General features: G+C 37.7%; 10 protein-coding genes across 19 annotated transcripts; 4 read left to right on the top strand and 6 right to left on the bottom strand.

Annotated features, from left to right (window-relative positions):
* Positions 1-2,492: 2,492 nt before the first annotated feature.
* LOC311302285 (sulfotransferase 1C4-like) lies at positions 2,493-5,361 on the bottom strand. The gene is made up of 8 exons (XM_084428030.1): positions 5,221-5,361; positions 4,857-5,012; positions 4,638-4,766; positions 3,719-3,816; positions 3,511-3,637; positions 3,297-3,391; positions 2,811-2,991; positions 2,493-2,728 (listed from the first exon to the last, which is right to left on the bottom strand). The coding sequence occupies exons 2-8, from the start codon at positions 4,993-4,995 to the stop codon at positions 2,616-2,618; spliced, it is 882 nt and encodes a 293-aa protein (XP_084284156.1). The 5' UTR covers positions 4,996-5,012; positions 5,221-5,361; the 3' UTR covers positions 2,493-2,615.
* szrd1 (SUZ RNA binding domain containing 1) lies at positions 4,871-12,312 on the top strand. Of its 2 annotated transcripts, none has more exons than XM_084428033.1 (5): positions 4,871-4,943; positions 6,924-7,091; positions 8,459-8,508; positions 8,598-8,867; positions 10,550-12,312. In XM_084428033.1, the coding sequence occupies exons 2-5, from the start codon at positions 7,041-7,043 to the stop codon at positions 10,659-10,661; spliced, it is 483 nt and encodes a 160-aa protein (XP_084284159.1). In that variant the 5' UTR covers positions 4,871-4,943; positions 6,924-7,040; the 3' UTR covers positions 10,662-12,312. The 2 variants fall into 2 exon arrangements, with proteins under 2 accessions (XP_084284159.1, XP_084284158.1); XM_084428032.1 differs by lacking the exon at positions 4,871-4,943 and adding an exon at positions 6,431-6,529.
* A 1,636-nt stretch (positions 12,313-13,948) lies between these two features.
* On the bottom strand, positions 13,949-31,116 carry atp13a2 (ATPase cation transporting 13A2). 3 transcript variants are annotated; one of them, XM_084428027.1, is made up of 29 exons: positions 30,949-31,116; positions 28,652-28,749; positions 28,395-28,562; positions 28,183-28,241; positions 27,728-27,797; positions 27,568-27,647; positions 27,369-27,446; positions 27,214-27,283; positions 26,906-27,040; positions 26,735-26,801; positions 26,497-26,628; positions 26,226-26,387; positions 25,458-25,568; positions 25,303-25,349; positions 23,513-23,701; positions 20,556-20,762; positions 20,064-20,171; positions 19,541-19,697; positions 19,293-19,404; positions 18,406-18,530; positions 17,993-18,177; positions 17,784-17,876; positions 17,585-17,664; positions 17,234-17,386; positions 16,458-16,554; positions 16,147-16,370; positions 15,900-16,051; positions 15,298-15,470; positions 13,949-15,211 (listed from the first exon to the last, which is right to left on the bottom strand). In XM_084428027.1, exons 1-29 carry the CDS (start codon positions 30,965-30,967, stop codon positions 15,044-15,046), a joined length of 3,519 nt encoding a protein of 1,172 aa, XP_084284153.1. In that variant the 5' UTR covers positions 30,968-31,116; the 3' UTR covers positions 13,949-15,043. The 3 variants fall into 3 exon arrangements, with proteins under 3 accessions (XP_084284153.1, XP_084284154.1, XP_084284155.1); XM_084428028.1 differs by lacking the exon at positions 30,949-31,116 and adding an exon at positions 29,866-30,061; XM_084428029.1 differs by lacking the exon at positions 30,949-31,116 and adding an exon at positions 29,208-29,241.
* A 43-nt stretch (positions 31,117-31,159) lies between these two features.
* LOC311302286 (succinate dehydrogenase [ubiquinone] iron-sulfur subunit, mitochondrial-like) lies at positions 31,160-34,384 on the bottom strand. The gene is made up of 8 exons (XM_084428031.1): positions 33,971-34,384; positions 32,999-33,138; positions 32,767-32,852; positions 32,477-32,613; positions 32,259-32,375; positions 32,052-32,153; positions 31,825-31,947; positions 31,160-31,671 (listed from the first exon to the last, which is right to left on the bottom strand). Exons 1-8 carry the CDS (start codon positions 34,031-34,033, stop codon positions 31,591-31,593), a joined length of 849 nt encoding a protein of 282 aa, XP_084284157.1. The 5' UTR covers positions 34,034-34,384; the 3' UTR covers positions 31,160-31,590.
* Positions 34,385-37,017: 2,633 nt separating this feature from the next.
* Positions 37,018-46,418, bottom strand: tmem240a (transmembrane protein 240a). Of its 4 annotated transcripts, none has more exons than XM_084428905.1 (5): positions 45,831-46,418; positions 45,455-45,561; positions 43,427-43,635; positions 41,226-41,264; positions 37,018-38,128 (listed from the first exon to the last, which is right to left on the bottom strand). In XM_084428905.1, exons 1-5 carry the CDS (start codon positions 45,885-45,887, stop codon positions 37,974-37,976), a joined length of 567 nt encoding a protein of 188 aa, XP_084285031.1. In that variant the 5' UTR covers positions 45,888-46,418; the 3' UTR covers positions 37,018-37,973. The 4 variants fall into 4 exon arrangements, with proteins under 4 accessions (XP_084285031.1, XP_084285032.1, XP_084285033.1 ...); XM_084428907.1 differs by having other exon boundaries at positions 37,024-38,128; positions 45,455-45,645; positions 45,831-46,136; XM_084428906.1 differs by lacking the exon at positions 41,226-41,264.
* A 4,420-nt stretch (positions 46,419-50,838) lies between these two features.
* On the top strand, positions 50,839-57,080 carry mlh3 (mutL homolog 3 (E. coli)). Of its 2 annotated transcripts, XM_084428901.1 has the most exons (13): positions 50,839-51,159; positions 51,310-53,786; positions 53,867-53,968; positions 54,051-54,127; positions 54,239-54,343; positions 54,461-54,545; positions 54,621-54,689; positions 55,037-55,145; positions 55,281-55,440; positions 55,525-55,548; positions 56,351-56,429; positions 56,654-56,802; positions 56,925-57,080. In XM_084428901.1, exons 2-13 carry the CDS (start codon positions 51,311-51,313, stop codon positions 57,018-57,020), a joined length of 3,531 nt encoding a protein of 1,176 aa, XP_084285027.1. In that variant the 5' UTR covers positions 50,839-51,159; position 51,310; the 3' UTR covers positions 57,021-57,080. The 2 variants fall into 2 exon arrangements, with proteins under 2 accessions (XP_084285027.1, XP_084285028.1); XM_084428902.1 differs by lacking the exon at positions 53,867-53,968 and having other exon boundaries at positions 51,310-53,585.
* A 176-nt stretch (positions 57,081-57,256) lies between these two features.
* kansl2 (KAT8 regulatory NSL complex subunit 2) lies at positions 57,257-64,915 on the top strand. The gene is made up of 10 exons (XM_084428903.1): positions 57,257-57,385; positions 58,155-58,407; positions 58,501-58,679; positions 59,155-59,269; positions 61,199-61,362; positions 61,440-61,606; positions 61,795-61,885; positions 62,707-62,960; positions 64,157-64,360; positions 64,467-64,915. Exons 2-10 carry the CDS (start codon positions 58,157-58,159, stop codon positions 64,560-64,562), a joined length of 1,521 nt encoding a protein of 506 aa, XP_084285029.1. The 5' UTR covers positions 57,257-57,385; positions 58,155-58,156; the 3' UTR covers positions 64,563-64,915.
* Positions 64,916-65,916: 1,001 nt separating this feature from the next.
* Positions 65,917-94,360, top strand: nckap5l (NCK-associated protein 5-like). Of its 3 annotated transcripts, none has more exons than XM_084428898.1 (12): positions 65,917-66,127; positions 84,146-84,274; positions 84,362-84,430; positions 85,065-85,103; positions 85,317-85,436; positions 85,775-85,864; positions 85,945-89,057; positions 89,670-89,805; positions 89,890-89,965; positions 90,343-90,642; positions 90,788-90,936; positions 92,270-94,360. In XM_084428898.1, exons 2-12 carry the CDS (start codon positions 84,155-84,157, stop codon positions 92,519-92,521), a joined length of 4,464 nt encoding a protein of 1,487 aa, XP_084285024.1. In that variant the 5' UTR covers positions 65,917-66,127; positions 84,146-84,154; the 3' UTR covers positions 92,522-94,360. The 3 variants fall into 3 exon arrangements, with proteins under 3 accessions (XP_084285024.1, XP_084285026.1, XP_084285025.1); XM_084428900.1 differs by having other exon boundaries at positions 65,993-66,127; positions 85,778-85,864; XM_084428899.1 differs by lacking the exon at positions 65,917-66,127 and adding an exon at positions 76,410-76,864.
* Positions 94,361-94,693: 333 nt separating this feature from the next.
* ctdsp2 (CTD (carboxy-terminal domain, RNA polymerase II, polypeptide A) small phosphatase 2) lies at positions 94,694-105,093 on the bottom strand. The gene is made up of 7 exons (XM_084428904.1): positions 104,472-105,093; positions 99,926-100,077; positions 99,430-99,531; positions 99,203-99,259; positions 98,507-98,599; positions 98,150-98,335; positions 94,694-96,072 (listed from the first exon to the last, which is right to left on the bottom strand). Exons 1-7 carry the CDS (start codon positions 104,530-104,532, stop codon positions 95,947-95,949), a joined length of 777 nt encoding a protein of 258 aa, XP_084285030.1. The 5' UTR covers positions 104,533-105,093; the 3' UTR covers positions 94,694-95,946.
* A 4,582-nt stretch (positions 105,094-109,675) lies between these two features.
* On the bottom strand, positions 109,676-116,227 carry sdf4 (stromal cell derived factor 4). The gene is made up of 7 exons (XM_084428897.1): positions 115,852-116,227; positions 115,114-115,447; positions 113,875-114,011; positions 113,588-113,701; positions 113,331-113,489; positions 111,618-111,793; positions 109,676-111,534 (listed from the first exon to the last, which is right to left on the bottom strand). The coding sequence occupies exons 2-7, from the start codon at positions 115,407-115,409 to the stop codon at positions 111,358-111,360; spliced, it is 1,059 nt and encodes a 352-aa protein (XP_084285023.1). The 5' UTR covers positions 115,410-115,447; positions 115,852-116,227; the 3' UTR covers positions 109,676-111,357.
* Between the last annotated feature and the right edge of the window lie 286 nt (positions 116,228-116,513).

The raw sequence follows: 116,513 nt of genomic DNA, 5'->3' as shown, positions 1-116,513 counted from the left end.
GCAATATCATAGCCTATGATTTCCGAAAATAGTACTATGTTGTCAACTAGTGATATCATGACAAGAACTTTTGAGGAATATGTAACATAATTTAAACAATTGTTTTTGTCATATGTATTATAATAACTGACAGACACTATAATTTCAGCCGCTCTGTGCAGCTCGCGAATACAGAAGCTCACTAGCTCAGCTTCGCGGCTGAGACACGAATAGACTATTAACTTAAAGCTTTTACTCTTAAACACAAAAGGCACGTCCACTTTAATAAAAAAATAATATTTATTAAACAAACCAGATCAAGTAATAATATTCAGCAAACCTTCTAGTAGCCTACTTTCTTCAATCTGTCTCTCTTCTCCAGTGGGTTGGGCTAATCCAAAAGAAGTGAAAACAATGGGGGTGTTCTGAAGACAGACTGTTACCTGTGAAACAGCGGTGCTCTGAAAACACCCCCATTAGCAATTAGTGCTTTCCACCTGATGAAATGAACGCGGCAAAACTGATGAAATGAACGCAGCAAAACTAATGAAATGAACGCGGCATAACTGATGAAATGAACGCAGCAAAACTAATGAAATGAACGCGGCAAAAAATCGACCAATCAGAATTTTGGTCGAGCCAGAACGTATCGACCAAATAATCGACTAATCGACTGGGAGATTACAGCCCTAATACGCAGTAGGCCTAATTGGAGTACTGATGATGCCGAGGCCATCAGGCCCAAGATCCTCTGAAACGTTCGAAGGGGAACAAAGGAGCCCTCTGTGAACGACGCGGCGAGCTGCTGAATTGATAGAGCACGGGCCGAGGTGGGCCATGCTCTCATAAGTACGGAGTCGAGAACTGTTCCCAGGAACGTGATACGTTGGCTGGGCAACAGAATACTCTTGGAAAAATTCACTCTGAGCCCTAGGCATTCCAGATGGCTGAGGAGCCAGGCTTTGTGAGTATGGGACTCCGCCTCTGACTGAGTCATGCCAAGCCAGAGCCCGATGAGCCAGTGGTATGATCATATCTGATGACGGAACGCCCAGAGTCGGGGGTTCGATCTGACATGAACTTAAGAGAGAAATTTTGCTCGATTTGTGCTTTTTGTGGGTCGCTGTTAAAACAGCGTTTGGGTGCAGGGGTGCGTGACAGGTGACGGGCCCATGTTCTGCATTTAAAACTGCTCCAGCCGCCTGAACTGAAGAGGGGGCTGTGAGTAGCATTCGAGCGGTCTTCGGGGCAGGTCCGGCCGCGGCGGGACATAAACCCCTCTTTCTGCCGGCTAGGACGGCTTCTTGGGCTCATGGTCGATCGTGAGCTTCGGCCGAGGCCCCTGGCGCTTGGGGAACGGGTACCGTTTCGCGGGCTTCAGGTGCTGGCTGGTTTCAGCCGCTGGGCGGGGCTGGTGAACCTGTGGCACTGACTTTTCTGGCCGTGGCGTGCTCTTGGGGCGCCGTGAAGCCGAGCTGGAGCGTTTGGGCAGGAAGTGCTTCATAGCACTTGAAGCTTTCTGAGCCTCGGTAAAACGCTCTGCGAAGCCGTTGACAGATGGGCCAAAGAGACCAGTTGTGGAGACTGGAGAATCGAGGAAGGCGGTCTTGTCCGCGTCCCTGATTTCCGTTAAATTCAGCCATAAATGGCGCTCCAACACCACCAGGCTGGCCATATTACGGCCGAGGGCTTGAGCCGTGGTCTTTGTAGCCCGTAACGCCAAATCCGTCGCACTTCGGAGGTCTCTAAAAGCGTCCGGGTCAGGGCCTGACTCATCCATAGAGCGGAGGAGCTTAGCCTGGAACACTTGAAGAGTTGCCATGGCGTGTAGTGCAGAGGCGGCTTGGCCGGCGGCAGCATAGGCGCGGCTGGCTATAGCCGAAGTAGTCCTGCACGGCTTAGATGGGTGCACCGTCTTTGACCTCCAACTACCTGCAGTGGGAGGGCACAAATGTGCGGCGACCGCTTTCTCAAGTGGTAGGAGAGACACATAGCCCTTCTCTTCAGCGCCGTCAGCAGTGGAGAGCGTGGAAGAGGCAGAAGAGCGCGTTCGCGCTGAAAAGGGTGCGCGCCAGCTTTTAGTGAGCTCTTCATGGACCTCAGGCAGAAAGGGAGCGGCACGCTGGGGGGGGGCCTGCTGGCGCCCTGGCAGGTACCACTCATCGAGGCGGCTTCTGGCGGGTTCAGCTGGGGAAAGCCAGTCGGAAAAAGGATACTCGTCGGATGCCACAGGGAAACGCTTGGCTGGCGAACTGCCGAGATGCGAAGCTGTTCCGCTGAGAGGCTTTTCTACGGCGAGCGGCTTCCTATCCGGAGAAATCAGCGAAGAGGTGAGTCTCAGAGCTGAAGGAGATTAGATCTGTCATATGGCGAGTTTTATCTGTATTTATACTCTCCTGTCACGCCCAATTTGGCGCGCTCGAGTCTGGCAGGGCGCCAATCGCTCTCATTGGTTCGCGCGCCTCTGCTTTCTCGCCATTGGTTTGTGCAGTTGCCTCAGCTCTCGCCTGTGCTGCAGCAATGCGTTTTAAAATAAAGGCTTCAATATTCTCGAGAAAAAGAGTTTTCCCACAGCGTTTGCAACGCAGTACGAGAGAACGTTCTCGTAAGGGAAAGAGACACTCCCTGTGAATCTTTCATATTGTGAACCGTATTGGAATAGGACAATCAGCCATTAATTTGCAGTGCTGTTCCTCAAAAGCAGCATCCTCTTCTGCACTGAAGTGATTCTTCCAGTCACCAACCTCACCTATAAAATACAAATTGAAAAAAAGATTAGGAAAAGTCATTCAGTTGCTCAATTGTACTTAAAAAATAATAATTAAAATAACCTTTTCTCATGAACTCTGAGGCGGTACGATCAAAGATTGTGTCTGGGATAGTTGAGTAGTTTGCCATGGGGTTTTCTCGCATTGCAGAAAAATCTGTCATTTGCACAATTTGATCTATCTCACTTTTTGATAACTGCTTTCCGAGGAATTGAGCAATGTGGGTTACTTCACGAACAGGGTCCTGGAATTATAAATAAATGATCAAGTCCATCCACCTTCATTTATATAGCGCTTTTAACAATATAGATTGTTTCAAAGCAAGCTTTACAGTGATAATAGGAAATTAAAGTATCAAAGTATCATAGATTGTTTTGGCTTTACAGCAGCTCTAGAATAAAGTTATTGTCCAGCTAAAGTTAGTTTTTATTGATTCACTTCCGTTGCAAAGATCATTAGTAAGTCAAGTAAATTATAGTCAAACTAAGACTGAAGTACTGAGACTTTTTTTATAGGAAAAAATATACGTTTTGTAGAAAGCAGATCGACCTCTTTCATGTCTTCGAAGAATGTGTAAAGGATTTTCTTGTTTTGCCTTTCCCTCCAGTATCCTTTAACATGGTCATACCAGGATCCCCAACCCACTGACAAAAAAATAAAAAATTCATTCAAGTTATCATAATTTAGTCCATTCATGTTTTACACGAAACAGAATAAGGCAATTGGTGTAATGAATGAATGGTCTAACTGCAGCATGACTCACATTGCCCTGTCATGAATTTTTCCAGATATTGTTGCCAAGTCCCGGGCTCTGGCTGGTTAAGATTCATGCGGTCAAAATGATAATATGAAACCACAGTGTCTTTCGGATTACGGGCCATGTATATAACCTATGGAGAAATGCAGGTGGGGTTGGCATTCAAGTAAAATTATTTAATATTTTTCAGTACAGCACAAAAACTTATTTCAACCTTGCAACCAGCCTCCCAGAAAGAACGAGGCACAAGTTGGATAGGAAGATGAGTCTTGATAACACGAGGCGGATCCATAACCTCCAGCTTAGTTATACCTAAAACATTACACAGTTTAATCATTTAAGATGCATAAAGGATACCTTGCATATATGTGTGTGTGTGTGTGTGTGTGTGTGTGTGTGTGTGTGTTCTTGTATATATGGCCTATGGTTTATGAGGACACAAATGTGTATAATGACATAGTATAATGACGTATTACAACATATTCATGTTTTACAATGACACTTTCAAATGTCTTAAAATCATACAAAACTGTGTTTTAATTAAAAAAATGCTAACATTTAAAAAAGGTTTAGGGGTGTAGGGGGATAGAAGTTTGTACGGTATAAAACCATTATGGAGAATAGGTATGTGTGTGTGTGTGTGTGTGTGTGTGTGTGTGTGTGTGTGTACAGGTTTATATTACATTGTGGGGGCCAAATGTCCCCACAAGGATAGTAAAACCTTAAATCACCAACATTGTGGAGACCAGCCAGCGGTCCCAACGAGGGAAATTGATTAATAAACTAGATGATGGTTATCATCTAGTTCTAGTATGTTAACACTTGATCCATTAATACTAACACTTTATCTTCTATTCTACATCTATTATCTTTGAAAAAAATATATACAGGTACTGCGTTAGATTAAACTGGGAAGGGTCATAGCACTTGCATTTTCTTGTCCTATTGTTAGTTTAACTGCTTCTATTGTTCTCATTTAGATAGGATAGGCCTACACAGTTTGTACAGTATACAAATTATTACGCCAATGGAGAGTCCCCACAAAGATAGCGAAACCGAGAGAGAGAGAGTGTGTGTGTGTGTGTGTGTGTGTGTTTAAGTTGCTAAACAGTTTTTGGTTCTATAACACATACCAGCATTTAAACCGTCTGCAGTGGTCATCTCTAAGAACGGCATGCGCACATGAGTGGGCGCGCGCCTGCACTTTTCCACATTTCCTTCATTCAGGATGGTATCCACTACTTCCTGTGTCCATGTGGTACCTTTTACAAACGATATGATTTTATTATTTAAATTGATTCGTGTTGTTTTCGTCATGTTGTTTTCTTCTTCTGTACTCTAACTTAACTTACCTGCTTTAGGATATGTGGCAATGAGCAAATCCTCGTTTGACGCCTGGAAGTGCTCCACTCTATCCCAGTACTTCACCACCCGCTCTGGTAATGGGATACCCTGAACTTGACTCATCGCTTCGCGTGTTGTCCCATCCATATTTCCCTTATAATTAGCTGTAATTAAGTTTCATAGTTATTAACCAAAACATAGTTATGGTTTTTCTTTTGTGAGTCCAATTTTCATCGCTAGCTATGACATATGATTTATTATGCTGTTGCTAAACGATTTAGTAGTAGCCTAGGCTACAAAGCGAAACACAAGACATAATGAATAGGCTATACGCTGTTTTTTAATGAGTATTTAATTCATATTAGCAAATACCTTGAGAACTTTAGACTGGAGCCGACCGGTCACGTGGTATTTGTCTTTCATACGTTTTATTTGGTCGTTACTGGCATAGACTGGTTGGTACACATTCTGCTTGTCAACGAAATGCCTAGCCTATAATGTGCACTTTCGGTCTGCTTTTAGGCTACCTGAAACAATTTTAAAACAATTTGTATCGTTATTAAACGACAGTTATATAAGACTAAAAATATAGCCTTGATATATACCAACAAAATAATTAATATCCTTCAACTAAATAAAGTGTAATAAGGCCCCGATCACACCAGACGCGTTTTTCAGGTTCGAAAACGCGAGGTGCACATGGTGCGTTCAAGTCCTCCTGGGAAGTTCGTACGTACGAGGTGGGAAGTCGTGCTTATAACGGCATGTGCGTTCAAGTCACTTTCGTCGGAGCAAAATGGCGGAGTACTTTCTCTTAATTAATTACACAAAAATACAGTAAGATTCTTAAACTCTTGTTCTAGAAAATGAAGAACAAAGAAATGTGCATCAGGTGTACTTTGTATTTTTATGTTTTTAATTAATTTATGAAGCCACTGCCAACACATTGTTACATGTTGCATTGTTATATTATAATACTATCATATTCTGTGTTGGCGATTAGCTAACTGAGCTGTTAATAGAAAAGCCTGACAATATCACAGCTAAATACCTTTACGTATTGTGTATTCCGCCATGTTAATCACTGACACGCCCCCAACTCGTAAAGATCGGAGCTTAGAGAAAATCCCGAGCTCCCCACTGGTATTTACGACATTGTGGTGGCGTTCAAGTGCGTTCAACTCGTAAATACGATCTATACGAGATGACTTGAACGCACCAACAGCACTGCCCCGATCACACACAGAACGAGCAGTGCGCTGCGTTTTTTATGTTGCTAGGCAACCACTGAAACAACTGTCCTGTCAGATCAGCCTTTTATTAACTTTATGTTAACATTGTGGTAGTTACGGTTCGTAAAGTCGTTAAGCTCCTGGTAACCCACGAGAGCACCACAAGTTTATCCTCCATCATCGCACTCTACGGGCGTCGGGCGTTCAAGCAACTGTAGCTTGCTTTCAACGTTTCATCATCACCAAAACGGAAGGCCCGCCTCTCCATTCATTCGATTGGACAGTGGGAAAAAACGCGATGACGTTGGGCGCTTTTTCCGCTCTTCTCCTCGGAGTTGCTTTTTTTTTCAACTGCAAAAACGCGAGGCGCATAGAGCAGAGGGCCTTAGAGCAGTTCATAAACTTCTTAATAATAAATAGCCCTAAAGATGTAATCTGAACAACAAACAGTAAAGAAGACTATGTTTTATTTCTTTATTTGTTTTAATAAATGAGTAGCCTAGTGTGTTGTCGTTTGAACTGATGCACTGCACTGAGTTCATTTTATTGTTACTTACGTCTGTGCTGTTTATGATGAATAAAAGTATATGTGCATTTTCCCTGTCTGTCAGTTTAACATCTGGCATTCCATGAATAGGGTAAAAACAGAAACGGAAACCTTTTTTTTTTTTTCTTAATTTGACGGTTAAGTAAAATAGGGAAAACAGTATTATATGAGCTATTTTATTTTCTAATCATTTTCTACTAAGATTTTTTTGTGTAAACTTCCTAAATGTGGCTCTTGAAATGAATTTCTACTGTCCATACGCTCCTGTGCAGTCAGTAACTCTATCCTCCCTGCAGCAGGTGGCGCTACTGTGTAAGACTTTAGCTCACTAAGCGGCTCACTGACGCTGTAGAGGGAAAATGTGCGTGAGCGTGTGGACTGAGGGAAGCCCCTAGTTAGCCAAGAGTGGAAACATGGATGATGAGGAGGTCGCCGAGAGCTGGGAGGAGGCCGCCGACAGTGGGGTAAATATGGGCTACTTGCGCTTTCTCCGCGTTTGCACAAACTGTCTTTTCAGTGTAGACAGCCTCGCGTGGAGCTTTAGTATGATTCATGCCACTGGCTTCATGCTAGCTCGCTAGTCACGCCTGTGTATTTAGAGTTGGGCGGTAGGCCGCAGTTAAAGGGAAACTGGTCCCAAAACAGATGTTGTGGGATATTTATACTCTAAACCAGTAGGTAAAAATAGAGGCAATTTTGATGATGGCAGTTGGTGAAGCGGCACGTTCGTGAGTCACGTAAAACTATTTGTGTTTTAAGCAAAGGACATAAACTACCTGCTAACTAATGCTAGTTAGCCGGTTCAACTTCTGATGCTTAAAAAGGGGGAAATCTTTCTTTGCCATCGCGTCAGAAACCAAAGATGGCTGCCGAATGCACTGAGACCTGTTGGCTGTCATAGATAAAATATTGTAATCGTGTTTTAATATGTGTAGACAGAGTTGATTTTATGTGAAAATATCGAGTATCGAGGAGGGATAGTCCCCATTCAGACAGTCAACAGGCGGTTTTAACAAGTTTTCAGTTTCTTTTAGGCTCTGTTGTAATTGTTACGTGGGGTGATGTATTTGCAAATCAAAAAATTGTTATTTTATAAACGAAAGAGAAACTTTGAATCACTTTACTTAAATGTTTTCATCTGTACGACATAATAAATTATGTTGAGGTGGAATCTTATTGACTGACAGTCTCAGCAGTCTCCATTCACTTTCAGTACAATTTTTTTTCAATACATTGAATGTAAATTGTGACTGAGAATGATATTCTGTCTAACATATTCTGTTGTGTTTCACAGAGGAAAGTCATACAGGTTTACAATGGAGTGTTTGATTAAATGATGGCAGAATTTTCAATTTTGGGTGTACTGTCCCTTTAACTGTGCCCTTTAACAGAAATTTGTCAATTTGTGTGAATTGGTTTAATCTGTCTCCTGTTTTCTTCGCTCTGATTTAGTGTATATATTTGATAAAGCAATATGTAATTTATCTGCTTTCAAATATTGAACTCAGAGACTTATTTTTCTTAAAAGTTTGGCAGTAACGTCTACACCCCTGCCATTAGGCTCTGTAAACACGTTTCCCTCCATTTGTATGTTTCCTCTGTCTCTGTTTAGAAAAGCCTTATATTGTCTACTCAAGCAGCACTATGTAATTTGGCCCTGTCATTAATTTAGCCATGGCACTATGGATGTATAAATAACTTTGTGAAATTGAAAACTTGCTGCTGCTTCAGAGGCCCCTCCATGAAGCAGTCTGCATGCTGTTATGGAAGATTGCTATTTTTCTCCAGTAGAAGTTTTAATAATAATTTTTTTTCTTGACATTGAATTTAGGAAATGGAGAGAAGACTAGAGGAAAAGCTTCGAATCAGTCAGAAAGAAAGGTATGTCAGGTCATTCCTGTGTTTTGTGTCCATGTTTTGCTCAATGCGCCTTGGATTACTCTAATAATCATAAAAAATGTCTCTCCCAGACTTTCAAGTGGCAGTTCGAGTCGTTCTCCGATGAGAACAGCAATCGTAATCCAGGATGACTCCCTCCCCGCGGCACCCCCACCACAGATTCGTATTTTGAAGCGACCCTCCAGTAATGGATCTTTAGGATCGTCTGTGACGCAGACTCGACCCTCCCCGCAAGTTAAATCCTTAGCTCAGCGAGAGGCAGAATACGCAGAGGCCAGGAAGAGAATCCTTGGCAGTGCTACTCCTGATGACACACCACAGGAGAGACCCATTTCAGACCGGTAAAATACTGACATGGTGAATAGAGCAAAACTTGTCATGGTTCTGGAAGCTACAAGTAATTTTTTTTTTTATGATAATGTTTAACCTTTTCCCATGCATTCTCACCATTAGATCTGAGATAGTGTGCTGTATATGCTTCTGTAGAAGCCAGAAGCTAGTTTGATTTCAGCTTCATAATAACGGAGTCTATCTATCTATCTATATATATATGTGTGTGTGTGTGTTTATACACTGTTCCATGTTATTATGGAAGTGACAATTAGTAGGATAAGATCTTTCTGAAGATGAAAAGCATGAAATGTGCAATGTCTTGCAAAAGGCATGAAAACAACTAATATCTTAAAAAAACTGAATAGAGATTATCGAATTATCAAAAGATTTGTGAGTAATTTAGAGCACAGAAGAACTCTGTCAGATAAAGGTTAGTTTAAGGAAAGTTTCTGTCAAAAAAAAAAAAGTTTATTAAAAGGGCAGCTCTGAAAGCAAACAGACTTTGCTGGAGTCCCATGAGTCTCCATGAAATAAAAACTTTGAAAATGTATTTCTAAACCACTGTAAACGTTTCACTTTGTGAGCTTTGGTTAGGGGTGGCAGAAAAGCATCTGCACAACTGACAGCCCCAGAGACACCAGCGACTTCAAATACCTGTTTGCTGCTCAACAGAGGCTTTTTTTATAGTGAAATTTATTTATTCGAAATATACACTGCCTTTCAAAATTTTGGGATCAGTAACTTCTTTTTTTTTTTTAAGAAGTCTCTTATGCTCACCAAGACTGCATTTATTTGATTAAAATATATATATATATATATATATATAAAATAATAAAACATATCAATGCAAGGATGCATTAAATTGATCAAAAGTTACAGTAAAGACAATTATAATGTTACAAAAGATTCTATTTCAAATAAATGTTTTCTAGATTGATAATAATAGTGAATGTTTTTGAGAATCAAATCAGCACATTAGAATGATTTCTGAAGGATCATGTGACCCTGAAGACTGGAGTAATGATACTGAAAATTCAGCTTTGATCACAGGAATAAATAACATTTTAAAATATATTCAAATAGAACACCGTTATTTTAAATAGTCACATTTAACAATATTACTGTTTATATTTGTATTTTTTATCAATTTAATCAATCAAATAAATGCAACCTTGTTGAGCATAAGAGACTTCTTTTAAAACCATAAAAAAATCTTACCAATCCCAAACTTTTGAACGGCAGTGTGTGTGTGTGTATATTTATATCACAGTATTACTGTATTTTTGAACAAGTGCAGCCTTGCTGAGCATAAGATTTCTTTTGTGTATGTAAATATATTTCCCTGTGCAAATATGTAAAAGCAAAATATGTAGTTTTTATACTTACCATAGATTTTTTTTTATTTTTTTATTCAATTAAATTCAGTATTTCATTAGAGAATGGTACACAATTTTCATATACTTTCTTTGTTTCCATTCAAAGTTTAAATTGTAATTTGTCCTGGAGCTGATTTGTTTTGTTAATGGTTTAGAACTATTCTGGTTCTAATATCTGAAGAGAATTAATGCAAAAGTACTTCCAGAACCAAGGACGCAGCAATTTTGTTATTTAGGAATGGCTGCTTTTAAATGTCCAAATGCTTTTGATATTTTTGATTTTTATATTTTACGTATTGTCTATCCTCAATCAGATCTCCACGTGGAAGCAGCCATACACTTTCAGAGGAAAACCGATCAGGAAACCATGTTGTTCGACAGCCAGCAGGTCCAGATGGTACACAAGGCTTTCACCAGCGCAGATAGGAATAGCAGCCTTTCCTGGGAGGAAGCGAGAGGCGATAGTGAAATACGGTCTCCCAAAATACGGTTGAAAATCAAATCATTTTTATCAATATTTAGGATGTGGGATGTTTTTCAAGTAAGTATAAAACCCTCTCGAATCCAACACAAGGCGTGTGTGGAATGTAACGGGGGAAAGAAACATGATCCAGAGGAGCGGATGGGGAACGTTCCCTGCTTTTTACACTGTGATGAGGACCTCGCTTCCGGACACTGCTCACTGTGATGTCCAGCCCCCACCCCTCAAAATCAAAAGGAAAACAGAGAGAATCGAAACAGAACTGCAGAACTATTGTCCCTTCCTCACGTAACTCAGCCGTCACTGGCAGCCAGCCTGAAAAGTCATGCAAGCAAGCCCTCTGAAGAGACATTTGAAATGGAAGATAACAAGTGCTGGATGTGCTTGAACCGATAAAAGGATGGTATGAGGCACCAGCTTCCTTCAGCAATAATTCTAGAAATATCACTAATTATTCAGACCTCCCTTCCACACTGTTCTCTCAAGCTTTTGTATTGCTTGAGTTTGTCTTTTGTTTTAATTTTGGTTATTACTGGCTCGGTCTGCTAATTGCCATATGTTTTTAAATGGGTAAGAAACAGAGAGGGTATAATGCGGAAACTTAAGCTGAGTTTTTTGAACTTTAAGTTCTTTATTGTTTACGGTTATTTTTTGTTGTTGTTGTTTTACTCATGAGTCTTCCTCTGACTGTCCTGATTTCTACATGAAGTAAAAAGAATAAAAACAAAAACTAGTCCAGAATTAAATGATTGCAGCAAATGGCATTTTTAACCCATTTCCATGCCTTTTATATGATTTTAAAAAAAGGTAGTGAATTTTAGATCTGTGCATTTTTAAGTGAAATCCAACAGAAGGATGAGTTCTGTAAATGTTTGTTGTGCTGGGAAGAACCGAAGGGAGTGAGGTGGGGGGGGGGGGGGGGGGTGATTTCGCTGGCTCCCCTTGCCTCACTTTCTCATCAGATCTGCTGTTGGCCATTTTCTTTTCTCTCTCTCGCGCTTTTTTTTTTTTATTACTTATGTAGGAACTCAGGTTGTTGTGAGGAAATATGAGCGAACGAATGAAGTTGTGTATCAGTGAATAGGTTTTTAACTGAATGATGGTGCAATGTTAAGCTTACATGAATGGCTTCAAGATCATTTGAGAAACACCTCTATGACTGGATTACAGAATATCCTATAAGAGATTATTTAACTTTATTGAAACCTAAGAGAAAAGTGTGTCACACCGGTGGCTTAACAACGCAACTTTATTGGAGTGTTAAGTCAGTTGATTTAGTTGCTTTGGCTCTTGCAATACAATGTCTATACATGAAGAGCCATACTACCTTTCCTAACTGCAACTCCCTGCTTTTTTTTTTTTCTTTTTCTTGCTTTTTTTAGTTTCCTTCCTTAAACCTTTGTCTCCTGTGCTGTCCAGGAATGATATCTCTGACTCCTGCAGTTTATGGAAATACCCTTTAATCTGATATGTCATTGTTCACCCATTGTACTGTAACAAATCAGACCAGACGGGTATCATGCCCTGCCTGAAGACACAGAAATCTGTCTGTAAATACTTTTCAAAATGCCCATTTAATAAAGACTTTTTAAATAATGTCTCTGGAAAACATTTTTGAAAATATTTAGTCCCCATGGAATCAAAATCAACAAATCTTTTTTTTTTTTTTTTTTACAAAATGTTAAAGTGTTTGTTATATTTATCCATGTACATAATTTCTTCAAATTATGCCCACGTAATCTTTAATCAAAAACTCTAACCTTCCCTTGAAATGACGTCTGTTCTCTTTATGATGCGTCTCGGCTCTACTTTTCTTTTCACTTTTAATTTGGTCTTGCCTCTCGTTATCTGTTTATAGATATTATGCAAACTCGTCCTCTTCTAGAAATCACTATATGTTTATGTATAAAAAAAAAAAGTCAGCTATAAATGAAAATTCACTAATGGATGTTATTTATTGGGGTCCATTTTTCGTACCTCGCTTAATACAGCTGAGATGATTTGACAGATGCCAGATGTTCTAATCGTGATAACTGATCTCTGGCTAATTTGGCTCTTCAAACAAATTTGCAGATTTTATTAAAATATCTATATTACTGTGTTCATTGGAAAGGGCCGATAAATCGATACGCCAAGTCATGATCAGCAATGCAGCGGAGAGTAATATTTCAAATAATTAAAAAAGGAAACAGCCAAGCAGGCAAAGATATAAAAGTTCTGATAGATTCCAAATTATTTCCATTTACGCATTTGGCAGACGCTTTTATCCAAAGCGACTTCCATTGCATTTCAAGGTACACATTTTACATTCTTATCAGTTCTTGCTTTCCCTGGGAATCGAACCCTTGACCTTGGCGTTGCAAGCGCCAACGCTCTACTGTTTGAGCTACACCAAAGAGCATTTTGCATGATTTCTAGTATTTGTACAGGATTTTAACATTTTTACAGTGTCAAGAGTAGCCTAGGGTAATTAGAAATTAATTTAATTTTAAACATGAAGTGGATAAAGCTTCTTAAGGGTCAATAACATAATTTTATGTGCATAAGTTAAAAGTTACCTGCATCTCCTGCACAGCACCAAGCCACCGGTATAATAGTGGTCGCAGGCTGTTTGTAATGTAAGGCTTCCTATTACAGATGATACAACATTATAATTATTTTCAACTAATTTGAAAATGATGTATATAAAAACATTTTCATTTATATTTTTAATTATTGTCCCTGGTTCAATAGGGTGCTCTTGTAAGAAAGTAGCAATGTCTGGGACAGACTTATTCATTTAAAAAAACGCAGTCAAATCATTGTTCAAGTGAAATAAGCTGCTTATAGACTTATTGCTATGACAGCAACTCCAGGATGAGCATCGAAGAGCCTAACAATCCTGGATCATGTCAAATTATCAACAGTAAAATCCTGATAACTGAAAAATCCACGTATAAAGAATGGTTTCCCCTTACATGTTTTTTTTTTTTTATTAAAATGTAGCCTAATAACTGGACCCCTGATGAAAGCATCAGATTTCTTTATGGTGACATATGGTGGATGTCTCCAATAATTTAATTTGCTTAAAGTCCGCCCCCTTTCTTAGCATGCTTCCACCCAATCAACAATGGCTGGATTAAACCAAGTTCCTGCCCTATTTTAAAAAATATATTTCATATTTCACTAAGAAATAAAGTAGGCAGCATGTATGCGTTACTTTTCCAATACGACAACTTGAAGCAAACTTGAATGCTTTGGTAGAACTTTTATGGTCCAAAAAAAAAAAGAAAAAAAAAGCATATGGGTTTACAACAACATGTTCAATATTTTGGATTAATGTTAGTAACCAAATCAATCAGTTCTCAAGGCAATATGCCCCTCTTTTCTATATAAACTGTTAATTTGCATGTATAAACTGTTAAATATGTTTCCACCCCTTTTCTAAATCATTCAGCACACCTTCAAAAGACTTAAAGCTACAATATGTAAAAATTTTCGCCGCTAGGGGTCGCTAACCTCTTAAAATAACAAAGGCGGATGTTGTTGACGCTAGAGATGCGCGGTTGGCGGTTATAGCCGCGGATAAACCGCGGATTGGGCGGATGACGTGACGAAAAATAATATTTTAATTAAATTCAGGCGGGTGGCGGGCGGTTGAACCAATCAAATGAAAAATATATGTATGCACAAATCAACGGATGGCGGGCGGGTGCGGTTTTGAAAATTGGTCAAAAACGTTGGTGCGGCTGGATGACGGACGGATGATGATTTTTGTGATGCGGTTGCGGATGAAATAATAGCCCATCCGCGTCCATGTTTGAGCTAAACAACAACAGCGTGAGCGAGCCGCTAGACGTAACGCAGTTGTCCACGTCTGTCGCCATGGTTACTATGGCAGTACGAGCGGAAACCAGGGATAAAGCGGATATTACGTCATTGACAGGCGACAAGTGAACATGGACGAGCCATTATTTAAACTTGCAATTACTCTGAAATTAAAAATCTTTGGGAACTTTTGGGATATCGTAAGTACACAACTGCAGGAAATATATCACACTGTGCAAGTGATTTTTGCATATTTTATTACACAAATCTTACATATTGTAGCTTTAAAAGTTTTTAATTGTTCATTTATGTGTTATATTATAAGAAATACCATGACTAACAGGGATCTTTACTTCACTCTTGTTACTGTATGATAAGTTTTGTGCCATATATAATAGGCAGACAAGGACGGCATCTGGTAGCCATACCTCACTAGTGCACTGAGAGGTGCTATCAGATCTTTGGCAACACTGGATATGTGCATTGGGAGATTTGAAATGCTAAAGCGGGAGGGTAGGTGTTAGCTAACACCGATGACGGTGCACTGTGGTGGGAACAAGGTCTGGTTCAGGGGCGGCCATGAGGGTGTTTCTGCAAGCTGGACGTCTAGACGTTTGAACTGCTTTTTGGACTCGCGTTTTCCCCTGAGGTTGCGAAGGCAGTTCAGGGCACCTTGGTCAATAAGAATCTGTAAAGAGAAATAACTTAACTGCAATTACTGATATGGGTTTCAAGTTCCAGATGCCATGTGGTCATACATGTATTTGTCTGTACCTCAATCAAGTAGCATATAAAGAGGTTGAGTGCGGCTACGGCCACCAGCAGTAGTTTATATCTCATATCAGTGATGTCATAGAGCTCCAGCACACGATGGATGATGGTTTGACGGAAAAGCACCAGCCAGCTCATTAGAGCAAAAAAGAGCAGCAGTGCGACTAGGAACAAAACTAAGAAGAGGAGGAAAAAAAACATTAAAAATAACTAAACATAGACTACATCTACACTGAGCATATCCTTTAATAATGTCTACAAATTATTCAATGGTTATCGGGAGTGGGCAATTGAGAATTATTACTTATTCTAGAATTCTTGATTACTGTGAAATCTAACTTGCATGATGAGGGGAAACACATTTACATCCATAAGCAAAAAAAAAAATACATTTAATTAAACACAAACCCCAACGTGAATCTACAAACTGCTCAAATTATCTGGATTCAGTCAAACATTTTTTTAAACAAATTGTGATTTGTTTACTCCATTATTTTATATTGATGATAAAAGATTATCGATAAATGGGTTTACAGTGCATTTTCTGTCAAACAAGCCTATGTTTGCTGTGTTAAACAGGTCTAGGGTCAGGTTAAAATTCTCACCATTGTAAAACAGTGGTTTTTTGTAAGGATATCCTTTAGTTATCACAATAGACATGATGATATACTGGAACCCCGATAAGGCAAATATACTTGTGTTCTCCATGTTGGGCAGGTTTGCTGCCCCTGTCCTAGTGGAATTTAGAGGCACATACCTGCAAACAGTCGCATAGTTATAACGCAACAGCTATGAGGGTACAAGGATTTTTAACGTTACCTAAAAACTAGGTCACTTAGGTCAGTTGCTTACCAGTCTTGTGAGACAGTGATAAGTAGGGCAGACACTTGAGCAACGATCAGCAGCACAGTGTGAACCAGTAAACTAGCCAGGACTGGCAGAGATAGAAGACTGGCAGCTGGTCGCTGGGGGTGGATCTCATCGCTGGGACCTCCCCGTCCCATCACTATGGCCAAAACTGTCACCAAAACTAAATCAAAGAAGAGGAACTGAAAATCTCCCAAGTTTGTTTTCTCCTACAATAGATAAAAGAAATCATCAACTTGATTGTTAAAATGCCCAAATTACTTCATTGTATATTTGGATATTGATTTCATGCTCACAGTGTAGAGAATAAGAACAGAGGCAAACTGAATCAGACTGTACAAGGCCATGTACTTAAAAAGACCGAACGATGTCACCAGTGAACACCTGCCTTCCCTGTTTTCAAACAAATTAGACATTAGATTTAGTTTTATAACAATACACATCATAATTGTAGTTTATTAAAATTAATTGTTATTTATATTTATTTATTATTGTACATTATAACAGTGTATATGTGTGTGTGTGTGTGTGTGTGTGTGTGTGTGTGTGTGTGTGTGTGTATATATATATATATATATATATATATATATATATATATATATATATATATATATATATATATATATATATATATATATATCAAATATTCAATAAACAATTATTATTATCAAATATTTGAATTAATAAAGTTCATAAATAGTAATTATTATTATTAATAATAAATATAAATGCATTATTATACATATTATCATATATTGATATTATAATTTAAGTCAAAAATACACAATTCAATAAATACTACTACTAAAACTACTACAAAAAATATTATTATTAAAAACAAACATGATTAATATTACTTTAATTAATAGAAATAACTGTTGTAATAAAAGCAATTAATGTATTAATAATAATAATAATAATAACAACAACAAATAAATATAAATACACATAAATAAAACAAATTATATATTGATGTTATAATAACTTAAGTCAAGAATACAATATTATTCATACAATTTCTGGCTAAAAAGCCAGGTAATAATGTACACATTATGGTAAAAGTGTTATTTACTTGATGAGTAAAGGCACACAGCTAATGTTATCAGACTTGGATGTGAAAGGAGACGCCACAGAGGCCTCAGCCTCAGACAATGACACACCGACATCTGCAGCCCTCAAGGCTCCACAGTCATTGGCTCCATCCCCACACATGCCCACCCTGTAACTGCACACGAGTCAGGAGATATGGCCGTTATATTCAGTGTTACAAACCCCTGCTGACAAATTAGACAATATTACTGTATTCATTGTTGATTTATCACTGATGTTGTATACTTCTACATTTTTTACAGATCATTTCCAAGCAATGCTCACTACTGCTCTTTATTTCCATTTGACCACACATTTCAAATACTGAACTCACTTGAGATTCTGCAGTGCTTTTACTAGCTGGGTTTTCTGGTCTGGGGTCATGCGGGCGTACACTGTACCCCTTATCAGAATCTGTAACAGAAACAATGAGCACTGTCAGTTTCCAGAAAATCCATTTGAAAAGTATGGTGCCCACATCACCAGTCTAAAACTGGAATGAATCAATACTCGTAAAACTTAATCTAAGTCACCTTGGGTAGATATTCAGGGAAATGATCACAAAGTGCTGCAAAGGACACTCCATTAATAGCCAAATGATAGCCGGCGCTGTTCTGGTAGAGACCCTTAGGGTACAGGAAGAGGAAATATTTCTCAATTAATAAAAACTCTGTATAAGACATTACTACATGATATGTCAATGGTAACACCTATAAAGCACTTAATAGGTCAAAGAGCAAACCTGTACTGGATTATCAATAGTCTCATGAGTATTAACGGTGGCTACTGCACCATCTCCTTGATGAAACTGCAGCGAGGCCATTGAACTGGCAGTAGGGGGCGATGCATGAACGAAAATAACCTTCTCATGTGACAGCACCATTCCACACGCACGTGCTACATTCACAGCAGTGAGAATATTGTCACCTGACAGAACAGAAAAAAACAATGTGACAAATCACTTTCACTTCCCTGTGTCTATAAAGCTGAGAGAGAGAGAGAGAGAGAGAGAGAGAGAGAGAGAGAGAGAGAGAGAGAGAGAGAGAGAGAGAGAGAGAGAGAGAGAGAGCCAATGTTTAGTGTCAATTTAACGATCATAAAGCAAATCATGGTTATAAACATTCAGTATAAGGGTTTTGTTATTTTTGGACATACCTGTAACCATAACAGGCCGTAATTGTGCCAGTTTAAGAGTGCAAATGACTTCAGCACTCTCTGGCTTTACTTGGTTCTTCATTACCAACAGACCCAGGAAGTTCATGTCTTTCTCCACCTCCACCCTACAAGCAAACATTTATCAAGAACTGATGCTAATCAGGGCCCGATGTTAAGCTTTTCTAGATACAGTGTGTCAGAGAGAAACAAAGATGCTTTACTTGTTTGAAAGGTAAATTCGCTTGTCCCAAAACATTTTAAAAAATAAAGCTTCCGTATATATTATTATAAAATGAGACGAGGCAGCAGGAATGTAAAGCATGCATCTGTCTCTCTCTAAATATCTATTATATTTTATAAATAGAATTTAAGTATGCAATAATAATTCAATTCACTACAGTTTAAATGCTTGGGATCAGTAGGATGTTTTTAAAAGAAATGAATACTTTTATCCAGCAAGGATTCATTAAATTAATAAAAAGTTACAGCAAATACATTTATAATGTTACCAAAGAGTTCTATTTCAAATAAATGCTGTTCTTTTTAACTTTCTCATCAAAGAATCCAGTTTTTTTTTTTAAGCAGAACAACAGTTTTCAACATTGATAATAAGAAATGTTTCTTGAACAGCAAATCAGCATATCAGAATGATTTCTGAAGGATCATGTGACACTGAAGACTGGAGTAATGATTGCATTACAGGAATAAATGATATCTTCAAATATATTAAAATAGAAAACTGTCATTTTAATTTGTTAATGTTCTTACTGTATTTTCAAATAAATGCAGCCTTTGTGGCCATAAGAGACGTCTTAAAAATTTTTTTTTTTAAATCTTACCGACCCCAAACCTATAAACTGTAGTGTTTATAAAACAAAACAGCTGACCTTTCAACAGTGGCTAGGTCAGTCTCCTTATTGAGGTGCTTGTAGGCAAATCCAAGGACCCTGAAGCCCTGGCTCGCGTACTCCCGGAGAGTGGGTGAAAAATGAGAAGGCACTGTCACAAGGAGAGCACAAAGACAGAACAAAACTGAGCACAAAAATAAATAGGTAGGTAGCGTTTCATATACTCCGGCTTGCTCTTCTCAAGGTGATATAAGAATCAGGACAAGTTTTAAGAGTCAGGCCCTCACCACTTTCACTGATGCAGAAGCTTGCCACCATCTCAGGTGCTCCTTTAAGGAATGCGACAGGAGAAGCTCCATCTGGCCCAACGCTCACCACGCTCATCCTTTGCAAAGAAGAGGAAAATGGGAATCTCCGCACAATTGCAACTGGTTGACTGACCGACTGAAAAACACATAAAAGGATAGGTAAATTAGGATTAAAACATTATAAAAAAGGCTTTTTTCTTTTCTCAATTTTTTGTTTTAAAGAGCCAGAAATAGACATTCTGTGACCATTTCCTCATGCACATGTCATTCCAAACCTGTATGCCTCTCTTTCTTCTGTGAAACAAAAGATATTTTAAGAACATTGGGGTCCAAACAACACTGAAACCCATTGACTTTCACTGTATGGACAAAAACAGTTTCAAAGTATATTCTTTCATGTTGCACAAAAAGAGAGAAAGTCATACAGGTTAGGAACGACATGAGGGTGAGTAAATGATTTTCATTTCTGATTGAAACATCCTTTTCATTCATATCAACTTACATTTCCTTCTGACAGGAGCTCAGGTCCAGGAGGTCTCATCACTGCTAGTACTCTGTATATCCCAAATTCAGAATCATGTCCCATCTCACTCTCTGGCTCAGTCAGTTCCTGTCATTTTGCATGCAAGATGACATGAGAAGTATGAATCTGTTTTGTTTAATCAGTTTTATGGCAACTTTGATATGTAAAAGGATTAAAGAAATGAGATGCAAATTACTGAAATCGGCTCACAGCTCTCATTATGTCGTTCCAAGCGTTCACAAAAGAAGATATTCTGAAGAATGTTGGTAGCTAAAAGGTTTTGGTGCCCATTGACTTTCAATGTATGAACAAGAAGAAATTTTTCAGAATATCTTCTTTTGTGTTCCACAGAAGAAAGCAAGTTATTCAAGTTTGGATCGAAATGAGGATGAATAAATGTTGAAAGAATTTTCATTTCTGGGTAAACTATCCCTTTAAGAACATGAAGCACTGTGAGAAACCAGTCATTACCCATCCAGTGGATTCAATCATTTTGAGCTCTAGTGGGTCTCCAAGTGCTTGACCCCCCAGCAAAGCTACAGAATGGCAGGAGGCAAGTGCATAGAGCATCATTCCAGCAGGGAGAAAGAGAGGGTCAGGGATCATCTCGCCAAATACCCCTCCACTCGCTTCCATGACGCCCCACACATCCAGACCCTCCTCTGTCAGAGTGCCAGTCTGAAACAAACACATAGAAACTGACAGTTGTCGTCACAACTCACAATAGCTAAGTTTCTATACAGTTGTAAATTTAACTTGTGCACATAACTGGAATATCGCATAAAACATTTGCGAATAAAGCAGCGTTTCCATCCCATGTGTTCAAGAGAGAAAAATCACTTCCAGGGAAACTGGCGCAAATTATCTGTAATAAAAATGGAAGCCACTGCTCTTTTTACCTCCATCATAAACTACTTGCGTCTCAGAGCGCGAAGACGAAACGCAATGTCAAGTTATCATGCGTTCAGATGCTAGTGTTTGGGAATGCAATCGTGTGAGATGTTTCTGGGAGGTCATTACAAAATGATCCTGAAGATAGACTTTGGCTCAGACATTTCAGAATGATCAAACCAATATTTGAGATGCTGTTCAATGATATTGGTCCGCTGGTTAGTCCAGTTATCCAATCACATCCACTGTTGAGGCGAAGTCACGTGAGGGTCAAGGGATTTATTCGGTAAATGGGTTTCACTCGTAGTTTATGCGCATGTCTTATCGGATAAAAATATGTAACCGCCTCAATTGAGCGTGCAATTTTTTATGCGCAAATTTAGAATTTATGCACATCTTGGCGTTTCTACCCGGTGCTTTTTTAATGTGATATTTCGAAAATGTGGATAAAAATGGGTGGATGGAAATATAGCTAGTGAAAATTATACACCACTCTCTTTTACTAGCTTAACTTTAAAATGCCATAGAAAACTGTAAGATCAATGAGAACACTTTTATATAAACATTCATTAACACAAAAATATGCATACAGGATGTTAGACTGCAGCATCACTTCAGACAGGATCTTGATATTTAGCAAGGCAGCAGCAGAGATCTTATCAGTCATTGCTAACCCTCTTTTGCATAATGCTGCCACTAATAAACCCAATTTCTTTGCTTTGAAAGCACATGATGCATGTAAGATGGCAATGAAAAATGAATGCTTAATAATAATAATAAAGGGCTAGGGCTAACTTAGAATAAACCGGTAAAAATCTTTCTTTTAGCCTCACTACATCCAAGGGGACTTTTTTTTTTTTTGGTGGGTGGGAAGAGGTTGGACATTTATTTTTGACTGTCCTTGGAAAAGTATTTTACATTTTTTTATAATGTATTTCACCCCCCAAATATATGAAGCCAACCATGTGAGTAGTTTATTTTAAAACATTTAAAGGGATACTCCACTTTTTTCGGAAATATGCTCATTTTACATCTCCCCCAGAGTTAAACAGTTGAGTTTTACCGTTTTAGAATCCATTCAGCCGAACTCCGGGTCTGACGGTACCACTTTTAGCATAGCTTAGCACAGATCATTGATTCTGATGAGTCCAGTAGCATTTCTTTCAGAATGACCAAAGAGTTTCAATATTTTTCCTATTTAAAACTTGACTCTTCTGTAGTTAAACCGTGTACTAAGATCGACGGGAAATGAAAAGTTGCGATTTTCTAAGCCTATATGACTAGGAACTACTCTCATTCAGGCGTAATAATCAAGGAACTGTGCGGCTGTACCATGAGTGCAGCAGGCGTAATGATATGACGCAGCGCCTGAAAATAGGTCTAATAGGTTAGACAAACTTAGTCCCGGTCACGTTGGAAGCAGTTACCGAGCTGGGGACTATTTTCAGGCGCTGCGTCATATCATTACGCCTGCTGCACCCATGGTACAGCCACACAGTTCCTTGATTATTACGCTGGAATGAGAGTAGTTCCTAGCCATATAGGCTTAGAAAATCGCAACTTTTCATTTTCCGTCGATCTTAGTACACGGTTTAACTACAGAAGAGTCAAGTTTTAAATAGGAAAAATATTGAAACTCTTTGGTCATTTTGAAAGAAATGCTACTGGACTCATCAGAATCAATGATCTGTGCTAAGCTATGCTAAAAGTGGTACCGTCAGACCCGGAGTTCGGCTGAATGGATTCTAAAACGGTAAAACTCAACTGTTTAACTCTGGGGGAGTTGTAAAATGAGCTTATTTCCGAAAAAAGTGGAGTATCCCTTTAAAGTTATTTAAAATGATTTGTTTGTTATGAAGAATTGCTTAAACATTGAAACACTATTATGCACTGTGAAATGGATAATATATATACACAATCAATTATTGAATAATTTTATTGACCCACAAAAATATGAATCATACGTCCAAGAGAAAAAATGTGTTAATTTAGTCTAAAACTTATTTGTATGTTTAAAGTTTAAAATGATTTCTATGTTATGGGGAAACAATATGAAATGGATATGGATGGAGTTACTGTAGAAAGACAATATTTATAAATATAATTAATTTATAAACACCCACACACAAATATTTGCAATACATATAATACATGATATTATTATTATAAGTAATATGATAATAATAATATTGTCAATAAACTTATCTATGTTAGCTAGATTATGTGTAAAAGGAACACTCCTATAGTCAACAGATCTGACATGGGGAGTTAAGGAAAGAAGTTCTCTATTGGTCTAATCCAGGGCACTGATGATGTAATCATTACACAAACAAAACACCTTCACTGAGTAATGAAACAAAATGTATTTGAACAGCCTGAAGCTCAGTCTTTAAAAGCCAAATATTAGATTAAGCAAATTCTTGAACTACAGTGGCATGAATATACCTGAGTTGAACATCTACAAGGTGATTCATCACTCATCAGGACACCATTTTAAGGATTTCCCTAAAGCATTGTGTGAAACCTTGATCACTTACCTTATCAAAACAGAAAAGTGATACCTTTCCACAGATATTAATACGAGGTGGGCTTATGCAGAACACCCCATGCCGCTTCAGGCGATTCTGGGCGTAGATAGCGGCTGTAGTTAGAGCAGCAGGAAGAGCAGGTGGAACTATTATTGTCACAATATCCAGAGACCGGATAAGTAATTCGTTCCAGGGAGTCTGATGACACAAGAAGTGAATACGCAAGAGGAATTAAATCTGAAGTATAATTATTTGTAGATAAAATGCAATTTAGGAAGAAATAATTTAAAACCAAATAAAGTGCAACCCCCACCCCCTTTTTCAGCAGCACAGGTTCTACAAATATTTTTTCCATTCATGTTTCCCATAGGGATTTAAAAAAAAATCTTTATTAAAGAGTTATATGCCATGAACCAAGCCAATCAGCTACGAGGTGAAAAACAAAACTACAAAGTTCAGTTTGAAGCAAAAACGTTTTTGAAAACAAAAGTACATGACTGTATAGTTAACGGCTTTACTGAGGGAAAGAACTACAATGTTCATGAAGCACTGCAAAACTACTAATTTACAAATGTTGAGATATAGATAATATATATATATACATACATACATACATACATACATACATACATACACACACACACACACACACACACACACAAAAAGAGTGTATTGCAAAATATGCATATATATACACAAGTATTTTGAGTGTAGAGATCTACTCCATTGTGTCATTCGCTTCATGGGAGTGGGCGGAGCTAAAGAGCTATTTTGGCCAGGGGGGCAGGGATTTGTATTATTTTGAAGGTACCCCCGGGCGCCGCCATTGGCTAGCGGAACCCCACCTGCAGTTAGCATCCCATTGACTCTCATTCATTTTGGCGTCACTTTGACAGCGAATAACTTCACATCTGAGGCGTTTAAAGACTCCATTTGTCCATTATTTATTTCTAAAGAAACACGAAAATGTATAAAAGGCTCCATTACCTTGTAGCTTACGTTATGGCCCCGTAGAAGCAGTTTTTGTAAAAGAAGGCTAACGATTGCGTCATAGCCACGCGACTCTCTGTCGCACAGTAGGAAATTACCGTATGGACAGGAGTAGAAGCTCGCGGGCAATCGGGAGGACGTCGAGGCAAAATGACAAAGCAATTAATCAGAACACCTACAAAAAGTTTCTCCTGCTCCAAGATCATGGACAGCTCATACTCACGCTCTCCGTCTCTGCGAGTTTCGGAAGGTAATGATTCAGATTGATCTTGGCACAGCTACTAGAAGACAGACGGTTTGCTCACGTCACATCTACGTCGTCGAGCTCAGTTTGAGTCTGCGCAGTACGCTGGACCCCCAGGAAGAGTTTCTAATTGGCTTCACTTTGTCTCCGTTGAATCCAATGGGGTCGCTGTGTCCATTTCTTTTACTGTCTATGATTTTGGCACGTATTGCTTTTTTCGACTCTCTGATTGGTGTAATTGTCTGTACAGCATCATAGATAATTTAGTTTTCACCAGGAATTCTGCTGTTCAACACAATCATTTTAAAAATAAGCTAAATAATGCAGGTTTATGGCTTCAACAAAAGCAAAAACCATTGATTAACAACTTTGTAGCTCTGCAGTATTTAAAGGCTTATCATTCAAAAATAAATTTCTCTATGGAGAAAATTTACTTCCGGAACCCGACGTTTGCGCTCGATTACTGTAATGCTAAAAAATCTTGACTAACAGAGGGGAAAAAAACGAAGTATTAAAGAAAGAAGTATAAGATATGGCCCCTCCAATGTAAATATGAAATACTTACTTTGCTCCTTGACAGTATCACAATGCTATAAATAGTGCCGACCAACGCTGAAACACAGATATTCACATTGATAAAGGCCCATATTCTGCATTATAAAACATAAACAAACGCCATTATATCACATGCATAAGAGCCTACCAAGTAAACCAACTTACCCATAAGTGCTAGAAACAGTAGGAACTTCATAGCATCCTTGTAGAAGCGAAAGTCTAATGGTTGAGGGTAGAGGATAGAACTAATAAGGTCCCCTTTGGCAGTAAAAAACCCTGATGAACAGAATCAAAAGAGGTTTTCATGAGAAAACAACAAAAGGAGGTAAACTTGAAAGTCATTTTATGGCTTCTCTGCCTTGTAGCTAATAGCAAGTGTATTGTAGACTGTAGAGTATTTAATATAAATCAATCAGACATTTTTCTGTGCATACAGGCAGTCGTAATTTACATGTTTAGGGTAATTTACATGTTAAGTTGAAAACAGTTGTGCTGCTTAATATGTCTGTGGAACCCAAAATATTATTTTTTTCAGGATTCTTTGATGACCAGAAAGTTCAAAAGAGCAGCTTTTATTTGAAATGGCAAAAAAACTGATAACATTGCAAAAGAAAAAAACACTTTTGGCAATTTAATGTGTCCTTGCTGGATAAAAGTATTAATTAATATATAATAAAAACACACACACACACACACACACACACACACACACACACACACCTATACATACATACATACACACACACACACACATACATACATACATACACACACACATATACATATACATATATATAATATATATATATATATATATATATATATATATATATATATATATAATTAATATATATGTAAAAACATCTTACACACCCCAAACATTTGAGCGGCGGTGTATAATAGAACAAAATTATGTATTGCTTTATAAATCACCTGTGTGTGTTACAACAGCAATGGCCCCATTCCCAGCAGGACCGCCTCCTTTAGCCTGGATGAGCTGTGTGCCACAAAACAAAGTGTGTCTGCGTTCAGATTCTGGACTGTATGTGGCTCCAGAAGTAGACAATGGCGTCTTCATCACTGGTATGCTCTCACCTGTCAGTTGGTAAAGCGGCAGTAGTGAGAACGAAAGAACGGAAAAGCCTCTAAATGCATGTAGATTTAGTGCAATACACAATTTCAAAGGCCGTTTGCATTCTCTCACCAGTCAGCATGCTTTCGTTCACCATGCACTCCCCAGCCAGCAGGGCGGCGTCGCATGGCAGCAGCAAACCCTCAGCTGGAATCAAAATACAGTCACCTGGAACCAGCTCCTCAGAGTTTACACACTCTTCCTCTGAAAAGACACACAAACAAACATGCTTTCACAAAGAACAAGCCAACATTGTGAAGAACATCACTTTGCTGGCTGCATATTATAAACGTTTGGTAAGCAATGTCACCTCCGGTGTCCCTGCGCACAGTAATGTCCACTACCAAACGGGCCATGCGGTGGAGAGTGGTGCTTTGCTGCAGAGACATAAAACGACATATTATTATTAACAACTTAGTTATTATATGAATTCACAGCAAAACAAAAGAGCTCAAAAGTAGTATAAATAATGTTTGCATACCTTACGAATCTGATAAAGGGACACAGCGATGGAAATTAAGGATATGATGAAGATACAAGCAGCATAATAATAGTATCTGTCTGACATCCACAGGATGATGCTGAACACCTGAAATACGTAGAACGGATTGAGCACCTGAAAATAGAAAAATAGAAGGAGAGCGGATCAATATATAAATCTTTCACAAAGTATTTAATATATAAATTCAGGGTATGGCACTATTTAATCACTAAATAGTGTCCGTAATAGCAAAATAATCCTTTTACAGCGTATTTAAAATACAAAAAGTAGGGGAAAAAAAGGTCTACCTCCTCAAAGAGAAGTTCCAAGTAAGACTTCACAGGTACATCAATGATATTGGCCCCAAAAATTTGTTTTCTGTAGGACAGAGTGAAAAAAAAAACTGGTTTTGTTTGGCATGCATTATATTCACATGTCATATAGCAATTGAAAGGGTACAGACCTTGTGCTTTGGTCTGCTCGACTCAGTCCTTGCTGTCGGCCATGCAGGTCAGCGCAGGTCCAGCCTTCATTGAGGATACTACAGAAAGATTTACAACCACACAATTTCAGCTTTATAATCATATAACCATGTAGAGGCTTCAGAGAAAACTATATAACTATATATATATATATATATATATATATATATCAGACAGTACCTTGCTTTGCAAAAGGCTCCTTTCCTGGCAATCCATATGTAGCGCATGCCCTCAAACACATAGTATCTAAGCATGGTTTTCTAGATGAAAGCAAAACATGATATGATCAAGCAGATGGACCTGACATGTACATAACACCCTCTATTTTGACTGATGTTACCTTTTCACTGTGCAGCTGCACGGTGTCTCTCCATTCATTCTCATCCGCCTCTCCTCCTGCAAACTCCAAACTGAAAGAGATCAACATAAAATAGAGTTAAATGGCTTTATAAACAAACATTATAGAGTATTTCTGAATATGTTTTTAATATAATAAATAAATACATACAGTAAAAAACTTTACTATTTAAATTATATATAATTTTTCCCACATTACAGCAATGACAATGTAGGCCAGAAAGTGCTTAATTGTTATGAAAATAATGTCACAAATTGTGAAATTTAATATATATTTCGGTTTATATATAGATGTATATAAATATGAAGGTTTACACCTTTTTAAAAAAGCAAAGAATGGCTTTACACAAGTAGCTGGTTCCTTTTTGAAAGAAACTTATAAAACACATAAATAGAAAAAAGGAGAAGGAGGAGTAATAAATGTACTGTGGGTCTTACCTGTCTGCCTCAATTTCCTCTTTAACCACGTCTACAACAAACTGCTGTCCATATCTGTCCTATCATAATCAAAAAATAAATAAATAAATACCCTTCCTTATAATGGAAAATTGTGATTTAATGTACACTCGTCTCCCATTTGTCAATATTTTACCAACCAGTATTTCAATTTTCAGTAAAGCAGACAGTCTGCATATGGAGACAGACAATACCTTTAATAGTAAAACATCCGCCATTGAAATGGGACAGGACTTGCACCGGGCCAGGATGCCGAGACGAGGGCGCCAGTTGAAGAGCACTAGCAGCAGGCCTACAGAACATACCGCCCCAATGCGGCACAACCACACCTTCCAGCACACCCATCTGTACCCCTGAACATCCTGAGAAACAAATCACATTACATTTGATTATAAAATTAATAAAGTTCTAGAATAGCAAGAAACGCATTTGTGTTTCCCCAACATCGTACCATATGTGAGACGGTGCTGAGGTCCTTGGGTCTTGGATCCTTTATGAGGGGTTCTGTGTCTGGGGAGGACGCATCATCCAGCCCCGGACAACAGCTTCCTAAAAGACAAGATCCGTAAGTGGTCCTGTTGAGCAGCAGCTCTTAAAGTTCACTAAGACATTAGTGCAAACACAACATATAACATTTCCAGTGTACACTCCCTTTTTGTAAACACAAGAATACACTCTGGCATTTAATTATGATGTCAATAGGGTACGACATTTTTTGTAATATTAAAATCAACATGAAAAAAATAAAATAAAAATGGAATATTGCAGTAATTATTATAAATTATTTATCTGTGCACATCTTTTTTTTTATTATTCATGTGCCCTTGTATTCTTTAATCAAAATTATAGAAAAAATTATAAAATGGCTTATTTTTTCATCAGTTTTGAAGGTTTGTAAAGATGTATTTTAAAAAGGTTAAGCCTGAGAAGCTTGTGAGCCTGGAGTATTTCCAGGTCAAGGAGGATTGTAAAAGGGAAGAATCAAACTGAAAACTTCTTCTTTTTACTTTTCAGGTCATGTGCTTTGCTTGCTTGCTTTAAGTTTCTTTCTGCACAAACAAAAATAGCTGACTTTCACTTTACAGCCTAAATGCTTCCTTCAAACAAAAGTGAGAAACAGCTAAACTTAATAATGAGCAACTTTTTTTTAGCATCCCAAGATTTAATGGTAGCCAATCTACATCAGTATAATTTTGACACTCATATGCTGACATCCTTATAGAAAATATTAATAAAAGAGGGCTGGAAGATATTAATAAGAAAATAAGTATTTTACCAGCCGAAACTGGGAAATACAACGGACACAAAATAAAATAAATATACTGAGCTATTTAGTGCTATTTTAAGAGGCTTTTTATGATACAGAGCTTGAAATACAGGTTCTGCCACCTCAGTAGAGTAGAGGAGGTGGAATATCCAGCAGTCAATGTGTTAGAGAAACATGATGCCCAGGCCCATTTCAACGAGTTATTTCACAAGTTCAAATCAACTGACTTTGATTCAGCATAACGACAATATGCCTAATTATTGTTTCCGTCAGTTCTAACAATTGAAATGAATACCATTTAAAACCATATGGTATATACATGCTGAAGAACTACGGTTGTATTTTTCAAGAAAGGCACACACACACACACACACACACACAAAAAAAAAAGCTCTTACCACCCTTTGGTCTTTTCTCTGATGCAAGTTCCTAACAAAAACATTCACCACGAGATTTGTCTATGACATTACAGTTTCTACTTGATGAAATATCCACAACATTACAGTAAACCTGAAAGTGAGATAGGTAATGCTCCCGTTCAGGTAAGGTAGGGTAACTTAAGCCAACTCGACAGATCCGCCTACTTCCCTCTGTGAGCCGGTGAGCTTTTATATGAACTGGTTTGTTTTTGTTTGGTCACGCGTAATGCAAGTCCGACTCACTTCCACGAATCGGTTCTTTCAAACTGGTCGTAACAAGAATCGGTTCAAATCGACTAATTTACTTTTCATGTCATGACATAATTACATCACCTCATTCCGACGTAGTTTAAAAACCGTTTCAATCAAGCCGCATATTGATATTTATTAGGTTTAAAGTTTCGAATAATTTGTTTAGAGTTCGAAAAAAGTATTTGTTTAGTTCAGTTTTTGCAACCATGATTCAATCCATGAAAACAAATTACTTTAGAACCTAAACAATGCATTTACATTAAACATATTTAACTCAGCTGACAAAGTTTTTGCACGTTTAATAACGTGTTTGAAAAACATAGTGTAATGAAAACCAACTTTTGATTCAATGATTCATCGGTGAATCGTTCCGAGCGGTTCTCGCACAAAACAGATGGTTTGCTGAGCCGTTCGATCGATTCATTGAAAAGATCCGACTCACAGAACAACAATCCTAGAGTATCCTCAGCCGCCACATCAGGAAAACTCAGATTATGGTTATTTTAAAAAATCCCAATGAATCTAACCTTCTGATGTCATACATTGACCAAAATACAAAAACTGATAGATGAAAACAGATACAATGACAGCTTAAGATATTTTCAGAAGCAGCTACATGTTCTGCTCTGATGACATTGAACAACTGAACAAATGTCGGATATGCAGTTTTATTCACATATCATACGAATTAAGTAAATACACAAATTCTTTATAAAATTTCAGCCAAGACGACTTCACGGGATCAAGGGACAGTGACTTATTTAGTGATATTTAATTAAATATTGACATGCACAGGCGACTTGCACTTACCCATATCTGGTGAATCCATATCTAAAACGTGAGTGCTAAAGCACACACTTTAACTCGAGGGTCATTATATCATTACACGACTGCAGAAACTAACAGTTTCTGCTTCAAGTGTCAGTTTTATGAACGTGACGCCATAGCCCTTCTTCTTTCGCGTTCTTTTGTCAACTCACCCATTGAACACCGCCACCTGGAGGACATGACGAGACTTGACCTTCTTTAAATCTATTTTATTCTGAAAAAGCATGCAATTCTCATCTTCTTCCCTACTATAAAACATACCTTTCCATCATTGGCAGAACATCATTTCTAATCAAATGACTGCGATCTTAAACATGCAGATATTTAAGTACGCTATGTTTTATAGCAAGCAAAGTTGTAGGACACACTACCACACAAAAACAAACTAAGACACAAGACAAATATTACGTTATATTAAGGCATTTTTTTACACCTTCATGCATTCATTACAGTATAACCTCAATGAAAAATTAATTTGTTTTACATTAGCGGTGACTATAGGTCTCCACTATCAAACAAAGTAAAACCTAAATATCCCATATTAGCATAACACTCCATACTGGATGTACACATTTACACAATAATTTAAATCATTAAGTACATTATATTTCCAGAATGTGCAAGTCAGACGGCAGACGATCTCTTTTCTTTGTAAGTCGCCATCATTTTCTTAATCTCTGCTATGGCCTTTCCGGGATTGAGTCCCTAAACAGGCGAGAGTACAACACAGATTAAATGGAATACAGTAACAAATGGGAGAGACTAAACATAAAACGTTTACTTAACGTCCAACGACCGACAGAGAGTCTTGTCCATCAAAGTGAAAGGTGGCTATATTTTGATGGGAAGATGGCCTACCTTGGGACACGTCTTTGTACAATTCATGATTGTGTGACAGCGGTAGAGGGAGAAAGGGTCCTGTAATTTGGACAGACGCTCTTCGGTAAAGTCATCCCGAGAATCAATCATCCACCTATACGCCTGCAGAATTCAATACAAAATCAGCAAGAGTTTCTCTGGTGTTTAACACATAAATAATACAATCATTGCTCATTATGATATGATATGATATGATGAATAAACACCTGCATGAGCACAGCTGGACCAAGGTACTTGTCTCCATTCCACCAGTAACTAGGACAACTAGTGCTGCAGCAAGCACACAGAATGCATTCATACAGGCCATCCTATGAGCATGAGGAAGAATGCATTTTAAAAAAATCATTAGTAAAGATCACAATCACCCTTCACACTGACAGAATCAGTAGAATATTCAGCAGAAGGTCTCGAACCAGCTTTTCACGGTCCTCGATCGTCTGGAGGTACTGCTCTTTCCCCTGCTTTGACTCATCCTTCTTCTTTAGATAGGGCTCAATGGACTTGTACTGTGCATAAAAGTTGCTCATATCCTAAAACAACAGTTTATAAAGTTACAGGTGCATTCTATTTATTTATTATATTATTATTTTATTTATTTCAGATTGATATTCATTAACAGTGGTATACTCACAGGCACAAGATCTTTCACAACATACATGTGAGGCAGAGGGTAAATCTTTGTCACTTTGCTGGTATTTGTATCTATTTTGTTTAAACAGGCTAAAGTGTTGCCCCCATTGATGTTCATAGCACATGAGCCACAGATACCTGTACAATTATATACAGAGAAATGACAAACAAACATTCTGTCAAAATGTAACATTAATAGGCACATTAATTGTGCTCAAAAGAGTCATATTTTTTATTAAAAATACACATTTTCTTTCTATTTAAATATATGTATTTCTTATATTCCTTTACCCTCTCTACATGAGCGTCTGAAGGTGAGTGTCGGGTCCATTTCGTTTTTAATTTTGATGAGGGCATCAAGAACCATTGGGCCACATCTAGGATGAGAAAATGTTTTGATGGTTTTGAAGGCAGTCGGATGAGTAAATGATGACAGAATTTATTTATTGGTGAACTGTTCCTTCCTTTAAGTGCAACATCTGTGCTTATTGTCTAACATTTGTGTAAATATTGGTGTACTTACGTGTTCAAATTAACCTCATAGGTTTGCATGCGGGGCTTGTCACCAGATGTGTCAGGGTCCCATCTGTAAATCTGAAATTTCTTTATTTTTGGCTCAGGGGCAGGGGCAGGGGCAGCTGCTGTCTGGGCATATCGCACCAGCTGGGGTAGAAAGAGGACAATAAAAGATGGGTCAACATAAGACGGGTGATACTAAATGTTATGAGTTTACTGACATTATTACACAAAAACATATGAAGACTTCAGATGCAAAAGCCTCTAAGTGCCATCTGAAATTTCCTTCTAGAATGATCATTTTTATCAAGCTTGTATGTTTATGTTCACTTATTTCACTTTAATGGCAATGAAAATTACCTATTAATTGTCACTGAAGTGAAATTACTGAACTTAAATATACGAGCTTGATAAAAATACTAATTTTAGAAGAAAAATTCAAATGGCACTTAGAGGCTTTTGCATCTGAAGTCTTCATATGCCATAGTATAAAATAAAACACATAGCATCCCTCCAACTTTGATTTATATGAAGTAAAATTAAAACAGCATACAAGTACATGACTATAGTACTCTCATGGCTTTGTAGAGTATGTAAATATATTAATATGGAATGCGCTCTGTCTTTGGTCTGAAAAAGCTTGAAGCCTCACTTCGCTTCACAGCGCCACCTCTAGGTGTACAAGAGAAGTGCGCGAGATGAGAGTTACATCACGCTGTTACCCAACTCACATTGGAATGTACTGTAGGTTACAGTACATACATATTAAGAAAAGAGAAACCCAACTGAAAACAGTGGTTAAGTAACATGACTAAACACAGGTTAACGCTGGATCTGTCAGATAACCAGCTCAGCCTAATAAACATTTCAAACTTAGTAAGTTCCCTATGAAGCACAATGGTCTCACAAATCACACATACTCATCGTACACGCGCATTTCTTTTTAAGATACTGACAGGTAAGAACTTAAACAACTTACCACCAATGTCCTACAGTTGCGAAAAGCAACTGAGCTGATAGTAAGAGAAGTGCACGCGAACATCTTCCACTTCAGTGTTGTTATGAAGGACTCGGAGTTTCGTGACTTGAGCGGCTTCAACCGTTACACATAAGGTGCAATCAGCTCCTCCTCCGAATGCCATGCAGCGTCAGTGTAGATGGGCGTGAAACAGCGACAACAGGACACGTAACTGTACCTTCTTTCGTCTTTCAGTCATCCCACGGTCAAGTCATGGAAATGAATAAACTTCACTAAAAAGTCATGGGATTTTAATATGATGGTTTCCCAAACAGCAACATAGTGTCGACCCAGATCTGGCCCACACCCGGGCTGTGTGTGGATTCCAGGTGTACCAGATGTGGGCCGGATCTGGGCAGATACTATGTTGCTGTCCGGGTTTCTATCAGCTCTACACTCTTAAAAATAAAGTTTTTTTTTTTTATTGGTATTTATGGTTCCATGAAGAACATTTACCATCCATGGGACCTTTCAGTTTCACAAAAGGTTCTCTATTGTGGGAAAAAAGGTTCTTTAAATTATTTAAATATTCTTTTATGAACGGTTTACTTAAATGGAAAGCAAATTTGTTATTCTATGGCCAATAAATAAATAAAAATTATTTGAATTTATTTTATGTTAATACATTTCATGTGCGATCCCCCATAAAAAAAGAAATTCTAGAAAAAGTGGCTGATAGAGTAAACAAAAAAACATATATGTTTCAAGGGCCACAATCTGTACCTCATATAAGATGATATAAGGAGCAACTCCTCCACAGCATCAAAGGGTCAGGCTTTGCACAGTAAAAACTTGACCTATCGGTACTGGAAGCAGCCTTAAACCAAATAATTTAAATTTACATTATAGGCATTATGAAACAAAGAGAACTATAGCAGGACTTTACCATACTCTTCATAATACTGCATTATGAAATGTCTGACATCTTTATTCTTCATGATTCAGAAGTTAAAACCATAACCTATTGGTCATATCAAGATATTTTTTTAAATGCCTCATGTGTGACTCATTTGTTTGGTTTTGTTGTTGTTGTTTTTCCCCATAATGAAAGTCCGTGGTCTCCCGTGTTGTTTTGGACATAAACTGACTTTCATAAAAGACATACGGGTTTGGAATGACATATTGTTCATTTTTGGGTGAACCTTTAAGTTTAGAGAGTACCTGATTAAATCATAATTGTATACTGAACCCTGAAATGTTGTAAATTTTACCTTATAGTATTTTTTAATTGAACTCATCTGAAAACATTAGCCATTCAATTATTCAGGTTTTTGCTGTACAAAATGTAGCTGATCCACAGCAGAATAAATGCCAAATGCAAAGGTATTTATTCTGATACTCATCACTTTTAGGAGCGGAGAGCATTTTAAAACACACTTGACAGCATTTTAAGATAAATGCATAGGAGCAGAGCACAATGCCATTGTCTTAACAGCCTGCCACCTCGCAGTGCATGGCACAGCAGAAAACCTGCTTACCTGTATTTATATCTATGTTTATGTAGTTCCCAGGATGTGAATGGATCTTGAGTGGGATTTTCCTTGTTTGTACGAGAGACATCAAGAATTACGGCTGAAGAAGCATTTAAACATCCCTTCAAGGTAAAACTGGGATGGTGTTCATCGGCCTTGTCTCATTTCCACCCAGAGATCTGCAGTGACTCCTGGATCAAAAGCAATCTTATTCAGGCGTCAAGTGGAGTAGTTATCTGTCAAGCGAGTCCCACTTCTGCCAGAAGAGCTTTTAACAAATCCTTTTGACCTTATGAGACAGAAGGATTTTATTTAAATCTGTGATTTAAATATTGCCCTCAATCAAGTTAAACAATTCAAATATTTAATTTCACAATGAAACACACACACACACACACACACACACACACACCCACACACCACACCACACCCACACACAATGTTGGATTTTCATGTTTTATGGGGACCTTCCATAGACATAATGATTTTTATACTGTACAAATTGTATATTCTATCCCCATACACCTATACCCATCACAGAAAACTTTCTGCAGTTTTACAATAATAGTAATAAAAAAACTCAAATCATTCTGTATGATTTATATGCTGTTTTCCTCATGGGGACCAAACAAAAATGCCCCCGCAAGGACAAGGATTTCGGATATTGCCATCTTTGTGGGGTTATTTAAAATTATAATTTTTATATATTATGAAATATTACAAAAATTTAAAATAACTATTTTCAATTTTAAAATATTTAAAATGCAATGTATTCCTGCTGAATATTTTTGTGGTACATCCTTTGATTAATGAAAAGTTAATAAGAACAATATATATTTTTTGTAACAATGTAAATGTTTTTATTGTCATTTTTGTTTAATTTAATGCACCCTTGATGAATAAAAGTATTTCTTTCTTTCTTTTTGATCTTACCTCAAATGTTTGAATAGTTGCCTGCTTTCCACAAAACTATTAAGCAGCAAAAACATTTTTTATTGATAATAATAAGAAATGTTTCTTAAGCACCAAATAAGTAGGCTATGTTACAATGATTTGTGAAGGATCATGTGACAGATAATAATATTTCACAATATTACTGTTTTACTTCATGTTTGATCAAGTAAATGCAGCCTTGGTGAGCATAATATATATATTTGACTGGTGTACACTTACTGTATATTTGTTTTCTTTAGGAGATAGCCTAAATTTATATAAGTTGTTCTTAAAAGTGTATCTATTACTTCCTCATCATCTTTTTTTCCCACTAATATAGCATTAGATCTCTATTAAACTCAGCAGTTCTCTTGAGTTTCATTCATGTTACCACAGGTTTTGGTTGCATTCAATATTTCATTTAACATTCTATTTTTTAACGAGTATAAATAAATATCCTAAATATTACTATTTTGTTTTTAGATTAGCAATGGAACAGTTAGTAGGACTGTGTACGTTTCCCCTCAGCAAGCAAGGGTGTTATGCATAGGTGTTATGCGATTGTCCACCTTCAGTCGTTGAGAAATGACACATCCCAAAACTAGGGGTCACTGTTGTGCTTCAATGGCACTTTTAATAAAACAGACATTTTATCTTCACAACAGCAATGTCTGGACATAAAGAGGAAGAGAAAATTGGGTCAGGACTCTCTGTGCTGGCAGGCTGGTTGTTCTTGTTTGAGTATGGAGTAGTTTAAACGCAGACCTGGAAGGGCTATTGGACACAGTGTAGGGAAGACAAGGAAAGTGCTAGCGGCTCTCTCACATATGACAGATGACGTTCAAAACAGCAAAAAGAGCCCTGACCGCTCATTTCAAGCTTCCTGCACTCTCCTTTATTTACAGATAAAATTAATACATTCATTTATTTCACGTAGTAACAAAGCTAACCAATCATTTTTTTAGAGTGATCTCTTTTTCATCCATCCAAAAAGTTCACATATCACATCTGCATTCAAAATTCTTTCCTCTTTATGTTTTTCCCTCTTTTTTTTACAGTTACCTCCTACTCCTGTGTCCATTTAAATCCCATAAAACAATATGTATAACTATTTACATGATCATTAATCTCTAACTATACCATCACAAAACCATGACCTCCGCCCTCCCACCCCAACCGCTTATCACCCCCCCTCCCAAAAAGTCATATCCTGATGAAAAAGCTAAAAAAGGTGGAGGGGAAAGCAAGGAATAAACACGAATTGACTCCCATTGTCTCATAAAACCATTTCTTGCATCCTCCCCCATTCTAAAAGTGCATGCCTAGAATCAGCAATTGAAAATAAAATGCCTGTACAGAAAAAAAAAACCTTTCTAAACCACTCGCCAAATGTGGCGAACGTGGAAACAGATCAGCATATTGGCAACGATAATCTTCTTTCTTCTTTTGGCAAATACTTGAGTGGTTCTTGAAGGTCTAAAAGATGTAGTGGAACAATTAAAGTGGGTCTCTGAGGCAGCAGCTGGTATGGAGCAGTTTTGGGGAAACTGCTGTTAAAGTCAGAGGTGACGGGGGCTGGGATGACCATTGTGATAGAGCTTCTGCTTGATGTGCACCATGTTTCCGCTGGAATCCTCCAGTTGCCGAAGCTGTGCGCGTCTACGGAGGTCCCGAAGGTTGCAGAACTGTGGCAACCACGACCAGGAAGGGGTATCTGTGAGCGGCACAGAGAAAAACGCGTTAGCATCTGTCAAACTGTGGTGTTCTATACATTCTTAATGGCTAAGCTAATGAGATGGTTAAGAAAAGGAAAAAGAAAATGTACATCTTACAATGAACCGGCATGTCTACACAACGTGTTAATGGAAACAGCATGTGGGTCCAGACATGGAGGCTGGGGTGGAGGTATAACGAAACCACAGAGAGTTCCTCAGACAGCCCCGCCCCTCACAACTAGCCCTGTTGGAAGTGTGTCAGTGTGTGTGAAAGGGAGGCGATGGGGGAGCGGGGGGTTATTTATAGCATTCCATGGGTATGCCATCTACAAGGACTGTCGTGAAGGGTATTCAGAGGAAGGCGGTGAATAAGGTTTTTTTTAAGTCTTAAAGCTGGATCAAAAGAAAGGAAGAAGAGTTCAATGGAGGGCTGGATATTAATGCAGTTATGGGCAAAGGTCTTGTGTTTAAACAAAAGAAAGAGGTATGTTTTTCATAAAAAGCAAATCTAAAAGATTTTCTAAAATATTTTATTACTAATATATATATATATATACAGTGAGGAAAATAAGTATTTGAACACCCTGCTATTTTTCAAGCTCTCCCACTTGGAAATCATGGAGGGGTCTGAAATTGTCATCGTAGGTGCATGTCCACTGTGAGAGACATAATCTATAAAAAAAAATCCAGAAATCACAATATATGATTTTTTAACTATTTATTTGTATGATACAGCTGCAAATAAGTATTTGAACACCTGTCTATCAGCTAGAATTCTGACCCTCAAAGAACTGTTAGTCTACCTTTAAAATGTCCACCTCCACTCCATTTATTATCCTAAATTAGATGCACCTGTTTGAGGTCGTTAGCTGCATAAAGACACCTGTCCACCCCATACAATCAGTAAGAATCCAACTACTAACATGGCCAAGACCAAAGAGCTGTCCAAAGACACTAGAGACAAAATTGTACACCTCCACAAGGCTGGAAAGGGCTACGGGGAAATTGCCAAGCAGCTTGGTGAAAAAAGGTCCACTGTTGGAGCAATCATTAGAAAATGGAAGAAGCTAAACATGACTGTCAATCTCCCTCGGACTGGGGCTCCATGCAATATCTCACCTCGTGGGGTCTCAATGATCCTAAGAAAGGTGAGAAATCAGCCCAGAACTACATGGGAGGAGCTGGTCAATGACCTGAAAAGAGCTTGGACCACCGTTTCCAAGGTTACTGTTGGTAATACACTAAGACGTCATGGTTTGAAATCATGCATGGCACGGAAGGTTCCCCTGCTTAAACCAGCACATGTCAAGGCCCGTCTTAAGTTTGCCAATGACCATTTGGATGATCCAGCGGAGTCATGGGAGAAAGTCATGTGGTCAGATGAGACCAAAATTGAACATTTTGGTCATAATTCCACTAAACGTGTTTGGAGGAAGAAGAATGATGAGTGCCATCCCAAGAACACCATCCCTACTGTGAAGCATGGGGGTGGTAGCATCATGCTTTGGGGGTGTTTTTCTGCACATGGGACAGGGCGACTGCACTGTATTAAGGAGAGGATGACCGGGGCCATGTATTGCGAGATTTTGGGGAACAACCTCCTTCCCTCAGTTAGAGCATTGAAGATGGGTCGAGGCTGGGTCTTCCAACATGACAATGACCCGAAGCACACAGCCAGGATAACCAAGGAGTGGCTCTGTAAAAAGCATAACAAGGTTCTGGCGTGGCCTAGCCAGTCTCCAGACCTAAACCCAATAGAGAATCTTTGGAGGGAGCTCAAACTCCGTGTTTCTCAGCGACAGCCCAGAAACCTGACTGATCTAGAGAAGATCTGTGTGGAGGAGTGGGCCAAAATCCCTCCTGCAGTGTGTGCAAACCTGGTGAAAAAGTACAGGAAACGTTTGACCTCTGTAATTGCAAACAAAGGCTACTGTACCAAATATTAACATTGATTTTCTCAGGTGTTCAAATACTTATTTGCAGCTGTATCATACAAATAAATAGTTAAAAAATCATACATTGTGATTTCTGGATTTTTTTTTTAGATTATGTCTCTCACAGTGGACATGCACCTACGATGACAATTTCAGACCCCTCCATGATTTCTAAGTGGGAGAACTTGCAAAATAGCAGGGTGTTCAAATACTTATTTTCCTCACTGTATATATATATATATATACGTATTAAGTACATATTGTAAAATGTATGAAAAAAATATATATACAACATTTATTATGACAATATAAATCAGTTATCATATATATTACTTCTTGTCTGAAAATAAAATTATTGTAATATATATAGCTAAATATATAAAATATTTTATTATTAAAATATGTATACATATTCATAATTTAAATATATGAAAAAGTAAATATTTCATTATTACAATATAAATCAGTTCTCAGATATATCCTGATCTGACCAGAAAATGATTATTAAAATGTGAAAAAAATATATATTTTTTTAAATGAAAAAGCGAAATATATAAAATATTATTTATACATTATTACAATTTAAATAAATTAGCAGATATATCACTCCTGAGCCGAAATTGATTAGGGGGTAAAGAATAACAGCAAACATTCAAAGATTCAAGGTATGTGCTTCAGTGCACTGTATTGTGTGTGTGTGTGTGTGTGTGTGTATGACTGCACGCTTACACGTCTCACCAACTTGCCTTCTCTTTCCAGCTGCTCTTTGTCTATTTATAGCACTCGCACAGTGCAAGGGTGCAAATCTCTCTCTCTGTGTGTGTGTGTGTGTGTGTGTGTGTGTGTGCGTGCTGGTGGGGGTGGGGGCATGACAGCATCTCTCTCCCACCTTCCTTTCCATCAACCTCACCTTCACTCCCTATCTTGGTGAGGCTAAATGATGCTGACCTGCCATCAACGTCACAATTTCACAGCTGTGGTGTGCTTTACTAGAGGGGCATCCCCAGTATTTTTTCAGTAGGTCATATCATATGGAGATACCATTTTGTGTTTGTGCTACCAAAATTTTTTTTTTATCAAAGTAAGAAAATATTTTTTTCTTTGTGGGCTGAATTAAAAGGATAGTTCACCCAAAATTTAAATTCTGTCATCATTTACTCACCCTCATGTCGCTGCAAACCCATAAGACTTTGGTTAACCTCTGAAACACAAATTAAGATATTTGTAATGAAAACAGAGAGGTTTCTGTCCCTCCAATGAAAGTCATTGTAACCAAAACTTAGAAGATCCAAAAGGGTAGTAAAGACGTCATAAAATGAGTCCATATGAATTGAGCGGTTTAATCCAAGTCTTGTAAAGAGATACGATCGCTTTATATGATGAACAGATTTAATATAGGCTTTTATTCACATATAAACAGATAGATAATTTGTGTTTCAAAGATCAACCAAACTCCTATGGGTTTGGAATGACATGAGGGTGAGTAATGAACAGAATTTTTATTTTTGGGTGAACTGTAATAATATTTTGTACACAGCGCTCTGGAATCCTGTTTGGTCAACTGGTGCATTGCGTGGTCTATGTTCTATGTTCAAATTTTTATTTATTTTTTTCTTAGTGGAAGCTTTAAGATATACTGTACAGGTGATATTATACGATAATTCTAAACTCAAATAGCCTACACATTTTATTTCCACATACTTATTATTTATTTATTTTATTAACAAGCCCTTGTTAGCAGTGGACACTTTATAATCCCTATCTCTCTTTTTATCATTGGAAATGCTTATTGTGGTTTTGAATACACCAGGAGACATCGATTTTGTTGCCAATTGCTAAATTTCATATTAGGCCAAGCAAAAAAAAGGCAATTTATGATACTAGGGAAAAAAATTATTGAACGACATTCAAGTAGCAATTTACAAATTGTGTTTCTTAACCGAGTGAAATCCAGAATATTTATTGACTTTCGGTATTATAAGGCAATGGGGGATCTTATGTCTTTCGAATTGATTAAGGGGGCTCTGTGTGAAATTATTAATGAGAGTTTACAGTTTGTACATTTTTTAAATGATTTGATTTGAATGTGTATTGATTTTTGATTTGATGTGTATTTGATATGAATTGTATGTGAATATTTTGTATTCTCTCAGGTAGGAATTGACTGTATAAATAATAATTGTAATAACGGTGTGTTGGAATTCTCTCTCTTTCTCTCTCTAAATATATATATATATATATTTCTTTCAAAGCTTTTTTTATATATCATTCTCCTTGGACCACAATAACTATCCTCCAATAAGTTCATCCGATGAACACTAATCATATTAAAACTAAAAGCATTCCATTTTAAAGCACTATTTACATATTCTGCCACAGCTTTTGTACCTCTTTACTCTCAAAGGACCACAGACAACTGTTATAAACAACTGCTGTGTTGCCAGTGATTCAGTTACATTGAGTGCAAACCTGCTGTTAATTTCTGCAGCCACAGTCTTCATCTTAATACATTCATTACTGGGTGTGATAATAACAGGGCAGAAGGAGAGCGCTGACAGCTGATGAAAATGAAAAATGGAGGTGTGTAAATGTTTGGGGACAGAAAATTGAATTTTGGGAGTGTTTGGAAAAAGACATGTTTATTAACATAAAACCAATACAGTGGGACACATTTTAAAAAAGGATTTAGAAATTTATAAGGATTTACTCCCATACAAATCCATGTATAGTATCACTCTAACACACCAACTGCAAATCACTTAGTGAGATTAGCTGATCTGGTACTGTATATTATTTAAAAAAACAAAAAAACATTTATATATTTACAGTTTTTACTCTCATTGTTTTAATTTGAGTATTTTACTCTTTTGAGACACAGCTAATGTACTTTATTAGCTGTATGAGCACAAGCTGTGTTCATGTTGTCACTAACATTTAAGGCACTTGTTCTTCACAGTAAAGTGTTTGACGTCAATTTTTTTGTTTTTAAGATGCAGTTTTAGTACCTGAATACATCCATTTAAATCTAGCACATAAAACATGGCATTTATTGAGCAAGGAAATAACACTCAACCACGTTCAATCTCAAAATTATCACGCTTAACAAAACATAAGGGCAACAAATAAACAAATGTAAAAATGTCTCTTCATAACATTAAATAAATTGTCACGTAAGGGAAGAAAACATGATTTTGATGCATAAAAAGAAATGCATGAACACTCACTTACTCTTTAGAAGCTCTATTTAAATTTTCAGTAACCAAATCTTGGTCTGCATACCCTACAAGCATATCCTTTGTCCTTTACATCTATCTACATGTATGCTCTCCATACACTCTTGGTTACAATGTTCTTCCCACTCACCATAATAGCGACTGGCTCTCCAGGCCCTCACAGCACAGTGCAAAGCTCCATCCAGCCACAACAACAGCCAGCTGATACAGAAGCCCAGCAACAGCCCCAGCATGAGGTCCATCTCCTGTTTGGTCACACTGTCACTCACAAAGTAATTCTCAGACGAGTCCACGAGCGAATGGTCTCCATCATATGGAATTACGTAGTGAACATGATGCCTAAGGCAGAGAGGGAAAAACTCTGTTTAGAGGTTTACATTCAAACAGACATGAAAGAATAAGAAAGGAAAACAATAAATGAGGAGATAGACATTGAGGACATATTATTACACAAAAGATTGCTTTAATAACTCTCTCAGCAGGGTGGAAAAAAATGTGTTTTCTATACTGATATTACTTGTGGATCCAACTGAGCTCAGTCAAGCTGGGCTTGTTGTCTTGGAACACATGCATTAAACATACGGTTTGGCACACAGCTGTTACACATAATGCAGTTTTTGTGTGTGTGTGTGTTGTATTTGTGATGTTTATGGAGGTCTATGGGAAAATAATTCAACAGAATTATAAGCAAGTGTCTTAAGGGGTAACTTCATCTGGTTTTGTAACGTAAAAATGACACATGATAGCTGATTTCTTGTTGTGTAGTACTAATTCAGGCATAAGTTTAAGTTTGGATGTAACTTACATGCAACATAACGCCTCAAAAGTCAAATAAATGTACTTATGTTTGTTTTACTATGTTGCACGTGAGTTTAAAAATGTCCAATAATTAGTTTGAACTCTCATTTTTTAGAGTTAAGAGGAAACAACTATAACAGTGGCAACATTTAGCCATACAGATATTGATTCATGTAATGTGAAGGAAGTTTGACATTTGATATTGATAGGCAGAAATATACAGATGTCAAAAGACTTTATGAGCAGATTGACACTGATGCACAGAGAATGTCTATTAATGACAATGATCAACGCAAATCATGACAATGCGGTATCTCTGTTTATCTATAAATTGGTTTTACGTTTCATGCATGAAAAAAGTTTTATGCCTTGTTTCTGCAAATATCAAGGACAGCAGGTTTTCAGTGACCATGACCCATTTATAATGCTCTTGGTCCTAACAGAATACTCTATGTTTGGAAAGAGAAATGGTATACATGAATTTATGAAGTTAAACCTGTGATTAACAGTTTTAAGGTGTTAAAACATGCACATCTATTGAGAACAATTATGATCTGACCTAATTTACTACCCTCAGATGTTTTTACATCAACAACTTATAATCAACAGATGTAGCTTGAACAGAAACTGTTCTCCAAAAGTCAAGCTTCAGTACTATTCAATATAAAAAAGAAATTGAAAATGGATAAAAAACATGGGGTATATTAGCCTTGTAGGTCTAAATAAAATACAAAATAGACTATATGTAGCCTATGTAAATAAATCAACAAATAAATAAATAAATAGATGGTGTATATTAGTCTTGTATGAATATATAAAATACAGACTATCTGTATGTAAATAAAATATTAAAATTTGTGTACACTAAACATCACAAAACTGCATTATATCAATATACTACCTTCTGTATTCCTTCTGCATTAAAATCACATTTCTATTTCAATAATACTAACGTAATTGTGTGGCCAACACACGAGCCCAAAAGAACAACATCTCTGGCTGTGCTTGGAGAAAAATCACACCTTGATACGCAGAAAGGAAAAAAAAGAAAAAATACAAGCAGAAAAATCAAGGAGAATTCTCATACTGAAACACCGACGCAAAGCAACAGCATCTGCTCAGTATCAATAAACCATTCGAATTACGCCCAAATTATGACACAAACCCCACGAATACACATATACGGCCTTAATGTGACAATATCCATTTGGATAAATGAGATGAAATGGAAAAGACTGTTTTTCGGGGGCTGGAGAATGGCTTAGGCCTTTGAGCTGTTAGTAATAGATGGGAAACCTGTCAATTTCTGGGATCTCGTGCTAGAATGCAATTCGTTATTAACGTTTGGGTTGTTTTTTACCTTCCACAGTTGCAATGACAGACGCGGTCTTCCCCTCGTAAATGCGGTAAGATGTAGTTGTGAAAGCGGTCCAGGAGTGCGTTCATGTCCATTAAACACGCTATCGCCTGCAAAGAACCATTCGAGTCAACCGGGACATGACAAGCAGTATTGGAACACAGCAACCGCTACATGACCTGGTACTGTGACCACTGCAGGGGAAAATACACATTACATTTCCACATCAGCCAGTAATACACACAAGTACGGTTGTGCTGTCTTAATGAGATTTTTAAATGGACTTTCAGCGGTCCACGCTCTCATTAAGCCCCGATTTCACTTAGAAAATGACAGAAATTCACAATTATGAAGTGCTTAGACAGACTAAAGGTCTTACCATGACAACTGAAGCACCGAGAATCATAAAAATCATGGTGGTTGTGATCATATGCATCAAAACTTCCGAACTCGCCTTTCCTCTTCCCCAGTCTGTTCAACAAATCCGGTTAAACTAAAAACATGCCGTCCCGGGAGAAGACGCTCATGGATGCGCCCTCGCCGCTACACCTGCCTCGGTCCTGAACCCGCCAGATTGGGAAGCGTTCTTAAGGCGCATAGGGTTAGGATGAGCAGATCTCGCTATCCCACAGGCGCATTCACACAGTCTTCACCCACATCCAGCGATACGTTCCCCCAGTGCTGCAGTTGAATCCGCCTTAGCCGTGCGGTTGGGAGGGAGCTGAGGAGGTAGAGAGTCCTGTAGTCTGATTACTGATGCTGCTGCCTCTCTCCTCCTTTGCGCTCCGACGCCGCTGGAAATGTCTTGCGAAAACGAGCAATGCCTGGGTCAGCTAGTTCTCTGATATATCTGTCTAGCAGTTGACATCTAGTAGACCTGAGATACGTCGTCAAGGCTTTATTTGAAGAAATGTGTGGTCGGCTTTACATATCTGCTGCGATCTTGCCACTGTACAGGTGGCAAGCCGCTTTAACATTTATACCTCAATAAGGAACTAGTAGCCACTTGCATTTTTTTTTTACAATTATTATTCACACACACACACACAAAGATTTTTTTTTAATGTTTTTGAAAGAAGTCTCTAATGCTTATACACCTATTTAATCAAAAACAAAGTTAACGTTGTAAAATATTATTATATGGTGGCCGAGAGAGCTCAACACGCTGCAACTGAAGAAAACTGAAAAAACACCCGCAAATTAAGAAAACATCTTCATCAGTTTTACAACACGTGTGCTCCAAATCTCACAGTCAAAACACAACCAAATACGTTTCTGTGTTGTGACTGTGAGTATTTGGAGCACACATGTGTTGTAAAATGATGATGTTTTCTTAATTTGCGGGAGCTCTCTCGGCCACCGTATAATAATATTTTACAACGTTACTGTATAACTTTGTTTTTGATTAAATAGGTGTATAGCTGTAAGCACTGCAAAAGCGCTCCAAAAGTTCACAACACAACCAAATACAGAAACGCGCTGCAAATAGAACAGAACACAAAGGACATGTTTCCAGGGGACCCCAATAAGTGACGAACCCGGCTGGGACATGCTTATTGCTCGTGAGCAATTCCCTATACCCTACTCCCTTCGAAGGGCAGACGGCAGAGCCCTTGAAGTGGGGACTTTGGAGTGAGCAGGGCCCTTGTGTGCAATTATGTAACCGTTTGGATCGCACTTGGTGAAGAGAGCAACGAAAGACAATGTAATTTCCTCATTATTTTCACCTGGGCTGTTCCCATGACAATGCAGTGCGGTGTCCATCAGCTGAGCTGTTCTTATGACAGAAATTTCTTATTGCTGTTAACATAACTGTTGCAAATAAATATACATTTTATACAAAAAAGTTTTTAAAATATGCTTTATCTGTGTGTGAGTGTCTCAACTTTAAAACTTGCCGTCTTATCTTTGGACCCTGCATTACCTAACATTTCTTATTAAACTGATTTAAACATAACATGACAAGATTTGTGTAACTGATGTATAGATTAATATCTTACCCTCATTTTCTTTTTCTCTCACTTTTTTCTTTTCTTTTAGTTTTCAGCTCATTGTTAAAGGAACCGTATGTAAGATTGTGGCCAAAACTGGTACTGCAATCACTTTCAAATTACTGTAGAGCGGTGTATCCCTTCCCCCTCCCCTCTGACTCGAGGTTGCCAGTTACGGTATACGTTCACACGGGGCGTCAGCGTCAACGCTTGACGGGAGGCGTGGCTGAAGTTTGGCACTGACGCCATGGTCATAGCAGCGTCAGCCAATGAAATTAGACAGGAACTCAACAACAAGCTTCATTGCCGTGATTGGCTGCCGCCTGGCTACTGTATTTGCATAGAGCGATCCTGATTGGCTGACGCTTCCGTCTGCGGCGCTTCACTGGCGTTGCTCGCGGCAGAAGTTGAAAAATTCTCAACTTCTGCCGCGAGCAACGCCAGTGAAGCGCCGCCGACGGATCCACAATTCTTTTCGGCAACGCTTGACGTCACCCATTCAAAGTCAATGGGAAGCGTTGACGCTGACGCCCCGTGTGAACGTACCGTTAGGCTGCAGGATCCAGCAGTAACGTAGGCTGCTACAAGGAGCTTCCAATGGCAAGTGACGAGTCCTACACAGTAAGTTTTTTTTTCTGTTAATTATGTTTATGCTTCATGAGAGATGTTTTGCGTATTTCGGATTCATAACGAGGTCTTTTAGGTTTCGTAACGTTAGACATTTTTTATCCGGCACGTTTGTAGCTGCAGCTGTGGTAACTAGAGCAGAGCTGGCAACCCGGATGCCGAAACACTACTGACTTCGTGATTGGTAGATAGGTGGAGGGTGGCGCTTCAGGCCAAAACACAACATGACAACATCAACATCAGTTGAGGGCTGCAACTTCACTTTTAAATGACAATATCCTGGCCGGACTGCTGTTGTGAGTGATATAAGTATTTGAAATGAACATGATTTCTTAATGTCTAGTGACATATCAGAGCCAATTTATGATTAATTGAAATACATTTCTTACATACGGTTCCTTTAACTCTTCTTTTCTCATTTGTATTCTGATGACATTGAACATAATGTATTCAAAGTTAAATGTCATAAACATGTCATCTCTGTATGTTTTGCACACAAAAAAAAAAGTTTGAAAATGAAATAATGCATAAAAAGAAAAAGTATACTTTATAAGCACTCCCAGCCGGGTTCGTCATTGTCCCCTTATTGGGGACACCTGGAAACATTTCCGTTGTGGTCTGTGCTATTTGCAGCTTGTTTCTGTATTTGGTTGTGTTGTGAGTATTTGGAGCACACATGTGTTGTAAAACTGATGAAGATGTTTTCTTATTTTATGGGTGTTTTTCTACTTGCATGTGTTTTCTTCAGTTGCAGCGCGTTGTGCTCTCTCGGCCACCGTATTTATAGCCTATTTTATTCCTTTGATGGTAAAGATGAGTTTTCAGCATCATTACTCCAGTCTTCAGTGTCACATGATCCTTCAGAAATCATTATAATATGCTGATTAGGTGCTCAAGAAACATTTCTTATAATTATCAATGTTGAAAACAATACATGAAACCATAATATATGTACACACAGTTAGGCCTATCTGTGACAAAATATTGGCTATATTATAAAATATGGCTAGTTTAGTTCAACCTATCTTACAAGATTAAAAATGCAATTAATAACAATTCAAATAAAAATATAATAGTGTTTCATAAATTTGTGTCAGCTATTTGGTTGCATGGAACTGAATAGGTAAAGCAATAACTGTAGTTTATAATAGGAAAGTGAATAGCTAAAATCGGAATCACAGAAAGATAGTTTTAAGGAATAAGTGTTAAAATGGCTTGCCACACACTGTAGGTTTCTGTTGATAAAGTAGGCTTCTTCAAGCCACCATACGACCAGATCCTTCTTTCTTAATATCCATTTGGGTTTATATGCAGAATGTGCCAACACAGTTTTAAATCTTGCTGTTTGGTCCACAGCAGCCAGGAGCGTTTCTTCTCTATCTCGTGGCGGTGCGTGAGCGTTTGTGCGCGTGAGAAGGGTGGGGGAGAGACAGAGAGGGGGTTTGGGTGGGGAGTGGTAGAAGAGTCTTGACTAATTCACTTTTCCCGTAAAAACATGGCTGATCTTTTTCAATTAATGAAATGCACTACATTATATAGGACAGCTATCCCCCAAGGAGCGTGTAGTTTTTACCAACACATCCTCACGCCCCCTCACGCGCTCTGCAGTTCATATTGCGCCATTTCTTTTAGCTCATAGGATTGTTCAGCTTCTATTTCCCACCTCATGTTCCCGAAGCTTTGCACGTTAACTAACACATGTGAAAAGACCTTGACCGAAGATACAAAACACTGACTGACTTGGCAGGAATTCAGGCTTTAAGTCTTTTAACTCAATTTCCTATTGATGCACTTCAATTTCTTTCCAGAGCGCGCAGTAATGCAGAGTGATAACCAAAACGCAACCAAATCCATTCCGTTGAACTACAATATATGGGAAAATGCATCAGTGACGTTTTCAATAAGCTTTTCATGCAAAACTTGCCGGTATTTTTTGTTTTCACTATAAATCATACCAATTCATAATATACTGATAAATGATGACACATCTTTATCTGTGAAGGTCACCGAGAACATGCCACTATGTCCCCCACATTCAGCAGCAACGCATTTCAGCACCATGGAGAGCAGCACAGTAAAGATTTACTGCTGACCACCATCAAACTCTCTCTCTCTCTCTCTCTCTCTCTCTCTCTCAATAAGCTGACACAATGTAGACTGAAATGGATAAAGAAATTAGTTTTCTAGTTTTCTTCCTCATAAACCTCATAACAAGCATAAAACAAGCTTATCACATCGATTTAGATTATTTAATGGCCTATAAGTGTGCATTGTTTTTTTCGCGTTTCATTAGAAGATATAACAATAAACAATAACAATACACTAGAGGTTAGAGACTTTCTTTTTGGAAAAACTTTCTTATTTCTATTCTGTCACTTGCTCAGTCTCATTGAGTTAAAAGCATGATAGCTAAACATTGTTATGATTAATTATTAATATAGCCTTCATGCAACTTGATTTTAACTAGGCTACATTAAATAGTATATGATATTATATTTTTATTTCATTTTGTTTTTTAGATTTATTTATCGATAAATCTTCTCTGGTGAAATATAATCAAAGTAGACCTATTTATCAAAAATATGGTTCTGCAAAAACACAAAATAACTTTGGTACTTTCTACAAAAAATCTATTTTAATTTTTAACTTTTATATAATTGTATGTTAAATTAATATTAATTGGTGTTGTGAAGTATTTTATTCTTATTCATGACATCTGCACTAGTTTATTTTGCCTTCTCTGCGGTCGCTTGCTTCACGCTGCTGCTTATCCTTGACGTCATTTCCGCTCAATCCGCTGCAATTCACGCTGTTGTGAGTAAAAGTAGATCATCGAACCCATAACAGAAATAATGGTTGTACAACTTAAACGAGTTAACGAATGATATGCCATGCAAACGTTATTTTTTTATCATAAGTTGTAGAAACACCGTATTAAATTGAGTGGCTAAGGAAACCGTCATTTTTTAGGACCTAAATGCATCTTTACGACATGTTGTTACATGGCAACCGTCAAAGCTGACAAAACTTACAGACGGCTTGTTTTCTGCACGTTCAGTCACAAATAACATCTCACAGCCCACCAAAGAGGTATAGACGTGTATTAGTGTAATCATTATTTCAAATGAAAAGATAATTATACTTCTCTTATGTGCGTGGTTATTTACATTTTTGATTAATATTTAATTTTACTTTTTCCATCTCTGTGCATTAAAGTATTTTAACATTTATGTTTTTTAGAATGATCAAGAGTTTGCCCCAAGATGTTCAAGCACAGCTGCGCTCTGGTGTTGCTATTTTCTCATTGCAGCAATGTTTGGAGGAGCTCCTGTTAAACAGCATTGATGCTGGAGCAACATGTGTGGCTGTCAAAATAGACATAGAAGCCTGCAAGCTGCAGGTGATCGACAATGGCTCAGGGATGTGCCGGGAGGACATGGAGAGAGTGGGATTGCGGTACAACACAAGCAAATGCAGCTCGCTGGAGGATCTGGATAATCTCAGATTTTATGGGTTCAGAGGGGAAGCGATTTCCAGTATTGTTTCCCTTGCAGAAATGGTTGAAATGTCATCTAGGACTAAGCTGTCGGTGAAAACATACGTTAAAACCTTTAATGAAGCAAATGCATCGGATGTTTTAGAAGCTCAAACTGTTCGTCCCTCCGCAGGGACGACCGTGTCCGTCTACAATCTCTTCCACAATATGCCAGTCCGAAGAAAGAGAATGGATGCTGTTTTAGAAACCGAACGCATCCGTCAGAGAGTGGAGGCCATATCTCTGATGCACCCATCTGTGTCATTCACAGTGAAAAAAGAAAATTCGGCTCACATGATGGTGCAGCTCTCTAAAACAAGCAGTACCTATTACAGGTTTGTGCAGATTCATGGCTTGAATCGAGCCCAAAAGCTTGGAGAGGTCAATTACATCCATGAGCAGTTCGAAATGACTGGTTATATTGGTCGTGAGGGACATTACAATAACAGCTTGCAATTCCTATTTGTAAATGAGAGGCTTCTTCTGAAGACATGCATTCATAAAACACTCAACAGCCTTCTGAAGAGAGTTAGCAGTGCTGCGAGACAAAACAACAGCCCAACCGTATATTCGTTAACATCGAGCCCCAAACAAAGAGGCGGATGTGATCTCCATGGCGTCTATGTTTTAAATATCAAATGCCATTACTCCGAGTATGACATATGCCTCGAACCAGCCAAGTCACTGATAGAGTTCAAAGACTGGGATAATGTACTCATCTGCATTGAAGAAGGAGTAAAAGCATTTCTTACTAAGGAAAATCTGGTGACAGAGTTTTCCATGAATGGCAGTGATGGTCCATCAAGTAGTCCATTGAGGAATGCAAAGACTTCTGCGGCAGAACAAAACCTCAGTGCTGAGCAAAGGCGTGAAAAGTGTGACGCACTGACAGAGAAAAAGGATAATGCAAGTGGTTTGGAAGTCTCTGGTGGTCAAATGTGGGAGCAAGTGTCAACAAACACCGAAACCATTTCCAGTGAAGAATCAGATGCTGAAAAAGCTCTTCAGGGTGGCGATTTAAGTCTGCAGACCACATTTGCAGTTGCTACAGAAATTAATAACAATCGCAAAGAAGATGAAAATGCAATTTATCCTAATATAAGCCATAATGATTTGCCAGTTACTGTTAACAACAACAACAACATAAATGTGATGGGAAGCAAAAAACACAAGATTTCAATTCTGGATGTAAAAGGGGCGCAAGATAGTTTACAAAAATTCTGCTTCCCAAATAAAATTTCTTCAAAAAAGAGAAAGTTGCCATTAAATGGCATTGAAGACGACAAACATGTTTTTTATGGTACCAGCTCAAAGACTTGCAGAGCTGCACCATGTCATAAATTATCTCTGTCTTTTGAAACAGGATCTCTTGACAAGTTCAAAAGGTTGTTTGGGAAGAATCCTGAAAAAGATCAACCAAGTACAGAAAAAACAAGCCTTTTACAACCAGAATCCTCTAGAAAATCGAATGACTGCTTTGTAGGATCTACTTTGTGCTTAGATGATTTAGACAAGCCCTTATTGAGGAACATTTCAGATGCTCATTCTCCATGCAGTTCTGAATGTTATGCAGAATCTTCACCACGGAACAAGGGAGAAAAAACATCACCGGCTGCCAAATGTTCATACTTCCAACATGATAAAACGGCATTCAGAGAGGTCAGCAGAAATACAGACTTTCTTACCATGGAAATGTTGTCTTTTCCAGTTGTACAAGACTCAAACTTTGAAGAAAAGTCCTGTGAATTAGAAAAAGAAAATGGATCCTCTGGGACTGTTGATTCACTTGTCCATGATTCTTCTAAAGACAATCCAGTCTTCGCTCTGATTGAGCAGGACACAACAATACCCTCCTCAATTTTAGAAGACTCTCACCTCTGCAACAAGAATGTGCCTTCCTTTTTGGGAAGTGTGAGCAGTGTTGATGAAGCCAGAGGAACCTCTCAGCATGATCCTCAGTGCAGCAACACAGGAAATGAAGGTCAGAATACAAATGACAGTGTTGAAACAATCCCAATGTCCAGCAGCTGGATGGCTCATTATGACAGTTGCTTAGGAAAGCTAGTTTACATAAACCAAGTTACAGGGCTCAGCAAATACGACTCTCCTCCTGTGGAGGAGACTCAAGTGCCATGTACCACAGATGTCACTAACATGGCGGTCAGTGTTATTTCAAGAACAGGTGGGAGAAATACAGAGAGACGTTTTTGGATCACTAATGTACAGATATTTATATTATAATCAGCTTGTCTTTGCTCATAGGATTTGAGCACAGGTGTTATCCATTTCACACAGACATTGTACTTCCCTTTCTGCCCAAGCCCAGAGCAGAAAGAGCTCTTAACTCAGGGACAGACAGCAGAGGTACAGCTCTAGATTGACATCAGGACTGAAATCAGCTTTTTAGTACACATTAACTAATTATTTTTCTTTTTACTCTTTTAAGAGGATGCCCAAGGTCCCGATTCATTGTCGACTTTATTCTCAAAATGGAGTAACCCGGTGTTCATACGGCCTCCAGAGGTATGAAGACTACTGGTTTAATAAATTAAATAATTTAAGGATTTTTAATGTAATACTTAAAAGAAAAAAAATCAAATGAATTTGGCTCACACTAATAATTATTCTGAAAAGGTTGCTGTGGATGTAACCAGCGGTCAAGCTGAGGGTCTTGCTGTAAAAATACACAATATTCTTTTCCCCTACCGGTTTACCAAGAATATGATCCACACAATGAGAGTAAGTATTAGGCTATACATCAACTCTTTTTGTGTACTGAGGAACTGACACTTACAATGGTGAAAATGAATCTAAGATTTAAAAAAAAAGAAATAATTATTATTTTCTTTCCCCTAGGTCATCAATCAAGTGGACAAGAAGTTCCTTGCTTGTTTGATAAATACAACAGAACAGGATGTGTCTGAAAGCAGTACAAATGAAGGTGCCATGGCCTGAAAATCATTACATTGAATAGTGTGATGATGTCCTAAACATTTGTCTTTGCCTTCTACTGCAGGAAATCTTCTAGTGTTGGTTGATCAACATGCTGCCCATGAAAGAGTTCGACTGGAGGGGTTGGTAACAGGTAAATGGTAATGATGTAATGGTTGAGCACCAAATCTGCATGTTTGAATGATTTCTGAAGGATCATGTCACACTGAAGACTGTAGTAATGATGCTGATGAAAATTCAGCTTTAAAAATACATTAAAATAGAAAGCAGAGATTCAACAGATATTTCACAATATTAATGTGTTATTGTATGTTTTTAATCAAATTAATGTAGCCTTTGAAAACATTTAAATATCTTACCGACCCCAAACTTATAAGAATAAGAATAAAACAGTTCATGTAAAAGCATTAAAATGCTAATAAAGAAGAGGTGCATAAAGATTCAATGAATTTTTCCCACACTGCTTGTTGTTTGATTTAGACTCCTATGAGGATGACCCAGACACACCTGGAAAAAAGAGGCTGTGTTCTTCAAGTGTAACCCCACCCTTGGAGATTAATGTAACTGAGGAGGAATTGAGACTTCTGAGGTCATTGCAGCTGTTTGAGCTGTTGAACATTCCTGATTCCATCGTCATCTTCTCTTTGAAACATGCATGTGTGTTCAATTAGTTCTGCACCTTTGCCAAAACAAAATGCCATAAATCTCTCTTTTGTTCTTGAAGGTCTTGTCAGGCCTTCCTGAGGGGTCTTGCTTTAGATGTAAGGTTCCCAAAGAGTGAGTCACTGAATGTGTTTTTGGAGAGACTTCCCACATGTTTCATCGAGAAAGAAAGCACAGAGCTCCGCCGTGGAAGGCGGTCAGTAATTAAAACCATTGCAGAGGTCAGACTCAGTTCTTATTTGTTTTTGTTTTCTTATTGTTTTAAGCTCAATTTAGACTCATACACTGTATATTTTATTCTGTAGGACTACCTGCGAGAACACATCGAGGTGAGCTGGCATATCCATACGTGATTTGCAGTGCTATAGTGAAATAGATATGTGTCTATAGTGAAATAAAGTACAAAAGATTGTAGTTAGCAATGTAATCTAATACATTACACATTTTAAGTTATATAATCTGACTACTTTTTGATTACTTTTAGACTTTTTGATTTGAATAGTATAATCTTGTTCCATATTGATAAAAATTACAAAGAGAAAGAAAAATTCTTCCATTTTTTGTTAACAACAAAATGAAACGATTAAAAATAAAATTAAAATTACATTACGGTAGGGTCTTCCAAGCTAGGGTTTGGGAAGGAACTGCAGAGGGTTTCATCAAATTGCTGAAAAGCAAAAATAAATAAAAAATAACTAAGCTAAATATTTTATTTGTTTATGCCTTATGGCCTTTCAATTTTCCACGTAATTATAGTCGGCTGGTGTGTGTGTGCAGTTCCACAAAACTGGAAGACATTCTGAACATATTTAAGAAATCTGCTTTTTTTGGAAAGAAAATTAAAAAAATAATTAGGGAGAGTCAATGAATTCTAGATAATTTACTGCCATTTTGTAAATATTAAGTAATAATGTAATCAATAAAAAAGTAACTAGTCTGATTATGAGTATTTTAACATGTATTATATTCTAATTACAAGTATTTCATTTTTGGATCTGATTATATAATCTAGATTACATGTAATCAGTTACTACCTAGCCAGCACTGTAAACAAAATACTACAAATGGGATGTTTTTGGAGCTTGAATGGGATATATTTCTGATATTTTGTTCTTTTGACTCATATTGCAGCTTCTGCACTCAACGGGAAGAGTGAGAGGAACGCTGCCTCTGACAGTACATAATGTTCTCGCTTCACAAGCGTGTCATGGTTAGTGTTATAAATCCACCATTAAGTTCAATTTAAATATATTCTGTTTATTAACTGTTGTAGGGAACACGGAAACTGTCTCCCCCTTCTCCCATTTATACAAAAGAAGCCACAATGTGTCTAAACATGTTTGTGTACACTTTGAGTACATTTAACATGTAGGTAATTAGCATTTTCAAATATTCTTGTGCATATTAATTAATTGTATTTATTTATCTTAACAGGAGCAATTAAGTTCAATGACATTTTGAGTAAAGAGGAGTGCTGTAGTCTGGTGAGCTCGCTCTCCTCTTGTCATCTTCCTTTCCAGTGTGCTCATGGAAGACCTTCCATCGCCCCTCTGGCAGATCTTCACCACTTAGAAGATCAACAGGTATGTTTCAACTAATCTGCAACTTCAACAACAACAACAACAACAACAACAACAAAAAAAATATATATATATTGTTGTTTTTTTTCTAATATTTTATGTTTCATTTTTTAATATCCCCACAGGATCTTCCCAAACCAAATCTGAAGAAATTGAGAAGGATGTACAAGTCATGGCAGCTTTATGGAAAAGATCAATCTCTTGCACAAAACAAAGCATGAATTTATCAACAGTAAAACCTCCTGCAATTATTAAATTATTAAATTATTTATTTTAGAGTCCACCTGCTTCTGTTTATTGCTGGACTGCTTTTATTTTGTTACACTTTTTGGAGCATACAGTTGCTGCCAACAAAAACTGCTCTGCGATAGAGCAGCCAATAATAAAGGACTATACTCGATCGTGAAGTATTTTCCTCCAATCAAATGGTTCCTTACAAGGTTGTGGTCCAATCAACGTTAAACGTAGGAGGGCGCTAAAATGGATGACGATCCTACACACAGAGCTCATTGTTAGTGCATTGCGTTGAAAGCTGGAAGGGGCAGCAGAAGATCTCACGCAAACGTTAACAAGTATTACTCCATTGGTGAGTTTTCACGTAGAAATTATATTCTGTAACGTACAAAACAGTTTTAGACTCAATTGATGATATATATTGAGTAATTATATCAGTTTTTGTGAGTTAAAATCAAGAGTATCTTATCCTCCCAATTCAAAGATGGCCGAACAGCAGCACTGACGTATGAATTTTGCGCTTTCTGCATAAGATAAAAATGTTAATCTTATGATTTCTGAAAACATTTTAGACCTCGTAGCTTCTGTAATGATAACGTTACAATTTTTTGCGAATGCAAAGTTAAAGAAATTAGCTATACGACTGTCTGAATGCTCTTGGAGTTTACTGTATATCCCACATGCGTTTACGGGATCTGCACGAATCTCGTGTGCTGATGTACAGTAAAGCCTTAACGTTACCATGTTAATTAAAACAAATTAATTAGCATTTAACGTTAAACGAGTTCTTGTTTATCTTTAGTAGATGTGCATAATCAAGTTGTAGCCTATGCTAAACTGACTTTTTGGTCCCTTTGTTGATATACAGTCATGGCAATGAATTGCATAATTTCTTTATGGCATGTGGTATGTAGAAATTTTAGGGATTTTGATGCAGATATAATGAAATGTTAAAAGTTATTTTTTTTTTGTGGTTATGTTCTAAGCGTCCTCATAAGCCACATTTTCTAATTTATTAAAATATTTATGCTGTAATGATGAATGACTGGAAATTCAGAGGACCTGAATTATTGTGTCTGTATTTGATTTGGTTATGAATGTTGACTTTCTCATTGCATCAGTGATGAACAGGATTCGGATCCACGTTCTGCCATCCAGCAGAGGTCGAGTGACTCAAGCTGCTCGCTCTCAAGAACCTCAGACCTGCTCCTTCACCCAGAGACCCTGTTCACAGCCTCGTCTGGAGGGCCTGGAGTTCTGCATCAAACATGTTCTTGAAGATAAAAATGCTCCCTACAGGCAATGCAGCTATGTTTCCAACAAGAATGGCAAGCGCTGCCCCAATGCAGCCCCAAAACCAGAGAAAAAAGAGGGGTAAGTGTGTTTGTTTACTCCCTTAGCATGGTTAAGTACGTACCTGGTTTCTATATTTTTTTATTTTACTATTAATGTTTTTCTTTCTGTTAGGGTTGCGTTCTGTGCTGAGCATGCACGCAGAAATGCTTTGGTTCAACAAGCCCAAATGCGGAAGGCATCTGCTTCTGGACCGTCTCCTGAAGTTCTACTGTCTCAGCTCAGCGGCTATAGTCGGCCAGAATCTGGAGCTCACAGTCACGAGGGCCGAAGTGAAGCTAGTCGCATACTAGGTAAGATCTAATTCGTGTCTAATCGTGCTGTTACTTGCTTATGGCCTTGTAACCATTGAGAAATCTCTTTTAAGTCTGAATGTGATGCAAACAAACCTGTGTGTGTGAACTGATAACTGAAGTGACTCCAGTTTGGTTTCTGCTCCAGAGGAAATTAACAGCAGTAAAAATCGATATTAAATGTGGTAAAAGCAATATTTATTATGTAAGTTGTCATTTTTGGTTCTTTATTTTGCGATATTGTTTTCTAATAAACCTATCTATACATGTGATGGTTTTATGGGTGATATGTTGTGCCATTTAAACATTTATTTATTTATACAGAAATACTAAAATTATAATTGACACATAAATGTTTAATAGATTTGAGCATAACAGAATAAAATAACGATACAAGAGTTGCAATGTCTTACGTGTATTTTGTTTTATGTCGTTTGTCGATTATATTTTGTCTATATTTTTACCCCTTGTGTAGATGAAGAGAGCTGGAGTGAGGAGGAGCAGGATCCAATTGTTTTGGATCAGACATGGAGAGGAGACCCTGACAGTGATGCTGAAAGTCTTGATAGTGACCATGAAGACCCTTTGAAGTGAGACATTACTCAATTTAATTTTCTTATCTGCTTTGTTTTGTATCAGTTTTAATAAATTAATGCCACCTGAGATTAGGGCTGCTCGATTAATCTTAATAACGATTTCTGCTTCTCTCGATTATTTAAAAATAATAGTCGCGATATTTGTCCCGCTGATTATTTGTTCTGAAAACATTTATTTTAAACATTTCCGTTATCTTGCATTGGTAACAAGTAGAGATGCGCGGATGGGCTATTATTTCATCCGCAACCGCATCACAAAAATCATCATCCGTCCGCCATCCAGCCGCACCAACGTTTTTGACCAATTTTCAAAACCGCACCCGCCCGCCATCCGTTGATTTGTGTATACATATATTTTTCATTTGATTGGTTCAACCGCCCGCCACCCGCCCGAATTTAATAAAAATATTATTTTTCGTCAACTCATCCGCCCAATCCGCGGTTTATCCGCGGAGTCCGCGGCTGTAACCGCCAACCGCGCACCTCTAGTTACAAGCCTCCACTCTCATTCCTCCTTGGGGTTGCCAGATGTCAAGAGAATAAATCCCCCAAATGGAGATTTTCACTTAAAAGAATACATTTTCTGCCCAGTGTTTTACTGGGATTTTTAAGGGATAGTTCACCCAAAAATTAAAATTAGCCCATGATTCACTCACCCTCCTAGGTGTATATGACATTATTCTTTCAGACGAATACAATAACTCAAATGGCCATACGCAGTCTACTTACGACTAAAGTGCATCTTAAGCAACTTGCGACGTTGAAAGTAGCGTAGTGCGTCATGGCGTAGCGTAAATATCAGCAGTACGTCGCTTTACTCGCATAAGTTGCACTTTAGACTTTAGGGATGTTTCGTTTGGCCGGAAGCTAGTTATTTTACTTTATAAAGTTTAAAATATGGATATTTTTCTTACACAACGCATTGCTTCGCTTCAGAAGACCTTTATTAACCCCCCGGAGCAGTGTGGAGCACTTTTATGATGGATAAATGCACTTTTATGGACTTCAAAACAGAAATGGCCATTCACTGCCATTATAAAGCTTGGAAGACATTTTTTAATATAACTCCGATTGTATTCGTCTGAAAGAAGAATGTCATATACACCTAGGATGACTTGAGGGTGAGTAAATCATGGGCTAATTTTCCCATGATTTTCCCCAAATCCCCCAAAATTTCATTTTTGGGTGAACTATCCCTTTAATCTTCTCAATCTGACAACCATGTGTACACTCTCTCTCTGCGCTGTAAAAAAGATATGATGATCTGACCACACCGACAAACATTTATTTTGGAGTTTAGCAATGTTCATTGTGAAATTCTGCCTGAAAGAAAGCTGTCATACTGCCAGTCTGTGTTCCTTCATGAGGCCGCTTGTGTGAGTTGCTGCCACTAAATCTGAGAGTGAACCTTCTCTGTGATTAGCTGTAATAAATCCAAACATGATTCCTAACCATATAATTTGCTATCATGATTGGTTAATAAATGTGGTCCATGCAACCAACAATACTAAGTAAAAATGAAACATAATTTGGAAATATTGGAATTAATTTGAGGAAATTCACTTTTTTGCTTTTGAGAGAAGCTATTCAAAGGTTCTACCAGTTTTTGTAATGCAAAGCAGTTGAAAGCTACTCAGCCACCGTCTGTTTGCACTGTTTAGCCATTTCTGAGATGAACATGGCTAAAAGGAGAAAAAAGACCAATATGAGTAATGGTAACTATCACAGTTGATCAAACAAAGTGCATGTGCCACCTACAGGCCAAGACGAGACATGTGAAATGGCTTACATGATTACCCCTTTTGATAATAATATTTACATAATAATATGATAATTATGATAATAATCGTGATTATCAGTTTAACCATTATCGTGCTGCCCTCCCTGAGATGTCAGTTGATGAGTGTGACTTATTTTCTATAGGCATGCGGGTGTTTACACAGCAGAGGAAGTGGCGCTCATCACACGTGAAAAACTAATCAGACTTCAGTCCCTCTACATAGACCAATTCAAACGTCTGCAACACTTATTAAAAGAAAAGAAACGACGCTACCTGCATAGCCGCAAGATTGAGCATGAGACGATTGGTAAGGCTGCTGCTGTCATTCTTTGGTTGCATTCATGTGTTCAGTCAGCATATAATATAATCAATTTTGTGATGCAGGGAGCAGCCTGTTAACAGGTCCAGAGGGCCTGTCCATGAAGGAACGAGAGAACCTAAAAAAATTAAAGGCTCTGCGACGTTATCGCCGGCGCTATGGAGTGGAGGCGTTGCTGCATCGTCAGCTCAGAGAGCGAAGACAAGCGATTACTGAGGGAGGCACGCCACAGGTATGGCTGGACTTTCTAGTAACGTCTTGTACGACAATAAAAGGTTTAAACTCTACAGACCTGAATGACATTGGATTTTCTGACTGTGAAATGGACATGAGTCTGTGCCTATTGTCATGCTCAGTCATTTTTTATAAATGTCATTTGTGCATCTTTTCATTATTTTGTGTGTTTTTTCCCCCACACAGGCGATGCGTTTAGGCCAGAGATGTATTTCCTTTGTGGAAGGGACACGCTGTTCAAATCAGTGTCTGCCGATGACACGACATTGCGTCTCTCGTATCCTTTTTCGTTTCTGTTGTATCTATGTATGTATTGTTCAGATCTATTAAACTGTTTTTCTTTGTCTGGCAAATAGAAAAATAAATTTGGACTGATAATTTGAGTAGTTTGGTGTGTATATATATACTGTTCAGGAGTTTGGGGTCAGAAGGATTTTTTTTTTTTTTTTTTGCCTTAGTGTCTTAATAAGCAAGGCTGCATTCATTTGATTAAAAATACAGTAAAAACAGTAATATTGTGACTAAATTGTTTTAAATTGTTTTAAAATTAATAAAGTTTTTTTATTTTAATATATAATGTAATTTATACCTGTGGTGGCACAGATGAATTTTCAGCATCATTACTCCAGTCTTTTGTGTCACATGATCCTTCAGGAATCATTATATTATGCTGATTTGGTGGTCAAGAAACATTTCTTATCTATGTTGAAAATAGTGCTGCTTTTGTTGTTGAAAACTTTTGATCAGAATAATGTTCTATTTGAACAAAATTATTAATTTATTTTAAAAACATCTTGTGTGTATATATATATATATATATATATATATATATATATATATATATATATATATATATACACATCACATGCTCTTATAGCCCTGAATCAAGGCCTGCAGTTTGCTGTAGCTGTTGGTTTCAAACAGTGGCTTATACAAAAATCTTCTAATGGTCTGTTTACTTCCCAGAATTATCTAATGGTGAAGTCCTTTCTGTTTGAAGGAACAGTTCAAGTTCTCCACCTCATCCAGCCTTCCATATCTTTGACATTTAAAAGTTATTTCCCGAGTTCTCCTTATCTCCTTAACCCTTCACAATAGACATTTATCAAGATAGTGGCCAAGTTTTATTCAAGATGTGCCCCGGTCTGAAGGACGTTCCATGTGATCGGCCTGTGCACATGGGACAGTCTGAGGATCCCCGCTGTCCTCTGCACCTGTCTCTGCCTCCACCCATGTACCAGCCCGAGCAGGAGTCTCTTGCCCCGGAGCAGCTGGCATCTGCGCCCACAGACATGTACCTCAGTGCTGCAGAGCTCCAGCCAACAGAAAATCTACCTCTGGAATTCAGTGATGTATGATTTGTGTTGGTTTTTCTCATTAAAACAAAAATCGCTGTGTGCAATTGCTTTTCTCATGTGTTTTTGGCACATCCCTTCACACAAAGTTTCCCATTTTCAGAATAATTAAGTCTGCAATCTGCGCTAAATTTGTTCATCAAAACCCCTTGCTCCCTCTTCAGATTGCTGAGGTGTCTGTCAAGTATCTACATGCCTGCTAACAGTGCTGCTCAAACATGTTCCCTGCAGTGTAAATCATATCCCGTAGCCTCACATGAATGAAAAGCAAATTAATCTGAATGTTCAGCAGTCATCTTCCTTTCATTTTGTTTCTGACATTTTCTGTGCCCACAGTAAAACCTCTCATTTAATTTCATTTTTGGAAACGTCTCATTTTCCTGTTATGCCACAAGCTATGTATGTGCTTTTCCATTATTTGTTCCCATTGCCTGTTTTCAAAATCAAACAATATTGCAAATTGACCCATATTGCTGGATTTTTTTTGTGTTGGTTATTTGGCCGTCAGTGACAATTAGATGTTGAGCTGTTTAGTACTTTTTTTTTTTATATATATATATTTTTTTATATAAGCTGTTTTGCAAAAACACGTTCACTTCTAAAATAACTGATTACGCACGACACCTAAAACTATTTTTTGGTTGCCTTTGATAAATATTTATTTAGAAAAATGTGCTATTGAGACATTTAAAAGAAAGTTTAAACGAAAAAAAAAAAAACATCATGAAAGTATCTCAATTAATTACCAAGCTAGTGGTGATTTGTACTGTATTTGCACTATTTTTAATATAAAGTTCTGATTTCTTTTGGTACATTGTCATTGCACAAAATATTAAAACTAAATCAGTTATCAGCCAAAAACAGTTTTATTTTAATCTGATATTGGATTTCTCTCATTTACCAATTTTACATTTAGTTTACCTTTGCAGTATTTTTAAAAATGTTTTAAAACACTTATTTAACACTTAAATGTAATCTTTAGCAATTTTAATACTGTACATTATAATTTTGTAATGCCTAATTGTAGCATTTAAAAAGCTTTTTTTCTTTTTTTTTGACAAAATAGCATAGAATGTAATATCAGCTATTAATTGGTTATTATTGACCATACCATAAAATAGTTACTGTGCCGAATTTAAATATTGGTGCATCCCTAATCATCAGTGATGTAATTAAAGTCTGTTGGTGTGCAGGATCTTGATGTTGAAGATGAGGGATTGCAGTGTCCCCCATCCCCCTTGCTGTTTGATACAGCGCTTGCATTAGAGGACCAAACCATCAGAGAGATTGCCGAGGCCCCCATGGACATACTGACAGGGACGGAGCATGGGTATCTAGACGGATCTGCCCAAGATGTTGAGCTCTCAGAGAGAGACAAGGTGTCTGTGGAAGATGAGGTAATTATCACTTGGAATACGTAAACGATGCAACCTCAGTGGTGTGTCTATTCCTTGCGATGACAAGTGGGCATTTAAGCACCAGAGCTGCTGTCTTGTTTTACAGGTTGAATCTGAAATACTTGAAGCAGTTGGACAAGCGGTTCCCATGCTGAATTCATCAAAGGATTCTGACATGAAAACAACAGATGCCTTATCCTGAGCACCTTGTGACCTGATTTTCTCAGCTGTTGTACCCTTGATATTTCAAACAGTTCAAATATCTATTTAAAAGCCATATTCCGGAAGTCTGCTTTCATCGCAATATAACCCAACATTCTCTTTACCTAAAATAGCACAATGGCACATGTTCTGAAATAGATTGTAAGTGTCTTCTACACAGCAGTGACAGTATATGCACATAGTTTGTATTTTGTAAGGCAAAGATGAGGTATGTGTTTAAGTACAGAAAGTCTCCAAGCACCATCTCCAATTTTATGCAGCACATTTCTGGTTCCATATGATATTCATGACTCATACTGGGATTTGTTCACTAAAATAAACCTTTACATCTCATCTTGCTCTTCTTAATTATAATTTTGCACTCATGAAAGGAGCTCCTCTGGGACCATCAGGGTTCCCATGGTCTTGGAAAACCTAGAAATATCAGGGCATTTTTATCATCAGAGTCATGGAAATTTCTTTAGTGGATATAACATGGTTCTAGTAGTGATCTGGGTTGGGTTTCCCAAAAGTATCGTTAGCCAACTTTGGTCGCATGTACCATTGAACTCTTGGTAATGACAGAACTTGCATCCATGCAGTTGGCTTTGGGAAACGCACCCTGGGTTTGTTGAACTTGCTTGCAAGCTATTGCACTTTGATATGTGTACAAATTGTTATTTTGAGTCGGTTCTTTTTGATAATTCAGTCAAACTGGTTCACAGAAAGATTCATTAGTGATTTTTTATTTTTTTTTATGTCAGAAATCCTTGTACAGTAAACACAAAAATGTCTGGAAAGGTCATGCAAATTGGTCAAAAAGAGTGAGAACCCTGGACAATATGTCTTGATGTTGAACAATTACTAGTTGAGCTCCCTACTTGGAAAATGAAGCAGTTTGATTTGGAACATGGTGGCTATTAAGTAGAAAAGATTAATTGAAAGTAATAGTTTTGAATTTTGTGTGTGTGTATATATATATATATTTTTTTTTATACAAATTACATTTTATACAATTAAAGGCATAAAAGCCAAAAAAAATAAAAATCATGAAGATTGGCCACAGAACACTGAATTGCATTTAAATCTTGAAGGACAAATAAATACAGAATCGCTGCTTAGTCACAAGTCATGATTAATGCAATCACTGCAGATGCGTAACAAAAATAACGCGATGACGCCGAAGTTGAATAAAACAGACTGCTTTAGCAAAAAACAAAAACAAAAAAAAAACTATTAAACAAGATAAATGTGTGAGGCAAAACTATAAATGAAAACATGCTTTTGAAAATGCTACGTGGAGCCCAAGATAGGGCCTTTTACTTAAAGTGGGGCGGGCAACACAATTTCAAGCCATGACATCACTTTTCCTGCGAGTGCTTTAACCTAAACACGGGAAGAGAGACGGATGGGAAGAGACGACGATAAAAGCTCTAATCAGCGGCTGGGGAAACAGATAAACATGTCCACAAGCTGTGCATTTAAAAGTACAGTTCAAGGTATTTCTTAGCGATATTCATCGGGGATATTTTCACACCTTCCGAAGCAGCACAAGGATCGCGCGAGGTAAAGATCTCCTTTTTCCCAGCTATCGCGCGCACAGTTTGACGTTTACGTGTCAAAAGTATGCTGATTTTGCTAAATGTAATGTTCTATGGGCATTGTAGGGGTTTGTTGTGGTAGTAAATGTTGATGTGCGCGGTGTATGATTGGAAAGGGAAATGTGGGGCATTAGCCATCCGGCTATCTGGGACACCGGTGGGGTTGTAGACTGAGGATGCTTGTCGTGATATCCTGCTTTGCTCAGAAATGCATTGCGCTTGGCTCTTTAAAGCACTAATTCTGCAACAATAGATTTTTTTTTATGTTGCTTTATATATGGACCTTGCATTCTTCATGGCAGTGTACAAAAATCACAATAATACGATCTTATCCTAAGCCTTTGCATCAGTTTCCCCGGTTCACTCTGTTTTAATGTAGTTAAAGCTATAGCCCTTCCTCTTTCTACAACACAGCGAACGTGCAGTCTGTTTATAGTTACACACTTTGGCAACCCACAACTTTTGTGTTTACTTGTGTGTGATGAGAACGCAGACTGCATTGTAAAATTGCTAATTTTGGCTGTTCAATCTGCTAGAGACCCTAAAACAGCAACTAATTCAAGAGTAATTGAGGGTAAAAGCATGTCCCCGGCCCCTCCCCTTTAATATTTTACAGATGTTTTTCACATTTGTAAGTCCCATGTTCAAAACCATGTTAAGGCTGGCTTGCAAACTACAATTCTCCCACATCTAATATTCAATATATTTGGGAGATTGTTCAATTAGAGGAACTTTTGTCTCTTATTTTTGTTGCATCTTTTTAATTATCTATCTATCTATCTATCTATCTATCTATCTATCTATCTATCTATCTATCTATCTATCTAAGAATCACCGTTCTTGCTGTCATTACCATTAACATTTTCTTAATTATGGAAAATACTAGTGACTGTAGCACATCGTTGCACAAGTAGACGTTTAAAGATCATTTTAATTAATTTTCACTTCATAATCTGAGAGTTGCTTTACTGGATGGGTTTCATTACCAAACCGGACAGTTTTTTGAGAATATTATTTCAGAAGCTGTTGATCAAAAGTTAATTGACTGCCAGCTAAATTCTTGTGTTATCAATTCCAAGGTTTATCCATAACTTTTTACTACAAAAAGTGAAAAATGTCATTAGCATTACATGTCATTACCACCACGTTATACCAAAATCTATTTAAAAGTTCAGATCTTTATCTATCTATCTATCTATCTATCTATCTATCTATCTATCTATCTATCTATCTATCTATCTATATATGTGTGTATATGTGTGTGTGTGAGTGATAAATGCTTAACATAGTTTGAAAAAGTTACATTTTTCAAGATTTCATTTAATATGAAGTGCCTATATTTGAAGAGTCACCCATTTATTCTTACATAGAGCTCTTGGAATTTTGATGCCCATGTTGCACAGCCTGAAGTAAACAATGTCCCCAAAAATAGCTGACAGCAATCGAAAGCGAGATAAACTCCAAATTGCTCAGTAAACCAAATTGCCACAGAGGACATTAGATGCAGCAGGGGGCCTTGCTCCCAGTTTGCTGATAGTCATGGTTGTGTGGTAATTCTGCGAACTACTCCCATGATCACAACATTATCTTTGTGTATCTTTTGATCTTTTTGCATGCCCGGCGGACATGCATTGTCCTTAATGGGAGTCAGATGACATAGGCAAGATCACATTATTAAAGATTCCAAGACACTTAGTGAGGAATTCAGGAATGTTGTCCAAGTGCTGTGTGACAATATGAAAACGTTTCCATAGCTCCAGATTATCTGTTTGTGCTACTATATCTATCTAAGCTATTTCTTTTGCATGCGATTTATCCTTGCTTATAGAACACACACATGCTAGTTTGCTCTAGGCAGTTTGTGTGAAGCAGATTTTCTTGATGGACGTCTTCACTCTGCAATGCAATTACGGTCTCATTTCTGGGTGCAAATAATAGATTTTTATTCTGCTTGAAACTTAACTCCTCCCATTATAGAAGAGAGAGAATGATCAAAATAAAAATGAAAACTTTCCTTAAGCCCTGCCTGGACACACTAAGCCAACGATCGACAGTCGGGCAACGTCGGTTCCGCACCGTTGACACTAGTCGGACGGCGTCGGCATGTAGAATCGGCGTCGGTGAGAGAGAGGACTCTGATTGGCTGTTCAGTGCACGAGAATAATAGCAAAACAGCGACCAAAAAAAGTCAAAACAGCACAGAACGGCTGTTCTCATCTTACCTGAGTGTTCCTTGGCAAATATTTTTATATTAACACGAGCGGATTGGAATAAAGAAAGTGATCAGCAGGATTGATATTCAAAACGGTAAGCACGCGCTGCTTTGTTTACGATTTGTGTACAGGCAGTGTCGGTTTCTCTTTTTGAATGACTAATATAGACAAATATATCTGCAGAAATACAGTTGTTTCATTTACACGCCTGCGCAGAACGCGCATGCTAGCTGGCAGTCGGCTGTAGTTCTCTCGGTGTGTTCAAGTGCAGCTTCTCTTGCCGCGACGCGAGGCGACAACACAGTCGGCTTTCATCAGCACTAGTTCTTTGGCGTCGGTTTGGTGTGTCTCTATACCTTTACATGAGTTTTTTTTCAACTGACTCCATACTAATAAATATAACAAATTCTGTAGAAATCCTCTGACTCATTTCAAACCAATGTAGTTTGCATTCCTAAATGTAATGGCTGTGACAAAGTGGTCACACACACAACTATTGTTCCCATATATACATATTTAAATAAGATGCTATCAGTCATAGTGCTGTAAGGCATTTCAAAACGTTACAGCTCCCACATGGCCTAAAGTTGTTACTCTGTTATGTTGTAGCCTGCAAACAGTGCCGTGCGTTGTTTTTCCAGGTTGTGGCTTATGATGTTATTCCATGGATTGGAGCCCAGAATGGTTGGGGGAGATTGTGCTTGGCCACCTGATCCTAGTGCGCGGCAGAGACGCCGATCAGCTGCTATCGCAAAGCAGAGCCACATGAGCCGCATACAAACACAACCCCTGTGAAACATCTGATAAAGGAATGAAATCACACAGGGTGCTGTGGGAAAATTTACAAGTGATATATTGTAGATTTCACCCACCCCTCCCCCCGGCTTTAATGTTTGTTGTTAAAAGGTTTATGTCTCTTAATTTGTAATTTGTAATTTGTGGAGCTTTAAGGCAAAACACCCTAGGTCAATAGGGTACATTTTTTTTAACTAATTGTCACCATGCTTCCAGTTGGTTGATTACATTAAGAATTACAAAAAAAAATTGTATTACAAGTTTTCTGATATGCGTTATCTAATGAAATATGCACTAATTTGCATACATTTCCAGAAAAGAAATCTGAAAAAGCCAGGTTCAAAGTTCTTTTTCATTTTGTTGACATATTAGAGTCAAAGGTTTTTACAGATGGGGGTTTGGATATCTCTTTTTTTTATCACTCCATAACAGCCAGAAAAGGGGGGGGAAAAATCAGGCAAATATGAACAAAGCCCTCTGTAAAACCTTCAGAATATAGATAGGAGTAAAACTGTAAAGTTTGGTGTTTGTAAGTGCTGCTGAAGTGAATGGCCTTTAAAGATATCTATTGTAATTGAAATCTACAGACACAAATAGATGTGAAAAAGCGGTGCAATACTCACCCTCTAGTTGTTCCAAACCTGTATGAATTTCTTTCTTCTGCTGAACACAATTCACAATGCAACTTTTTTTTTTTTCATACTATGGAAGTCAGTGGGGCCCATCAACTGTTTGGTCACCCATATTCTTCTAAATATCTTCTTTTGTGTTCAGCAGAAGAAAGAAATTCATACAGGTTTGGAACAACTTGACGGTAAGTGATGACAGTATTTTCACAACTAACCCTTTAAAAAACATGTATTTTGGATGTTTTATTTCCATTAATCTGAAACAACACAGCCAAACAGCCAAAATTTACCAGTGCACAAAAAAACTGTGTTTTTGCCTGTAGTGTTTTGCATTAAGGAACCACCTCATAAAGTAGGGAAGTGAACCCTTCCTTAAATTTAAACATGAAACTGTAGAGTTTTTAGCTTGCGCAGTTTCATCCTTGTGCTGCGTTCGGTCATCTAAACATGGCTCCTTGGACAATTAGGGCTGAGGCATGAAATTGGAACTTTTGGCAGCGGCTGTGCTTGGCTCCGAGAGCCTTCGTATAACCTGGCAGCCTGATTGAGGCCAAGTAGTCTTGTTTTAGTGTGAGAAAATGGAAGCCATCATTACAGCAGCATCTTTCTTGTCAACACAAAAGGCTAAAAAGTGTACTGATGGGCCAGCGTTGGCACACAACATGTTTAAACTCCCTCCAGACACGCAGGGTCTCGGTTTACCCATGCTGAGTTCGGACGGCCATGTCTGTTATCAGTTTTCCCTGCTGGCGCGTTTCCCCCACCCTGCTCCCGGCAAACAGTTACCATGGTTATGGATTGGGGGATCATATAAATGTTGAAAACTCATCAATTACTCTGGGATGCTGGAAAGATATGCCGTATACACAGCAGGGGAGTGGGCTGCCATCTCCCCAAGACATTACTACTGTTTTCACAAACACTGCAGAAATTTGGATGAGAGCAATTACTCTTGCAGCTTTCTCCCCCTCCAGTCTTTGTTGTGTTTTTGAGGTGCACAGTGAGACTTTCTTGCACATCCATGCCTGTATTTTACACATCATGTACATGGATGACTGGCATGATGCTCATTTTCTTTTGTCTGGATCTGTTAATTTATTAAATATCAAATCATTTGACTTTTTACGACAAGGTGAGGTTCAGGGTTGTGTCATGTGGTGTGACTGCCCAAAAATCATTATAATTAATGATTCATGATATTTGTAAATGTAAAAAAATTTTTTTTAAATGTGTTTAAAAACCTTTTGAGAATGAATGCTCACATTTCTTCAAGATGTAAAACGTGAAAATATATTAATTTATTCTTAATGGTTACACCACATGACATTTTTTTGTCTATTATACATTTTATATGTTCTAGTATAGTATTAATTAATATTTTGAATATAAATACTTTTTATATTTTCTTCTATATATATATTTATATTTAGCTTTTTAGCCATTCATAGTTCAGTTTTATTAATTTTAGTAGCCTATTTCAACTTAAACTTTATTTTATTTCAGTTAGTTGCCAAGGCAAAAATGTTTTTAATTTTCGTAATCTTTTAAGTTTGTTTTTCTCCAATATTTAGTTTTTATTATATTATCTTTATTTTAATAAACATATAATATAATATAATATAATATAATATAATATAATATAATATAATATAATATAACTTTTTCTCCCCTTTATCATGGACACACATATGTCATTGACTCGTACACGTTAAGGTATATATTATTACAGTGGGTTTGTCAAGAGTACTTTCCTATTTCCTGTATACTTAGCAAGTAACAGTATCTTTTGCGTTGAACAGTGGCGCTTAGAGAACCAATCAGCAGTGACCTACTGAAAGCAATGCACCATTGCAAAAATATATGGATTTATTTTGCTTCGCATTCACACTGCAGAAAAAAAAAAACGAAGCAAACATTTGCTTTGGTTTTTCACAGTGTGCCAGTCTTCAGCTGCAACAAACATTCAATTCATAGTTTTACTCCGCGGAAATATGCTTTGGAATGTGGCCTTAATCAATTCAGGCAAACCAGGTCAATGGCACATCCTGTTTGGGGAGAAGGGGATAAATGTCTATGATTTGGTTGGGCAGCAATGAGAGTCAAACAAACCTCATCGTCAGTGGTGTAGAGTGGGGCACTTGTACAGCACTATACATTTGATATGGCAGGGGTCCCTTTTCTCTGGCACAAAGAGACTACAGTCACGGACCCCCTTTGAAAAGCCACACCACCACCCTGTTTGAAAGCCGGGAAAAATGGCCTCACGTGCTTTCATTTCCCTTCTTTTTTTCTCTCGAAATGAAAGCGTCGGTGGTTTAGGATCCTGCGACCTTTAACCCGTTAATTACACCAACTATTCCCCCGAGAGGCTTACCAAAGCTGATGTATGTTATGTTTATGTTAAATATGCATCCTGCCCTGCGACAGGGTCATTTCTTTTAAAACACCCACATTATCAATCTGGCCCGTAAGAGCGGTCCGTTATCCTCGCAACCTTTTTTGGCCGACAGAATTCACATATTTATGTAGCGCAGAGGATTAATGTCAGGACGGAAGTACACAGAATACATTAATACGGCTTACATATGGATTCTTGCGTTTCTAAGTGGACTGTGGCCACATGCGGCAGAACAAAAGAGGAAAGGTAGGGAGCCGACATGGCTGCGGCGGCCCAGCTGGAAGGTGCCGGAGGGCATTCGCTTTGAGCCACGACGCCTGGTGTCCAGATGTTTAGTAGCTGTGTCCATGTTCACTGGCTCTGCAAACTGCTGAAAGCCAGGCTTCACTGCACTTTACTGCAGTGCCGGCACGGGGACACCGGCTCGGCCAGCACAACTCACATGCCAGCCTGCAAACCAAGCGCATAGCACACTGTTTTATTATGCCAAGCTGTTTATTTTACAATTCAAGAACATTTTTCCAGGTTTGTTATATGTGTGGCTTTGTTTATCAATGGAACCAGAGCCCATTTTCCCCTCCCTCTTTTTTTTTTTTTTTTTTGTGAGCGTAGCCAATACAGTAACCGGTGTGACATTTAGTCAAGGTGGTAACCATGACTACAAGATTATTCCGCTTTGGCTTTACCAGATGTCCTTGTCCAGCAGATGTAGCGTTTACTCGTGTGTTTGTGACCTCCAAGTCAAATTTTCTTTGTCAGGCGGGTTATTTTGTCTCAGCATGTTTGTACAGTTCGTACAAGTGTGGTATATTTGGAATTTAGTGTTCGCACAGATTCTCGAATTGATGTGCTTTCCATCTAGGGGGATACATACTTTTAGTTAAGCGTGATTTAAGTTATCGTTTATCGGAAAAATCATGGTGCTCAATTGTCAGTGTTTACCAATACATAATTATTGCTGTAATACAGAAGATGCGTTCCACACGGGGCAGAAGGAGCGGTCAGTTTAGCACAGTGGCGTACTGCCCCTCCCTCTCCACCCTAGACTAGTGTCACATTTCTAAAAGGTGGATCAGCCCCTCCACCTCACATGGAGTTCAGCACATTACCGCCCATTAAGCTGTCTCACTCTCAATGGGGGCTTTTTTGCCATGAGCCTGATTTATTCCTTTAATCCTGAGTCACCCAAATGCTTTGTCATTGACCAACTGCTGGCAAATGGAGTTGGACCAAACACTAGCAAATGTGTTGCGAGGATTCTTTTATTAGGGATGCGGCAGTATTAAAATTGAATAGTAATTCAAATTTTCATGTGGCAGTCATTAAATGTTATTATTGTTGTTGTTGTTATTGTTATTATTATTATATATGATATTATATGGTATTATCTAAAAGAAGAACAGGAAACCACTAAAAATCAATCATTAAAATCAGCAGATATTTAAATTACTGTTGTGATGCCTAAATGAAAGCTTCACATCGATTTGACATTGACGACAACTTTTTTTAATGATTGTGTTGATTGATATTTTAAAATAAAGTGTAATTCTGTAAATAAATAAACAGTGTAAATTAAATAAATAGTTTAATTTTGTTTTATTTACATAATTAAATATGGATAACTGTTCATTCTGAGATCCACTAAATCAGATTGAATGCAATAAAATATTTATTTATTTATTTGGTTCGTTCCATCCATCCATCCACTATAATACCAACTAAATTAATAATAATATATAGGCATAAAAGTTATAGATGCTATAAATATAATAACATCTGAAGTGGTCTAATATCATGCAACCCTATCTTTTAAAATATTTTCTTTTCAGTTCTTTCTGCATCTTTGGAATATAATTTGGTTTTCAGGAGATCTTCAGTAAGATTGCCTCCCACACAGAATCCAAGATTCCCTTATCAGCTCTATCAAATCACTGAGTTGTTGTAGTTATGTAACATTTGTGAGTTTGTGAGTCAGATATTGCCCAGTCAGGCTCAATCAACAGTCTTGAAATGTAATTGCCTACAATACTTCCTTTGAGATTGTCTAATTAGGCCAAATGTCCAGCTGTGTTTAAGGAGATGTAGTTGAGCAGAACTGTTACAAGCATGTTAATGTCACTTGGCACCTGAGGCTTACAGACGCTTTCAAGTGTGCTCCACTTTGCATGTCATTGCTGAGTAGTCAATTGGTAACGCACTGGAAAGCCAAGACGACCTCCCAATAAGACTCTGATCTGAATTCCTGACATTTAAGACCATCATGTCACAATGCACCTCATTATGGATCCGGATCATTGTATGTAATGCCGTAAGTCTATCCCTCTTGGGTGTTTAGAGACGTGAAAGTGGAGTTTAAAGGATCACAATGGACCTTTGTCCAGAAAGCTCTCACCCCTTGACTGTTGACTCCAAGACAACATGTGACCCCCTTGCATTTGGGTCATTTCATCCAATTTGGTCGACTCATGTGAAGACACTAACACTAGCTGAGGTGGAATTCCTCCTACAGACATGCACATATGAATTAGTATCTGGCAAGGGCATGATCTGAGGTTCATTCACAGTCAGGGACGATCTTTTTCAGCCCTTTGGCCTCGTAGACCAACCCTGTAGCCATAACACTGAGATATTTAGATAAGGTTTTAGTGCATTGCAAAGGGATTGTTTTTTATTAGGGGAGGATTTCGACAGTATCAAAATCTCCTCTCAGGTTACCAGTAAACATGTATACATGTGCAGTTATAATCTAGTTAGAGCGAAGTAGAAGTAGTGTGTCTGTCGAAGTATACATGACACAATGTGTAATCGAGCTCCATTCACATTATATAGGACGCTTAGTCCAATTTCAAAACGCTTTATCCCTGAAGCATGTTTTATTAGATTGTGCTGATTTTAACCCTGTGAGAAACCTTTTTTACCCAGTTAACACTCTTGAAGAAATTTTTAACAAGGTTAAACCAAATGCAGTTTTAGAGTTTTTAGCATAAATAGATTGTAAAAACCTGATATAGTTTTACCATAAATTTCCTCTCCATGAAAATAGCCACAGAAGCTGGCATGCCGTTTAATACAAACATACAAACTTCTCAAGTTGGTACAATTTCAGTCATACTAAAGCATTTACATGACAATGCTTTAATCCGACTGAATTTAAACTTTTAAAAGTCCATGTAAATACACTTAGTTTGTCCATCACAGGTAATGTGTATAGCTTTATATTAGGTATGTGCGAAATTACATATTTTCAATATCGACTAGTCTGGGGGTTACCTTAAGCCGAAAGTATAGTTCTCTTGTCTGCGTTCCGCTTTGACTGTTTGCGTGATATAATACTCATCAATACAGTCCGCTAATGTCCGCGCATTACAATAGGATAATTACAATAGGCTAATTACAATAGGCTAATTACAATAGGCTACTCTTGACTCTGAATAAAAAATTAAAAGCTAGAGATCACTTGTCACAATTAGAAATTCTGGCATCTGTCAAATCATCTTGGATGTATTAAAGGGATAGTTCACCCAGAAATGACAATTCTATCATCATTTACTCACCCGCAAGTTGTTCCAAACCTGTTTACGTTTCTTTGTTTTGGTGAACACAAATATTTTAAGGAAAGTTTGTAACCAGGCCATTCAATCGTGCCCCAGAACTGTTCAGTTTTCCACATTCATCAAAATATCTTCAACAGCTAAAAGAAATTGATACAGGTTTGGAACAACCTGAGGGCGAGTAAATGATGACACAATTTTCATTTTTGGGTGAACTATCCCTTCAAGCGAGGTACGAAGAACGGACCCCTGAATGAAACTGAACATTGTTTTGGACAAGTTGGACTTTTTTTTTTTTTTTTAATGCTGCATCCTAACGTTCAAGTCCGAACACTCCAGAAAATGGCCAAAGGCACCAATCTGAATGCGTATAGCTCAAATAGTGGTGCTTTAAAGGGAATGAGATCCTTTTTTTTTTTTGTCTTTTCACAGTTCGTTTTTAATTACTCATAGTTTTTTTTATTTAGTCACTTGGCTACTCTGTTATTTATCCAGGTCAGGTTTTGTTCTTGCAGCTCTACATTGACTTCCACAGTATCTGCAGTTGCAATCCAATCAGTGCAAGTCTGATAAAGCAGTCTCAATCCTCTTAGAAAAGAAGCTCCTGCTCCTTGACAAGGGGCCGAGTTGCCTGGGTAACTCCATTTTTTTTTTTTTTTCTCTGCGCCTGTTCGGATATCCGTCCTTGTCCTCATCTTTGTTCGGGGTGGCTTTTGGAAATATAACCCCCTCTATTTTTATGGCCTCTCCAGCAGTTGTAGGGTTAATGTTTAGCTGCAGCCGTTGGAGGAGGGAGAGACACTCAGAGGAGAGATGGGGGGCTGGCCCACAGCTGTTGTAGTAGGCTGGGTCTATTGGGGTAGGATGCCTGCCTCACACTCCCTTGAACAATGGGAGGACATGGAGTCCACTGCAGACAGCAGATACAGTTTCCTTGCACTTGCCTAAGGACAGGCGATGTACTACCAGAGTAACGTGAGGAGGATTTCCTCGGAGGAACGCTAAAATATTGCAAAAGGGTTTCTTTGTGGCGTTTGCGGATCCTGCTCCCGTGTCTCACATTTGCCTTGCATGGGCTGCACTGAAACGTCTGGGATGCTCTGACTGGAATTAAAGGTAATTTTACGCATAGCTGTTTGCAACACTGCTTTTTAGCCACAGTCGAATCCTGTCTATACGTTTCTCGCTGTATTTCAGTGACTTGTGTTAGCAGGCACTTTGTCAGGAGTGTGTTTCGTGAACCGTTAGATATCAGATTCGGCTTAGTGTGGAACAACTATGCATTTATCCCTTGGCAAACAGTTCTGGAGCAGTCTATATGATATTTTTTACCTTGCTGCATTAACGTTTTTGAAAGCTGTAAGTCGGTCACCATGGCATTGATCATCATTTCCGTATGCTAATCAATCAAAACGGTTTGCTTAAGCCGGTGTAGCGTGCTGAAACGACCCATACAAGTTTTCCTTGTCATGAAAAACAGCTGGTGCCATTTTTAAAAGGACTATCAAAAAGTCTATTTCATCGCCATCTAGGTTAGAGAAGCAGTTGCATGCTAAAATGTTAATAAGCACAAGTCTGTTTGCATTGGTTCAGGGACAACGTGGGTACATCCTTCAGTGTGATGCCTGAAGGACTCATTGTTTGGGTGTGAGTGATCATCTTATTTAACTCCAAGCCAACTGTAAGTAATTGAGAATTAGGTTGGAGTTCATTTACAGTTAGTCTGCGAATCAAAGTAGTCCTTGAACAAGCTGAAGCTTTTGCTTAGTCCTCATTTAAGTGTGTTTAGGTAGCTCATGCTGCAGTCAAGGCTGTGCAGATGGAGACAACGCACTTTGTGTAGATAGGTGCACTGCCGCAAAGGAACAACAATAGTGCATGAGTCTGCAGATGGCTGCATGGTAACTTTGCTGAGAGCTACAGAGTAGCATGCCTTACCTTTCATGTTTGGAGCAAAATGGAGGACTAGACAGTCCATAAACATTTGGGGGGCCTTTGCTGTCACCGATGCGACAGCCAGAGCAAGTGGACCAAATAATCTTTAAAGCACACAGAAAATTGCAATGGAAATCTTTACCCCAGCTGCATAAACCTGCATTATTAAAGATTTTATTTATTTAATGCCACATTCAGGAATAGAAGCTGTCTCGCCATACTTCAGAGACTCTTTATCCCCGGGAATAATTCACATCAAAGAGAAAATATAATGCCCTTAGGGACTTGATGGAATGTCTATATGTTTGTTTGCTTTTCCACAGAATGCTTTTATTCATTATATCTCTATTCAATGCATTTGCAGACTGTCTATTTCTTCTTCTGGTGTGATTGATCATTTTATCAGCTCGTAAATCATGCGAACAGATCAATAATTGGGTTATGAAGGTGTCTGAGAGCTCTGTGCCCATTGTGCAGGGTGTGAATAATCAGAGACCGTCTCTCCGGATGCCGATTGGCTGTTTCTTAATAACTCCTCGAGTGTGGGGGATGGAGGCGGAGCTCCCAGCACATTTTGGAATCCCAGAGAGCCCTACTTCTGTTTGATTGCCTTCACACTGGCTTTATTCCACCCCTCTGAGCCATGCAGGTCCTCCCCCAACATCTACTTTCCCTTTTTATCAACACTCTTTTAAATCCTGATTTGCATTATTCGAGATATCATTCCTGACTGTACGAGCCCCCCCTCAAATATGCAAAATGACAACAAGCAGATCCATGGCAGTCATTCATCCATTCATGGCTTATTGCTGAACTGAAGCTGGTGAAAGAAATATGGGGGTTTTGCACACCGACACAAAGGACTAAGTTAAATAGGCTTGTACTAAATTTCTTTGGAGAATTAGAATTTTCTGGAACTGTTTAAACTATTAATAACCAGATTCAAATGTTTTAACATTGTTTTTTGTAATTGCTAAAAGTATATAAATTACATTTACTAAAAGGCATGTGGTTGTGATTTGTCTCTTAGTATTGATGCCCTTGTGCTTTTGTACAAATTGGCCCATAAGTGGTTCAATGCATGATGGTAAAAATGAATTTGACATTGTGTGCAATCTAAAAGTCCATCGTCTTTCTTTCTGATTGTAGACATTCTCCTCTACATCATTTGATCAAGTTTGCCAACCTTTCGAGAAGATGTGTCCTTCATATTGTCAGATAAGAGTGGCTCTCTTGTGTTTGATATATCCAGCAGAACAGACAGTGGCCTCTGGTGTCTGACTCCGCCAGGCTTTGTTGGGGTTTCGTCTCTGAGTGGAGCTTTGATTTCTAGTCTTAGTCACATTCAGTATACTTCTCTCCTCTGGGCATCATACCAAGCCAGTGACTCAGAAGTATTGGAGAATATAAGTCCTACCAACATTAACAGTAGTCTCTCAGAAGCTTAGCCTCAATAAATGTACTGCTTTACAGACAAATGAGTTTGGGGCCCTGTTTTGGGTTTGCCACAGTGCTTTATTGCTATGTTTACTATACAGCATATCAGTGGATTAAGGGGCTTGCATTGTGCTTGAGCGCTGCCAAGAATCTTGTTGGCATGGGCGCTTGTTTGCCTCTGTTTTTGCTTGTCGCTAAAACCGACTCCACTATACTGTGGTATATACAGTAGGGCTATTACTGTCCTAGATATTATGGCGGATACGTCCACCCCTGGTGTTCCAAATAGTGGTTGGTGAATATGGATTTTTCAATGCCTGATTCACCCCAAAATGTTACTCATCCTCATGTTGTTCCCAACCTGTATGACTTTCTTTTTCTTTTGTGGAACAAAGAAAGGTGAATTTATGAAGCATATTCCGGCCACTCTTTTTAATGTATAGAGCTGTCAATATAATGCAGTCAAGCTATAAAAAAAAAAGTCACATTTATTTGTATAGAGATTTATACAATGTTTATTGTTTCAAAGCAGCTTCAAAATAATAAAATGAATCTGAAAATAAAATGAATCAATTATGAAACAAATTCCATTTCAGAAGGAAATAGTGTGGTTGTTCACCTCAGTGTTTTTTCAATTCAGTTTAATTACTGTCAATGTTGCAAAAAGCATCATAAAAGTGGTCCATATGATTCATGTACTATAGTGATGTCCTTTTTTTATTTTTTTATTGTATCTTTTAAATAAATCAGTTGATCAAGATTCAGACTAATCTTGTTCTCAAGTTCAACTCAACGAGTCAGTGATTTGTTTGCAGCAGGTAACAGTTCACCGGAGGGAATGATTATCAGTAAATATGGGGTTTTCAGTCTTTTTGTTACACAAAGGTGTTGTATGGCTTTTGAAGACTTGGAGTATAGCACACAAGTCATGTATGAACCGTGTTTATGGTGTAATTTTGGAGCTTGACAGACCTAGTCCCCATTTACTTTCATTATATTTAAGTGTGGTAAAAATATTCTTCAAAAAATCTCCCTTTTTGTTTTTGAAGAAACAAATAACAGGTTTGGAACAATATGAGGGTGAGTAAATAAAGACACAATTTGCATTTCATCTATTTAATCAACAAAAGATCCCAGTACAGATCTGGATAGGCTGTGGCACGTGTCCACAGAGCGATATGACAGTGTGTATGCAGCAAACTTAAGTTTAGGGCCAGATGTAAACTGATGCTAATCTGCTTAGATCCTTACAAGAGCACAGAGGATTAGCCCTGTTGCACTGAACACAGTACTTCTGTGTTTAAGAAATGATTGTGCTGCAGGTGAGGCCAATAGCCCTCAGGACGTCTGTTCTCGACAGAGCTACAGTTGGACAATAATACAAGAGCATCACCGCAAAATGTTAGTCAGAATTTGAAATCTGATCTGTTGTCTCAAAAGCAGTTAATGTTTCTAATAGCAGTTTGACTGGTTTTTTTTCCCTCCATTTGGGTGAAACCTTGTATTAATCGTACTTGTTAAGGTAACTGAAGGCCAACTCAGCGGTGTGGTTAAACCAGGTGTGGTAGGGCTAAAACTGAAAATTAGACTTATGAATTTAGATGAAGTAGTTAAATGTAGACCTGATGAATGCAGAATAATATTAAAATAGTTATTATATTAATTATAATATTAAATACTATCAAAATGTATTTATTCGACCATAATGATCCATATTTAGTAGCTAATGTTAGTTTTAGTTAGTCTAAACATCTCTTGAGGAATGTTGAGTGTTGTCTCTCTTTTGAAGAAGGTTAAAAGCAGCAGCAGAGGGGAATTTCTAGAGGACTGACACTCCTCTATCCACTGACAATATTATCATAAAGACCGCTTTTGAGGCTCTGTTTCACCAGAATCAGCTTACTCACCCATACATTTTCCATTGCTTGTGAGTGATTCATAGATGAAAAGAAAGATGGTCGAGGCTTCTGGTGATCTCTTGATTTTGCCCTGCCCTGGCCACCAGCGATTGGAAAGCGGTCAAGCATTAACAACATAGGGTAAAAATGGAGCAGAGACATGACACAGTTCTAGCTAATCCTGTATTGCAAATGTTGTGAAACCAAAATGCCTCCGCTTACGCCTAATATGTAGATTTAACTTCCTTGTATCTCAAGATCATCTTTATCACAGGACAGGCACGCATGAGAACGTGAGCGTGACAGTGAATTTCAGAGGGCTGTTTTATGTAAGTTTTACTTTTCAGAGAAGACAAGAGTGTTAACCTGGAATACCGGTTAGTTTTACTCCGCCAGCTATATTCATTCTTCAGAGGGCTATCATATTAACTTGCTTTTTTAAGATATAAAATTTCATTAAGGCTTTTTACCCAAGGCTTTGGATTTTTACTATATTCCTTTCTTGGTGAGTTATTATGGATTATTTATCTATTCATCAAACATCTGGTACTTTGGCAGTAAAATATTTTTAAGGCATTTAGTTTGTAAGATTTATGGATTCGTAATTGAATTAAATTCCATATTTTAACTACGATTTACAGCTTATGTATCTACTTTCATTTTGGATAAAAGTGTCTTCTGAATGAAAAATGTAAATGCTTCCTTTCTTTATGGGTTGATGTATCACAGTTATGGTACAAATACATCTTCTGTCGGAAGGCTGTTCCTTGTGTCTTTGTGAAAAGAATCTGTCATGTGAAAGGAGCCTCCTGGCACTACAGGAACTAGCTCTATAGTGTGGCCTGGAGCCTGTCGTAGTGCCATCCTTTACTGTTAAAACAGAGCAGTGTTCTCTGACCCGCTGCACTCCGTCAACCCTCTGACCCCCATAGCCTTTGTATTAATTTGCTTCCAGATATGGAGTTTCCATTTAAGCTATTCACTCGACAAAGAGTTAGACGTCTATAGATAAGCTTGCCACATAAATGAGCACACAGAATAATTAGAGGATCAATTATGAATGAGTCCCATGAACATATTGATTTTTAGATTCAATTTTGCAATGATAGTCCATCCTCTGACTACATCCGGTGTTCATATTGAAGGTCAAATGTATGGTATAGTGCAGTGCTGGGAATGGGTGGATGAAGATGACTGGAGGCTACTGTTGTGGTATAGTGAAACAATAAGGGTGTTTACATCAACAAAACACTGATAGCCATCAGTCTTTTCAACACGAGAGAAGAATGTTTAAATGAGATTTTGATTTCAGTTCAAAAGGTTAACATTTTATTAAGAATGCACAATATGTCAGTTGGTCACATCGGTTTTCAGCTGATAAATTGGTAATATCACAAAATGTAAATTAATTTTTAATATCGGCCAATATAGCCTATTGGTTAATGGGCTTCAAAATATAAATATTTTTCGGTATCAACCATATCAGTGCAGCCTTACATTTATTAAAATAAAGATGTTTATATTCAAAGACAAATTGGTGTGATGGGCAAAATTGGGGGGGGGGGGGGTACCACCAAGCATTTGTGCCTAGGGCACCCAAATGGCTAGCACCGGCCCTGCGGCCAGAGCTTCTTTGCAGCTCAAGTCGGTGGCGGTGTGTACGTACAGTTAACGCTCTATCTGTTGACGGTGCTGAGGAAAAAGGATATGTGAAGCTCCCGCCACTGGAAGAAGCGGTCGCCGCCCATTTGTGTCCTGCTCATCAAAGCCGTGCAGAGCGTCTTCAGCACTCGCGGATCGTGCACGTGCATACTCCGCCGCTGGCCAGGCTGCTTCTGCTTTACACACCATGCATGGCCGGTCTTTTCTCGATAAAATTAGTTTTCTTATAGCGTTTGCAACGCAATACTCGTTCCCTTATCTCTCAGGGAACCGAGGTTACGTAAGTAACTTAGCCGAGTACGTTCTGCCTTCCCATAACACATTAAATTGAAGTCAGGAAACAAAACTAAAAAAAAAAAAAAAAAAAATTGATTTCACCCCAATGATAGTAATATTTCATATATTTCTCTCATTTTGATCAATATATATATATATATATATATATATATATATATATATATATATATATATATATATATATATATATATATATATATATATTATTATTTTTTATTTATTATACATTTCAAATTTTGCTCTGGACAATTTTTTATGTTTGTATTCAACATAATATGCCTACCTTATTATCTCAATTAAAAGTACTGAAATGAATGTATGTGACAAAAAAAAGGGCTGTTTATTATTTTGGCCGGTAAAAAATATGCTTGGCTGGTGGATTTTTTCATCTACCAGTCCCCGTGGCAGGTGAGCCAAAAAGTTAATTTCGGACCCTGATTGTCACTGTAAATTTCATTGTAATGAAAATTTTTATTAAATAATTTGATTTCGTTTTCAATTTTTTCACATATTTTGCGTACAGTTTTCTATAATGAAATTGTTAATCTGGTTTTAGTTTTTCATATTTATCATTTTTGATTTATTTAAAATTGGCAGAAAATGCCTTCCATACACCGGCAGTGTGAACTCAGGAACTCAGAAACTCAGAGTGCACTAGAATGTGTGGAAAGCTGGTTTACAGGTTGTTCAACCAATTGTTTATTGAATGCAAACAAAGGGCTTAAAAAGTAAGAATCTGAAATTCTGGAGTCTGTAATTTGTTGCTCATTAGCACATCAAAGGGATACTTAAATAATACCTGTCTTCAAACAAGTTTTGCAAAACACTTCCCTCATCTTCCATAGGTTGGTCAAACAAACAGTCCCATCCCAAACTCAAGTAGTGATAGCGCCACAATTTTGACTAGACTTACTTGTAGTTGTCCCTGCATTTTAAACTTAGACAGAATGATGTACTTACTTTGACATCAAAAACATCTGACACTTCAGCTCTAAGAAATATTATAATAAGAAATAATTTGTTACGTTTATATAGTGCTTTTCTTTCACTCAGAGCACTTTATGTAGTGGGTGGGGGAATTATAAAAAATGGCACAATAAAAGGCTATTTTTTTTTCTTTCTCTATATAAAAAAACAACAAAAAAAACTATCTCTTTCTTCTTGTTAGGTAAAGACAATGTCGGAAGAGGCCCAAAATAGAGTAGATGAGGACTTTGAGTCTGAGGAGGGTGATCTTGAGTCCTATCTAGAGGAAGAGAGTAGCAGTGAGCTTCTGGAACGAGTGAGAGAACTTCAAGTAAGTGCCATATACTTTAACCAAGAATACCGTTTTGTTTACTTTTCTTCCTCGACTTGCTGTTTAAACTGTTCTATTTTTGTACAGGCCGAGAACTCTGCCCTTTCATTAGCAAACGAGAGTCAGAGAGAGGCATATGAGCGATGCTTGGATGAGGTGAGTTAAATATTGTTTTTTTACCAAGCCATACATTTGCCTTCCTATGGAGATTTGCAATGGTTTTGTCTAATGCAGACAGCCAATTAGATAAAATCATAAAGGCCCTTATATACTTCAAGTGAAATCGAAGATGAACGAAGTTGTGTGGTGTCATTTCTTTTTGTGGAACGAAGTTAGTTTTGTGTTTGTTTCGGGAGTTCGAAACAGCTTGCAAATCTTCTGAAAGTTCGCTCTTGCTGGTAAACACCTTCGTACTACCGTTGGTCCATGACGATTATGCCATAGGTAGGTGTGCTCTGAGGATCCGGCTTTTTTGACGTGGAAATCTTCTTCAGTTAATTTCTTCTGTTCAGTCTGTCGAGGTCAGACGTCCGCGAGTAAAAACATGAATACATTGGAGAGCTTTACAGTAGAAATTGTAATTCTAATTGAAAGAAGTACTGTAAATGAGTGTTTTTTTCATGTTTAGTACTGTAAAGCTGCTTGCTTTTAAACAATCTATTGTATACAGTGCTATTTAAATAATGTGAGTATATCAGGGCCTTTAGTCAGATAATGATTTCATTAGTCAAAATCGTTAGTCAAATGATACATAAAAAGTGTAATATTTAATTAATGTGTTTGTTTTTAGGTGGCCAACCATGTTGTCCAAGCGTTACTCAATCAAAAGGTAAAAACTGTGTGGTTTTGCATCAGGAACTGATGAATAAATAAAAACTTTATTTGAACTGCAAAGTCTAAAGATTTATTTATATTTAATTTATATTTATTTAAATTATTAATTTAATTTACATTTTTGATAATTATTTTTAAATATATCTATTGTATATTTTATAAGTGGTATATATTTTTTAAAATGTTATGCTATAAATTATTCTTTTAGGATCTCAGAGAGGAATGCATTAAGCTGAAAATGCGTGTGTTTGATTTGGAGAGGCAGAACAGAACACTGTGTGAGCTCCTGCAGGAGAAATTGCACAGTCAAGCATGTGTACATACGCAGGTAAATGATTAAATCCTTCAAAATATGATGGAAAAATGCATAGAGCAAGACCTATTTTAGTTTAAAGTGGATGTTTTTCACAAAACATTCTTCAAACTCCACAGGGATGTCCTATTAGGTTTGTTTGCAAAATGAAGAAAATGGCTCAATTAACCTCTTCCTGTTTAATTTTCCTGGTCTGCTTGGGCAGCATTTTATTCTTGTGACCTCAAGGATTTTGTGTGTAAACAGGCAATATCCTTGTTGTGCATGCATACTTGTGATAATTTTTTTGCATAACCCAGTAATTGATTCATATAATAAGAAGCTTAAAGCTTACCTGATGTGTCTTATCAAAGCAGCCAGGACCCTGTCTGGAGCACATCGGCGAGCTGCAGCACAGTGAATCTAACAAAGTGATTGAGGCTCAGAGGACTGCACAGGCCAAGGTAGAAGCCGTACACAAAGTCTTTGTTGAATCTGTTTTTTTATGACAACTTTTCCTCATCCTTATAATTTGGTTCCACAGGGCAACAGCGAATGTGCACAAAATTGCATACCTGAGACCCAAGGCTCATCCACGTCCATGGAGGCCATGTCTCCATTTTTGAAGAAGAAAGCACACATTTTGGAGGTCCTCCGTAAGCTTGAAGAAACGGATCCGCTTCGGTACCATCGTTCCTCTGGAATTCCCTCGATCTGTGACTACAGCCAGGCTCTTGCCTCTAAGGAGGCTGTATTAGCCTGCAGAGACAATTCATCCAGGTGCAATGCACCCAAAGCACATTGTTCCCATTCCTGCCCAGATGTTTGCACACATCAGCATTTGAATGGAGGAGAGCACAGTAATGTAAAGTGTGGTAGTTGTAGCACATGCTTGATGCTGTCCAATAAAGATTCAGTCAGCTTAGCCAAGAGTAGCCACAATTGTTGCACTTCAGCCCCCATTACCATCGATAACCTCAATTTGGCTCGGCCCGATTTCCAAGAGAACATGGAAATGCAGAGTCTCGTGAAACCTGCCACAGGTACAAGTGAACTGTTTGTAAATAGGGCATCTGGAGATATGTCCATTCTTTCAGCAGAGCAAGGTCTTAACCCACCGAATGATCCCCACCCATTAGAAGCCCCTGAATCATACTCGAGATTAACCATTTCAGAAAGAGATCAGCCCAGAGGAGTCTCAGGTCATGTATCTGTAGAAACAAGAGACAAGAATAGGTTATCTGACTTTCTGCTCGAATCTCAATCCAACAGGTCAAGCAGCAGCACCTGCAATGAGACGATTTGTGATGATAGCACAATTGATGTGGCACTGCTGGACTCTGACTTGAAGCACTTAAACGCTGTAGCGCCACAAAGACTTGAGAAAGAAGAGTTTGCAACGAAAGAAGACACTGACTGTGTCTGTCGAGCCAGCATAGCCACCTCAAAGCTGCCTACTCTTGGACTCAAAGACAATTTACAAAATACACACTGTGAGATGGACAGCATTGAACCAGTCCACAAAGGTCTGTTATTTTCTCCCAATGAGAATCATACTGCCTCAAAAGTACTGGATGATATCTCTGTCCCTGTGAAAGACACCCCATCTGACCCTCAGTCCATTAGATCGAAAGTTACGGTCAGCCCGAATCAAGTTTCCTGCCTTAGAGAGGTCAAGGCCTCGCCCTCCAAACTGCTCAAGTTCCTTAAAATACCCACACTTGGAGAACGTACTGCAGTACCTGCTCCACCTCGTCTCAGTCCTCAGTTGACTCGTAGCTCAAAGATTCCTTGCCGGAGCAACAACTATGAGGTGCACAATTCGCCTGTAGCCACGCGGAAAGCCACCACAACAGAGAGGCAAAGACAGCTGCCCCCTTCTAAATCGGAGTCCCACTCTGCTCCAACTTCTCCACCCCAACCTGATGATGTTCCTGCACCATTGCCAAAAGAACTTGGCTGTGGTATCCCTAAAACAAGTCGAGTAGCCAAGCCTGCACAAAGTTCTCATGTTCAAAAGACCCCTCAGAAAATTCCACTCTATGAAAACGTCTCGGATATCTCCAAAACGTGTGGCACCGATGTATCCCAGCTGCTTGGAGAAGTGAGCTCATCTCTTCAAAATTCCAGCCCAGTTAATGAAGGTGCGAAAGGAAAGCAGACAAAGTTTGGTATAGAGAGACCAACCAGTTTCAAGCAGAAGGACATCTCACCTGAGTCTGATTCTTCAGACCAAGAGGACAGCTCGGAGAGCCCGGTGTGGCATAAGCAAGTCAATCATCGCAGTCTGCCTAGTCAGTCATCATCCCAGAAGGCTCAAAGTGGGATTAGCACGAGGTCCAGGAGCCAAGAGAAAAGCGAAATGGTTGATAATGATTCACAGAGCTCCGAATCACCTTTTAAAAGGAATGATCCACCGCCTGTTCCTAAGAAATCAGGGATTGGTAGACATTCAGGTGAATCAAGTCATTCTTTTAAAGAACGACTAGCTGCACTTGGCAAGTTAAGGAACCCGGAGGAGTACACAGCTTGTCCTCCGCTTGCAGAGAAGAAAGAAATTCAGTCTGCTGCAAGCATACCAACACAAACTACCGATAAAAGCAAAACTGCTGACAGAAACTCTGATTGTAAATCAGGAGAATATAGACTTCCTAAAAATACAGATTCCATTGAGGATAAATCATACCATTCAGTTCATCTTGATGGTGCTGTTTCGAAACAACAAGGAGCCTTTCAGCATGTTGAGCAAGCTGTCAGGTCTCTTCCGTCTAGCACATTAGTCTCCAAACTTGAACATGAATCCTCTAGAACATTCCTAGCCAAGCAAGAAAGCCCAAAATCTAAGATGCATCCACCATCTACTAACCTAGAGGCTGCGCAGGCTTTGCGCAGCTATGCTAAGAATACAACACCCCATAGCCTTTCGTATAATGCAAAAAATGTCACCCAGAGTGGCAGCCCCAATAAAATCCCACTCAAATCACCAACTAAAACTGTGCCACCCTCTATGAACCGAGATGGGAAGCCTACTCAAGAGTTTCAGAGGTACATGTCCAAATCTGAGGACAGAAGCCATCTCAGGGCCAATAAGAAGAAGAATTCTTCCTATGGAGAGAGTCTTCCTCCTCCTCCACCAAGGCCGGTAGAGCCCGCTGAAGAAAAGAGGCACTCTGCCCCCAGCCCACAGTCTTCTATCGAGCAGAAGGTCATGAAGGGCATTGAGGAAAATATGCTGAAACTGCAAGAGCAAGATAAAGGGCAAATGGTTGAGGTCAAGCAAAAAGCTTCCAATGGAATTGCCAACTGGTTTGGTCTGAGAAAAAGCAAGTTGCCAGCTCTTAGCCGTAAACCAGAAACGTCGAAAGTGAAAGATGATAAGAGAGAATGGAAACTCAATATATCCTCGGTGGGCAAGGATTCCAAGGGGGCTGTGAAGAAACCAGAGAGTGAGAGCCTAAACATTTCTATGCTGATTGAGAAGGCAGAGGGCTTGCATAAAGCTCTTGAAGAAGAACGGGCTTATGTGAATGGAGTGGCCTTGGACCGACAAGGAAAGGGACATTCCTGTGAGGTGGTGATGGACCAAGCCCAAGGCCAGCTGTCTGTGATGTACAGAGGAGTGCCATCTGACAACTTCATGCAGCAACTGCTAAACCGGTAAGTACAAAACAACATATACAGCAACTGATTTTATTTAGAAATTTATTTTAAAGATGGCATGGCATTTCAAGCAGGAAATTCCACAAAACAAATGTATTTGCCAAGTCCCATTTGGTTTGGTACAATGCAAATAACTGTATAATATATAAATTAGTTTATTATTATATATAATATTTTCAGTTGTATTTTCAGTGTTTTTATTCTAAGACATTTTCTTTTCATGCATGAATCATTAAAGCAACCCAGAAGTCAAAGACAACATAAATTCCATGTGAACTTAACCTTTAAGTGCAGAGTTGTTGTGCAGGTTTTCAGATGATAAAGGTTAATTGAAATAACTGATGAATGAGTAAGGTGAGAAAATGTGTTTTGAGACATTATTTGAATATGACTTGTGAGTCAGCTGTCATATTGGCTAGGCTTCTGCATATGGCTTAACAAATTAGAGAGAGAGTTCAACCCATGATTATTATAAAAGTAGTACATCTGTAGTATTCCAAGTATTCTATAACCATAAGCTTTTCTGAGGAACAGACTGAAATGTAAATATACTGTAGACAAACAATGAATAGTCTTTTCAAATCAATTTAATTCCGATTCTTCTATAAGGGTTGATGGAAAGGACACTGGTGGCATCAGTATGGCACATCGACGCCTCTCGTTTGACTGTAAATCCAGACCTGTGTTCAGTCACCAGAGCGCCGGCATTGCTAGTCAGACAAGAAGCAGTGATGACATGGAAAAGGTAAAATGTGAAATTCATTAATATAATGTACATTGTTGTTTTAAAAATACTTTAATGTTAACTTGACTATTCTTTTTTTCACAGGTTTCTGCGTTACTGAGTAAAGACGTCACATCAGATGAGAACCTGGCTGAGACGATTCATCATGAACATTTTGCAGGTAAGGCATGATTACAATGCATGACATCATGGCTTTCAATGTTTCCAGAGGCAGGAATTTTGATTGGTTAGCATGTAGCAACAAAAACGGGTTTTAACCTGTCACTGATGATAAATAATCTAGGTGTGTCTGAATTTCTGTGGCTCCCTTATGTGAGTCACACAGCAACAGATGTGTGGCAAGCATTATTTGGATGTTTAGAGTGTGATCCTTTGTCATGCAGTGCTACTATACACTAAGCACAATCATTCCTACCTACATACATGCATACATAATATTCATGTATATAATATTCATGTATATAAAAATAATACATTTATTTACATGTTTATATTCATATATTATTTATATAATATTCAATATACTTTTTTTTTAAGGATCTGGAATCTCTACACACACCCTTGATAGTGGCATTGGCACCTTCCCTCTTCCTGACTATAGTGCAAATGCTGGTTGCAAAAGCATTCCCAAAGGGAAGGCCCATGGGGAGTGTGACCCTTCTCATCTCCAGGGAAAACATGGCTCAGGGATGAAAATGCCTCATAAGGCCTGGACTTTGGAGAGAGAGTTGTCATGTTTAGAAGAGGATTTTATGGGGGGTCAGGATATGGACCATCACACCAGCAATTTGGAGAACAAGATCCCATCCAGCCAGATTGTAAACATCGTTCATGAAGGTATATAATACTTTAGCTGTCATTTATGTTTAATCAGTTATGGGAGTTTTCAATAAAGAATGATCATGCATTAATTAATTGGAAGGAGTTCCAGGGGGTGGGTGTTTTTTCCCCTCCATTTCTCAGCTTTGATTTATCTTTTCAGGCACTGATATCTGTGGAGCACCTATGAAATTGGGCCCTACAAAGAACTGGACTTTCCCAAACCTCAAAGCATCTGCAGAGCCGTCTGAGGTTTATCTTGGCGTTGGTGACGGAGTGGAGCCAGTGAGTCATAAGAGTTCATTTAAGAGGGTGAGCATCCCTTTAGATCCTAGTTTCACCCAACAAGACAATTACAGTACAACAATGCAATCAAATTCCCTGTTTTATTAAACATGTTCAAAAGTTTGGGAACGGTCATTTTTTAACAAGAAGTTATGCTCTCCTAGGCTGCATTTATTTGATTAAAAATATTGAAAAACATTAATATTGTGAAATATTACTACAATTAAAAATATAAAAATTACTCCAGTGTTCAGTGTCACATGGTCCTTCAGAAATCATTATAATGTGCTGATTTGTTGCTCAAGAAACATTTCTTATCATGGTGAAAACAGTTGTGCTGCTGTTCTTCAGAATTCTTTCGATTCTAAAGTTCAGAATTATCTTTTGTAACATTATAAATGTCTTTAATGTCACGTTTGACCAATTTAGTGCATCCTTACTGAATAAAAGTATTAATTTCATTCAAAAAACATCTTACTAGCCATCAGATCAATCTTACTTACAGGGTTCCCACGGAATCGGAAAAAATGTTTTCAAGGCCCTGGAAAGTTTTTGAAAATAAACATACATAGAGACAGGTCCTTGAAAGTACTTGAATTTATTTTATGCAATAAGTTTTCTGGAAAAAATTCCATATTCACTCCCCTAATGTGTTATTTCGCCAACACTTCATGGCCTATGCATACTTGCTTGCTGGATTTACACTAGTTAAGCGTATTTACGCGGTTACGTTAAGTGTTTCCCGCATGTGGTACTTTGTGTTGTACGTTGCCATGACGTTCACGCGTGCATGAAACTACGATGTTACCTCAACGTTTGTTGTTGGACACACCAAATGTGTCCCCACATTAAGTCCTTGAATTTGAGGGTATTGGACCTGGAAAGTGCTTGAAAGGTCCTTGAATTTGAAGTTAACCAAGGTGTGGGAACCCTGTACTTAGTAGTGCATCTCTTTTAGTATACATTGTAAAGTTCAGCGGTTTGTTTGCTTTCTTACATTTAGATTACCTTTGCCACCATCTAATGTTCACTGAAAGTTAATCTTTAAAAATGCTAATTATATAATAACAATCTAGCAAATCTCACAATGAATATCCATTTTTCATACTGTACATTATAATGTTTTTGGGCCTAAATTGACTCATTTCATTTAAAATGACTGATTTTATTGGTTGTCTGCCAAACCATAAAAATAAATATCAACCAGAATTTTAATATCAGAGTATCATACAGATTGCAATAAAGTAGTATTATGATTAATGAAATTATGAATGTATTATTATTAAGATAAGACCTTTCTGTGTTTCATGTACTTTTCATTGTTACTCACTTTGCATTTTTGGGCCTTTTTGTCCTGCAGCGCAACAAGGCTAGTGATTCCGTAGCCAGCCGTGAAGGAGACCCGAGAAGTCTTCCTCAACCCGGGCAGCCACGTAGAGGCAAAAGCCGTATTCCTGCAAACCCGGAGATGGTGAGGGACACTGGTTTGGAGTTGGTGAGAGAGAGACCTGACGACGGCCTGTCTCCAAGCCATCCCCAGGTCCTCGAGACCCCCGAGTCCCTGAGCGATTCCCTCTATGACAGCTTGTCCTCGTGTGGTAGTCAAGGCTGAAGTGGTTTCAGAGGGACTGAATGTTAACCAGGTACCCACCTTTTTGTACCCCGATTCTCGTGACGCTTCAAATATTTTTCGAAGGAGGATATTAACCGGATAACCCATTTTTTTTGACCGAGAAAAGCTCATGCCACATGTTACCCTCCATACACGAAATACCCACGTTTCTATCCTGATGGTTGGAAAGAAGGACTTTTACAATGTGTTTGTGGTGGTGTCATTTTAGCCCATTATAACAACTCTATCATCTCATTCGTGTTCTCTGTTTCAAGTGGTAGCAAAAGTAGTGACGCTCGGCTCATGTTATTGTTCAATTACATTTCAAGGACGAATCCAAGCTCATCGCGACAGTCTTCCAGTTTTTAATCTCACAGAATGTTCTGGTTCTCATGCAACATCAGTGCACACTCTCTTTGGTAACATTTGTGTAAAGTTATTGGAAAGTGAATGTTAATATATGTGATTTTCAATTAATTTAATATGCATATTTCATGAAAAAAGAAAGAAAAAAAAACATGCATCTGTGTAAAACTTGCATCAGCCGTAGACTTTTGATTCATTGTGTTTAAAGAAAATAAAACCTCGTAGCAGCAACATACAGTAAGTGCGATTCATATAAGACAGAGCTACAGTGTTCCACAGTGAATTATTATTTACGTTTATTTATTTATTTTCTTTGAGTGGTGTGGGAAGACAAGACCACCTTTTATTGGTTACTCCTTTTACGTTCTGTTCAAACGTGTACTGTGCCTGAATTTGTGTGTACGTGTCTCGCTGTGCGTCTATAGGATAGTTTGTTCTCCTGACCCGGCCATGACCTTTTTTGTTTTGTTTTGTATGTTACTTGTGTTTTGCAATGATTTAAAGAAACTTGTGACTCATGACTTAATTCTGAACTGTGTATTGTTGGATTACCCTGCGTACAATCAGTGAACTTTAACAAAGCTTAAACTTAAACCCAAGAAGTTTGGCTCTGGCTGACTGGACTTTTTGAAAAGGTGGCTGATGATTTCTTTACTCTTTATGTTGACGTAGTAACGCTGACTCTGCCTTGCGCATCTTTCCACAGCTGTTAGAAATTACCCTCCTGTGAGCCAGGTTTCGTGTTGATTACTCAGCAAAAGGGGTTTTCTTTGGGAAATGTGTGTTTTGTTTTTTTCTCCCCCACAAACCCATCATATTTGTTCAGCATAAAGCATTTTGGTGCAATTCAAGTTAAGGTGCATTGCATGCATTTAACTGTGGCTAATCCTGTGTAATGGATTACAGGCAAAAAAAAACCCGTTCCATTTTCAAGTGGTTGCTCAAAAAGCCATAGTTAATAGTAGATAAGTAGTACAACCCGAATCCTTTCCAATCTGTGCTGACCTCAATAGCTGTTTTTTAACGAAGCGACCACAACAAAAGACTAATTAAAAACATTCCCAAGCATATATACTTTGTCATTCGACAGTCTTTCCAGGCCCGTGTAAAATTTTTGTAGAGATAAATTAACTTTGTAGTCATCCTCAATCTTATACGCATGTTACTTCAAATTCTTGTTTTCTTTTTATAAGTAGTTTGTGTTACTATCGTAGTTCTCTAATTTGCCTGCCGTTATAACCTTTGTTATTTACTTTGTTGTAATTGTCAGGAATATTTTATATTAGTTTGGTATGTTTACAAAAGAATTTATGATGAAGTTGTTAATATATCTGTAAAATGTTTATATAAGGTGCTATCTGATTTTTGTTTTCACTCTGTCCTGCAAAAGCCATAAATGTGTTTTCATAATCTCCTTTCTAAGCAATCGCCATCACTCAATAAAACTCAACTCAATAAAAACCTTTTTAAGTACGTTTTTTTGTAGTATATTTATTACAGAATATGTGACGCATATCTTCCTAAACTGTGTGGTGGATTCTGGTGCCCCTAGTGGTCAAAAGAGGACGTACAACTTGCTTGTCAGATGACGCCAACAATGTATTTTCATTTGAAAATTTGAGATGCTCTATTTATTATATTTTTTTTCAAAATGAGATATTTTAGGGCAAAGAATTTAAATGCTCGTTTTATCATTCAAAAGTCGATGTTATAAATTATCTGAATGCTATTTGCATGTTTGAATTCTGTGCGGCTGCATGTAAAATGAATAATAACCAATGAGAAAATGCAGAGAAAACAATTACATGTTGCACAATTTTTTTATTGTCAGCAATACAAAAGTCAAAAATGTGACAACACAGTCCTTATCAGGGCAAATTTTTTTAACCAAAAGGCAATAATCTGCCCTTCGAACACTTGGCTGTGTTTATAAAAATCATGGCCATTTTGAATATTTGTGCTACAGTAAAAACAAATTATAATATAAACATGATCATGTTTAAATAAGATGAAGCACAGAGGTGGAGCATCTGGTCTGCATCAACAGATCATACAAAGATGGACATTTTCAAGTTCAAAGATGTATCATACAAAGATTTTCAAGTTCAACCAAATATACACATAAATGACAGCACAAGTAATTGTCTGCATAAATACAGCAGAGAGAAGGACAGTAACTGAACAAGATCAATCTCTTTGGTTCATTCTGTGGTGTTAATTCTGCTCCTCACATATAATAAAACCCCATCAAGTACGCTTGAAGCAGATAGATAAGGTCACTTTAAGATGAATACAGGAAGGTATGTAGTTGTAATTCACGTGAAACAGTGTTAAAAACGGGTATTTTAATGCCATGTTAACGCATCTCGGCGACAGTAGAAAACTGTGCAGTTTAAACAAGGCCTAAAGTAATAAGACAACAAAAATGTATGGGTGCTTGGTATCACATTTGCATTTATGGAAAAACTATGCATAGCATGTTGGATAAAACAATGTGTATTCCATTTGCGACATTTCTCAATTTTTCCTGGCATTTCTCTGGAATACATTAGCGACACTTGTTTTCCTTTAAAGTGATTATGAATGCTGAAGATTAAAAAAAGTGTGAAGACGAGTTCAGGTAGAACTTGCATAGAGAGACTGGCCTGAAACTTGTGCTTCAGCTTCACTGTTGCGGATTACTGATGACTTAATTAGACCCTGCAATCTGTTTAATCTCCCAAAGGATGTCATCATAAACATCACAAATAAACGAATAACAAAAAAAAAAATAGAAAAGTAAAAAAGGAATATAAAATCTGTAAATTGTTATTGCGAAAGGCAAGCTCAATGACTGAGACAAAGCTGGCCTCTGACCCCGATATTTATCATCACTAACTGTTTAAGGTCCCTCAAACCATGTAGCAAAACCGCGGATCCACTTTGTGCTGAGCAGAATTATGAGCTTTGGTGTTTGTTTTCAGGTCAGAAGGCGGGGTCTACTGTCATATGAGCCGCTTGTGTGTGATTGGCAGTCAGTGCTACACATGGAGGTTTGCCCTGGTCTGGCGGTGTAGGGATTATGGACCCCTGAGTTGTTCGAGTCTGCTGTAGACATCATCAGCCTGACTTAACTCTTCAAATACTGGGATGAGGTGAAGCAGCTCAGTGTCCTCTGAATCATCGAACCAGGAGAGGACAGGAACCTGTTAGAGGCGCACACAGGTTATTATACGCCAGTAGCTTACTGGGTTAATAGTAATATAATCATTTGGGGCTTATGATATGTACATATTTTGTTACATATACAGCAGGGTCCAAAAGACTAAGACAGCATTGAAAATCTGTTTTATCATTTTGATAAAAGGCATTCTGAATATAATTTCAAAACTTTTGAACATTTGTTAACATACATGTTTGATAATATATATATAAAGGACGTATATTTTGTACTTAAAAAAGATATATATATATATATAATAGGGTGGTCCTTATCAAGTCCAATTTTTTTTTTTTTGTGCAAAATGTTAGTGTCTTAACCTCTTAAACTGTTCCTTTTAACTTCAAAATTAGAAATATGCAAAAATGTTGACAAAAAAATGATATTTAGAGGTAGCTCAATCTTGTGGAAGATTGCCTATGTTAAGCTGTGCGGCGTTATTGTGATATGCAAGTAATATTAAAAGTTGCTGCAAATGAACTACATTTTATTGAAGTCAGAGCAACACTGACATGACAACAATGTCAACAATCTAAAAAAAAGCACAAAGTTTTCAACAATCCCTCATTTCTGATGCTCAGCAGCCAGTGTTGACTTTTTGCAGTCTGGATAGATCCGTCGGTGATCTTCCACCACAAGGAGAAACTGCAATTGTTCTTGAATCAGAGCCACTCCTCTCTCGGCGTGATCATTGACTACTTTCATTGCATGTATGGTTGCCTGTGCCTCCTGATAATCTGCTTGATTCGGCCAAAGTTCCGGGTCAATTTCAAGGAACGTAATGTCATTTTTTTTTACCAAAAAATGTGCTCTAAACCCAAACAATAACCAAGGTGATCATCAATATGTATTGATTCCACCAGGAAAGGTAAATCTGCTAAACCGGGTCATGGATGGATTAATTTGGATTTAGTTTCTACAATCAGTAAACTGAGATATGCATCTAAAATACATATTTAGGAATATATGGTGCATTAGATGTTTTTATGGAGATTCTTTTGGAATTTTACTAGCCAGGTACAATACCAATTCAAATGATCTGTTTTTACGAAAATCATCAAAATCTCAGAAAGTTTAAAGCTATTGAGCTACCAGTAATTATTATGTTACTGCCATAAAAATTGGCACGCTGTATTTTCTTATATAAAGGAACAATTTGAAGGGTTAAGAGCATGACAATTGGAGACTTTAAAAATAAGGACCACCCTAATATATAAAGGTTTGTTGTTGTTTTTGCATTTATTTGACCAAAATACTGTCAAACAGTACTACTATTATAATTTCAAATAATTTCTGATCAATTTAAATCAAACTGATTTCTATTTTAATATATTTTTACAATTACATGTATTTATTTATTTTCCTGTGATGGCAAAGCTCCATTTTCAAATGAAAAAACAAATGATCTGCACTCGCGTGTGTCTTAACAAATGATCTTTTTTTTTGTATTATGCAACGAAGCACATATGAATTATTCAAATGTTTCATCAGAAGGCTAATGGCCGAAACGTTTGAATAATCCATATGTGCTTTGTTGCATAATAAAATTGTTTTAATAATTTGTTAAGAAGACACAAGCGAGTGTAGATCTTCTTTTTTTTTTTTTAAAGCATTGATATTTCCACGGATCTACGCACCCAAAATGGTTGAGATTGTTTTTTTCATTTTTTTGGGAAAGCTCCACTTTCAGCCATAACAAAACAAAGTTTAAAGAAAAGTATTTAATTGAAATAGAAATCTTTTGTAACTGTCTTTACTGTAACTTTTTTGAACAATTTAATGCATCCTTGCTTAAATAAAAGTATTACCATATGTATGTATGTGTATGTGTGTGTGTGTATGTGTGTATATATATATATATATATATATATATATATATATATATATATATATATATATATATATATGTATGTATGTGTATGGTACTTCTATCTATATATATCAATATCTCTATCTATCTATCTATAGACTTTTGGACTCTACTGGATATGTCAAATACAGCAAAATAAACAAGTGTTAAATAGCAAGAGGGAGAATCTACACAGCAGGACAGTGAAACCTACAGCATTTTCAGGGTGGAAGATGTATGAGGCAGGGGAGTTGTCCAGGATCAGGGTTTTGTGGAGCTCACGGCCGAGGCGACTCAGGTCTTTCACATAGCAGCCTTGATAGAACACACAAGATTCACGGAACAGCCGCGTCCGGAACACGCCACACTGATCCAGCAGGTCGGTCACGGGGTCTGCATACTACCGTGAGCGGGGAGAAGGAGGGATGGGTTAAGGAAAACTTGATACTGGAGAAGAAAATCAATCTGGCACTACAAGGGCATAACTCTATAACACTAACTAACCAGCATCTAGTAAGGAATCTCTACCATTTTCCTAAAGAAATGTGAGATGTGATGCATGTTTTGGTACCTTAGCAAGGCTAGCAGTGAACAGAACACATTCAAACAGTTCTCCCATCCTCTGGAGAAACTCATCCACGTATGGCCTCTTCAACACATACACCTAAAACACAGATGAGTTTGTTGTATATGAGACAAATGTATTTTAACACACCTCTTAAAGAGTAGAGACTTCAGAGTCAAATGTAGTTTTTTTTAATAGAACAAATCACAAAATGTTGTGTTATGCACTAAGGCGCGTCGAGTGCTGTTGCTCGTAGCCTCCTCCTGAAACAAGTAATCAAGAATAGGCCGTACTAGTGGGAACTAACCTATCCTGGATTACTTGAACCAGGCAGAGGCCAAATGCAGATTTTCCATGAAAAGTGGGTGAGAACAACAAAGGTTTAGGAATATTTTAATGTGAGTTCAATCTCCACATTTTAAAAACAGAAGTAATCTAACACTGCGGGGTTTTTTTTGTTTTTTTTGGGAGTAAAACAATGGGCAAATATTGTCTCTTGTGGTTGTACACAACATGACGTCGCAATCCTCCTCCAGTGCTGAAGTGTTGTTCTCACATCAGTCCAGCAGATGGTGCTCATCATTCACTTTTGAATATAGAACAACATCTCCACTGTTTCCTCAAGCAGATGTCCTGCACACTTCAAGTCAATGCGCACTGGCAGGGTGTTTCTCACATACACAAACATTTATCAGATCTCACCTGGTGTGTGGTCCCCTCAATCTCCACAGGCACAATGAAATCGGCATTGCTTATTGGCTACAAAAACACAATGTGGATATGGTTAAGAACATTGCTGGGGTGAGAAACTGTTATTAACCCTGTTGTTTACATGCACATTATAGTTATCTATACAGAAATATTCAGAAATACACAGTATTTCCTTAAATCGTCAAATTTACAATATTAATCAGTGTTACAGGGTGTACCTTAAAGGAGCTATGCACCAGTGTTTCATCCAGATCTATGACCACACAGATCTTCCCCTGGTCCTGAGAGGTCACTTCTGGCAGCAGACGCTCTCCTGGTATCTACAGGTGAGACCAGAACACACGGAGGGTCAAACAACACCAAGAAAAATGTATATTTGATTCACAAAAAAATAAATAAAGGGACTACTTGTTATACTTGAATGTAAAGTACACATCCACATGATAAATAATGTTTTTATATTTAATATTTTGTAATACTCTACCCAAATATATGTGATGAAATATTATTTCATTAAATATGAATTGGTATTAATTTAACAATTTGCATATAAAAATAATAGTTTTATTTAATATTTATAAAAAAACAGGCATCTACAATTTACCAATGTAAAGTGGAACATATTGCAAATCTGCTTAATCTTATCTTAATTTGTTTTATGTGTCAAGTATATATAAACTAACAAAAAGTGTTGATTAATGATTCATATAATACTTTGGCAATGGTCCCATTGTCCTCGGGCGCTAGCAAGGCATCATGGGAAGGTGTCGTTGGCAGTTGGGCATCTTGAGCTCGAAGGCAACAGATGAGCTTTTTGAAGATATTCCGACTTCCAGGTTTCTGAGGCGAGTTTTTATTCACCTGATCTGTTTGAAAACAATAAAACCCTTTTTAAATGCATAATTTGCATATATTAGTCCTGCTGATAATTGTTGTGCATAAACATAGCTCATGTTGCGTGGTTTATAAAACAATCCCACTTGAATCCCATTAAGTGCTGTCAAACCCCACCCAGAGTACATTAGTAAATGTTAAGAAATATTTTCAATTAACCACTTTAGTCTCCAATAGACGACAAACAAAACTTGAATTCACATTCGCCAATCAGCTAGATACATTTGCATCGAATGCGCCACTGAGGCTTGACGGATCTTTTAAATAATTCAGAGCACTGGAATGAAATGTATGTTTTGGTCAGTAAATGTGGCGCCTATCAACATCAAAATGACCAAATGCTCAGCCGCCCCTCTCCAGAGATGGCACACGTTGCACAGAAACAGAAAATCTGTTTTAAATGAGACTGCTGGCTACGGCTGGTATATGTTATATAATCTCAGAGGGCGGGAAAGCCCACACATTTCTGCTGTACCTTTAGAGCAAAACACACACACACACACACGCCACTCCTGCCATTTCATCACAGAAGAGCCTGGCAGAAAAGTGCATACGCCACAGACTTAACTCCTATCCACGGAAATAAGACCTATGTTTTGTAACGCAACATCTGTAGCGAGCTTGGTTGTGCATTACAGAGGGGCTCCTTGCATATTTTCATATTTCTGCATATTTTTGCTCGCAAATATTTGCATGTAAGAGGAACATGATTTTGTTCAGACATGCCTGTTGAGATTCCCAAGAAGCAAAAAGGAAAAAATGGCCATAAACGCTCTTGCAACATGAAAGTACGCCATGCAGTGATTAGAATCTGTTTTTATTCCTATGGTGATGTAACCTCAGTACTGGTAATCTTTTCTTTCTTTTTTTTTTTTCTCAGCTGAAGGAATTGACCATAACATGAGCAGGGGCTGATCCCAGGCACTTCTTCTCCCTCTTGTTCCCTATGGGGACTTATGTAGCCATAGGAATCATCTTATGTAACATACGAGCAGCATGCACAGCAGAGGGAGGATGAGAGAAAATGGCCTCCTTCGTCATCATTTACTCTGTGCTGTATTTGCCCATCTGTACACTCTCTGATAACGCCCTGCTTAACAAAAGGACTCAGGAAATGGAGTGCAAGGAAAATGTATCCATGAATTCAAATGCACTTTCTTGAAAACATTTGTCACATGAGGATCAAGCGATATTGACAAGCTTTGTGAGCGGAGAGTGGAAGGAGTGTTTTGTTAAGGACCGTCTAAGGTTCTGTTAGAAGCTTTTAAGTGGTCAGTGTTTCTAGCTATTACACTTCTGCTCAGATCTGATCAAATGAGAGTGCGTAAAAAAAAAAAAAATGTAAATCAATTTCAAGAAAACTGCTATAAATCTAGCAGTTACTAATTTCATCCTCAGTGAATTGTCATCTATTTTCCTAGATAATAAAAATCTACATGGCGAATTAAATGGCAAGCACGGATTTGAGTTTCAAGGGATTGTGTGTAACTGGAGTCCAAGGAATCTGTTAAGAAAACAATAACATGTTCTTGATATTTATAATTGGACCAGCTAAATTAGATTTTTTTTTCTCAGTTGGGTTGCATGTATCTAACACTGGTATAACAGCAGCAATGTTTTCCTAGACAAAATGTCTTAGATTTGGTCTGCAACAAATCGTTTTTTAGACATAACGCATTACCAATACATATGGAAGCGATTTTTCAGGCATTCAGATTGTTGCCTGAGCACTGGCCTAAACTGAACACATTTCTAATGCACATCAAAATGGTTTTCCTGATTACAAATAAGAAAAATGCTCAAAGTAAGAATTCACTGAGCTCTTAGAGCACATACAGTATATAGTGACAGATCACATTTTCGATGAGGTTAATAAAAGATTTGGTCATTTTGAGAATATCTGTCTTTGGATAGTACAATTTGTTATCATTAAATTGAATTACGTATATATATTTGGCATTACATCGCCAGTCTGTCACCCTGATCTCTAGATATCAGCCTCAGTATTGGTTGTTGAAAAACATCCATATTGTCTGACCATTATATTTCAGCTAAGTATTGATTTTCATTGCCTATATTCATGGATTGCATTTTCACTCGGTTATGATGTACAACTATGGATACTCAGCTAATGACAAGCTAAGACATAAAGGTCTACTACATTACAAATTTCTATACCAGAGTACTTGCTTGATTTGAATACTATTAATGCAATATATTCAACAAAGTCAATTAATCTAATTCCACAATGTACTATAGCAAATATATATACACAGCTTTACGTAAACATCACAATTATTCTTTGCATTTGGCAGGCTATCTGTTTGAGGGGGTCAATGATGACGTAGAACAGATCTATTATGTTATTCAAAAAAATGGCTTGAATACATGGCTTCTTTGATATTTTCATGTTTTCAATTTCTGAATTAAAATGATTTTTTAAATTTTATCGTGGGGGTTAAGGTAAAAAAAACATCTAGGTAGTGTAACTCTAAAGATCATAAAAAAGAAAATAGTCATAATATTATTAATATTTGAAAAACTTATAACAGACAATGAGAAGCCATTTTGTCGTCATGTCATACAACAGAGGACCCCTTTAGACTGTGAATTGCAGCCATTTCATTTGTTAAAAAAATACTTCAGACAATTTTTAAGCACTTTTTTGATAAGCAAAATTTTTATTTTTGCCTTGAAAAATATCTTTGAAAATGTTTTTGAAGTTGAGTACACTCATGTATATGCAAGGTAAAAAGACATAATGTAGTGCTTTTTACATGGTTACACCACTTGACCGTTTCAGAGTTATTGAATCAAAATATTTGCACAAAATGTTATATATATAAGTGAAACTATCATGAATACAAAGATTATGTCTTAGAAACTAAATAGCACATATGTTTTAAACTATATTTGTAAATTGATTTAACCTTTTTATATTAATTTGTCTTACATTTGCACTAATGCATCTGTTCACATCCTGAGCACCATAATTCCTGAGCCTTTGCTATTATGGCCACAAAAAAAGGTCACACTGGACACTTGATGCCATCAAGTACAAACTGAGTTCAAGGGGTCTTCAAGGAATTTGTGCCGACTTGGCTTGGCTATTTTCCCAACATTATGGCAGCTCGTAATTCACTAGTTCAGAGATCGTAAACATCTGTAATAACAGCCTAATTGACATCAGTTAAGTATGGTCATACTGTTGATATCGTATTTGCGTCAGATCTAAAATAAGCGCACAGCTCTGCGCATATTGACGAGACATGAGAAAAACACTGGTCAAAACACCGCGAGGAGATACTACCTGGCGGGTCAGTCTAAGTAAGGGGTTACAAAATAAGGGGTTACTATCCGCATAATGGTTATTTTCCGCATAACACTGTGGCCTTTCCTCGTTAAACATCTAGATAAGGCCTTCATTAACCGTTAAGGTTTGAACGTGTGTGTGTGTGTGTGTGTGTGTGTGTGTGTAATGGTAGCGTCGCGCGGCAGATGGAGGGCGTGTGCTGCTGTGAGGGGTGTGTTGTGCATTCCAGCGCGGCACCTTGCGCTCTCCATTAGGCCGATGTTTTTCACATTTCAGCTCGATATTTTGTACAGTTTTACTTCAGAAAGAGCGTGAGATACGCGAGTGTAGGTAAGTCGATTAAACAGAAAATGTTTTTGAAACACAATCCGCATACCGTTAAAACAACATGTCACTCAAATTATCCATTAACCAAGCGTTGAAACGACGTCCACAGAAGAGGAAACAACAGTGTCTTAACGTGAAACATTGGTTACATGTTTGCTTTAAAAACACCAGAATCGATCGTGTAAATAAATCAAAATCGAAATAAACAAATAGAAAATAATAATTTATAAATATACATCAATTACCAAATAAAAAGAAAAAAAATATAGCGAGAAAAGCATGTAAGATTTCTGCAGGTCGTCTAAAAATCCTTTAAAAAAAATGATCATATTACGTAAACATTCAGCAATGACTGACTGTAACAGCAAAACATGTAAATAATAATACAATTAAGTTACGCTGATATTTATCTTAAATACGCTACAATGAAAGACAAAGCGCTTATATATATATATAATATATCCTGAAATGCGATATTGATTTTATTTACATTTCGCTGTTCGGAGCGGAATTCGTTAAGTTTCAACGGTTGGAACTTAACGAATTCCGCTCGCGACTGTGACATGTCAATCAGCTCAATATGACAAATAACTGTCACACAGTGCGAGCATCGAACATGTTCGAATCGCACATCGAACAGTGTGACGCGAAAATGGCCAATATGTGATCGTTAGAAATGACAGCGCGGAAACAACACCATTTAGTATGTGACAGCGCATTGCCTACCTGTTTTCGAAGACAACCGAGAATCCTCTCTCTGCACTTGAGTGATGATAGAACTTTCCATCTAACAAACGCACAGCCCTTAACGTCCAACCAACCTTTTCCAGCGACAAACAGTCGGTCCGCATTTAGTGGCATTAAAAGCTAGCGAGGCTTGAAATGAATAATTTCAGTTCGCACAAAAATATCTCAAACCTACGGCGACAAATTATTTTGATATTTATTTATTCCCGCCTTCTATTCTCTTCCATATGGGAGGGGCATGCCACTTTGTTTTTGTTTTATCTTATCTGCTATTTTCTAGGATTCGCGTCTCGGTTACTTTATCGCTCGTATATTTATCCATAGCCCCCTCTGGTCTAGGTAAAGCCCTCACTTTTTCTCCAACAACATGGAGAATCCAGGCGAAAGAAGAAAAACAACCGAGGACATGGGGCAAGGACGGTTTCAAGTTCCCCTTACTACAGATAAACAACCCCGTAACTGGGGTAGATCCAAAATAGCCTTTTAAAAAAAGACACGACCAATTCGCTCAGATGTATAATTTAAGAAGATACGAAGCGAAAATAGTCGATAATTGACGATTTTTTGTTTTTCCGTGTATTGTTTTGCTTTGGACGGACTCGGAGGGGCGCCTTGAAACAGCTGGTCGTTTCGGATTGGATCACCAGGAAGTGGGAGTAGCTGAAGCATTCTTCTGTTCTGCACACTCCACACCGAAAACATTCCAGTGCTGGTTTTGTCGCAAATCAGTATTCAGAAGATGTAGTCCTATTAAATCTAAATTACAGTGTCGGAATGCTAATTTAATAATGAGGGAATAGCAAAGAAAATGAGTGATGCGATTAAATTTGTAATATTTGTTTTCAAATAGCAGCACACCTAATCCACCCATTTTCCTACTGATCCTCCTCATCACTGTAGTTGTGATGATGAGGATGAGGATGATGATGAAGAGGATTAATGAAGGCTATTTGTCATTTCTCAATATATCTGTTAGTATTATTAGTTCACAACTCGAGTAACCTGAAGATTCTGTACTAGGTAATTTAATAAAATAAAAAAACATTGGTCTAACATTAAAAGACAATTTGTATTAAAAGACAAAGTGCCATTTTAGTGTATTAATAAATAAATAAACTGAAGCCCAATCAAATTATATCTCAATCAAAGTTGCTTTGAATAATACAAATAAATTGAGTGCTGAATACTTTATTTTAATTACTCAAATTAATGCAAGTGTAATTTTGATTCCAGCATGAGAATTCCTTTAGGTTATGAAGTATGACATCACTAAAATCTTTTCGTTAATCAAGTAATTAAATATTAAATCATTTTAGATTAGATAACAACTTTGACAACATTTCATGTCATGATTTGAAACATAGTTGGCCAAGGCATCATTGTAAAACGGTCATTGTCAGCTGTGTGAAAAAAAGATGCGTAATTTCTGAACTATGAAAGTTGAATGACTTTTGACCCACCCTAATTTCCCTAGCACAACCCATTTAGTTTCTAATTTAACGATGCAACTAATTATGTCCAAAAAATGTGCAGCAGCATTTACCGCAATTAATCATTTCCATGAATGTTGCACATTTGTTTATTAGTCGAGGCAGCATATTGTGATGCATGCTTTCAAACAGAAATAGAAGTTGTACACCCTTATTTCTATAAAAAAAATTATCTTTTGATCAAGCGAACAGAGGTAGAGAATGGTAAATGAAAGTGATAAAAGAGCCACAGACTTTTTACCAGCCTCAGTATACTGCCCAAACCTCCTATGTTGGAAATCTATTCTATTCCCAAACGGGACCAATTCTATACCACAAAACCAAGACATAAACAAGAACTGTTTACAGAAATGTGGAAGTTGTGCAGATGTCAGATATGTGACTAAAATAAGTGTAAGCTGGAGAGTTCCAAAACATGTTCTGCTTTTGAAAAAGTGTTTTTGCAATTCTGCAATGTGTTATGGGTGTGGGTGTGTTTTGTTTTCTTTGTATTTTGGGGTTATGTATTTCTCTTGGTTTTGTAGGTGGCAGCGGAGATGAGGAACACCTGATTCAAATTAGGAGGTGGAGATATATGTGTTTTGGTTCCGTGCATGGGGGGGCGTGGGGGCTTAGGGGGGGGGGGCGGCGTACGGAGAGGTGACATCATCTACGGCTGGCCTCTTGTTTCCTCGCTAAAACGGGATCTAGCGTCATTTTGGGACATTTCAGATGGCATAAAATGCATTATTGCACTTTGTGAAACCCTTATAATTATGTAATAGGCTACACCTTATTCATTATATCGATCTTTTGTTTTGATTTCCCTATATTGTTGCGGCCTCGAGTCGGCCGTAACAAATGGAAGGAATGGGATCACCAAAGAGCCCTTGGGTTTACACATCACAATATGAAACCATTTCAAACAAATATTTTTTACAGAAGGAAATAAAGATAAGAAGCTTTTTATGGAATAAGAGAAGCTTTTTAAATTCTGTATCATTAATAGCAACATAATTAGCTTTTTGTTTTTTTACATGTAACAACACTTTATCGGTTCATTGCAAATTAAAGCTTTTATGTGTTACTGAAACTTTAACGCCACTTCCTTGCTGTAGACAGTGGCCCTTGTTTGTCCTGTCGACTAAGCATTCCTCAGAGGTCAAAGCTGAGAGATGACAGTTAACGAAGCTCGATCTTGATGTGACATGAATCGAGATGCGGACGCTCTCTAAAATGACTTAATATTGAAATTAAGTCAGCAAAAGCTGGTGGAAAAAATGATTACAGTCACTCTTGTAAGGTAGAAGTAATCATAGAAATCATTGGCTTCACGAGCAAATTCTAATAATTCAACTAATTATTGTCCTATAATCTGTTTTTTTGTGTAATCTGTTTTCATACATTTGCAACAATACGTAAAGTGCAAAAATGTGTGGAAAGACTCTTGTAGAATTAATGCTGGGCTCTTAACAACTTGTTCCTCTCAGATATCTTCTGAAGCCAGGTAGATAGATCCCTTTGGTAAATCAGTGAAGTAGCATCGTGGAGTTGTACCTGCCCGCAAAAAGTACATTAAACCCAAACTGTAATCCTAGAACTTGCCCTATAGCCCTGTGTTTTTATAAGGTTACAATTCTGGATTGGTGCCTTGAACAAGGACAGGGTGAAATTAGACTCTGCTCCCTAACACTCAAGCATCTTTGGTGTTTACCAAGACAAGCAAACCAGAAAACTGACAAGCTGTGTGATCAAACATAGTGATCAGATGCATTACATTTATTATAACAATACGCGACTGTTCAAAATTTGGATTTTTTTTATGTTTTTGAAAGAAGACTTGACCAAAGCTTCATTTATTTGATAAAAAAAAGTAAAAAAAAAATACAATTTAAAAAGTTTAAAATGCAATTTATTCCTGTGATACCTATAAATATAATACAAATATAATAAAATAATATAATATGGAAGCAATTTTATATTTGTTTATTTTAATAGTATAACATTAAATGCAATGTTATAAGTACATATAATAACACTTGTCTTGCAGTAAACATAGTAACTGTAAATTAAAGACTTTAAAAAGATACGTGCAAAACAGTCAATCGTATCGCAACATGCCGAGATATCTTCAGGATTCATTCAGTCGTCAGGCTCTTTGTACATATCAATAATCAGTGAACAGGATATAAGCTACTTAATCCTGCCTAGAGCCCCCCACCCTCAGTGACTTACAGTCCGTGCACTCAGTGACCTGAACGCATATGCTCAACGAGAGCTGTGCCCAGATTGACCAAATCTGAGGTTTCTGCAAGGCTCAGACTCAAGTCTGGAGCCATGTGATTTGCAGGAAGGGGAAGGAGACCCCCTCCCACAATCACTCTCTCCCCCACCCCCCAGCCCCAAACCTGCCCCTGAGTGGCCCCTGCCAGGCTCTGTTTCCAGGAAAGGGGCCTAGTGGACAGGCGCAGGGGCCTGCGTCAGGGAGAGCCTGGCTCATTGAGAAAAACAAAAACAGAGAGGGGAGGTGGGAAGACTCTCCCTCCTTACATAACAGACTAGCAGTGAAAAAAAAAGAAAAAAAAAAGGCTCTCTACCACCACCGTTCTTGAAACCCGTCTGTCTGCTCTTTACACAATGCCACACCCTATAGTAGGGCTCTGCTAAAACTTCATCATTTGGCACCGTTTTATTTATTGGACAGAGAAAAAACACAAACTTTAATCATTTAAAGATTGCCAGCTGGATGCTCGTGATGCTCATTAGATGCATTAAGTGTGGTAATGACATGCATGTGTAATGCTTGCAAAAATCGTTGCTGCTGTGCATGGATTTTAAGATGACAACAAATAATAGCTGGAGGTAAATCTGATTTTGCGGTAGAAAAGTGTAAAGAACATGTAATAATATTTATTAGGGTCGTAGAGTTTGTATGCACACGTGATGCTCATACCAACATTCTATGAATTTTGACACTTTTCTGCCTCCTTGTGGTTAAACTAGAAACTCCAGTAAGTGAAAAAAAAATAATAGACGATTTGTTGTGAAGATTCTTTTCAATATGTATATTTAATCGATTAAACAATTTTAGTCAAATTTTAGTCAAATAACCTAAGCAATTTTTTCATAAGAGCCAGTGGGATTCACAGTAGCCTATACAGTGTAAGTTATGAAATTTAAAAAGTATAGAACATTCAAAAGTATATTTAATTTATTAACAGACAATTAAACCAACTGTAAAAATGTTGACCATCTCGTTTTGAACAGGATGTGATCTGCTTTGCTTCTTCCCCAACAGGAACTGAACCAAACAAAAATGTCACTAGAGTCACACCTCAAACTAAGAAAATAGTCATTGTCAAATTAGTCAGTGAGAACGTACGAGTGATGTACAATATTCTTATAAAAATGCAACTTTTTATTCTATTTTGTTACACCTGTAGTGTAGTCCAGAAAAATAGCAATGAAAACACTGTCAGGATTTTATTGAATTAAAACTAGCAAAACCATATTTGAGTGAAAGTAAATGTTTCCACATTTCATTGTACTTACAAATTAAAAAGTAAAAATTTCATAATTAAATGAATTTCACTGACTGTAAATCGAGTGGAATTCCCAGGAGTAAAATAATTGGAATGTCTATAAAATCTTATGGTGAAAAAATTATGTTTTTGAAAGAAGTTGAGAAAAAGATACAAGAATTAAGATACAAGGTAACCAATTAAAATTTAATATGTCTAAAATAATACTTATATACAGTGAATTTCAATTACTGTACTGCATTTTATAGTAAAATATCAGCCCAAATTTTACCTCTCTAATCTATAACAAATATTTCAAGTGTTACCAGTGTTCACAGTAACCTTTAAGCAATTTGAAAGGTTATGTAATTTCATGCATTAGTTATGAAAACTGTAGCATAAATACAGACTAACATGAAAATATATTTCAATATAATGCAAAACAATGCATTTAAAAGCTTCATGACATTCAGCGCTCTCCCTTTTTTACTTTAAGCAAGTCAATTGAACTTCCACACTATCAATGTAATATATGATCAGTCAATGTTCTGTACAAAAATGATTAACACATTAGCAGCTATATTTTAATATCCAGAAAAACACATAATGAGAGTTGATATAAAATAAATACTATTACCAAAACATGCTCAAAAAGGATTACCACCAGATTACACAGGTAGTCAGTAGGACACATTAGCCTTTTTTTAAGGCAAATGTGTATTTTGATAAAACTTTATTGTCAAATCCAGAAAATACATATGTAATGGTCCTTCCATTTTTAATTACAATTTAAAAAGGGTAAATTATATACTTCAAATGAAATCACTTTGCATCACTTTTAACAAACTCTCAGACAGGTGCAATGAAGAAATATTAATGTCAACAGGGAATAAGCTGCTCTATTATACTGACTAGCCTATATTTAATTGAAAGAGATTGCAGGGTAAATTCAATTCTTTAAAGTAATAAAATAATATTCAGGCTATATACATTTATGACTTCAACAAACTGTGAATAACAGGGTTCTTAAAAATGCAAATGGGTCACATATTTACAGATTCATTATTCTATGCAGTCTCAGTTAAAGGGATAGTTCACAAAAATGGTCACTTACTCCCCTTCAAGTTGTTCCAAACCTCTGAGTTTCTTTATGTTGGGTTACCAACATTCTTCAAAATATCTTATTTTGTGTTCAAAGGAAGAAAGAAACTCATACAGGTTTGGAACAACTTGACAAAATGTCCATTTTGGGTGAACTATCCTTTTAATATTATTTGAATACTTTTTGACTGCTTTGCATTTAATGATTTCAAATAGAAGTGCTATTACAGTTTTCACAAAATGACCGCCCGAATCATTTTGCTGGCTCGTCATCTTTGGAAATATCACATTGTAGCTCAGGAAGCTCAAACCCTGTCAAAAGCAACCCACCCAAAACATGAATACACTTATATATTATGGCACTCCAATTAGCTACATTATTTACATTAGAACTATTTTTTTAAATCAATGGAAATTTAAAAACGCTCTTTCCCCTCACCAATTCCTCATATACAGACATTTCACTTAATTATCAACACTCAAAAACTTAGTGAAAGTGACAAAGTGTCTAACATTAATTATATAGGACTTTATGGGGCTCATATGGAAATCACATGACATTATGAAGGCAGAGTCCTCTTAATGTGTCATACCTGCACATTGCAACATTAGAGAAGGTTTTGTGGCTTGCAGGTTTGTACAGTTACAAACACATTCCCAAAAGCACTTGATGATCCCAATCTGGGAAGCAAGCAAGGACCAACATCATCCTTGCGACACTCTAGGGATATATACACATGCTATTCTTATTCATTAAGACTTGAGGAGACCGTCTTAGAACTCCTCATGTACGTTACGGGCATAGTCCATGAGTTTGCTGCCGGTGAAGTACTCGCTGTATTTAAGGATCTCCTCCAGTTCCAGGTTGTGGTTTTGGTTCTCATCCGCCACAGCAATCATCTGCTTGGCTTCATTCAGAGCATTGTACTCATTCATAGGGTCCATGTACTCCTGTGGGACAGAGAGAATATCAGCAAGAGACAAATATGCATTAAAATTAGTCGCTAAAAAAGTGCTATTGTCCGTTAACCAACCTCCAACTCTTCCATGGTTACAATCGTATCATGGTTAGCGTCAATGACGTCTTCAAACTCCTTCTTCCTTTCACGAACCCAGTCGTCATCGATATCTTGGGCCTGCTGATTCTCCACAGTTCCCATGGGGAGGGAGATAAATTCGGCAAGAGTCAACTTTCCATCTCCATCTTGATCTGTTTAGGAATTTAAAACATATAGAGTAAACTTAAGTCAAGTCCCCTTTATTTATATAGAGCTTTATACAGTACTATACCTATTGTTTCAACGAAGCTTCAAAGTAATAACCAGGAAAATAACAGAATCAAATCATGCAAACTTGAAAGACAAATCTGAGACAAATTAGTAAAGCAGATCTAAAAAGATAATTGTCATTATTCAGCTCAAGTCAGTTCAGTTCAGTTAAATAAAGTTCTTCAATTATGAAACAAGTTCAATTCAGTAATAATCTCTACACAAAGCAATGGTGTCATATTCAATGTTGATCTAAGTCTTGATTAGTGTTGGGAAAAGTTATTCTTAAAAGTAATTTGTAACAAATATTGTGTAGCTGCCAAAAAAAAAAAAAAGGTAACTAATTGTGTTACTTAGTTGCTTTGTATGCAAAGTAATGCATTACAATATAATGGCCGTTTCACACCAAAAGTGTATCACACTCCTACTTAAAAAATTAAACACAAATGTGATGTTTAACTAAAGTAATTTTTGCTTATTAGTATGGTTGGATTGGATCATTGTAGGTCAAACGCAAAGACATTGCATAATAAAGTGAGATTAAATACATAAATTATGTATTATTTACCATTTTAATTATTAGAGGTTTGTGTAACAGCTTGCATTTTACTGTTTTTATTTTTACTGTTTTTAAAGGTGCAGTGTGTGATTTTTAGCGGCATCTAGTGGTGATATTTGCGAATTGCAACCGGTCAATAATTCGTGGCCTTTCCTTGAAATTTCAAACTCTAATGAGAGGCTACGGTGGCCGACGTAGGAAGCCGCGTCTTTTTCTGCTGCTTCTCATTCAAGTTAGTGATGAAACGCGCTCTGTAGCGCTGTCTGTTCGCTGTCGGCTACGGTAGAAACATGACGTCACGATATGTCGACCTTCATAGAAGGGGTGGCCGCGGTTATGTACATATAAATGACTCATTCTAAGGTAATAAAAACATAACGGTTCATTAAGTAAGGTCTTTATACACCACTGAAAACATAGTTATGGATCTTATATTGCATTTCTGTCAATAGATCCTCAGAAATATCACACATTGCACCTTTAATACTGAATCTGTTTTTGTGCAAGTGAGATAAGTAAATGCTTTCTCACTAGTCTAGATAGAACTACAATAACCATCATGTTTACACACAACGCTTATACAACTTACTCCCGATTTCTCTCAACAAGGGGACAGGAGAGCTGTCAGTCAATACATGGGAAAACACAGGATTACTTGCATTATTTATTTTAAAAAGTAAATATTGTGTTGTGAATTTAAAGTAATGCATTACTTTACTCATTACTTAAAAAAAAGTAATCTGATACTCGCGTAACAATTCTCGCGTTACTTGTAATGCGTTCCGCCAACACTGGTCTCGATGTTGCAAAATTCATAAATTATGAAACAAATTCGATTCAATTTGAATTCGCTATAAAGCAGCTCTAATAAGAACCACAAGAAATGTGTGGGCATTTCTTGGGTATGAATTTTTGCTTACCAAGATCTCGGACGATCTCCTTGACCATGTATCTGAGCATGCCTCTGCTGTGCTCTGGGTGCAGGAACGAGAGGAACTCCTCTTCATTCAGCAGCTGGTCAGCTGGAGGGTTATCGGCCTGGAACCAGCGATCCTTCAAGCTCTCCAAAACCTCCTGAGCTGTGGTGAGGTCATGTTTTATTTATATCATTAGAAATGGCTTAACTAAGAGTACAATACCATACTAGACAAATACACCTTCTAACATTACAACTTACTTTCTTCATCCAATTTCAGTTCTTCATTGTTTTTGATCTTCTCAGCCACTTCTTTCTCATTGAAACCTTTGCTGGCTAAAAACTTCACACGGTATTCATCCCACGTTACATGTCCTGAGAGAGCACAAATTGAGCAGATTCAAGTAAAATGTATCTTTCACATCACCGAAACAGTAAAGAGAAGAGGATATGTGATATCAAAACATCATTCCGGAAATCAAAAACTATATACATGCTTAACATATAATTTCAATATGGCACAGGTGTAAATAACAATATACACCTACCATCCTGATCAGGGTCCACAGCACGAAAACTGAGCTTGTTTTCTCTGACGGCTTCCTGAAAATGTTCTTCTGTCTTCTCCATGATCCAGCGCTGCATTTCTTTAGCACTGACGCTCCTGTCTTTATTAAAATCCACCCTAGAAACAGAGTAAAGGTTTGATGATGCAGCAATAGGTACAATTAGACAATTAAAAAGTAGTGCAAAAGATATTTTTGTTATCACTTTAGCTCTCTGTCTATAATCTGTTCACAACTTGAATAAAAGTTTTATCTTTCAAGCTGCTAAGAGGATCAACGGCCACATACAGAATACACTGAAGAGTTTCAGGAGAGACAGACACATTTATATGCAGAGTAAATCCGCTAAAATATCACCGATATTATATGACAGTAAAGGCTCATCTTTGGCTTTGTTAATTTAATTTATAGAGACCTCTAAGCGTCTGTATAGCCTATGGTGGGATTTGAACAAATGTGCATAATTAAAAATGCACAGCAAAATAGCCTCTATGGGCAGATTGTTCACGATGTAGGAAAAAGTTTTGTATTGTTAACAGTTACACGACGGATACATGTTTCATTTATTTTTAATTTTTTTTATTTATACCATGTTGGGCTGCGTGTCTATTTTTCTTAAAATGCACCAACTCAGAATACCTAATGTTGGTTTGATTGCTTGTGCTATGAGAAAATAAATCATTTTTGTCTACCTGATTTACTAGATTTAATGTGTGTGCGGTTCGGGTCGCGGTCTTCATGTCAAACGGGTCGGGTACGGAATTAAATTAGTGCTGATGTCGGATAACGGGTCAGGTGTTCTGTTAAGTACTGTGGGTGCGGGCCGGGTGTGGGTTTACTAAACAGGACCCGTGCAGGACTTTGACATGAACTTTTTAAATACATCTTGTTGATCTTATTGTGAAAGATTCATCCATGCATGTTTCATTTAAAAACTTTACTCCAATCATTTTACTTGCTCATCCTATGCCCCTTTCTGCCTACATCCAATCAACAACCGACAGACATAACCAAAACCCTGCCTAACACAGTTTTTTTCTTTGTCGATAATTTTCACTCGGATTTATGTCACAAACACAATACGGAAAATCTTCAACTATATTGTTCAGGATGACATACAATAATTGCTCACTGTTCATTGGGTTAAGTAACAAATACCTTTAGAATGACACCCAAGCACATCATGGGAAAATCTCACTGTTTCCACAGCTGTACACCTACTTGGTGAAGATTTCAATGAGTTTCTTCCTGTTCCTCCTGGGCTCTGAGTCCTCCTCAAACTCCTCCATCTCCTTCCCCAGAAACACCTCCTGATGAAAGTCTTTATTGAGGTGACCGTCCATCTCCATCTTCACACCGTTCAGATGGTCCGGTGGAAGGATCTCGTTGTCCTCCTTACTGTTGTTGGGGTGTTTGTCTTTTAATGCTGATATATTCGCTGGCCTGGCCTGAACATTCAAAGCCAGCATCACAAATACTGCCAGGTGGCTGAGCTGAGATTTTCTCCGGTTAAACATGGTTTTACTGATAAATGTCCTAAACAGCTGTTGAAACCCTAAGAAAAAATTTATTAAAACAAGCATAAGAACACTTTCAATGAGAGTGCAGTTCACTGGTGAAATAATGAACAAATCTAACATCAGACTAAGCTGTTTTTTTTTTTTTTTAGAGGGATTATGCGCACTTTCTATGAAAAGACTGGAAAACCAGCTAAAACCAGCTGTTTTTTTTCATTTTTTTTTTTCAATATGACATGAAATACAAATGCTTTACTAATAAAGGCCGTTTTAAATTGACAGAAGTATAACAATTAATTCATTATTTAACCAGTTAACGTTAGTTATGTCGGTTACCGTTTTATCAGTTAAGGTTAGAATTAAATTTGAATCAGCACATTATGTTTACACCTGCTGAACTAATAAAGATGCCACTTGTGAATGGAAATACATAACAACCTACCTAGTCGTCTGTTTGAAAGGTCCTTTCCGGAAATCAAATGTCAGATGAATGAATAGTAGCCAATGGCCTAATGTATTTGAAGCACCGTGAGCGGACTGTTTATGTGCAGCTCATCGCGCAGTTCCTGTACACGTCGCCACTCGAGACCAAACGCTGGTCACTGGAGCGGTTTATGGCCCTGAAAGTGACGTCCTCCCTCTCTGGACTCCGATAACACACACAAACAGACGTAGGACAAACTGACAACCGCAAGACTTCACCCACTGATACCAGATAGGCGTTCAGGAAAGAAACATTGCTACGTTGTCAGCAATCGTGCATCTTCTTCTGTAACATGAGGTGACAGGGATATAACGCATATATCGCCATCTACTGTACCAGCTGATGAATGCGTATGAAATATATAGTAATGCGAATGTTTATCTTTTATATCATTTATCTTCTGACGAAAGCCTTACTGGTTTAGTTTTTGATGAATGTTATGTCAAACTCACATTAGCTTGGAAATCCATTGTTCAGATGCAGGAGTGTTGATGTCCTCACAAGGCTTAATTCTTATCAAGCAATACTTCCTTAATCGGGCAGCTTTACCAGAAGGACCATACTGGTACATATATAGAGGGCCAAAATCGTATACAGGCATTACAGGATATTGAGAATTA

This window comes from Rutilus rutilus (genome assembly GCF_951802725.1).
Source record: "Rutilus rutilus genome assembly, chromosome: 13".
NCBI classification, from domain to species: domain Eukaryota; kingdom Metazoa; phylum Chordata; class Actinopteri; order Cypriniformes; family Leuciscidae; genus Rutilus; species Rutilus rutilus.
This window is presented reverse-complemented; position numbering and strand designations above follow the sequence as displayed.

What these genes read in the sequence shown, in the direction of transcription:
- LOC311302285 (XM_084428030.1), bottom strand. Translation starts at nt 4,995, where the DNA reads ATGGATGGGACAACACGCGAAGCGATGAGTCAAGTTCAGGGTATCCCA. An exon ending in TGCAGACGGTTTAAATGCTG is followed by an intron (nt 3,817 to 4,637) that starts GTATGTGTTATA and finishes GTAATGTTTTAG; the next exon opens with GTATAACTAAGCTGGAGGTT. An exon ending in TCTTCGAAGACATGAAAGAG is followed by an intron (nt 2,992 to 3,296) that starts GTCGATCTGCTT and finishes TTATAATTCCAG; the next exon opens with GACCCTGTTCGTGAAGTAAC.
- szrd1 (XM_084428033.1), top strand. Translation starts at nt 7,041, where the DNA reads ATGGATGATGAGGAGGTCGCCGAGAGCTGGGAGGAGGCCGCCGACAGT. An exon ending in AGGAGGCCGCCGACAGTGGG is followed by an intron (nt 7,092 to 8,458) that starts GTAAATATGGGC and finishes CATTGAATTTAG; the next exon opens with GAAATGGAGAGAAGACTAGA. An exon ending in CGAATCAGTCAGAAAGAAAG is followed by an intron (nt 8,509 to 8,597) that starts GTATGTCAGGTC and finishes TGTCTCTCCCAG; the next exon opens with ACTTTCAAGTGGCAGTTCGA.
- atp13a2 (XM_084428027.1), bottom strand. An exon ending in TGCAGCTGCACAGTGAAAAG is followed by an intron (nt 27,648 to 27,727) that starts GTAACATCAGTC and finishes GCTTTCATCTAG; the next exon opens with AAAACCATGCTTAGATACTA. An exon ending in ATCACTGTCTCACAAGACTG is followed by an intron (nt 16,052 to 16,146) that starts GTAAGCAACTGA and finishes GACTGTTTGCAG; the next exon opens with GTATGTGCCTCTAAATTCCA.
- LOC311302286 (XM_084428031.1), bottom strand. Translation starts at nt 34,033, where the DNA reads ATGTTCGCGTGCACTTCTCTTACTATCAGCTCAGTTGCTTTTCGCAAC. An exon ending in GCAACTGTAGGACATTGGTG is followed by an intron (nt 33,139 to 33,970) that starts GTAAGTTGTTTA and finishes TTTCTACCCCAG; the next exon opens with CTGGTGCGATATGCCCAGAC. An exon ending in TCGAGGACCGTGAAAAGCTG is followed by an intron (nt 32,154 to 32,258) that starts GTTCGAGACCTT and finishes TCATGCTCATAG; the next exon opens with GATGGCCTGTATGAATGCAT.
- tmem240a (XM_084428905.1), bottom strand. Translation starts at nt 45,887, where the DNA reads ATGCATATGATCACAACCACCATGATTTTTATGATTCTCGGTGCTTCA. An exon ending in TGTCATTGCAACTGTGGAAG is followed by an intron (nt 43,636 to 45,454) that starts GTAAAAAACAAC and finishes TCTCTGCCTTAG; the next exon opens with GCATCATGTTCACTACGTAA. An exon ending in GGGTTTGCAGCGACATGAGG is followed by an intron (nt 38,129 to 41,225) that starts GTGAGTAAATGA and finishes TGCCGCTCACAG; the next exon opens with ATACCCCTTCCTGGTCGTGG.
- mlh3 (XM_084428901.1), top strand. Translation starts at nt 51,311, where the DNA reads ATGATCAAGAGTTTGCCCCAAGATGTTCAAGCACAGCTGCGCTCTGGT. An exon ending in ACCTGCGAGAACACATCGAG is followed by an intron (nt 55,549 to 56,350) that starts GTGAGCTGGCAT and finishes CTCATATTGCAG; the next exon opens with CTTCTGCACTCAACGGGAAG. An exon ending in CGCTTCACAAGCGTGTCATG is followed by an intron (nt 56,430 to 56,653) that starts GTTAGTGTTATA and finishes TTATCTTAACAG; the next exon opens with GAGCAATTAAGTTCAATGAC.
- kansl2 (XM_084428903.1), top strand. Translation starts at nt 58,157, where the DNA reads ATGAACAGGATTCGGATCCACGTTCTGCCATCCAGCAGAGGTCGAGTG. An exon ending in AAACCAGAGAAAAAAGAGGG is followed by an intron (nt 58,408 to 58,500) that starts GTAAGTGTGTTT and finishes TCTTTCTGTTAG; the next exon opens with GGTTGCGTTCTGTGCTGAGC. An exon ending in AGGTGTCTGTGGAAGATGAG is followed by an intron (nt 64,361 to 64,466) that starts GTAATTATCACT and finishes CTTGTTTTACAG; the next exon opens with GTTGAATCTGAAATACTTGA.
- nckap5l (XM_084428898.1), top strand. Translation starts at nt 84,155, where the DNA reads ATGTCGGAAGAGGCCCAAAATAGAGTAGATGAGGACTTTGAGTCTGAG. An exon ending in AACGAGTGAGAGAACTTCAA is followed by an intron (nt 84,275 to 84,361) that starts GTAAGTGCCATA and finishes ATTTTTGTACAG; the next exon opens with GCCGAGAACTCTGCCCTTTC. An exon ending in ATAAGAGTTCATTTAAGAGG is followed by an intron (nt 90,937 to 92,269) that starts GTGAGCATCCCT and finishes TTTGTCCTGCAG; the next exon opens with CGCAACAAGGCTAGTGATTC.
- ctdsp2 (XM_084428904.1), bottom strand. Translation starts at nt 104,532, where the DNA reads ATGGAAAGTTCTATCATCACTCAAGTGCAGAGAGAGGATTCTCGGTTG. An exon ending in ACAATGGGACCATTGCCAAA is followed by an intron (nt 99,532 to 99,925) that starts GTATTATATGAA and finishes TCTCACCTGTAG; the next exon opens with ATACCAGGAGAGCGTCTGCT. An exon ending in TTGAGGGGACCACACACCAG is followed by an intron (nt 98,600 to 99,202) that starts GTGAGATCTGAT and finishes TCTGTGTTTTAG; the next exon opens with GTGTATGTGTTGAAGAGGCC.
- sdf4 (XM_084428897.1), bottom strand. Translation starts at nt 115,409, where the DNA reads ATGTTTAACCGGAGAAAATCTCAGCTCAGCCACCTGGCAGTATTTGTG. An exon ending in GGAGATCGTCCGAGATCTTG is followed by an intron (nt 111,794 to 113,330) that starts GTAAGCAAAAAT and finishes ATTCCTAAACAG; the next exon opens with ATCAAGATGGAGATGGAAAG. An exon ending in TAACCATGGAAGAGTTGGAG is followed by an intron (nt 111,535 to 111,617) that starts GTTGGTTAACGG and finishes TCTGTCCCACAG; the next exon opens with GAGTACATGGACCCTATGAA.